The sequence below is a fragment of the Anarhichas minor genome, unplaced genomic scaffold, assembly GCF_050575085.1.
Source record: "Anarhichas minor isolate MPS153535 unplaced genomic scaffold, ASM5057508v1 ptg000004l, whole genome shotgun sequence".
In the NCBI taxonomy this organism is placed as follows: Eukaryota; Metazoa; Chordata; class Actinopteri; order Perciformes; family Anarhichadidae; genus Anarhichas; species Anarhichas minor.
In genome coordinates, this window is record NW_027466450.1 from 15242643 (window position 1) to 15367500 (window position 124858).

At 43.9% G+C, this 124858-nt stretch overlaps 5 protein-coding genes and 1 long non-coding RNA gene across 9 annotated transcripts; 5 read left to right on the forward strand and 1 right to left on the reverse strand.

The window, feature by feature from the left end:
• The first annotated feature begins 5576 nt into the window (after positions 1-5576).
• Positions 5577-13221, forward strand: rbm44 (RNA binding motif protein 44). The gene is given in 19 exon segments (XM_076112269.1): positions 5577-5712; positions 5914-5941; positions 6102-6208; positions 6386-6490; positions 7007-7152; positions 7252-7430; positions 7658-8240; positions 8316-8377; positions 8744-8905; positions 8985-9150; positions 9259-9293; positions 9386-9467; positions 9609-9717; positions 9806-9931; positions 10021-10088; positions 10292-10365; positions 11114-11321; positions 11430-11705; positions 13114-13221. Coding segments are annotated over 19 exon segments (2760 nt in total).
• On the forward strand, positions 13180-51866 carry itgb5 (integrin, beta 5). The gene is made up of 16 exons (XM_076110930.1): positions 13180-13834; positions 14694-14779; positions 15031-15238; positions 15371-15620; positions 16409-16577; positions 18021-18182; positions 19154-19249; positions 19867-19956; positions 22298-22432; positions 28182-28356; positions 29364-29618; positions 45491-45713; positions 47469-47569; positions 49413-49532; positions 50447-50613; positions 50981-51866. Exons 1-16 carry the CDS (start codon positions 13768-13770, stop codon positions 51074-51076), a joined length of 2400 nt encoding a protein of 799 aa, XP_075967045.1. The 5' UTR covers positions 13180-13767; the 3' UTR covers positions 51077-51866.
• Positions 51867-62620: 10754 nt separating this feature from the next.
• Positions 62621-70899, forward strand: tnfaip6 (tumor necrosis factor, alpha-induced protein 6). The gene is made up of 6 exons (XM_076104464.1): positions 62621-62720; positions 64615-64752; positions 65416-65577; positions 69092-69320; positions 70648-70688; positions 70778-70899. The coding sequence occupies exons 1-6, from the start codon at positions 62621-62623 to the stop codon at positions 70897-70899; spliced, it is 792 nt and encodes a 263-aa protein (XP_075960579.1).
• Positions 70900-72244: 1345 nt separating this feature from the next.
• Positions 72245-89408, forward strand: rif1 (replication timing regulatory factor 1). Of its 4 annotated transcripts, none has more exons than XM_076110941.1 (36): positions 72245-72469; positions 72909-72957; positions 73388-73526; positions 73633-73711; positions 73811-73907; positions 74016-74146; positions 74250-74344; positions 74502-74691; positions 74878-74970; positions 75324-75462; positions 75585-75736; positions 76302-76416; positions 76560-76730; positions 76943-77053; positions 77265-77327; positions 77965-78068; positions 78285-78371; positions 78475-78548; positions 79049-79229; positions 79441-79548; positions 79667-79816; positions 79983-80082; positions 80170-80459; positions 80541-80743; positions 81113-81206; positions 81284-81397; positions 81895-82037; positions 82154-82243; positions 82336-82390; positions 83352-86573; positions 86665-86793; positions 86902-86988; positions 87545-87660; positions 87753-87903; positions 88008-88134; positions 88520-89408. In XM_076110941.1, exons 3-36 carry the CDS (start codon positions 73411-73413, stop codon positions 88771-88773), a joined length of 7431 nt encoding a protein of 2476 aa, XP_075967056.1. In that variant the 5' UTR covers positions 72245-72469; positions 72909-72957; positions 73388-73410; the 3' UTR covers positions 88774-89408. The 4 variants fall into 4 exon arrangements, with proteins under 4 accessions (XP_075967056.1, XP_075967063.1, XP_075967072.1 ...); XM_076110948.1 differs by having other exon boundaries at positions 77968-78068; XM_076110957.1 differs by having other exon boundaries at positions 76563-76730.
• A 2931-nt stretch (positions 89409-92339) lies between these two features.
• On the forward strand, positions 92340-93128 carry LOC142971109 (uncharacterized). Its single transcript, XR_012959334.1, has 4 exons — positions 92340-92451; positions 92711-92752; positions 92906-92932; positions 93064-93128. It is a non-coding gene; the product is annotated as an uncharacterized LOC142971109 (long non-coding RNA).
• Positions 93129-99365: 6237 nt separating this feature from the next.
• LOC142970631 (ras-associated and pleckstrin homology domains-containing protein 1-like) lies at positions 99366-121312 on the reverse strand. The gene is made up of 19 exons (XM_076110977.1): positions 121169-121312; positions 120973-121081; positions 120735-120874; positions 120293-120562; positions 119962-120114; positions 119591-119764; positions 116028-116102; positions 109793-109870; positions 108635-108709; positions 107917-108001; positions 106218-106339; positions 106013-106078; positions 104986-105129; positions 104787-104897; positions 104220-104318; positions 103998-104115; positions 103709-103839; positions 100964-102201; positions 99366-100909 (listed from the first exon to the last, which is right to left on the reverse strand). The coding sequence occupies exons 1-19, from the start codon at positions 121310-121312 to the stop codon at positions 99850-99852; spliced, it is 4392 nt and encodes a 1463-aa protein (XP_075967092.1). The 3' UTR covers positions 99366-99849.
• Between the last annotated feature and the right edge of the window lie 3546 nt (positions 121313-124858).

Below are 124858 nucleotides of genomic sequence, written 5' to 3' on the forward strand. Positions count from 1 at the left end.
ATGGTATGGATGGCCTTTGTAGCATTACCATGGTTTTGCACAACCACAACTCTAGATGCCACCAAATCCTACGTACTGTCCCTTTAAGAGGCGCTGGATTATTAATTCTGGATTAACATTATCATATGTGTATTATTAACATAATATCGATGTTGCCTTTTTTATATCACGGTTATCATCAATATGGGTATATTAATCTAATCTTTACATTTGCACTAAACTGAAGCTGATGGGAATGACATAAGTTTGGTCTTCATGGTGGCACTAGATCAACATTCAGGGGGTCACCAAAGTTATAACAAATTCATCCTGTGGGGAACATGAATGTTTATACTAAATATCCTGGCAATCCATCACAATATTTCACTCAAAGCCACACATCATGCTGAAGATGATGAGTCAACAGGCTTCATCCTCTGGGGGTTACACGGAAGTTTGAACACATTTTACCCGGTAATCCATCCAATTGTTTCAGCTGTATTTCTTTTTGGTGAACTGACCGACTGGCCCTCGTTCTTTTATCCACAATCTAGATTAAGCCGTGAGCCGAACATAATGATCCTGATCCATTTAACAGGAGCAAGTGACGCTTTGGAAAGGTCCCATCACCTTGGAGACGCTCCATCACCAATACAGAAGGCCTCCTCCTTGCCACTAATCGACCTGCCAAAGGCCGGCGGTAAGGTACAATATATATGCATGTTGGAGGGATGACCTAAGGCTCCACACATGAAACAAATGAGGCTGCATCATGAACATACTAAATCAATACATACACTATTACAGAGTGCCTGATACATGGCTCTGGGCTTGAGCAGGGAGGAAAGTGGACGTATCAAATGGGTAGTCCTTCAACATACATTATGACCACTAGCTGCTTCCAAGTAAATTATTGATCCTGACACAAGACAACGCAGCTCAAGCATAATGTGGTTTGAGCTTTGAGTCTTCATACCATGGCAGGCACTCAGTGTGTCAATACACACACACACACACACACACACACACACACACACACACACACACACACACACACACACACACACACACACACACACACACACACACACACACACAGAGCCTGCATCTACTGCAGTTTGAGAAAGCGAACCACTCTGTTCTGGCTACGAATACTGAGAAATATGGGTCATGCTGCCGGGAAGGGAACAGCACAAATCTTTCACATTATTTGGCCAACACGCTGTGTTCGCACCATGCTAATTACCATGGTGAGAACCTTCTCCTAAAACTCTGTTACATAACGGATTTCTCACAAACACACACGCACACACACAAACACACACACACACACACCACCCACAAGTCAGTATTTATTCCAGATTTTCATGAGAGCTCATAGTTATTTTTTCATTGACCATGGCTGCCCTCTAGTGGACGGGTACCTGTCCTGTTGGAACATGAGCACTAGAGTCCTGCATGGATTACTGAACAGGCCTAGTGGGCACAGGCCCAGGGGCCCAAAGTGTCTTCACCTACGAAATGTCATTTAAAGAGACACATATCAATCACAAAGAGACTCAAAATGACCACAAATAAACATAAAATGACCACAAAGAAACATAAAATGACTACAAAGAAACATAAAATGACCACAAAGAAACATAAAATGACTACAAAGAGACGCAAAACAACTACAAAGAGACACAAAACAGCTGCAAAGAGATTATAAAGAGACACAAAGCAACTTCAAAGAAACATGTAAATTGATTTACACAGCACAATTGAGCCTACAACATGAGAGAACACATTGACATGAAGGACGTGTTCTGGGTGGTCCAATGAGAAAATCCAGTCCAAAAAGTATTTGTATCCACTAAGACGTGTATTTTAAGAAGCCTGAGACTGTGAGGTGAAGTGTGAAATCTCCTTCTATGGGGCCATGCTTTCCAGAGAGAAGGTGTTACCGTACCAGGTGGTTAACCTTCCCGTCAGGATGTCGTGCGCTGCAGCAGAACACTCTGTGATAATCTGAATATTTTCACCTGTTCTTTGTCGTGCCTTTGTCTTTGCTGTCAGATGGCATGAGAGAAAGTGGGCGAAACTCCAGATTAAGCTTTACTGAAATGAAGACATGACAATTAACTATGGTCTTTGTTCTAATTTAATAACCGCTAATAAATAAAACAATTGGTATAGAGGGGCAAGAAAAAATATACTTGATGATTTCCTGCATTAATCCTACCAGACACCAGAGCTGCATTCACACATTCACATATCAACAGTGAATCCTTTGTAGAAGACTGTACTGTATATCGTGTTCTTGTCAGATGTCAGGAAACAATATCTTAATGAACAATGCAGGTGCAGCATTAGTATTAAGTATACATTAGACTATTGTTTGTATATGTTCAATGGATGGGCCATTCATCTTATTGGCTGTTCAATCCCCGGCTCTTCGTGTCCTCCTGTTGAATTGTCACGAGTAGGATACAAACACTGCATTGTCAGCATAACTATCTTATACTGAGCTCAGCTCTCTTCTTCTCTTTTTTTTTTAGCTCATTTACATCTGAGGGGACAGCACTGCTGAGCGTTACTCATGGAAATAGTTTGTTACTGAGCTGGTCTGCTGTTAAGCATTACGTATCTGCTTTTCAGTGAGCGGTGGTAACAGTGCCAGGGAGGTGTTTGCTGTTTAACATGCTGATGAAGCAGCAGGGCTAGAAGAACAGCTTGTTAAAGGCTGAGATATGGAAGCAAGGGGCATTGTAACAGAGATGCTAATGTTGAGAACTAAAGTTGGAGACAGTAGTTGACGAAACAATCTCACCACAAAGTCCATTTGGTAGAAGTTTTGGAGCTTTCCATCGTCCACAATCCCAGTTTGCCCAGCTATCATGGAATTGTAGAAGTTCAAACATCATTTTTTGAAAAAAGGACAGAGGGCAGGTTCTCTGCAGATACAAACCCCACCACACACTTCTATTGGGACATACTGTATGTGATGATTGAGAGGAATTACTTTTACATGAGTCTATACACTGTTTACTGCATGGTATACCTTTAAGAGGCGACCAGCGTCTGGGATTTTGGGATTGGATGTATATCATGAAATAGATTATTTCCCACGAAATGTCATTTGTGCATGAGTGGACATACTGCACCGGTCTATAAACGCTGAATCATTTCATGAGTGCATCATTGTCAAAGTTCGTTGTCACAACTTAAAATGGACTTAAGAGTTCTGACACTTAATTCAACTTTGCAGCAACGCAGCATGTGTTGTGATGGCTGCTGCATAGAAAACAATACTTTAACTTCTCCGTACTGATGATATTTATGATACACAATCCAGACAAAATATTTGAGGGACATATTTTGGACTTTGTGACAGGATGTTGATGCCCACCAGAAACTAACCATCCGACTATAGCGACACCACTACACCACTACACCACTACATCTACCCTGTAAGACTTTCACAATTTGAAACGACACATCGCAATAGAAGGACAAACGGTTCCGTACTGCAGCCAAACTCTTCACAGGCTGCAGCTTTCTGCCTTTTATTTGTTTTATTCCCTGTAACCCGTGGGTGTAGTGTGGGAGTTGAGATTTGAAGCTTTTGTAATCTGTGTTTTTTTCACTCTCAGCTCCACCATTGACAATAAAGGTGCTGAACCGAAATGTAGCACTTATCAGATTGGGACATGAGTATGTCCTGGAGGCGCAACAACACAGTCGCTACATTTAATCCTCTGGATTTTAAACATGCTGACGCCAAACTTATATAATTGTCTTCCTTGTGGCTGTTTGGAGAGAACCTCAACAGCAGCATGATTGAATGGAGCGCCGGGGTGATGACCACTAACAATCAGCGAATGCAGACTCAAACTGTTCATTCAAAAATCACTTTCTTGACGTTTATTGCCATTGCAGTTCCCTTTATGTTACACAAGAGCAAACAAAAACAGTAGGCCTGTGCGTTCCTGTAAAGAGAGATTAAAATATTGAAAAATTCTATATTTGGTGAATTTCCTCTTCAGTACACGGTTCCTCTCTGTGTGAGCCAGAGTAAACAACAGAAGAGAGGATGAAAACATGCAGCACAAGGAGTTTAAGTCAACCTAGTTATTCTGCTTTTGCTATGTTGTGCATTCTCCACTGAATAGCAACAGGTGTGTTTGTGTGACAACTGCTCTGCAGCACCACGTCTGTTATTAATTCAGCAGGGTGTTTATCAAAGGTAGATATACACCGAATATTATACCATTGGGCTTTTGCTTTTCATGAGCAAAATTCTTAATTCAAAGAGTCAAACAGCTTTACTTCTTTCTTTTAGACATGGCGTGCTTACATTCAGCAAAACCACATGTTCAGTCTCAGAATAAAGCTCATTTTAGAGCATTAAGTTCAAATGCTTGTTATATATAACAGTGGAGGTTACAGTAATATTGTAGCCTACTAAAATAATATAAAATGTGTGTTTATAGTTGCATGGTTTATAGATTCAATACAATACCCGAGTTTCAGTATGATACCAAAACAACTACTACTTTGGTAAATATAAACATGTTTTTCTAAAAGCCCTTTACCAAATATCATGTTAAATGTTATATTTAAATTTGAAGTGTTTTAATCAGTAGCATACTTGACAACATTAGATTTTGATTGCTGTGCCTTCATTTCGGCCAGTAAGCTATCAAAAAAAAAAAAGAGTACTGAGGTGAATTTGTGCATATTTATTTAAGTTTAGCTGATAAGATGTGATGAAGAGATGAAAATGAAAACGAGGGAAGTGATCAGTCGCGTTTCCAACCGCCATTAAAAAGCAGAAGGACAAGAGCTCCACTGCTAACTGCTACTTGTAGCGCCACCGCCTGGCAGGAAACGACGTAGGTTACTATTAAAAGGTATTTCCACCCAAATTACTCTTACTTCTTGTGTATCTAACAGCTAATCATGAAGATAGTTATACATTTCTCTCCTGGAACTGAACAAATATATATTAAAGGGAATACAGAATAATGTTGGAACTAATTTCACTGAAGAAATAGTCCCTATGAACAACAAGCCACTGTTTCTTAAAAGAGTTGGTTTTTCAAATGTCATTTTATATTTTTGTGAGTTAATTCTACATATACTAGTCCTTTGTATAAGGGATCCTTCGTTTAACGTTACCTGTCCACAATCTTGGACTTCATGACTTGACTCATGGGCGGACTGACCCTTTAAACGCCGCATCACACCGCAGTTACCAATTAGCTTAATTGGCTAACCTAGCCTTGCAAACCTGAAGCAATTGCCACCACCTCCAAAACAGGCAACTCCTATTGCAACTGAAACCCGTTCATTGCTTATTATTCATGCTTGCAAAGCCGGTGAAAGTGGCAAGACAGGAAGTAGTTTAACGTTTAAGGTTAAAAGAGTTATTTTCAGCATCATTTTGCGCTTTGATATTTGTGTCAGTTAGTCTTAGCTAGCTAACATTAGCCGTTTTCGTTCATTCCCCCCCCCCCCCCCCACACTCGTGACAGAGTCACACTAACGCTTTGTCGACCCAAACGACCGGTCATTCGACTCGTTTTTTGGACGTTGTGTCGGACACTGAACCCATGGCTGTGTTTCAGTCCGCGTGGCCTGTCTGGCCACCATACAGTTACGTGGCTAGTGAGTATGAGAACGTGGGGGTGCCGTTGCATCACCTGATGCCCTGTTTTTACAATATGGTGGTTGAAAAGCCAGGTCCAAGTAAGTTATACTGTTGTTAAGAAGAAGATGTTGTCTGTGGTAAAGTAAATGCATATTAACTTTAAATGTAAAATACTGTTTCTGTGTGGGCTGTATATTTATATATAAGTTAACGTTACATAACAATCTTAGAAATGCATGTCTCGCTGTCAATGACACGTTTTCAAAGAATTAATCTAAATGTGGTTTCTTCATCAACAGAAGCAATCAGGAGTTTCTTGCTGGAGAGGTATGCAGCTATATCCTGTCTCTCTCTGTCTCTCTCTCTCTCTCTCTGTCTTTCTTTCTTTTATATATGTGTGTGTGTGTGTGTGTGTGTGTGTGTGTGTGTGTGTGTGTGTGTGTGTGTATACACTTATAACCAGGAGCTGTGTTGTTCTTCTGTCCAGGTCTGTATTTGATTTGGTGGATTATCACAAATTCCTCTCCTTGACCGATCCAAAGCTGCTGGGTTGGTACCTCCGTTTGTCTGCAGAGGACAGAACGATCATACAAGGTATGATTATATAACTAAAAAACAAATGTGTTCGGGATCTGGACCGTTTGATCGGACTAAACAAGACCTTTTGAGGAGGTCACTTAATTCGACATGCATGCTAGTAAAAAGTAGGACAAAAGGACATTTTGGGAGATTAATATCGGTCAAAATGTCTCTTGTTTTCTTTTCTCGTAGATGAAGGAGGGTTTCAGCAGTTCCTGCTAAGACATCCCGCCCTAGAGCTGACTCGGCATCATGTTTATGTGAAGTGTAAGTCTGTTAAGATGATGATATTCTCTTGTTATAGCAGCACAGATTAAATTATGACAGTTTCTTATTCATAATGCAGGTCACGTTTCAAGTGTCAGACCCGCCCAGCCAGCCGCGATGTCCAACAGGCCGACGCATGTCTCACAGTAAATTTATAACGCATTACATCAAATGATTCTTTGTCATTTTACAGTGATTTTATTGTTGAAATGTTTTATTCTCAGATCTACATTGTCCGGAGCAACCAAGTGCGGTTCTGGTAATTTGCAAATCTCATACACGGCTAGTGATGAACTTAATTTTTGGGGCTGGAGCCGATCCCAGCTGACATCCCAGCTGACATTGTCCACCCTGGACAGATGGCCACACTATTACAGGGCACAGTCGTACTGTAACATGTTGAACACATTAGAATAATAGCAGTGATTGAGCCTGATATCATGAGATTTACTAGATTTATTACATTGAACAACAAAACTCAACTCTCGTACTAGAAAAAGCTTTAACTTGCATGTCTGTTTGTTTGCTCCTCTGGTCCTCGTCTAGACTTGGAGAGACTTCCCAATACTGTGAGGGAGACTTTAAACCTGCTCGGCTGCAGCAACAGCGGCGATGCATCCCAGAAACATCCGGCAGCCTTCGACAGCTTCCCCACGCTGGAACCACACCAGCAGAATGTCTGCTCAATGGGGGTAGAAACAGTGTTCTGTTATATGAAACGGTTATACCACTGGTGTAGTCTTTAACTGTCTCTAAGTTAAGTTACCTTTTTTGTTGGCTTTTTTCTGAAGGCTTCATCCCATCTGAACGAACAAAGGCCATCGTGGCAGACGTCCAGCAAGGATTCGGCAGGTCTGACGAGCTTCTCTCTGGACGTGGATCTAGAATGGCACCGACGGGGGGGGCAGCCTGAGCTCAGGAGCCAAGGCCAGAGTCCCATCTCCACATACGCTGAAGTCGGTCTATTACAGTGAGTATTGCATCTTATGGCTCACACAGTAGGTAGTTTGCTCGTTTCTCAAACACATCTGGAAGTTAAAGATTGTAATTCATCAGTTTGAGAACTTGTCTAAGATCCCGGTGAAGGTATTGTTTTCTCTGCTCCTTTGGCAATAAAGCAATTACCGATACCGAGTAGAACCGTCAGAGTGCAATATGAATTGTTCTGGATATAAGCCACATTGTTTCATGTTACAGGTCAGAATGGCCAACAATTGAAAAAGGCTTGTCTCCGGAGTACTACAGCTTTGACAGTGTTCAAATGGACGGTACAGAGTACAGCGACAGGAGCGTTCTCCAGCCAGTGGAGCTCGAAGCGACCGGCTCACCTCTGGACCCGGTGGAGGAGAACAGCCCAGAGGAGGGGCTTCAGGATCACATGGCCTGTGGTAACGAGTACACTGAAGGTGAGGATGAAGCGAGCTTGAGCTTTGGAGATCAGAGTGACAACTTCCACAGCATCATGGAGAGCGATAAGAGCATACTGGCCTGCCTGATCAGCGACAATGTGAAAGCACAAAACAGTGGGGTTCACTCAGGTCCGGTCCACACTGATGGTGCAGCCAACAGTGAGACCTCGAAGTCTGATCAGTCTGTCGCCAAGATGAACGCTGCAGAACACTGCTGCTCCCTTATGCCCAGAGTTGCTACCCGTGACATTACGGTTGGCACCGAGCTGCCGCCGTGCACGTCAGCCGTCACCCAAACTGAGCGTCCAGAAACGGCTGACAAGCACGTGATCACTGAAGTCCACATGGTGGATCTAGACTACCTCGCTGAGGTAAGGCTGAATCCAAAGAGCAGTCTTTAGAACGGCTCCCGCGGAACATAACACAATCTCTCTTTAATATTTCAGGAATTTATCAAACTGAAGAAGGTTCGAGAGAAACTACGAGGGCAGAAAGAGGAAATGAAAAGGTAATGTGTATCAGATGCACACAGAAATAGTCAGGAGGATGTTTTTAAACTTTTTATTCATGAAAATAAATCCCAATCTACTAGTTGACCTGTATAGACAGTGAAGGCTTTCTTTGCAGATGTACTACTACAGTACTAAACCACCAGGCGAGCCAAAACACTCATTTTATAAACTTGAATGTTGAGAATATAATCTCAAAATAAAATAGCAGATTTTTCGGTCAAAACTAAAAATGCTTCTTTATTTGGCGACTTAACCGTCTAAGAAAACGTCTGCTTTAATGACAGACTTCTAATCCCACCGTGCTACTTGGCTCCAAAGTTCTCCGACAGTAGGACTAATATATTTATTTATATGTGTTCCAGTTGCGGTGGTAAGTTGAGAAAGGACTGTGACTGTGTCCAGCGTGCTCAGCGAGCAGAGCTGAGCCTCCTGGCCCTGCAGCACAGCATGTGCAGACAGTACTGCTGGAGACTCTACTACACCTCTTCTGAGGGAGTAACGTAAGGACACTTCACCTGTCTACTGTCTGTTAATGGGTGTAAACTCTAGTTTTGTGTTCATCCAGATGGATTTAGGTCAACCAGTATTTGCCTCTCTCTGTAGGCCAAAGAACCCTTCTGCAAACATCGCAAGTGTTCTGCAACAACTGGAATCTGAGTATAATCAGATGAGGGATGAGATCCTGGCAGGAGTTCCTCTGGAGCAGCTTCGGCCTCTGTCTGTTGATTCTGAGACGGTCACCACACGTGCAACGTTCATCCCTGCAAAGGTAAGACTCGGCCTCCTACTCCAATAAGGAAAAACTCTGCATTGTTCTCTTGTATTTCCACCAGAGCTGTAATACCAATGGTCTAATTTCTCCTTGTTCCCTGTTTAGACCATATGTGAGGTGCTGGGAAATGTTCCATCTCGGTATGTTAGCACAGACGTGCAGTGATTCAATTTCACCGGTTTAGCAGCGTAGACTCTCCAGATGCTGTAATGTTGTCTTTTCTGATCCCAAGGAGCTCCCAGGAGCCCCAGAAACATAAAACATCGGGAGAAGAAAATGGATGTCCTGCTGATCAAAGCACAAATGGCTCTCAGGTATGCTTACACACTGAGACGGCAAAGAAAAACCTTTTGAGCAGCTCAGTGTTGCTTTTATTGCCGCTAATTGAACCCAATGTGGCCTTTTGTTCCTCATAAGTTTGAACAGCTTTGGTGTTGGGCTCATTTCTTTCACAGCTCAGCCAGAGAAAGATGGAGAACAGCAAAGCAAGAAGAGCCGTCGCTGTTGTCCCCCAAGATGGAGATGCTACTCATAACGCTCACAAGCCAGAAGAAAAGAAGACGAGTAAGCACAAGCATCACTCTCACATTTTAAACAATTACCAGGGAAGTAGTTGATTAAATCAAAGCTGTGCCATCCTTTGTGTGGACAGCAGAGGAACGCCAAGAGCTCAACACGTGTGAGGCGTGGTACGACGCTGAGGAAAACCTGCAGCATGCAGGACCGGCAGCAGCAGCCAAGACGGGACAGGAGCCCACCGTGAAAGATGAGACTAATGGTCAGTGGTCAGTGAACGAAGCTGCAGCTCTACAGCTCTACATGTAGTACATGTACAATTCCTTCGTGTGTAATTTGTTTTCACCACAGAATCAGCCAGCGAGGAGGTGAAGAGCTCAGTGCTCTGTGTTTCTAATCTGCCCGGTAACGTGACCGAGGTGAGTTTCTGCTGCTCAAACAATACCGTATTAGAGTTGTGCTCATGAGAATGAGCGCTATCCCAGTTATCAAATGTAATACAATATTGCTATATGTTGGACATTTTAATGATTCACATTGTGTAATGTGAGTGCATTGTATGACACCATTATCTCCAGCAGAGGGCGGTGCAGACTTTAGCTCTAACGTTTGTCTTTTCCAGAGTGAAGTGATGCTGTGCTTTGAGAAGTACCACGCCTCTGAAGTCAGCATCTCTGCGTTAAAGAATGATGTGAGGTGAGCTGCTCTGAGAATCACAACACGCATCACTGGTGACAGTCCGAGGGCTGGGCCGCTGTAAACGGAGCCACGCTGGTTTGCTATTAATACAAAAACCGGATCGGACTGGTTTCACCACTCGCTGTTTCACTTGACTGAGCAGCTGATCCGGACAGGAACATAATGAGACTGCTGATGAATTGGAGCTTAGCGATTCCAGTCCACTTGTTGTTAATGTGCTAATTCACCCCTGAGCTTGTTCGCCATTAAACACTAAAGAAGAAGAAGCAGAGAGTGAGTTCTCACTCCTTTCCTATGCTGCCATATTGGTACACTTTTAGTTTTCTGTGAGACTATCTCTGCCATGTCCCATCTCGTCACCCCAAAAACCATTCTAGTAAACAAACATGTGGCATGTGCATCATGCCCCTCCCACCTCGACTCAAAGTAGATTTATTGCCGGCCTCAGTAAGTTTCACACAGCCTGTGGAACAACGTTAATCACGTTGTCATATCTCTTATGACTGATAAGTTGCCTTTAGTGCCGTGACACGGTCGGCACAGGTTTACTTTCTAATTTGACAGAACGCATCATAATGGCAAATGCCGATTTCAGCCGGTTTGCATAACATCAAACTGGTGTACGCTTAAGTCGTTATTCAACATAGTCGAACTCTTCATGCTGCAAGTTGTGATGTCAGAACAGCCATTTGTTCCCCAAATCAACACAGTCAGTGAAACAAACGCCTCTCTTGCTGACTGCCAGAGTTGCCATCGTGATGGTGAGCGGACCCCAATCTGCCGAGGCTGCAGTCAGAGAGCTGCGTGGCTGCTGCATGCAAGGCCACGCTTTACATGTGGAGCACATCAACGGAGCCAGTGGTGGGAGCCAGAGACCGGCCTCAGCCTCCATCAGGGGGCCGGAGTCTTCAGGGGATTCCACCGGACCACAAACCTCCAAGACTGAAAGAAAGGTGAGAATCTGCTATATTAATGCTATCTATATCATCTATATCATATAGAGAACCTAAAAACTACTGTGGGTGTTTTGGGATTGATTCATTGCTCTGTCCTCTGTGTAGCTGATAAGTCAGCCACTGCTCGGCTCCAGCATGAAGAACAGGAAGGTGGTCTGCATCTCCCCCACAGCAAAGGGAACCTGCGTGCCCCAGCACTACGGCACCATGGGCAGCTTCGACACCCTGATGGCCGAGCTGAGCCAGCGCCACCCGGACGTGGGCAGGCAGAGGATCGTGGACGCGCTGATGGAGCTGAAGGTGAAGCACCGGGGCGTCCTCAGCGGGCTGCCGCTCAGGACCATCAGGGAGATGACGTCCGAGCTTCTGACCCGGCCCGCCGCAAGAGACACGATGTTATAAAGGAAGCTTTGTTCAGTGCTGCCAGTCTTTTTGTTGTTACATGTTATTGGTTTGAAGTCACAACTCTGATTTTCCAAAGAAGGGGAAGCAAAATAATCTATAATTAGATTACCTTACACTCTACTGTACTATGTGTTCTTTCCAGCTAGCTTGGATTGTTTTTGATTATTATATTTTGTTTGTATATTATAGTTTGAGTGCCTCCTCTGCCAGTTATTCGGCAGTTTAATTATTTTTCTAAAGAAAATGCTTGATGAAGACTTCTAAATGGTTGCATACAGTTGTATATGCAGCAGCTTTGTTTTATTTGATGTCCTCAGTCAATAAACTGGAGAATCAAAATATTTTCCTCTCCTCAGCTTTGTTGTGCTCGACGTGGTTCGGTGGCTTTGCTTGACACAAATAATTGTTTTTGTGTCTGAAGACGCGGCAGCATTACCTGCTGATGTTTCTGGATATCTTACTGAGAGGACGTGCAGGAGCTGTTGAGTTTTATTAGAGAATGGGACGAGAGATGGAGAATGTATTTATTATGACTTTTATAGAACTATTTTTTTTTTTCTTCTTAATTTTAGTTAGATTGGGAGAATTAGGTTTTATTTCGATGCAGTAGAAGGTGGTAATGCAACTTTTTGGATGCAAACTGCTTTTTAAAACCATCAAAGAAGAAGACAAGCCAGCTTCCAAGAGGGCTCCGGCACAAGAGATGCAAAACGGCTACAAAGAGACTCACGACTACCAACAGACACAAAACAATCACAAAGAGATGCAAAATCACTACAAAAAGGGGTCAAAACTGCCACGGACGAAGAATAACCAGCTTATAAAAAGACAAAATGATAAAAGTCACAAATCATCTACAAAGAGCTTCATATAATCCGATAATGTAGTGCACTCTAATGTGCTTTCACAGACTATGAGGAAAGAAAGCTGGAATCAGATTATTTTGACTTTTTATTTCTTAAACGATTTAAACCGATTAATCTGTTAATCAGAAATTGACAATTCATTGATTAATCGTTGCAGCTCTAATTTCAACCCCTCCTCATATTTCAGTACTGCACGGTGTGTTGCTTTCCCTCCTTCAGGAATTTTGGGAAGGGCTGGACTCTGACGTCACAGTGTGACTTCAGCCAAAACCTACAAAGAGACAAAAGAGCTACAAAGAGACAAAACCAGGAGACACAAAAGAAACCCAAAGAGTGTAAGGTCCTCTAAGGTGGTGGGGCCTTCTGTTCCAGCCCCACATCACCGTTCAGCTCTACTGCTTTGTAACGCCTTTATTGATTTAGATTTATTTATTTCCAGCCAGTTAACCAAAGAGGGAATTAAACTGCTAGTCATGTTGCCGTCGACCCCCAGCAAACAAATCCCTGTCCCCTGCCAGATCCTGGACCAGATCCTGGACCAGCCCCTGGGAGCCACCACTAGGTGTCCGCAGGCCACGCAGCGCTGCACGGGCGTCAAGCGTTCAACCGAGCAGCGAAAGGGTTAAACGTAATCCCTAGTTGGGAATGGGCGGAGATTCCAGCTGGGACGCAAACCGGACAAACCGAAAAGGCAACACTCAAATCTGGAAAAAGAAAATCGCTGCTGAAGTCACTCACTAATCTGTTGTTCTATATATCTGTGTGTGATTCCTCTCCTGCTTTGCCCCGGCATAGATTTGGTTTTGTATGCGCATCGGCACCGAGAGGTGCCATGAAACCGATGGAGAAGTTTTGGAGTTGGTGTCAGCTATGGGTGAAGTAGTCAGGACGTGGAAGTCTGTAGAGGCGTCCGAGCAGAGGAACTCAAGGAGCGGATCCACGGCACCGCGCGCAGCCTTCTGCATACTTTAAAAAACACCAATATGCCTTCACGCGGATCGTAAGCCGACAAGAAGCGCTGTTCCTGTTGGAGCCGAGAGGAGATCCGAGTCAGCGGGACTAAATCCAATGAGAGGTCTGGTCGGCGAAGCAGTAAACCCGGTGTCAGCTGCGATTACAGATACAAATCTGGGATTTCTCAAAGCGTCGGTGAAAACACGCCGAGTGGCACCATGTGGAGCCCCGGGACGCTGATGTGGCGCGCGGCTCTGTGCTGCGTGCTCCTGCACGCTGCGAGAGGTACGAGGAAGCAGGCTTGTGTGATATGCAATGAATTATCTTTATTTTCTGCTATCAGACTGTTTATTATTATTTTTTGCAACAGCAGCATCACACAGCGGCTCAGTGCTTGATGCATAAATACACACACACACACACACACACACACACACACACACACACACACGAGGAGTGTAGAGCTACTGTAAACTGGAGCCACATGGAGGCGAGAGAATCAACATTTGGTTGTTTTGTTTACAGTAGAGAGGTGGCTCTGAGAGGAAAGGATATATTTCAATCATAACACCCTCCTTTAAAACAAATACAATGAGACAGACTTTAAAATATACCACAAACACAGACTTACAGGTCAAGGTACAACTCTTAAAAAAAACAAAAAAAAAAAAAAAACCGCTTTGTCAGCATTGTGTACCACTGACACTGGCTGGCCAGAAAAATAGAAACACCCCTGCAATGTCATGCCAACTTCCTCTGTGAATATTATAATTTAAACTTTCAGTGTGTCAGAGCAGTGTCTCTGGCTGAGGTTGATCTTAGTGATCTGCATGTGTGTTGCGAGGTGTCAGGACATTGTGTCCACTCATTTACAGATGCATAGAAACATCCCATAATGTTGTGCACTCGAATACAACCCAAAATACAGCTTTCATTTCCATTGAGCCGAACAAACACCTCTCAGTCACACCGCCAACAAAAACTACATCAAAACCTTCCACAAAGTCAGTATTAGATGGATAACTTGTTATTGCATTGCTGTTTTTTTCCATATAGAGACACATTAGTGACTGTGTTTCCCCAGTTCAGTCTCAGCACTGGGACCGTCCCACCCTGTCTCTGATCTGCTCCCGTCCCTTCTCAGGTCTTAACATGTGTATGAGTGGCAGCGCTATGTCCTGTGAAGAATGCCTCCTGATTCATCCCAGTTGCGCCTGGTGCGCACAAGAGGTACATCTCACCTGCTGCTGTACTGTCAGGGTTTATACACTGTGCAGGTGCAGAGCACAGTTTACACAGAGGGGACGTAATGTGTCATTATATTTCAACACGGGCTGCAGCCAGAGATTATTTTTAATGTTGATGAATCTGTTGATTGCATGTTAGAACGTGGTGAAGAATGTGTCAATCAGTGTCTCTCAAAGCCCAAGAAGACGTCCTCAAATGTCTGGTTTTGTCCACAACTGAAACTTTTTGAACAGGAGTTTGGGAAGGGGCGGTCTCTGACGTTACGGTGCGACTTCAGACAAAACCTGCAGAGGAGAGGCTGCGACGCGCGGCTCATCGAGTACCCCACCAGCAGCGTCTCGGTCCTGCAGAACATGCCCCTGAGCTCTAAAGGGTCCGGGTCGACCCAGTACGACGTTGTCCAGATCATGCCTCAGAAGATCTCCGTCAGCCTGCGGCCGGGTAAATATACACCGTCAGATAAGCATGCACGTGTATGAGAAAGACAAGTTTTCTGATAAATAATACATTCCTTCCTTCCAAATGTTTTTGTGAGTAAACCAGCTAACGGATTCTTTCCACCCGTCCATCCAGGAGACCAGACGTGGTTTGGGCTGCAGGTGCGGCAGGTGGAGGACTACCCAGTGGATCTCTACTACCTGATGGACCTCTCTCTTTCCATGAAAGACGACCTGGACACCATCCGCAACTTGGGCACCAAGCTGGCCCTGGAGATGGGCAAGCTCACCAGCAACTTCAGGCTGGGCTTCGGCTCCTTTGTGGACAAAAACATGTCCCCCTTCTCCTACACAGCGCCCAAGTACCAGGAGAATCCATGCAATGGGTGGGTGGTGACAGCCGGATCTAAAGCATGGTCAAGTGACACTAGAGTAATGACTATTAAGTTTATAGGAAGTAATACTGAGACCAGTGCAAAATAGAAGAGCAATAAGAGTGAGGTAAATATAATAAATATATAAAAATCAGCTAAAATAGAAAAAGTAAATCACAACAACAGAAGATTAAAGAACAAAAGTACCAATATAACGTGTACAAGAAGTATTGCTAACGCCAGTACCTAACAGAAGAGTAATATCTCCTGCCGGTTGTTGATGAGGGCAAGCTGGTAGAGAGCAGAACAGATAGAGGGTTAGAACGCTGTGGCACACCACGTTTGCCCCGGAGGTGAGACTGCACTGCACTAACTCAGCGCCCACCATCGCGCATCGCTTCACATCTAGGTTATGGCGTTGGTCGGGTGCACGCATGTGTGTGTGTGCGTGTGTGTATTTAAAGGGATAGAAGACAGCTTTTTGACCCCGAAGCTTACGTCTACCATTGCTCATCCTGACAAGAGCACGGCCTACATTTAGATCAACCGGAACAATGTTTGATTTCACATTTGAAGCCATTCATCAAAGCCAAATGAACAGTGTAAAATAATGCTCTAGGGTTGATGCGAATGTTTCATGAATGATGTCATGTTTTTAGAAATAAATGCTATAGATACAGTAAATACAGATGAAACAAACCTTTTTGCTGCTTCGCTTGATATTGTCCTGATGTGACTTTCAGAGTAAATATCTGGATCTCTCCCCCCCCCCCCCCCCCCCCCCCCCTCCCTCTGCACAGATACAAACTGTTCCCCAACTGTGTCCCCACCTTCGGTTTCCGCCACATCCTCTCGCTGACGGACAAAGTGGACCGCTTTAACGAGGAGGTGCAGAAGCAGATGGTGTCTCGCAACCGGGACGCGCCAGAGGGCGGATTCGACGCCATCCTGCAGGCTGCTGTTTGTAAGGTGACCAGCGTCTCCATTCATTTCATCTGTGGACTTGGCTCGTGACATGGCTGCGTTGAGTGACGGTGCACGTTTGGGTCAGATGGAAAGGGGAAACTCCTGAGATGCCCCCCGTGACAAGCGTCTGGCCTATTTGCTTGTTAATTAAAAGCACCAGGGGGGATAGACAGGAAGTGCAGTCTGGTGCAGCTGGTTAAACACGAGGACGAGTCACTCGCAGGCCCGGTCGTATCCCTGCTTTCCCCCTCCCAACTTAATTGTTTTCGACAGGAAGAGAATGACTCCCTCCGAGTAGCTCCTGCCTTGTAATTTACTTGTGCTGCACTGTTTCAAACACTCGCTGGTTAGCGAGGCCGGCCCGGGTCCGTCCGGAGGCCTGATTGATCCGAGTGTTTTCTAAACAGAGGGCAAGTCAGGTCAGCTTTTTAATGGGAAGGTTGTCACATGATATAGATCAATTGAATTACATTGCTGATTAGCTGTCATGTGTGCATATGTGGATCCTATTATGGTAAACTCGATGATGATTTATCCTCCTTTATTATGTTGTGATTGTTTTAAAACTAGTTGTTTGATGCATTCAATCCCAAAGATGAGAAACAAAGTTGTGATTTATTTTTTATTGTCGATATGGCTGGTTTACCGATTCAAGATAATAAAATGTGATGCGGAAAAAGGCAGTAAAAATGATCCGGAACGTTTATTTACACACAAATTCGCTCTTCTCACAACTTATAGATGAGACCAGAAGTAGAAAAGTTTGGGAAACACTTCTTTGATACACATGCTTTGTGCATGAGTTGGACACAGTTTATTTCAACATAAATTGCCTCGCTCAACAACAGGAAATGGTTCTTCGGTTTGTGTGCAAAGCTCATTCTCACACATCATTATTTCCTGCGTAGTTTCTCTTCAGAGAGGGCTCTTGACAGGGGGCACCCACAGCTCTGTTGTGTACTGTACGAGCCGCATAATGAGCAGAAATCCCTCTCTGCAGCTGCTCAAATGTTGTGTTTCTTTTGTGCCACGCATTAGTCAGCAGTCTGTCAAATGCTCACTCTGCCTTTGCCTGTTGTTTCCTATTGATTATAGCCTGCGGCAGAACACTCTGGCTGTTGTAGCTCACTCGCTGTTGTGTGTGTGTGTGTGTGTGTTTGGATCAGCAGCTCTGAACTTTGTGGAAAGTCATAATGAGTTTTTAGTTAAATTACGACGCCCGTAGAACCCAGACTGTAAAGCCATTTACTCGTGTGTTAACGTGTTGTTTTCTGTGAGCTGTAATTGAAATGCCTCCACACACACTGGCTCTAATAACTAACCAAAATCATCCTCTGATGTAATCCTAATTACCAGATCATAGCTACAACATTAGATTGAACCCCCCTCCCCCTGCATAAAACAACAAGGATACAAAAACCATCTTGTGTTGTACCCTGTGAACAGGAGGAGATAGGCTGGAGGAAAGAGGCCTACCACCTGCTGGTGTTCGCCACAGACGATGTGCCTCACCTGGCTCTGGACGGCCGGCTGGGAGGCCTCGTCCAGCCCCACGACGGAGAGTGTCACCTCGATGACAAGCACGAGTACAGCGCTTCCACGAAGATGGTGAGAGGAGCTGCTCTTTCTGTTGTTCGCCTCTCAAACAAAGTATATCAGACTGTCATTTTAACAAAGTAGATCTTATGAAATAAAACATTACAGTAGCCTTTAGAGAATAAAGAGGAGCAGTGTTGTTGATTTGTACTCGCTGCTATTGTTACATTTTGAACGTCAGTAGAATTATTTTATATAGATATCTTACAGCTTCAGCTTGAAATGTCCTTTTACTGTAACACACGTTCCCATTGTTCAATCTCAGGTACTTTTTCCTACAAAATCCAGCTGTGAACGGACATTGCATGCGTCCGTGCGTGTGTGTGTGAGTGAGTGAGTGAGGGTGCACCTCTGTGTCTGTCCACGGCTTATCTTACATTCTGCCGCAGCAAACTGCGAAATATTTTGGGTGCCCAGTCATGGCTGCATGCTCAAGGACCTCTCGTGGTTGTGATGACTCACTCTTTATCAAAACACCGTTTTATGGCCCACACAATGATTTGTTGCAGAGACACCTGGCGGAGATCTGCACACTTCTGATGGCAGCGTTTTAGTTGTTTTTCTGCTTTATTTTCCACTAAAAGCAGAAGTTACCGGATTTAACTTGGCCTTAAATAAGTTGCAATGATTTCTCTTTCACTTCGTGGGACACAGTGTTCCACGTTGTTGTTTTTGGGTAGGAGTGTTGGATCGGTAATTGATACAATTCACTGGGAGTTTTAGTTTTTTTTCCATCCATCTGAAATAAAAATGTCAGTAGGACCTGAATAGCCTCCAATGAAAATAACCACATTTCATAGTTTAATCTGGAATGCTCTCAGACTGAAATATGATACAGATGAGCTCTTGTCCACATCAAGCTTTACTGTGGTGGTAGAGGGCCAGCAGAGCAATGTAAACACAACTCTGGGGGTCAAAGAGCATCGACATCCGTCAGCTTCCTGACCGGGAACTCAACTGTATGTTGTCGTCTCTTTTCACAGGACTATCCCTCTCTGGCTCTTCTGGGCGAGAAACTGGCTGAAAATAACATCTTCCTCATCTTCGCGGTCACAAAACGGCTGTACGTTATTTACAAGGTACTTTGTTTTTACCGTTTTATCGTTAACCCTCTGAACCCCAGGTGGTTTCACGGTGTTGCATTTTACTCACTCGTTTTTCACTGCATTATGTAACAACACCTCTATGGAAACAGCACCATCACGGCTAAAAGTAGAGAAAACTCAAAAATGTATTTTGTTCCGTATGTCATGGAAAAATAAACTCAAGTTGAATTTTGTTGCATAGTAAAAAAACAACCTCTCCTTACTAGCTCTGTTCTCTGCTCTGTGTAAACAGCCTGCAGTTCAGTCCAACTTCTATTGAGCTTTTGTCAATAATGGCTTCTGAGCTGCGCTGAGGATCGCAGAATTTATTCTTTTTTACAGTATCTGGTTAGTGCAACGGGATATTGTTAACGGAATTGTAAATGAGAGAGAAGATGAATGAAATATCACTAGTTTACTCTTTGATTTGGTGACGTTCGTCACACGTGAACCTTTCAAGGACCGTCGAAAATTTCAAAATCCATTAAATATTTGCAATTTTTAAAGAAAACATGCCTTTCAAACCTGCCGGCAGATACACGTATATACTTTTCCTATCAATCATCTAATTAGGTAACTAATGTTGTCTCTTTAATTCTTCCCTAACAAAGAATTTCACAGCACTCATACCGGGAACGACAGTAGAAATCCTGGACCAGGACTCTAAGAATGTAATTCAGCTGATCATCGCAGCTTACAATGTGAGTAAAGAAACGCTGTGAGTGTGTCTGGTTTCCTGTTTGTGTGTGAAGAGAGAGAGAGAGAGAGAGAGAGAGAGTCAAGTAACGACACAGAAGAAAGATAAGAGGAGGGGGAGGAAAAGGGACGGACATTCTTAAAAGTCTTCCCACTACTGTGACATTGTTGGTGGGAACATGGGTGGTTGCACACACGCTGGATTTGTCATTTTTGTGGAGAGGATGCGGTGCTGAAGTGCTTTAACTGTTGACTTTGTAGCAGAGGGATAGACATTATTAGTGGATTACAGAAAAGTAATCGACATGTATTAATCATTAAACAAATATAAATGCCATGCACTATTGTATCAGCCTCTCAAATGCGTTGGACGTTGAACATCTTTGGGTTTTGGGCTGTTGGTCAGACAACACAAAGCTGTTTTTAAGACGTCGGCTCTGAGAAATTGTGATATTTAATCACACTAATATTACTAATATTTAGAATATACCAGTGGTCCTTAATGTAGGGCTCGTGGCCCTGTCGATGGGTCGCAGGATAAATCTGAGGCTGATTAACAGGATAGGAGCCAGAAAAAACATATTTCTGCTTCACAAACTTATGTTTACTTTCTCAGACTTTCCTCAGTTCCATTTTCCTGTGACTCTACCTCCCCATGCGTCCTAAAGATGAAATGAAGAAAAAAGATTAGGGGATGAGAGAAAGTAGATATAGCTTCGCTTTAACAGGTCACATCCCAAACAAAGGTGGTGAAGCACTGGATTAATTGACAAATGAGTAAATAAGGCCAATAACTGCAGCCCCGCTGAGGCAACAATCATATGAGTTGATTTGAATCTTGATGAGAGGAACCAAATAAATACGTTCTTGCAAAGTCTAGTGTAAATAATAATGATGCAGTTTATGATCAGGTGTTGTTTCAGAACAGAAGAAAGATGCAGAGAAAGTAATCTGTTCTGTCATGAACAGAGAAAACTCGTGTCAGCAACAGCTGTTCATATGACTTGTGTTAAGAAATCTACTGCTGCGTTTTAGAATTAGTAACGTGTCATATTATTACTATTATTATTATTTACTACCTCTCTCTGTCTGGCCCCTAAACTGAAGCCTGGTATCCATCTGATTGCCTGTCAGCTGTCCTCCACCAAAGAAATTATTAGTCGACAAACACTCGTACAATTCTGTCGACTAATTAATAAATCGATGGATCTGTAAAACTGAGTTTCTCCACAAATAACACAAAAGCACCGTTTTAAATCTTGTGTTTACCAGAGATATCTGCACAAGTGTCATTCAGCATGAAAAAACATTTTAAAAAGATGATTAATGGACCTAAGAAATCTTAGTCGACTCAGACCAAAACAATTGATTCGTCCACTAATCCACTTAGAGGGGGCAGCCCTGTTGTCCGCCTTATAAACATTTGGTTTTGCATGTTCTTGGAAACTTGAACTGAACTGCATGGAGTCAACCTTTCCCTAAATGCTTTCCTGTGTGGGTGTACAGATTGTTTTCTTGCCTCAGTCAAGAGGAGCTGCGTCTTGTTTTGACCCGCAGCGATGTTATTCTCCGTGACAGAAACTTGTGTAAAGACGCAGACTTGACACTCTCAGCGCGTGGGAGTGAGCTTTGAATCGAGCGCTTTGACTCACGGCCGTATTAACATTCCAGCTGCCACATTATATCCACCACTCTGCGGTTGTTAGCTAGATAGGCTTTGCCAAACACTGCGATGTCAACGTTGTGCAGCCACCTCATTTCTCCTCCAGGTTTTGACTGCGTGGCACAAAGCTGCTCCTGGCTGTGATTGTGTTACGGGTCAGAACAATTGTAATTGTTAAGAGAGCCAATTAGGGCGTGCTTATCCATGTGCACCGAGTACGATCCTGATTTATCCTGGGCACAGTTACGTTGCGCACGAGTGACTCCAGATTGGGTCTGCACATGTTGCGCAGAGCCACATGCAGCTGGCATGGCAAAGATCCGTAGTGTTTCACATCCACACACATACAACCTGCCTCCCTGCACGGCGCTTGTGGTTTTAGTAAGATTAACTCTAAAAATGTGCCTAACCGAGGCAACGCATTCCCCATGGTTCACTCTTCTCCACGCTGTTACGCAACCAGAGTTACAGGCCTGAAAAGATAAACTGAGGTGGTTTTATTATAAATGTCTGCGTGGAAGGCCTCATATTATGGCTCTAGTTGGAAAATGTTAATGTGCGTGATGGCAACTGCTAGAAATCCTGTTTTACCATGCAATAAAAGTAATCTGTTTTTTTTAAAAACCCTGAGTCACAAACTTGTACCAACAATCTCCGTGTGCTCCCGGGTGTGTCCTCCTCAGAACATCCGCTCTAAAGTGGAGCTGTCGGTGTGGGATCACCCAGAGGACATCAGCCTGTCCTTCACCGCCACCTGCCAGGATGGAAACCCGCTGCCGGGCCTCAGGAAGTGCGCCGACTTGAAGATTGGCGACACGGTGAGTCCCTGTCCACGCTCCCCTCTCCAACTCACCTCCACATTATACAAGTGTTATGCATCCTGAAGCCTCGGAAAAAGTGGTGCTGCAGCAAAACGTATTTTAGACACCTATAAAAATCAATATCAGTCTAAGCAGTCTTTTCCAACAGGGAACTGAAGACGTTATCTACACTCTTTTCAAAGCCACGAGACTCCTTTTGAGAAAAACACAAACTTTACCCCGCAGAACACAGGAGTTGCTGGTCTAACGCCGCCTTGATCGGTTAGTTTGTTTGTGTTATTGTGCGACTTTCGAGAGTCAAACTAACTCTTTTAAAACACCAAAGTCACACAATAACACAAACAAACTAATTCATGAAGGCAGTGGTAGACCAGTAACTCCCGTGTTCTGTGAGGTAAAATTGCTGTTTTTGTCAATGGAGTCTGGTGTCTTTGAAGAGAGCATCGATCGATAAAATGGCTTCAGTTCTCAGGTGAAAGGGCTATTTGACGGCACGGTAAAGCTGTGAATATATTCTAAATATAGCGTAAACAAACTGATACAATTGTTTTTAGGTGTCTTAAATATGTTTTGCTGCTGCTACCTCGTACAACCGCACTTCTGAACTATCCCTTTAAGAGGTGGTTAACTGTGTTTGTCATCTTCAGGATAGCTGTTTTTGAATGAACCAGATTTTCCATGACGTCATTTTACTAAATGATCTTCTGAGAGCGGTGGCCTGTCAGACGCACTCCGTTTATAACTTTGACCTGTGGGCTGTTCAGGCCACAGCATAGTCCTGGAAAAGATATACAGTTCTGTTCTTTATTTTAATGGGAATAATGACGCTGCTGTATGTTCATAACTTTGCCTGTAGTATTATCAACACGTACAAATACATTGTGTGTGTGCGTGTGCGTGTGCGTGTGCGTGTGTGTGTGTGTGTGTGTGTGTGTGTGTGATTTCTAGCTTGCAGCATGTTTTATAGGATCTGGGAGGTTGGGTTAATGGGCTCCGGGAAGTGTAACTGTTGAGTTGTAATTGAATGAGAGGAAACAATTTTCTCTGTGACTTTCAATTTTCCGAGTCATGTTAGTGTTTAATATGCATGCTGAGATGTTTCGCTGTAGATACGATCTCCAACGTCTTCATTTGTTTCAGTAGGAGACTTTCATTAATGCGGGTGAAGGCGGTACATATGAGAGGGCAGGGCTCTAAATGATCCAGCTGTTATTGCTGGAGAGGTTGTTACCAGGCTTCACTGGATCCTTCTGCTCGGTGAAGGCTTAAAGGTCTAAAGATGCAGCCAAAGGTCTCTGTGTTTTATTGATAGAGAGGTATATCTCATGTGTGCTTTGGAAAGCTGTCCTTCCTCTTAGGGCTGGACAACACGCAACATTAATCATCAAACCTATCAGACCACATTTAAGAGTTTCATATTTTTACAAAGAATCGACCGTCGGTTCTCCGGGATGTAAACACCGTTGGTTCTGTCAGCACTGCTGCAGTTGTTTGCACTGTTAGCTGCAAGCTGCCGGCTCAGCCGTCTTCCTGTTCAGAGCCTTATGGAGGGAATAATCATGCCCTGAATTACAAATCTAGCTCCTTTTTAAAATTGAGAATAGCTACAACAACTGTTACCGTTTAGTCTGTTGTCCAGTCCAGAATTCAACAACACGCGATTTATTTTTCCACTGATGCATTTAAAAACAATCAATGTTACAAAGTGACATATATATTATACGATGTTGTCCGGCCCTAATCTTTCTGCGCTGCTCAAAGTGCTATTAATAATCTCAGTCTATGACTAAAGAGAGCAGGTTGTGACTTGGCAGTCTTGCGCAAACACTGTGTGACCTTTTGAATCCTCTTAAAGGGGACTTCCTGTCTGACCAAATCAAACTGAGATGGAGATAAAGATGGAGGTGGAGGGGGCTTGTATTCCCCCGTCCTGTAAGTAAATAGACTTTGTTGGCACCAGTGAGGAAAAGTAGCCGCAGTAATGAGTCACGTTGACTGACTGAGTTTCTGAGACACACGTTTTATAACCGTCTGAACCAATGTTCCTGTTTCCCTGTAGGTGTGGCTCTCTACGTCTTAATCATTAACTAATTGTATTTTAACTGCTTGATGAGGCTTATCTACTATATCTAAACAAAGGAAAGACCCTTTTTTCATCACACAGCTCTTTTGGCAGAGACGGTTCATTCCTTAAAGAATATTTGGTCTTTTGCCTTCTCAGCTGGATTCGATCAACAGTGGGAAACGCTTTAGCTCTCAATGTCCTTCGGCTGTGTTCAGACCAACCCTGGCCGACCTTTTGCCTCAAAACCATCAAGACCGTAGATTAAGTCGATTACTCCTGTGATCGTCTCATGTTATGATAAACAGCTGTGCGGTGTTGTGGTGTCTGAAAGACCTTCAAGCTCTCGGATCTTTTACTCAAACTGGACTTTCCGGATCTGCTCGCTGACACCTGTAGCAACTTGCCTGCATTAGCACAGATTCAATCTCTCTTGTGTTGTTGTTGAGATGCTGGCCAATAAGGGAAGCGAGGTCAAAGCCGCAGAGAGCTGGCGAGAATCTAAATTAAAGACCAGAGCTTGTAGCACGCTGACCTATGCTGCACGCCAGCTCAGAGGATTTGACCACAACATGTAAGCAGCCTCTCTACCGACCAATCCATGTCTCAAAATACAATTTCTTTACAGATTATTTTCTCCTAAAGGACTTTAGCACAATCGCAGTTTTGAACAGTTTGCTGCTTGTTTTCCGACTCGAGGAATATTATTTTCTGCCACCACAATAACCTGATATCACAGATATCAACCATTTCCTCGGACCTCACAACAAATACTCCACTCTTGAACCTCTCTATGTTGCATGTAATTGGCTTTTAATTGGCTGGTTTATGTGATTGCGCTCGTAGTTGAAGTTCTTTGTGAAACCAGTTATGCAGCTCTGATGGGTGAGACAGCAGCAGCAGTGAGAGTCTTCTACACGGGAATAATACATTGAATGGTTGAAGACTGCTGTGTTTTCCATGGCTGTGAGCCAGGATGCTTTCTCCGTTGCTGACGCTCTGAACAAAAGCAGAGGTCAGGTGACCCGGGATGATGGTACATCTTAATTGCTTTGCATTTTGCACAGGCCTCTCTCCGGTGGTCACTTTATATTCTACACGGGCCTCAGTTAAGATCTGTATTGAGTCCTGGATCTATTGAAAATGCTAGCGAGGGGCAGCTTCATACATGCTGTCACACAGCGAGCTTCAGTGTGGTGGAAACCCCCCCGTGCTCTTCTCTCCGGCTACTTTATTTCCCTGGGACGGTTTCGTGATGGGAACGGGTGGCGGGGGAGCTGAGGGGGATCGAGGCAGCAGTGAATGGGAGAGAGGGTTGGGTGGGGAGGCTCTCGGGTGATGGGCCTTGCTCATGTCTTTTATCCTCGGCAGTGAAAGGAGGGATGGAGGGTAGCGGCTCAGTGCGCCGGCTGCCAAACTTCCCAGGTGTCAGTCACTGCATGTCTGTGTGAGAGCCTGATGCTGCATCTCAATGGCCTCCAAACAAAACGTGGGCAGGAGGAGGCCTGTGAAACTGCACGCCATGAAAGGAGGGAACTGGCAGGAGGAGAAATGCTAGCTGGAGTGTACGTAGTTAAGCCGGCATCCGCTGCAGGAATGTATGACCACTGAATAGGCCTCATGCATATGAATGAGAGCAAGTCTGCGTTAATGTACCACAGGTCCTTTTTTAGAAAGAAAAAAAAAGTTTTTAGTCCAAATAAAATGTGTTTTGTTTGATCTTCTTTATGGGTTTTCTCCCAGTTAATTTAATTTCAGGCAAAGATTTTTTTTATTTCTTTTTGAGATTAAATGTTTCTCTTGGAGTTAACAACCATGTTTCTGTCCCGTCTACCTCTCGCCGTAGTACAACCTAACACGCGGCCTCTTATCTGTCTCTGATCTGATTCCCTATACATCTCTCCTTTAATTACATTACTCACCCAACTGCGTGTCGAGGCCTTTTCTCAATGAGTTGAGTCTCAATGTATCAACTCCTCACTACTACTACTTCCTCCCAAGTGTTCGCCCCCCCCTGTGCTCCTCCACAGCCTCATACTTGTCCTCACCGGCCACATGATTGGGTGAACTGGGCTCCTCGCGACTCCCATTTACAGTAAATCTAATTGCGTCCTTCGTTAACTCGTTAAGCTTCCCGCCCTGAAGTGGAGGGGGAATCCGGGGAACATGTGACGTAGGCTCTTCCTGTATCCTGAATCGGCTTATGTTGTGTGCTGGACTGGAGTATAAGACAAATGCTGATGCCTGAACTGCTCATTTGTACTGGGGAGCATTCTTGCCTGATAAAATATCCAGTTAACATAATCAGAAATATGTGCCGGTTTTAAGAAGACAATAGTAGCCATTGAGGTTCGAAGTTGGGGATGTCGGTGATGGTTCTTGCGTTGACAAACTATCGGTGCATTCAACGTGTTCAGTCTTAAAATTAAAGATTCATCAAAGTGAGTAAGAGACCAGCGATGAAATCAAACGAGGTTCATGAAACCAGAGTTTACAATATGAGTTGTGTTTAGTCTTTTTAACTTCTGTTTCTCTGTGATAATCTGTGTAAATTGTCCGTTACTGTCACTTTGGATAATGGAGATTATTCCTGGCTTCCATTATTTACACCTTTTGACTTTTCATTGGTCCAGTTCCAGTGATGCATTTCCCGTGTGATATTTCCTGAATCAGTAAGTCGGGGAATAAAAGTCTCCCCCGAAAACTAATCGGCGGAAGCTGTATTTATCCAACACATTCAGAACGGGAGAGGCCTTGCACGGGTTGTGACATATTTGGTCTCATAGTGCCCTTTATTCAGGAGAGCTCCGGCCAAAAACAGCAGGTGCTGCTCGGGTGGAATATTTGCTTTTGGTGCAAGACTTCAATTCATCTTCCGAAGGTCAAGTGCTTCTAGTCGGAGCTTCAAAGCAGAGAGCATCGCTTCCCTTCTGGAGCAGTTTTGAGATGATAATATGCAACCTTACCTCACTCTTTCTGCAAGCTTTGCTGGGTTGAAACGCGGCACATAAACCCCACAATCATTGTTAATTTCGGATCCAGTGAGCCGGAGTAAAGAGTCAAACCAGTAGAACATGTGTGCTTTGCTTTGCAGCACTTTGACATATTTTTATACGTGGTGCTTGGGTGAAAATTTAAATTATTCCAGCAGTCAATTATGCAAATGTGTAGCAGGACTATGTCATCAGTTAAAGTCGAGGCAACATCCAAGAGAAACTCTGAGCTCTCCATGGAGCCGACAGCGTTGCTCTCATTCTGTAAATACGAAGTAAATACCAGACCAACGTGCTCACTTTGGAACAGTAAAAAAAAACCCAGCCGGGGTTGGGTTTCTCTTCTTGTTAAGACTTCCTTCCTCAGAGCAATCAAATGGGTGTAGGTCTTGTGTCATGTCCAACTTCTCTGCACATGTGAAGCCACATCAGCTGCACGCTGTACACTCTCTGGTGTAAACATGACAACACAGGGTCACGTGTAGTTCACGTCCACAGGCTAGCTGGCAGCTGCCAACAAATGTGTATGTTGGCTGTTTGCTCACATGAAAAGACGTTTGAAACTTTTATCCCTCAAATCCTCTGAACTTGACGTGCACCCTCCTCTCATTACACAAACAGGAAGTCTCTATCCTTTCTCCATCAGCGTGTCGGTATTTATTCTATTTTCTAATTGCACCATCTTTTGTAGGTGTCGTTTAACGTGAGCGTGGAGGCGAGGAGCTGCCCTCCCCGCGGCGCCAACCAGAGCTTCACCATCAAGCCGGTGGGGTTCAAAGATCGTCTGGAGGTTTCTGTGGATTATCAGTGTGACTGCGGCTGCAGCCGGACAGCGCAAACCAACAGCAGCATCTGCAGCTCCATAGGTAGTTCATCTACACTACTGGTTTTACTGGGAGATACATAATAAGACAAAAATAAGAATAGCATCTGTCGATTTTGAATATGCGATATCTCGGTCACGCCTTGAAGGAATGTCTTCAAATTTGGCACAAATGTCCACTTGGACTCAAGGATGGACGGAGTAGAATTTGGTGGTGGAAAGTCACAAAACACATTCTTGGCTATGACTGAAGAATTCATATGCTGATTCCAATAAGATAAAATGATGAAGTGGTGACATTTTTTGGCAGTCATGGATATAAACATCAACATGACTGGTTGGCAGAGACATACATCTGGGAGGTGGTCATTTCTTTTTTCTTTTTTTTTTTTTACAAACTTAAACCTCTCTCTCGTGGCCGTTGTAAACTGCAGAGGTCAACGTCTTCTTGCAGCAGGAAACGCAACAATTTTTAAAGCAAGGGGACATAAAGATCCACGTGGAAATATGCTTCTGTTAAAAAAAAATACTCAAACAAGACACATGAGCGTTGTTAATCACACGGGACAGAGAACTGCTGCTGTTCAGCTTCCTGTAGGTTGAACACCTCAATCAGCGATGTCAGACCTGGTATTTTGACTTCAGCAACTGCAGAAAACTCCTACTTTTACCGCATAAATCATCTACTTTCTTTGGCGTGATTATGGAGAGGCTGTCTCCCTCTAACCGTAAACTTGGGCTTTATGTTGAGATATTTGAAACACAGATGGGTATCAGTTATCATCAACACATTCAATTATCTTGTGCACATTTAAGATGTCGTGAGTGGTTTAAATCACTAACTGGGAAAGTCAAAACAACTGTAAATGGTCAAGTTTAAAACACTATAATCCAACTGGACACATCTCAGATTTAGGAACTGCTGCTCTCTCACAACAGCTATAAAGTCACGTAGATTGGTGTAGCTGAATATTCCTGCAGAATAAAGAGGTGAAATGAATGCATCTAAACCCGTAAACAGTAGAATGAAGTAACTCTCGCCCCTTGCAGGTACTTATAACTGTGGGATTTGTCACTGTGAGCCGGGCTACCTGGGGGCCCGCTGTGAGTGCCAGGAGGGCGAGGCCAGCAGCATGTACCTCAGCGCCTGCCGGGAAGCCGAGGGGAAGCAGATCTGCAGCGGGCGAGGAGAGTGCAGCTGCAACCAGTGTCTGTGCTACGAGTCGGAGTTCGGCAAGATTTACGGCAGCTACTGCGAGTGTGACGACTTCTCCTGCGCCCGGCACAAAGGCATCCTCTGCTCAGGTAGGAGTATCACTAGAGCTGCTCTGATACCAGCATCAGACATGTGTGAATTCACAAGTGTGTGAATCTGTAAAGAGAAGAACTGGTATCGGAACGTTTATTGTCTGCATTTCCACTGAAGCCCAGTTGTCCTGAGTTGTGCGTTTGAATCCTGCTGCTGTGCTCGTAGTGAGGTGGTGGTTTGAACTACAGCTGTTGAGGGACCGCACCTCCCTGGGTATTGAACTTAATGAGAATACAAGCTGACATCAAACAACGCTCTGAACTCTTTAGATCCGCAGCTTGTCGTGGGTTATAATTAACAATAATGCCCATTCATGGTGCGGAGTCACCTTCCCATACCTGCTCTGGGTGTGGCCCCGTGGTTTGGCCCGCTCATGACTCCACTGCAACCAAAACTCTGCTTTTATTTTCAGGATGAGCTGAAACGGTCACCTGCAGGGCTGCTGGCTTCGCTCCCGGAAGCTCGGAGGAGCAGCTGCGATAGTAGTTGTTCAGATGTTCAGCTCATTTGTTGTTTGGCGTCTGCCTCAGAGGGTTGTTCTGGTGTGATGCTGGAATGATCGAGGACCTGAGAGAGGTGGAAGTACTTTTAGTTTGCTCTTGTTTGCAGGACTGAAATTTATACGCCTTTAATTATCTCCATCCCTGAGGCGTGAATATACTCTGTTAATCAGCGATTCATGTGCCGATGCCAACTTAAAGTCCTCTTCCTCTCACTGAGCCGTCCCTGCTTCACTCTGATGCCCAAAGAGGCCCCCGGCATGAAAAACCAGGTTTGGCTCAGAGTATCTGCCCAGCTATACCAAACAGGCCGAGGCTGTTGTGTTCCCAGAACATCGGGTCCAAGACTCTGGTGTGAGACCTCCTGAACGCAAGAGGGGAGTGTGTGGGGGGGGGAGGGGCCCACTGGCTCATCCCCAAGCCAACGGCTGTTTCTGTGAAACCACAGAGAGCGCTTTGTGACAGTCGGGGCCGGCTTTGGCGCGATCCCGTAACACAATGCCGGCCTCTATTTGTCTGAACCCAGTAGAAACTCAAGTCTTTTCGTTTCGTCAGCGGCAAGGCCAGACACAGAATGGCTGTTTGTTTGTGCCGATCATCCATAAGCAGTCATTAAATCTTAACAGTCCACTACCTCCTGCCGCTCTCCTCCTCTCTCGGCTTGGTTTTCCCGGCATGGAGTCGTAATGAGTTCCTAATGATACCAAACGGTACGCCTCCTTCACACTTTTCCTCCGAATCTCTCGGTTAATTATCATGTGGTGGCCCCCTCTGTAAGACATGCTCTAAAGAAACTACTCTGTGCCAGCACGTTTCTAAAAAAAACACAGGAAATACTAGTACGGTCTATTTCAAGCAAACGTATCTTGTAAACGGTGTTGTGCTCCACCTGGATCGGTCACACTCGGCTGAGATGTAGTCTTGTGTCTGGAGTGTTCACACTGATGAACTGCCTAAAGGAGCAGCAGGTTTCAATTAAGAGGGAATCAGCTGGCATGGCGTCCTTTTGTCTTCGTCTCCTTGAATGTCTTGAGAGTAGTTTTCCCCGGGAGCTCATCGAGGTGTAGCTATCGGCCTGAGAATCTGAAATGCTCGTTAGAGAGCCGAAGGATCAGGCCTGGTATATTTGTTATAGTGTTCCCTTTTTAACAAGACTGGTCAGGAGAATATTAAACTCTTAACTAAAACAATCAATACATTGTCATAGTTGTGATTCAGTCTTCATGTTTCTCAATACTTCTCTGTTTTCTGGCAATTAAATGTTTTGCCAATATGGGACGAATGAGATTGAAATATTGTGTGTGTGTCTAACATGTTCACCTAAATAATCTTTATCTCTTCATCTTATCTTCTTCCCTTCAGTTCATGTCAACATTGTTTATGTTTTTCAGTGTTCTCTCATGTTGTCATTCTGTCAGCACTTTGAGCTCCTCTGTTATCTCTCAGCCTCCTCCTCCTCCCTCGTCTTCCTCAGCAGTACTGCATTTGGCTTTGCTTCAATTTAAATGTCATCCTTTGTGGAGAGATGAGATGGAAACATGGCCACATGTAATAGGTTGTCTAAATCAAAGAATCTAGTTTGACTAAAGAGAAAATTAAATTTAAAAACCTCATCTGTATCATGTGGTCTTCATCAGTGGATTGACTTTTCTCAGTTCCATCGATCTGTAACTGTTAAGATTCTCGTCCGTGTTGGATGTCGGGATTAACCAAACCAAACTGAAACGCGGAGAAGAAGAAGAAAAGTGTCAATGAACTGACAGTCCAGACTTTTAACCTCAAACAAAAAGCCTTAAACCGATAGCGTGGGAGCATTTTCAATATCTACCAAATGACCAGGGAGTTGTTGTAGAAGCGATGCAATGCGTGCCGTCGAAAGGTGACTGCAAAAAAGGTCAAACATTCTGAATATGTTCCATCATCTTCGAGATAATCACCCAAACCTTTGTGCCCAAGTCAAGGTAAAACTATAGTTGATGATGACAATAAATATTTTAGTTCATTAGCTATATTAGAAATATTTTGATTGATAGTTGTGAAACTGTCACATTTCCTCCGACAATATTCGTAAACCAATGGTGCTTCTGCATTGAATCCTTGTCCACTTCAGATCTGCTGGATGTCCAGTCAGAGTTGAGCCTGAGGACGCCGGCTGCTCTCCACATCCAGCTGTGGCTCACACCTGCCGGGCAGACTGGCTGCTGGGTCGAGCTGTAATACTGTGTGTACTGTACACGCGTTAAATGGTCGTGTGTGCGCTGCGGTGACACGAGGCAGCCGGAACCAGCCAAAACCACCAGAACACTCTGCTCCCCAGTGTGCTTTTATTTAGAGCTTTATTCTGGTGCACTGGGAGCTCTACTGAAAGACTCAGCAAATGCTGGTCGGGTGGAAAAAACAAAACATTTATACATTTTATATTTACTTGTTCTCTTCCCAGTGAATATTAAAAGTTCGCTACAGTATCTGCTTATCATAAGTGACTCCATCGTACTGAAGCTTGTTTTTGTCACTTTTCTGGCTGATTGTCAGATGAGATTCCTGCTGGTTTTCATTTTAACGAAGAAGTCACCGGAGCTGTTTGTGTGTCTGTAGATGAATATGAAGTTCACACTGTATTCGAAATGTTTTTAGTGAAACGGCTTCGTCCATCAAATCAGTGTTGGAAAGACGTGTTGGCGTCCTGAACCACTGAGTCTTGAGAGATTTGTGAATCGAGGAGAATCGGGCTCTTTAATCCTTAATATCACTGTAATAACATGCGTTTACAAAGAGGTAGGTGGATGTAGACGAGGTAGCTGCAGGACGTGCTGTATCTGGGCTCAGATTACCTGTGTTGGACGACTGTCTGTCTCTGAATGTCCCGGTAATCTTATCCTCAGCATCCACACGGCCATCTGTCTTTGTGTTTATGTCCGTTCCTGGCTCTCTGAGGAGTATCTTCAGGGGGAATGACGTGCAGACAGACGGACGTGTGCTGCACGGACTCTGTCAAGGTTTGATTAACGTAGTCGGGAAGGAGCTGGTTCAAACCCCGGTGATGTTGTGAGCGTTGTGTCTGTGGGTCAATGGGCTGATTTGCTCATTGATATTTGTTTGTGTTTATGTTTCTCTTACTCATGGAGGGATGAGTCACTCTGTGTCTTTAGGAGCCTGACTGATACATTTACAGACAGACATCTGCTGTCACTGGCTCTTTACAGACGCATCAGTACCAGTGTATAAGCGCTGCACAACATAACCTTATTGTATATTATCTATTTATAAATAGTTTTATTTTACATTTTTATTGTTTGTTATTATCTATAATGATTTGAAATGTTCAAAATGTACTTTAATATTGTCGCCTATTTGGAAATTGTACAGATAAACAGAATGATTAAATGTTCCTACGGGCTGAGAAACTTTCTAACTCGTTCAGTGTACATATTTATTGTTTATCTGTAGAATAGCTTCCTCATGACATAGGCTTCCTATCCCCACAGGATATCACCACAAATGTAAGCCTATGTTAAGTGTTTGTTAAACAATATCAGCTGATATATCTTCATCAGTTGTCTTTTTACTCTAAATTAACTCTAAAAGTATGGATCTTAAAACCCCCGTGTTGTTTGAGCTCCTGTCTCCTGCTTGTTTGTAACAAGGCTTCAGTAAGTCCTGACTTCCTCGTCCCGCTGCCCCCCTGACCCACATCCCCTCTGCAGACTCTGCAGCTGGTTCTAAATAATGATCTAAGTGCCCTGCAGTCTCCAGTTGCCAGAAATAGAGCAGCTTTATTTCCAGACTTGCGCAAACCCTCTTTTACCCCATAAATATAACTGCTGGTGTCCTGTGTGTGTGTGTGTGTGTGTTCATGCATGTACACCATGTGTACGCGTCAGCGGCTCCTTATAGGGTAAATGGGAACATGTGTGTTTACTCGTGTTCGTACCGAGCGTTCACTGAGGGAAACGGTTCTCTTCAGGACTCGTCGGTTCAAAACAAGAAACAGAATTTTCTTAGCTTCAGATTTCAAACGGTCCCGTCCGACAGGAAGGCACAGTGCAGGTGAAATAAGGTGGCTCAGTGTGTTATCCTAGCGGCAGCAAAGACATGTTGAAACACAGCTAATACACCTGAAAGTCACTTTCGCCATTAAGGAAATATGTGCAGCTTCAGCCCAGAACCGTCATTAAAAGATATTAGATGTTATTTAGAGCAAACTTCCAAACAGCATTCCAGGAAAAACACAAGTTCTTCGTTACAACTAGAAGTTTTGTTGTCCCATAGCCACCGCTGAGCTGCAGAAATGAGCTTTTTAGAGAACTAGTCGTGTCTAAAGCGTGCTTTTGTGAAGCATTACACACTGGACTGTCCCTGGAGAACAAAAGAAGAGAAGATTCTGCACTTCACTTCACCAAAGTGACATTCAACATGTTGCATTATTCCTGTTTGGGAATCTTGTTCCGTCATCATTGTTCAGCTCTCTGAGATCCCATTGTCATCTGTACTTTGCATAAAAGAATCGGGTTTTGTCCTCGAGTGAGATAATGTGTTGGAGTTTTGTTCCTCTGTGGCAGCTCTGCTTTTTTGTAGCTTGTCTGTTTGAAATACGGCATTCGTTTTTCAATCGTGTTTTGGAAACATGATGCGTTGGACATTAAATCATTTACTCGGCTGTACGCGCGCTGCTGTTTCCCAGTAAAGGTGCTCGGGTCTCTCTCCTGCTACATGGAGTCTGTGAAGAGCGTTGGGTTCGATGGCTGCGGTTCACAATTAGTGTTTTACACGTCGTTACTTGAACGCGCAGCAATTAGTGAGTCTGGTCTTCGTTAACGTTTGGCTGGCAGTCAAAAGATCACCGGCAACACCAGACTCATTACTGCAGAGAAATAATACACACTATGAAAAAAAAAATACTGCTTTTACTTTATTGGAGCATTCACTGGCAGAGTTCCTTCATTTCTTTTGTGCCACTCGTTCTACTCATTTAAAGGGCCAGCACAGTGTTTTTAGATTGACCTGAAGTTGAACTGATCCCGCCCTAAAGGTAGCGTGAAACCAACGGGAGACTGAGGTCGACATCAATCAAGCACAGCTTGAGGTCTAATTAGTGAACAAATTGACATCACCTGTGGGGGAGGACCGGGGTCGTTAATTATCAGCTGTAGCTTTTCACTTTCTCTCTCCACATGAGTAGAACTTTACAGTCGATAGTTCTATAGTCTAGTTGTACATCGAATGGTGTTTTTAATGCTTGAGTTGTCATATATATATATAAATCAATCAACACACCTCAAACATCAATACGACTTTGATCATTCCATTTTTCTTTTTATTGTCTCTCTTGCATGACCTATGATTTAGTGCTTTGGTGATTGGATGCACGTGATCTCCAAACGCGAGAACATGTTTCGAGACCGCGCGTCCCAAATTGTTGTGAAGCGGCTCATTTGTGACGGTTTTCCTAAACTATAACTAAGTGGTCTTTGTTGCAATTCGCTCTGCCCAAGTAAGGAGTGTCGTTAATCACAACTATTTTCACCTGTTGCCTTGTGGGCAAGTATTTAATTTACAATGCTGTGCTAATTATAGTTCCAACTTTAACGGGAATCAGCCTTTAGATGTATTTTGTGACTAAACAAAGCTACCTGAGCAGCACCTGCCCCTCAGTCCTCAGACCCCGAGGTAAAACAAACACCGGATGACTCCTCCCTCTCCTCTCTTCTTTGAGACTTGACTGAACTTGAGCGCCGCAGACAAAGACCTCCGGTTTCTCTGGTGAAAACAGTGCAGACACGAGCCCACACCCCGGTCCTATCGCTGCATGTGGACTACTGGAGTTCCTTAGAAACTTACAGGTGTTTTCTTTACACTAATATTCACATGCAGTTCACGTGCACGGCCGTCCCCAGTTTGACACCGGAGGCACAAAAACAACGCATATCAAGTGTAGTGTTGGAAGTTGCTTGGGTTTTAATTTTGTGGGCTGAACAGCTGTTTTCAGGGGCTTATTTTTGAAGTTGTTTGGCCAGCTCAGCTTCTTGGGTGGCTCTGCAGCATTAAGAGCCTCCGAGGTCCCCAGGATTTAGATCCTTAAAGCTCAACAGCTGACCGTGGTTGTTTCACATCACAGCTGCTCGCTCGACGTTAGATGCATGCTGTGCCGTCCACAGTGTGTTGAAGCAAGATGCTGATGAGGAAATAAATAAAGGAGAGCTCCCGAATTCAGCTTTCTTGTAAAGGAGGTTTCCACGTAACCTACATAGTTCCTAGACTGGCATGCTGAGGCCTGGAGGAAGAGCTAGGATGTCCTATATAAGTGAAAGTATTATTACTTTACCTAAAGCTCGTATACGCAATATTCTTATATGCTAACGATGGATCAAATTACTTTGTTTATTACTAAATAACCACCCTTCTGGAACTTTTCGGTGTCTTTTCGGTCATTGTTTTTGTTTCAATCTCAGTTATCATCAGCATTGTTTCCAGCTGCAGCAGGCAGCTGTTTACTGAGACAAAACTCACTGTACACCACCTGTTAAACAGTCTCTAACTGTGTTCATCTGCTGTCTGCTAACTGCTGAACATGTGGAACTTTTAGCAGCTACAGACGGATATGTCCCTCAGGAGTTGGTGCCAACGTGGAGGTCCGTCTCTCGAAGCGCGACACTGCGTTACCAGAATTAACAAACCGCTGGTAAAACTCAGGTCACAGAGTTTGTGTCTCCAAGTCGCCCCTCTGTCATTCTTTTATTTTTTATTTTTTTATAGGCTTTTGTCTCCTGCTTACTGTGAGTAATGTCAGTGGATGCTGAGGCGTCCTATGAAGTAAACACCGTTTTCACGGCCGGTAATGACTGTTGTCCGTCAAGCATGTGATGTTATCCACGTAGAAATCTCAAGTCGGGGCTGCTGACACCTGTAATTGCACCCGATCTGATCCCGCCGCACGGCCTTTTAGTTTTAGTGAGCTCTGCAGGCCACTTATCTTGAAGGTGGCATTATTCTTCTGTTACTGGAAACACAAACAGAAAGCTAAACAAAGAAGAAGTCGTCTCTCTTTGAAGGCTTTCAGCCCGAGCATCTCTCACGGACCAGACATCGTCTCTTTCTTTGTTTCTGATGACGAACAGCTCGGCTCAGCGTGCGAGAGGGAGCGTGTCTTGGCCTGCACGTTTTAATAGGCCACATTTTTTAGCTGTTTTACTCTGACAGAAAGACACACACACACACAGACACAGACAGACAGGGTAGTAATATTGTTTTAACAGCCCTGTTAAAAAGGAACACATCAGCTAAAAATTGGGCAACGTATAGAAAACAGAGTTGAGTTGAAGTGTAGCGCATGGAATTGGTTTCAAAAGATGAATTAAATGTGAGTGGGTGAGAATAATATTCTGTTTCACCACATTCCTCTGCCTCAGACTTTTAAAAGCTCATTTTAATGGTTTAAAGAAATAGTTTGACGTTCAGAGAAATACACTCTTCTTTCTTTCTGAGCGTTGGATGATCCACAACACTCATGTGTATAGAGCTTTAGCCAGGCGGGGCTTAGCTTAGCTTAGCTTAGCATCAAAGCTGGAAACGGGGGCTAAGCTGCAGAGGTGCCCGCCTGCATACTTCTTAACTTTGGAGTCAGCCAGCCTAACTCTTTCCTCCTGCTTCCAGTCTTAATGCTAAGCTAAGCTAATCACACAGTGGCATTAGCTCCATAGCACACAGGCATGAGAACGGTGGCAATCGTTTCATTCAACCCTCAGCGGGAAAAGAAAGCTAATAATTGAGTTTCTATTCCCTTTGTGCTGATAGCAAGGAGCATATTTCTCCATCAACCTTAGATTTGTGCAAATTCAAGAGTCTGCCCGTTCCTCAGATGACATAATAAGGTTCCAGTCCAGTAAATAATACATTTACGAGAGAATTGTCAGTGTTGGTCATGAACTGGATGAGATCCCTGCTCCTATAGCGAATGCTTCACTTCTCTGAGCTCCTGGCTGCTGCTGTTAATACTGGATGAGCAGCATGTTGCTGCTGTTTGCTTCCTCTAAATCAGACAGCACTGTCTGGATTATAAAGATGAATCATGGGCCTCTAATCTCACAACATCTAACTCAAATCCTCATAATCTATTGGCTATATCTCTCTTTGATTTTGATTGGCGTTTGATAATTTCATTTAAAGTTAGCTTATTTTCACCCCCGGGTAGCGAAGCTTCGGGGGCTGTGAGTTTTGGAGAGGCAGACAGAAGAGCCACTGTGTGTTGTGTCTCCCTCTTATCTTGTCAGAGCTCTATGTATCCCAGCCCTGAGGGAGGATGAGTAATCTCTCCTCACGAATGACAGAGAATGTGACCGGCAGTGTTTAAACTTTGACCGTGTCCTCTGCCTCAAGTGCACCTAAAGATCCGTCTCTGTTTGGGGAAATGAGAACCAGGAACTGATTTTTATTTAACCAAATGTCTTCTGTGGAAAAATATGAAACTTGTGCCTCGTCAGCAGTCTGGTTGCTCGCTGACTCCCGTCGTTTACAGAAGCCGCTGTCACTCCGGAGTTTTCGCAGGGCTTACTAAGAGGGTTTCTCTGCTGGTTGTTTTTGTGGTTCTTCTTAGTGTCTCATTGAAGGCATCACTTCTGTTTCCATCTCTTTGCCTGGCAGCGAGAGCGTTGCATGTGCAGTTTGAGAGACTGAAATAATAATAGTTGGCTGCAAATGTGCAGGATTTTCTCCACCAAAGTTACAAAAAAAGAAGTGAACCAGCCCTTCATTTTGGTACAGTGTGACCTTGGACTGAGTTTGAATCAGTCTGTCTGTGTGTGTGTGTGTGTGCGCGCGCACACACACACACACACACAGACAACCCCGTCTGAGCCTGTGACCAAATGGTAATCTTACCCCACAGCCCACTGTGTAATTAGCTGGAGTGGTATTAGGTGATATTGTTCTGCTGTCAGAGCTCCCGTTTAAAGTCGTACAGTCATATTGTGCGTTCCTTCCCAGGGTCAGGGAGGGGCTGCATGCTATGATACATTCGTCCGGCCCAACCTCTCTGAATTTAATGCACAAAGCACTCTGTCATTTGACATATTTGCTTGTTTAAAAAGCCAGACAAAAAGGAGCAGCACCACACACACACACACACACACACACACACACACACACACACACACACACACACACACACACACACACACACACACGGATGTGGTAGTATTAAGTGAAATGCTGGAACGTGGAGGCTGAACCTTCCGTCCGTCACAGAGACCACCACAAAAGAGTTCAACGGTGACATTGTTAGGGCAGACAGAAAGTATGAAAATGTCCATTGTAGAGCTGAATTGAATGTTCAGACGAAGGTGTAAATTGTTATTCACCTGGTTCAAAATGATGTGGAATTGCAGTTTTTCAGTCATAAACCTTTATATTTTCCTCCAAACCCCCCAAATATCTTCTAGTATCTTTTCACAGTCACCCCTTCATTCATATTTTTGTAGCAACATTATTTTAAAGATCATATGCAGGCATGCCAATAATGTGCTGTAGGATTTCCCACAGGTAACTGACAGGTGGGAAATCAAGCCTTTTTGCATTCTTCATCTTCCCTCAGAGACTTTTTCTTTTTTTTTCTTTCTCTAAATCCACAAATTCCAGCGAACCAGGGGTGCGCCACAAGTATTTCATAAATTCAGTGCGGCTTTCCATCAGGCTTCAGCTGAGAGCAGAACACAGGGCCATGCTTCAGACTGCAACCGGAGACGTGAGAGGATAGAGGGCATGTTTTCTTTCCACACACACACACACACACACACACACACACACACACACACACACACACACACACACACACAGGCAGCTCTTTGACCGCCACTGCAGGAAGTGACTGTTTCTCTCTCTTTGCACTAACACTGAGCCCTCCGTTGCGTTGCAGCCCCTCAGCACGCCGCCACATCATATCAGACGCCGCATTCCTAATGAGGGTTACCGAGTTCGGTGTGACGGCCGAAAAACATATCGTACACTTCTCACTCCGTGTCAAATGTGAAAGGAGCTCAATAGACATTTAGAAAATGTGGCTACAAATATCACCAACTCACAAGGGTAGACACGATGCCCAGCTGCTGTAAAACTGCGACCGGGTTTCCAGACATTTGATGGATTACACATCTGTGTCCAGTCCTTCTCACCCCCCCCCCCCCCACAAAACATGCAGCGGATAACGCTTCTCTGTGCACTCCATCGCTGCAGACGGGGGATACTTGAACATGCACAAAGGTCTGTTGCTCCCAGATGTCGGATGCAATTTGCTCTGGGAACATATTGTTTATTTTGAATGTCTTCATGGAAAGGGGCTTCAGCTTCAGTTTTTTAGAGCCTGAGCTCTCGCTGTCTGGTACATTTGCATGATACAACTATGCGTCTCAAAATAACCCAACAGCTCATTTCCTTTTTATATAATCTCCAAATATTTACATAAGCCTGTTAAAATGTGATGTTGAAATCCAGCATGTCTCCAGGCAGAAGATGTGGGAATGCATTCAGATGCAGGCTGTCTCTGTGCTGTAACTGCAGCTGGCTTGGTTTAGTGAAAAATATATTGTTGATCCCATAATTGTGCCTTTTTTAAAGGCAGCCAGTGATTCATCTTCCATTCTATTGTGAGGGGGGGGGGGGGGGGGGGGGCTGATGCTTCACTAGCTGGGGATGTGAAGGAGGAAGAGTAATCTCAGATCTTTGTAGTTAACTTACTCTAAAGCTATTCCCTGCTGCATGTACTGGCATTTAACTGGTGTGAAAATCAATAATCTCGCATGCAGATGTGTAAATCGGATTATGTAGCTTTTATGTGCTTCTAACTCTGACGGAGGGATCTCTCTTCATGATCCAATTGGTAACTCTCGTGCAGCTTTTCATCATATCATATGATCTTCATCAGCAGTTGGAGTTTGACCAGCAGATGATCAAATATTTATCTCATTTGAGCACTTTAAGGACATCGTCATCCACACATTTTTGGGGAATTGTTCTGATACCGGCATCAGAAATGCATCCAATGCCTTTCTGAAATGCTGCAGCAGTTCTGCTTGGCTAACAGAGCTAAGAGCTAAAGTTAACGGAGGTTGCATTGACTTGCATTATGATGCGTTCAAGCTCTATTCAGTAAAAATGAGTATCGGGCGTAGAATTGTGTTTTATGCAATATATATAAATATGAATATATGTAGTTTAGTGGTGTATCGTGAAGAACTGGAAGGCAGGCCGATGAAGGCGCTCGACCGTTCTCTCTATTTCTCATTCTTCTTTTTTTTTTACATCGTGCTCAGCAGTCGTAAGGCTCGATGTGAATGAACTCATTGGTCTGTAATCTGCTCAGCGGAGGAAGTGAGCAGCAGGAGGCCGACCCCGCCGCACCAGGCTGAGTACTTTGACAGCCCGGTTTCCTGCCTGGTGTTGCTCATTCTCTGCTCCACGTGAACCTCTGTGGAAGTTTATCAGTTAATTCTGCTCTCATGAATCCATGCCCGTGCTCTCTCAAAGGTTCACTTGCAGACTGAGTAGCACTCAAATTTGTTGTGTTTTTCCTCAATATACTTCCGTATCACTTGCTTTCGCGGAGCTGATGGCTAATAGAGCTAACGGAATGCTGGAACTGTCAGCTGTGTTGCATCTGAAATACAGGAATGGATGGTTTTGCATTATTCAGGAAAGAGAAAACCTCCTGAGGTGAAAGTCTAAAACGTCTTTAACAGCCTTTTACTTCTGTGTCATTTGACCTCCACGTGGCTGCTGGTCCAGGCTGACTGACTGTCTGCAGAAACGTCATGGAAAAGTTGTGAGTAAAAAGAGGAAGGTCACAGCGCTGAAGTGTCTGAATACATTCCTCCTCCTCCTCCTCTACAGCTGCATTTATCATGAGCAGTGTTTAATCTCACTGTCGAGCAGCGACTCGAAATGGCCCGACGGCACGGGCAAAAGAAATGGAACGACTTAGCAGCTCGGTAACAAAAAAGGAGTGACGGGAGAAAAAGAGCCTGTGCACTTGCTCCAAACATCTGTTTTGCGGCTGTGCCGATGGTTATCGAAGTGAAGTGCTGGTGCTCTCTTCAGACAGCTCATCTGAGGCGTGCTGAGCCAAGAGCTAGTATCTAGACAAAGAGGCAGTACCTGACTATACTCTGTCAAGGTGGAGACAACTTCAACTCATGCAGTGATGAAACCTAAGCTAGCACACTCTACTGCTTCTATGTAGTATAAATATGTCAGGATCTCTTATTTAAGGCATTATTCTGGAAGAGTAAGACAGCGCCTTGCAAATTGTGTCTGTCTGAATCCCCCCAAAATGAACTAGTTGCGTCAGTGGTCCTTTAAGTCCTGTTTCTGATACATAAAATGAACATGATTCTAATATTAACCTGTGTTTATTTAGTGTGCAGCATTTAGGGGAATATATTAGCAGAAATGGAATATAACATTATTATGTATGTTTTCTTTTGTGAATAAGAAAACATACATAATAGAATTATTATTATGAAATTAAAGAATCGTTGTGTTTTCGTTGCCGTAGAGTGCACCATTTATATCTACATATGTAGCGGGTCCTCTTCACAGAGCTGGCCGCCATGTTTCTACAGAAGCCCAGAACGGTCAAAAACCAAACGCTGGCTCTAGACGGGGCCTTTTGTGTTTTTGCGTCGGCCACAGTAGTTCTCCGACACGCTCGGCACAGTTTCAGTTGGTTGCAATCTGCCTCCTCACTGCTCGATGCCGTCAAATCCTAAACACCGGACCTTTAGCATTCTAGCTAACTCGGGCATGTTTATGCCTTGCATTTTGATACTGATGTTCATTAACTTGCTCTGTATCTATGAAATAACCAAAAATTAGATAAAAGTCGTGGGCCGTTGAACCAAAACCCTCTGCAGAGCTTTATTACTGCAGCTTTGAAGTTGCAGAAAACAGCATTGGAGAACAGGCAACCTCTTCCCAAACTAAAGAAGTTAATCTCTCACACGAACATAGAGACTAGAGAGCGTTTGAAGACAACAGACCTGGTAGCAGGTCGTCAGGACTTGTTGAACAATGAGCTGATGTCAAAGCAGCTGCACTTTCACTGCTTTCATCCTCCCAAAACTCTCACCGGAAGAGAATAAAAGACGGCTTCTCGCCCTCCTAATGCTCGAGCGGTGGTGTCATTTAAGGACACATTCCCAGTGTTGGTACGATGACTCTGCCACTCGTCATGCCAGCCTCCACTGACCGAGGTTTGGGAGCGGTGCTCCGGGCTCTGAAAAAAAGAACAACCAAGAAGGGAGAAGCGTTAATACAAAGAATTCACCGCACGTCTGTGGGTCCATGCAGTGTGTTGCACAACCCTGACCACTAGGTTGATGATCAAACTGGGTGTTAGTGTTCGTTTTGGAGAAGTCTCCGTGACCTCTTTGAGGATCTGGGTTTAATCAGCCGTTCTTCTTCCCCGCTGTGTCTGGCGTTGAGTGACGAGCAGATTCTGCATGTTGGACAGAAGAAGGAGCCACACAGTGATCTCACTCCTCCATTAGATCGTAACTCTGTCCTCACTGTGTTTACATTTACAGGGTTTAGAACATTTAATGTGGCAGTTATTGGAAAAGTAACTGTTTTCCTATATTGTTTAAAAAAACACGGGACTTCATGCAGTAAGAGTTTAAGAGAGAGGTTTACTAAGACATACCCAAGTTTTAAATTCAAGCAGTGTAAAAAGAAAACGCATGACTATCATATAATCAAATTTGGATTATTATATGTTTATGAGTATTATATTGATTGGATTAATAAAGAAATACTGGTCCAATTAAGACTATAAAAACCCTTGGATGATGTTGTGTGCGTTCAGCTTCTAAATGGATTACATTCTGCTCTTCGATGCTCTTTTAGTTTTTTCCTGTAACGACGGTTATGACGCTCTGGAAAATCACATGTTTGTGATCACAATTTATGATCAAGTGGGATTCATTATCAAGAACACCTGATTAAGAGCAGATTTGGATGGTGAACAGGTTTGGTGCATCTGGAGTTCACTTATTTTCTCTCTACACGGAAAATTGCGAGAAAATTACGAGAATGTTGCTGCCTGAGGCCCAATGTAAGGGTCCTCTTAAACATACCTTATTAATTCTATAATAATAAGACATTTTATTTGTATAACGCTTTAAAAGGTACTCAAAGGCACTTTACATCGTGAAAACGTAAAAGCAATAACTATTAAAACAAAGCAGATAAATGACATAATAACAGTTCCCACAACACTGATTTTGTAGTTTTCACAATAGTTTCCATGTTGAAGCCACTTGCTACTTTGTTTACCGCTCAGATCCAGTTAGGTGGTTCTGTTCGAACGGTTCTAACCGGCCGTCTCATCAGCAGCTTGTATGTCTGACTCGTCCCAGTACTGATGTGTATTCCTGCTATTGTTCTGCATATTCCACAAACCATGAATTCTTGGCTTTGGCCCGGCTGCACCCCGTGTTGATAAAGAGCGAACATCTCCTTTCTGTCCGTTTCCTTATCATCTGAGACAGCAGCTTGCTGAATGTGGTCTTTGTGGAGGGTCGTGGAACAACTAGTGTGAAATAAGCTTGTCAAGCGACGCGTCCCCGATTACAGCGGCTGTCCTCCCTCCATCAAGGGTTCCTCTCGTCTGTAGAGGCGGAGCGGTCGCATAGATGGCCGAGACAAATCAGAGTTCAAACAAGACCGGGTGGTTCACCGCTTTCTCCAGAAGACTTGCCTCCTGTTGCATTTGTTCCAGTGCAGATAACAAGTTAATGAGTGTGGCACAAAGGGGGGGCAGTTTAGATGTGGAGAAGCTCAGCGCTGTAGAGCTCCAGCTGCTATGAAGGAAGGTCAGACTGTTCTCTCAGGAAGAGGAAACTGAGAGCTAGACTCTCTAGTGTGTGAGTGCATTTTGTCGTACACTATATATGGCCCAGTATATCTGGACAACCTTGTCATTTCGTGTATTTAAGGTCTTTTTTTTCATGTTTGTGTTAAGGTCTTGACTTTGCTTTTAAAAATATAAAGGATGCCTCGCCATGAGTTTGTGTTCTGACTTTAGGAATGATTAAAAGGCCACGACCAGGAGACCTGAGGGTTCACAGGCAGCCAGGCTGCCAAATCTGGTGGAAAACCTTTCCCAGAGCATTTATAACAAAAGAGTTTGTCCAGCATAAGCTAACTCCACACAGCTGCCAACAGCTGGCAGCAGCTCTCTGCTGGCGCTGGATCGGCTACTGTTGATGCGTTTGTAGTTTTCTTTATGGGAAGTCGCACAAAGTATTTACAAGAGTCTCTGGATGGTATCGGATCAGATTATGACCACCGCTGACTTCCTCTCTGTTGCCCTCTTGTCCCAGGTCACGGAGAATGTCACTGCGGGGAGTGTAAATGCCACGCCGGCTACATCGGCGACAACTGCATCTGCTCCACAGAGACGTCGTCCTGCATCGCCGACGACGGGCAGATGTGCAGCGGCCGGGGCAGCTGCGCGTGCGGCCGCTGCCAGTGCACCGAGCCGGGGGCCTTTGGGGACACCTGTGAGAAATGCCCCACCTGCCCCGACGCCTGTGGCACCAAAAGGTAAAGTCACACCACACGGTAATGAGCACAAAAAACGTATTTTTGTGACGCTTACATCATTTGTTGGAGGAAGCGGATGGGTTTATTACATGAGGGGGAAAGAAAGTTTGAAAATTGAAACAAGGTGCCCTCAGCAATCTACAGAGATGAGACGAAAAAAGGTCAAACCATCAAACACAAGAAGACCAGAACTAGAGTCAAACCCCCCCCCCCCCTCACATAACTCACTCACGTCTGGGGCTTATCTAAGCTTTGATGAGCAAGTCATAAGAGAGTCGTCCAGATAACTCTCATGCCATTTGTGACCCTGAGACATGAAGCTGTCGTCAGTCAGTGTGGCTCTTTGAGGTCGGGGGTTAAACGCCTATCAGACGTCTCGTAAAGACAATAGTCAGAGTGACTGCTGTGTTCTCTCAACGGGGCTGCTTACAAACACATGGCTCCAGTTTTCCAAGTCGACGGCAGTCTTTACGGAACAACCTTTCACCTTCGACCCGACTTGATTTTTAGAGAACGGGTCATCAATGTATCAAGTCATCAATGTTACGACCAGTTAGATGGCATTTGAAAGAGGAGCTGAAGCTGTGCAGCAGCCACAAGTCTTGCGGAGGCGTGCACAACTGTAAATGTCTCTAGCTATTAGTGTATTTCTGCTTGATTTATAGTGTGTTACCTCCACTGTGGGGTTTGTGTTTTACTTCAGCATGTTTAGTGAGCAGGGTTTCAAAAAAGACAGATGTATAATGGTCATGAAGGGAGGATTTATTGCATGACATGTTTCAGACTGCAAAGGTTTTAAATAGATTTAATACACTGACAACTCGGGGGAAAATTCGCAAGAGAATTGCGCAACTTTTGCTACTTTTTGCACATATTTAAAGGAGGTAATACGCAGACATTTGGCACAAAATCAACCCCTTTCTATGCAAATGAGCCTCACTGCAAAAACGGTCCAATTCACAACAATTAGCGCAATTATAACGGGTGTCTCCTTTATTTTTGGCCATGAAAAGTATATGAATAAAGCTCCCCTACGTGAGAGAATAAAGAGATTCAGATAATCAATGAAGTAACACTGCTTTGCCTCACACAGCACCTCTTTTGACGGGGAGACGCATTATAGTTTCTGCTGCGGTGGGATTGCCGCAGGTATTTAATAAACTCAACAAAATGTCTCGTCTCAAAAAACTCTCAGAATAAGAGAGTGTAATTGAAATAATAGTCGCAACGATCAGCGCTTATAGACACACCCAGTAAAATGACATGTTGACACAGGTTCAGATGATGCACAATTTATGATGCTATCAACGGCCGCGATCCATCCTTTGTGAGTTCGCCCCCTCAGTGTGTGATATCCAAGGGGAGAGGAGTGTTGGACGTCTCTTTATCTCTAGCATCAACAAAATAATGAGTTTCAAATGTATGTTTTTACAAACTTGATGCTGTAAAATGTCACAGAAACCCAAAAGTGACCGTAGCAGCATCGCTAACGGTCAAATCCCCGGCTGCACTTTATTTGTTTGTTTCTTCACGGTTCGCCTGCTGTTCAGCTGCTGACAGTTTGCTGCAGAGACACTTCCAGTGTTTTAATAATAAGGGAGCGCCGTGGGGTGTTTTTGACAGCTGACGTACCCGGACTAGGCCTGGTGTAGATTCGTGCTCTCAGAGTGCTTTCAAGCTCATGAATAAAGATGAAAGGAGGCATTTGAAAAAGATACTCTGCTTTTCCATTAAACTTGCTCTCCTCCGCTTCAGGGAGTGTATTGAGTGCCGGCTTTTCGACTCAGGACGGCTCGCAGACAACCAGACCTGCCAGCGCCTGTGCAAGGATGAAATCATCACTGTGGAGACCCTCGGTGAGCTCACACACGCACACACACACACACACACACACACACACACTCAGACCAGCTGGTTGGCAGAGACCAGTATACACACCAGTGGCATCTGCGACAGTCTCGCTTTGCACTTCACACACGTCTTCCACTGTCACTATTTACTTGACTTTTAACATACAATAAGCATGTTGTTACGGTGGGTCAGTAGATCAGTTAACACGTCTGATGTGACGCAAACTAACACAACAGCCCAACACCATGCTGCCAGCCCAACAACAGCCATATTTTAATATATATATATTAATAAGAGGGAGTGAAATTAGAAATGGCTAATATGTTTGATTTTAGCAAATATGTTGTGAACTGTAGAAAATGTTGTTAATATATTGAATTAAAATCTGCTGTGTACAGTATAGACAGTGGTGTAAATATGAACAGTATGATGAATCACTTTGGACAAAAGCATCTAGCGAATAGATGTAATATAATGTTTCCCAGGCAGAATCGCACAAAGCAGCAAATCCCACGAGCAAGATGTGAAAGTGCTTAATGAGAAGCCGAGCTTTGTCAAACTGTTGTGAACAGAAACCATGTCCTGTCCATGTCCTCCATACGCAGCTCTCTGTGTGTTGATTGGGGCTTCGCAGCTCCACATCTTTTCTTGTTTAACACCTCGCTCACCTCCCGTGGTTCGATAATGAAAGCACACCCAGGGAGAGCCGGTTGCGTCTTGCGTCCCGATGTTTTTGGTGTTATGCGGCAGGTGTCATTCTGAGCCTCTCGCAGCTCCACAGCCAGCATCGACTCCAGTACAAACCCCCCTCGTGTGGTTTCAAAGAGCTCAAGTACAAAGTCCCTCCATGCTTCTTCTCTATCGGCAGAATCCACCCACTAAACAAACAGGCAGGAAGGTGGAGTTTATAACTCGCTATGACTGCAATGGAGTGCTTCTCTCTGCTTTGTTTTTTTACATCCCTCACAGCCTGGAGGCAAATAGTCCGGAGATGTTAAGGAATGCATTACTAAGCGCACAGTGATTTATGGTCTTTGTGGCACCGTGATGCTGCAGAGCAGAGCGAGGGTTGTGTGTTCAGTTACAGAGATTATTATTAAGACAGATCCATATTGGCCCAGCGTGGCCCTGACCCAGATCCGACAGGGTTTCGCAGCGTTCCCCCCGCTAGCTCAGCCATCTGACTGGCCTTAATGGACTCCACATGTTCATTCCAGATACTTCGTGCATGAAATAGAGGAGGGCGGGGCTGATGGGGAGAGGGTGGACCGGGGCAGCATGACCTCACTCTCTCCCGTGTGAGCTTTTTTGGATGATGAAGATTGACTGGAAAGCGAGGGCACGCACAATATCGTTTATAGCGTCTCACTTGTGATTTCACAGCAGAGAAATTCCGTCTATGTGGTGATTTTTCCCTCAGTGTCAGATTCCTCTTCAGTGTTACCTCACCTTCTCCTCCCTTCGTCTCTCTCTCTTTGGTCCTGAATCTGAAGACAAACCTCGATGGATAACAATGATGTAATACGACAATAATTCCTTCATAACTCCGGTAGACAGTGAGCTCATGCTGAATGAAGAATCAACCGAACTGATCTTTTTTTGATTCGAAGAATATTTTCCCTAAATGAAAGTAAAGAAGCTTAAAGTGGATAAAAAACAAGTCAATAAAAGTTAATTTTAATCAAGTAACTCATTGTTTTGTCCATGTTCTTTTACATCCTTCTGTGATTAATGTATGTAAAACAATTTAAAGACGATCGTAACTGATCCAACGTGAGCTCGATACAAACGTCTCCTCGGCGTTTCTTTCTGTGACTGATTGAAGTGTTTCTCTGCTTTCCCTTCCAGACACGGAGGACCCCGGCGCTGTGCTTTGTCTGTACAAGACAGACAACGATTGTGTCATGAAGTTCACGTATTCTGAGCACGCCAGCGGGCAATCCATCCTCACAGCTCTAAAAGAGCCAGGTCAGTGCCCCACAACAACTAATTACGTATTCTCTCCTGGTGTTAACCTGCTGAGATCTGAGTGCCGTTGGGTTGTATTTATGGTGCAATGAATTACATGAAACGCTGATGCATTTGATGATTAAGTGCAAACTTAAAGGCGCAATGAGTTGCACAAAGAACAATAGATATTAATGCAAGAACCAGTCATACAAACGGTTTCGTTCTTAAGCGGCTTGTACGAGTGATTTAGGAGAACTTGCGACATTCACCAAATTTCTCGTATTTCAAATCTTCTCTTATGGAACGAACAAGTGTGTGGTCCGAACCTGTCGTAGGAGTCATGTGACGTTAGACGTAACACACGGCTGACGTTCATGTTTACTCCGGTCATTTACACAGTTAGCGGAAGTTGTGAGCGTTTGCTGAATCTGACGAGTCCGAGAAAGTTAATATAAAAATATACCAAAATATAAATAATCCCTCTGTCATAATTTAAGACCGTCTAGAAGTGTGAGGTGGTGTCTGTGTCGCCCTCTGCTTGGTTTTACTTACTTTACCGTGTTTGGGCGTCAACCTCTATAAAAACGTAGCAACAAGTGCCATCTTAAGAAAGAGGAAGTTACAAAAATGGTGGACACGGCGTGAAAATAAAAGCAAATATTGCAACAAAGCTGGTTCCAAAACGAGAGCGGTGAGCACCCTAAATCTTAAATACAAACTGCAAACCCTACTCCTTCTACCTTTCATTAACTGTCTTAACTAAGCGAGGGACTTTTAGATTAGCCTCCATTACAGGATTCCACACACAAAACACCATTAAAGGATATTCGTGGCTTGTTTTTGTTGCTTTGACCATCATTCCTTTCGGTGATGCTGACATTGTTCTCACCAGTGATTCGATCTGAATCTAACTTGGTCTCTTCCTGATTCAGAGTGCGGCGGTGGACCGGACGCTCTGATGGTGCTGCTCGCCGTGGTCGGCAGCATCCTGCTGGTGGGAGTGGTGCTGCTCGCCGTCTGGAAGCTGGTGATCACAGTTCATGACCGGAGAGAGTTTGCACACTTCCAGAACGCACGCTCACGAGCCCGATACGAGATGGTAAGCACTTTGCTCAGTAGGCTAATCGCACTTCATTTTCACAGCTGACGGGCAGAACTTGCACTGTACTGTGATCTTCCCCTTCTCTGCTTTACATACAAAAAAAGCGGCAAAATGTCCACCGTTGGACGCCATTGTGTCGTAGAGGGTTGTAATAACAAAAAAGTATTCTGACATTGTAATCCTGCCAATAATCCCCTCTTCATCTGTAATCCGATTACGTCCTTTTTGTAACCAAATACCTTTTTTTGTATCCTAACTGCACAACGCTGTTTCATGTGTTCCCTTACTGATCAGAACTCTTACTTGGAGTTCAAATCTCTCATTTTGTGACTTTCTGTTTTGTTTCTCTCTCACACGCCTCCAGGCCTCCAACCCTCTGTACAAGCAGCCCGTGTCTACACATTTCGTAGAAACAGATTTCAACATGTATGAGAAGTCCTTCAACGGAGGGGTCCACTGATCCCTCAGCACGGGGCGCGGCAGGACCGGTCCGACGAACAGATCCCTGCAGGACGGAGGCGGACTGAACACACTCGATTCACACCTGATAAAAGAAGTGAAATGAACTAGACTGTGTCCGATGAGGGGGGGTGGTCTGTGGCCTTTTTTTTTTTTTTTTATCTTTACGCAGGAGACTCACGCCGACCACAGAGATGATGTGACTTCTTCTTTTCTTCATCTGTGTGTTTTTCACAGTCGGTGGAAGAAGGAAGCGTGAACTCCTCGGTCGTGTTTAGAGAGAGAGAGAGAGAGAGAGAGAGTAGAGTTAGCGGTGAGTTTGTCTGCAGTTACACAAAATAAACAAACTCTCTCCAGCCACATAAAACCACCATTCAATCTTTGCACAGAGCAGGCAGGACATTGGCTTATATTTGTATATTTTCATAAACACTAAAAATGCCTCTTTTTTTTTTGTGTGTGTAAACTTTGCAGCCAATAGGATCATTTCAAATGCACAGGATTATTAAAAAGCACATATTTCTGACGGTGGCTGAGATGACGTTGTGGTACTACTAACATTTACTAAGCAATAGACTTCTTACCCTCATTTTGCACAGAGAATATTAAGAGGCAAGTAAAGAATCACATTTTCGTGTGTGTGTGTGTGTGTGTGTGTGTGTGTGTGTGTGTGTGTGTGTGTGTGTGTGTGTGTGTGTGTGTGTGTGTGTGTGTGTGTGTGTGTGTGTGTGTGTGTGTGTGTGTGTGTGTGTGTGTGTGTGTGTGTGTGTGTGTGTGTGTGTGTGTGTGCTCCAGTTGCACTCCCTTCTGTTAATCTGAATTGTAGGATTTCCAACTCACCTCCCAGCCTTTGAACACTTAAAGTGAGGCTGGTGTTTCTCTATATTTGTCTTTTTTGTTGGCAAATCCAAAGAGCAAAACCAACAACGTGGTAGTCCCTCAGTTCTTTCAGTTGTCTGCGGCGCTCAGACCCAAACTCATTTGTTCCGACTGAAGACGTGAATCTCTAAAAGTTCTCTATATTGAATGCTGCATGGATGTAGGCCAAACATCTGAAGATGTCACCGTGGGCATTAGGAAATAGTGACAGACAATTTTATTTTTGGTACTATTATCAGACATTTTGTTGACCAAACGATTAATGGAGAAAACAATAGGTAGATTAATCTATAAAGAAAATAATAAATACTTGCAGTGCAACAGTGTGGCTCATTGATGCGTCTCTAATGGAGCTACATCAGGCTCTGAATACAAAGACAATTCTTGATAGTTGTTTAGGATCATTGTTGGTTTTGGTCTTTGCGTTGGATTGAAACAAATACACACATATATGAATAAAAAATATCACCAGCCTCTGAACGCTTAACACCTCACAATCTGGACTGCCTTAAAGCGTCCTCGTGTGGTGGTAGATTTGTAGAGTAGATCTCCTCTAACTTGAAATAGAAAAACGTGCAGTACTGTGAGTTGATGTGGATTTGGGCATACAGTACAGTGTAAAGGAGTTTGGGCATAGAGTACAGTGTAAAGGAGTTTGGGCATAGAGTACAGTGTAAAGGAGTTTGGGCATAGAGTACAGTGTAAAGGAGTTTGGGCATACAGTACAGTGTAAAGGAGTTTGGGCATACAGTACAGTGTAAAGGAGTTTGGGCATACAGTACAGTGTAAAGGAGTTTGGGCATACAGTACAGTGTAAAGTCCCTGTGAGGCTGAGTCCACCCTGCCTGCACTGGGAGTGGGTGGAAAACTTTGAGGAAAAACCTCAAAGGAGAGCGTCCAGAGTCATAAATCTACCGTCACTGTTCCCACAGTGAGACATGAGGTCTGAACTGTCGCAGGGAATTCTGGCAGTGAGACATGTTCGAGGGGGTCGGGCGAGAAAGAAGATGCGACGCTCTTACAGTAAAAGTGGCAGGGACTTGGAGTTTGTATGTGTGTGTGTGTGTGTGTGTTTGAGTGCAAAGAGTGTGTGTAAATAATATAACGAGGGTATGTATGTACATATGGTGCCAAATGAAATGAAAATGTTTTGAACCGGCTCAGCTGTGCGTCTCGGCACAGTTTACTAAAACTCACCCACCCACCTTTTTCTGCTCAAAACATAGATCTTTAGGTCTTCTTCCTGTACAGGCGTGAGCGTTTTCACATGGATGAACAGACTCACACCACTACATCTTTATGTAATACTGCACAGAGCGAGAACAATAAATCAGCTTGTGTCAAAAAAGCCGGCGGGTCTGTTGTGTTTGGCTCAGTCGTACGTTACATATCAGAGGCTGCGTTAGGAAGAGCGCCATCAATCTGTGGTCTAATTTTAAACATCGCACATAACTCAGCCTGTGTGTCTGCACCCTTCAAAGTTTCGTGAAACATCTGTTTAGCCCCTCTAGCCGTGCTGGCTAATGTTTGATGTGTGATCACACAGACAGGGAGGCCGGTCTGATGTGTCCTCTGATGCTGTAATTTAAGTTTTTACAGAACAGCCCTTTAATAACGTATTCGGTCGCTTACTTAGAATTATTATCTTCAGGGCTTAACACTAGCTTTTGAAAGTGGCTTCAGCTTTTGGTTGACATTTTTAGTCTCCATCTATTTTGAGTAATGAAGATGCAGTTACACGTCGGCTTAATAATACAAATGTGACGAGAAGTGATTTGTCACAAAGTGATTTGTGACAAGAAAAAAAGCTTTGGTGTGGCACTCGAACGACATCCCTCAAACAACTCAAACAACTTGTTTCACCATTGTCTCCAAATCAGATGCATCTACAGCGACAATATATTCAATATTCAAGTGTCACTAATGTAACAAATATTTAAATGAAAATGTGTACACAAAGGTTTACATGTGTACAGAGAACTGAGTACACATTTAGAGATCCTCGTTCACATTCAGGAATCTGTGCATGCATCTGTATACACAGTATGGATGTGGATTGAGATACAGTTTCACAACTCTACACACACATGTTCATATAATATAACCTGTCTGCATATACCTCCAAATTGCATGTTCTAATGTCGGTTGTTGAGGACATTTCTGGTCGTCTAAAACTCGTTGGAAAACCCAGAAACACAAAAGTTCAAGATGAAAACCAAAGTTGTGAGGCCGTCTCGTGTAAGGCAGGAGGGAACTATAGCTGTGATGTGGAACAAGTCAATGTTTGTTCAGTTATTCCTGCTTGAGGTGAGCTCATAAATCTCTGCTTTCGGGTTGGTTTCCTCCCCCCCCCCCCCCCCCCCCCTTCCTCATGCTGACTGGGTCTTCTGCCAGCACACTCACATGCTTGTAAAGTCCCAGAGCTCAGGTTCTATCTGGCTGTGGGAGGGAGGGAAATAAACAGAATAAACAGAATCAATGTCCTAATTATCTGCTGATGGAAAATTGATTTTTGAGAGCGTAAATGCTTTTCTCTGCTGAGTATACATTTGTTATATTTAAGATAACCGGACTTTTCAATGCGATTAACTGCACACAGCATCAAATATTTACATTTTTTTGTGCAATTACGTCTCTTTTATCTGAGACACTCCCACAAACTTTTCCAGCATTTTCGGGAATTCTCTAAAATCGCCTTTTCTGCCTTTTACAGAGGTTTTCTATATGTTCAGTAAAGTGTTGTTCTGCATCGTTAAACCACAATGGACGGTCACATCTGATCCTTTACATTTGTGACAAATGGATTGGTAATGATTGCAAGACCCAGACTGAAATATCTCAACATCTACGGGATGGATTGCCACCATATTTTGTGCAGACATCCTTGTGCCGAGAGGATGAATCCTACTGACTTTGGTGACCCTCTGACTTTTCATCTTGTGCCGTCATCAGCTCATATTTTACTTACTGGCATTCCCATCAGCTTCAGCCGTACTTTTAAGTTTATTGGTAATCAGGAAATATCAGCACGCTAACATGCTAAATTAAAATGGTTAACAATAGACCTGCTAAACCTCAGCATGTTAACACTCATTGTAACGCTAATGTTATTGTTTATCTCACATCACCTCTGAGCCTAAATACAGGCTCACAGAGCTGCGAGCATGGCTGGAGCCTTGTTACAAGAACATGTGCGTGCGCTTGTTTCTTCCTGTGTATTCTGTATTTAATGTACACATAGATGATGTCACACTTCCTCGGCTCACACTTCACACCCGTCTGAGAAAAGCTTCTCCGCTGTAGAAACTATCTCTGACTTTTGAAAATGAATCTGTTCCTTTTATTTGTCGCCGTTCCTGTTTTAAAAAGCAATTCCCTTCTACCATCCTTCCGCTTTATTTCCTCAACACAGCATCTTTCCATTCTTCTCAGCCTTCTTCTCAGGTTCTTCTCAGCCTGAAAGCTCTGCCACTTAGAGGAATTGAAAATGAAGCTACACCTCGCCACGGATCGGCAACACTGACAGCTTTGTGCTGAGCAGTGGAGAAGGCCTTCAAATATTTACAAATGTGGCTAATATTAGCTTAGCTTCTTAGCTGTAGCAGCAAAACCTCTTGAGTGTGTTGAAGGGAAAAAGGTTTTGTTTTGTTAAGAATTAAAAATTGTATTTCTTTTTCTTTCAAAATGTACGTTGCACATTAAGCAAAAGTTTAAATATTACGGTAAAATGCTCCTTTACAATTTAAAGTCTGTTACATTTTTACTTAAAGTCTGTAGGATTTATAAGCAGAAATGGAATATAATTAAATCAAAATGATGTTTTCATTAGTCTTTATGACCTGAAACTAAGAATTGTGTATACAGGGAGCGGGTCCTCTTCACAGAGTCCGCCATGTTGCACCGCCATGTTTCTACAGTAGCCCAGCAAGGACAAACACTGGCTCTAGAGAGAGCCGTTCATGTTTTTACGTTACATGAAGGCCACCGTAGTTCTCTGACACGCTTGGAAAGGGAGGAGTGAGCGGATGGATGGTCAGTTGGTTGTAATCTGCATTCTCACCACTAGATGCCACTAAATCCTACACACTGTCCCTTTAAGTAGAGTCACTCGAATTAAAAGTGCCCTCTTACGTTTCCTCGTAAACAAACAAAAGTTACGTGCAGAAATGTAAGGTGACAGATATTAGGGGAAAGAAGAAGGATGACAAAGATCTGGGATTATGTGGCAACTTTTTAAAATCAAATTTATCAAACAGTCCTCCTGAATGAAGCGCATTTTACAGCAAGAGCGGGTGTCCGCATCCCTCCACATGGGGAGGAGGAAAAGCAGCATTAACCTCTTTATGATGTAAATGCTTGGTGTAAACTGGGGTTTAGTTCCCAGGTCTGAAAGCCGAGACGATTCGGGGGATTTTCACATGAACCCCAGCGAGTGAGACAAGCGGCCCACCCGTCCTCGAGCTTCCACGAACACAACTCTGATGTGCTCTGACCTCGCAAGCGACACGTTCGGGCTTGACAAAAGCTCTGTGAACCGTGTTGAATAACACTGTCAGAAAGTCACAATGTTTTCACCTCTGACCTCTGGGGGTTCAGCTTTTGAGGCCTTGGGGGGACAATGGGATTGGGCCTGAGACTTGTTGGAACAGGATGTACCCTTTGTTGTCAAATGAACGAGAGCTTCTTTGCCAGAAACGGTATGATGTCTCCCTCTAGAGGCATCAAGAGTGCTTCACATGTCTCATCTGTACTTTGTAAACTATGTTCCAATAACATCGTCTGCGTTACTGACACACACACTGTAATCTAAATCCAGGAATCTCCCTACACATTTCATACAACTTTTTTTTTGTTTGTTATTTGGAAGACGATATGAATGAGCTGCTGCATTCACTTTAATAGTAAAACAAAGTGCGGTTGACTTTGTCCTGTCGGGCCTTTGATACACACGAACACAGCAAAGTGTGGACATGAACGGTGATGTTTTGAGGTGTAAATGTGACGGAGCAACGGATGCTAACGGACAGAAGCAAAACCAGAAAATCACACAATTTTACAAGTCGACATAATGCATTTAAGTGATAATCTCGGGAGCTGAGCTGAAACGAGAAACCATCTCTAAAAATATCAAAAGTATATTTACTCAAATACTGGACTCAAGTACAATTTATGAGATGCTTGTAATGTACTTGTATTTTGTGCTCTTTATACTTCTTTACATTTCTGATGGAAAAATTGTGCTTTTTACTCCACGATGTTTATTTGACAGACGGACTCAACAGATTAAGATTCAAAATTAAGACAAATGATAAGTTTAATAAACTTTTACTTAAAGTTACTGTTTAACTGGTTATGAAACAATCTCTCTGAGACTGAAACCTTTATATGACCTACATGTGTAAACGAGACCATCAGCGTCTAGATTGTCTATTTCTATAGAGTTATCCTTAAAGCTGTAGGTTTGAATGAAGGACTTTTACTTTTTATTGTCTTTATTGTGACATTGTTGTATTCATACTTTTATAAAGGATCTTTGTATTTTATGTTTAATCTGTGAACACCAGGAGGCGCCAGCACTTCATCTCTGGCTGACTGGAGTGATGGTAATAGTGGCAGTAGGTGATCTTGATGGAAGTCCCAGTGAAGCCTTTACTGTAACACTGGATTCTGCATACATGTAGTCATCCACCACTCTCTCTGCTGACTCCTGAGCGCTACGCAACCAAAGCAGAAGGTGTTTCTTTTGTTTTAAGGGCAATTCCTGAGACGGTATGTTGCTTCCTCAAAAGAGAAACCTTCAGAAAGGTTCATTAATTATCTCAATATTGATCAATTATAATCCAAAATGACTTGTTGGTGGAGGAAGATGTGTTCAGATCTTTTACTTGAGTAAAAGGACACGACAGTGTAGAAATACTCTGTTACAAGTACAAGTCATAAAGTATTAGCATTAAAATACACTTCAAATACAAACAGTAAAAGTACTTATGCAGAATGGCCCATTTCACAATCATATGTTATATTACAGGAATATGTTTATTGATGCATTGTGTTCATAACTTTAATGCTGCAGCTGGTAAAGTTTGAGCTCATTTTAATGTATTTACTGCATCTTAATCTGTAACCATGTATTGTAATTATTAGTTGAATATATTTATTAATCTAAATCTGCAAAGTCACTAAATGTATTTGACATCTTAGTTATTAGTTGAGTAAAAAGTACAATCTTTGCCTCAGATGTATTAGAGTAGAAGTATAAAGTACCATAAAACTATATAATAATGATACAAGTACCTCATAATTGTACTTAAGTGCAGTACTTGAGTAAATGTACTTCCACCACTGGTATTCAGTACATTGCACAATACAATCAATGAGTCACTGTTGAACTCATTTGCCTCCAAGTACAGTAAGAGTCAAACATTTACAAACACGACAAACACAGAGAAGAAGAAGAAGTAGTTTTGTGTGCATTGAGACGTCCATTAAAGGGCTCTGATCATTGTCTCAATCAGCTTCAGGAGTGATACATGAACACAGAATAATCTCTAAAAGCAGTCTCTGTCGTCTCATAGTTCACATAGTTCAATCAGAATCTGATTAAACCACATCCACACAGTGCAACGTTTTGAGTATTAAACTCTTAATAAATGTTGCCAAAACACATTTTCTTCCAAACTCAAACTCGCTTTAATATTACAGAGAAAGATTTTTAAAGTTTTCAATGATTTTAATTGGAGCTATGGGCCCTCGCCCAAACCATAAAAAGCTGCCCCGGATGATGACATCATTAGTTCGTTGGAGTTAAAACTATTGGACGGATGGCCGTGACATTTTGAAACAGACGGTCATGATCGTCACAGGATGAACTTGTTGAACTGGTCATGTGACACAAGAAACAGTCAGCAACTGCATATGTCATTACAAATGTATTTATGATTTATGCAAGATGAACGACGTAAACACACACGTTGCGCACAGATGAACAGCAGTATTTACCAGATTTTATTTGGGATATATATATATATATATATATATATATATATATATATATACATATATACATACATTATTGTTATTCTCCAATGATGCAGCTTGTAAAGGCGGAGCTTGTTTTAATAACTCTACATACTGCTGGGTATCCTGTGACTTTCCTGCAGGATCAATAAAGTTCTTTATCCATAATAATACGTCCAAATGTATTTATTGTTAATATTTAGTATTATTAATCTGAATCTGCAGAGTAACAAGTACATAAAGTCGTTAGATAAGTAAAACAAACAAGATGTATTCGTTCATTATAGGGATTCTAATTATCGTTGTTTCATTAAAATGTATAAGGAATGTAATGACTTGTGAAACCTAAGACATGCACACTTTATAAGTGGATGAATGAATGAATGAAGAAGGTTGGGTTTGTGTGTGAGTGTGAGTGTGCACGGATGAGTGCATGTGTGTCATAGACCACCAGCAGCAGCTCCAGTTTGAAACATGCCAGTGCCAAGATGTTAAATCATAGAAGTCAGCGGCCTACAGCCCGAGAGAATGAAAGAAAACAGAAAACAGACCTGGAACAAAGACTCTATTATCCTCCACGTCTCTCTCTCTCTCTCTCCCCCCTCTCTCCATCCATTGTCTCCCAATCTGGGCTCGTTGCATCTGTCCTGCATGTGGAGGTCTTTCTCAGCAACGGTCAGACCGAGAGAGAGAGAGAGAGAGTCTGAACAATACAACAACCTCTGCTCCTAAAACGTGTTTGACATGTGTGCCGAGGATTTCACATCATTTCAGGGCAGTAATTATTGTTTTACCCCCAACGCTCAGGGAAACTCCAGCATTTCGTGGTTCATGCTGATGATTTCCAAATCTGGAACTTTTAACCACAAAACTAAATCATACTAAGTCTTCCTTTAAAGCTCTCTTATATGTTGTATTTTGAGAATTAAGGGAACATCTGCGTGTAGTGAAGAACTTTAAAGGCACAGCATTTCAGGGGATCTATTAGCAGAAATGGAATATAATGTTCATAAATATGTTTTCATTAGCGTTTAATCAACTGAGCCCTTCATATCTTCATAGCGAGCAGGTCGTCTTCAAAGAGTATATATATACTACAGATATTTACCTCAGGAGTTTACCAAAATGAAACAAAAAAGGGGAGAAAATATTGACATGAATTCATCGGGTGGCCAGAAACATGATTCTATGTATTGTGTAATGTAACGCCATGTTTGTTTGATGGGTAAAAAGGCAACAAAACAACTTTATAAAGAGCTAATATCTCAAATGTGTACGTGATGCGTATGTGGAACCTTTGCTATCATAATTAAGCATCAACGTCTCTTGTAGGTCCACTTTATGCCGTCTTTCCTCCAATTTCTGAACACATTTAACATGTTTTTGTTGCATTTATTACTCATGACAGACATGATGTAAAAATAATAAGAGTGCTCTTTAATTGTTGTTTAATCATGATACAGACTACTGAGTAACCGGTTTGTCTTGCTGTAGTTGTCGGACACATGGAAATGGTGATGCGTCTCCTATTAAAATGCAGCTGTAATGTACAGCCTGTCGCAATTACTGCGTCTGAGACGGACGCAGTAATTGCCAGTAATCTGACGGATTTTCCGCAAGTGGGATTGAAAGGGAGAGGCCCGCTGAGAATTAAGACGGTACAGATCATTTCCTCCCAGATCTGGAACCCATCCAGGACAATTTTACCAAGCAGTCATTGTGTGTGTGTGTGTGTGTGTGTGTGTGTGTGTGTGCGTGTGTGTGTGTGTGTGTGTGTGTGCGTGCGTGCCCTCTCACATTAACCTATGATTCTAAGGAAAAGAGATATTATGTTGCACACTGAGGTATTGCATCGTTTACGAAGGCTTTGCTCCAGAAAAAACATATTGTATCAACAAATTCAGAGTCTAAATATTTAAATGTGGTTTTTCGAAGGACTGTATTTAAAAGGCGAATGTATTTCATACATTACCTCATTGTTGGACACCAGATATACGTACTGTATACACTTCTATCAGTAACACCACAGGTCATTAACACCCATGGACACCACCCAAAGAGTTACACCATCCAGACGTTGGATATAACTTAAATACATACGAGTGTAAAACCTCAATGAAGTACACAATCGTCATATTTGGATCCCTGATAGTTGCAGGTTCGTCATTCCACTGATGTTCTTTGGTTTCAATATTTCTTTGACAAACTTTAAACCTACTTTAATTTAATTATTTTTAATTGAACTAACAAGCAGTAAAGACAACACTGTCATAAATTCCTATTTTCACCAAATTCCTTGTATGTGTAACGTACTTGGCAATAAACAGTTTCTGATTCTGACGACGTGAAGCGACATTATTATTCATTTGGAGTCATACTTCTGGCTACCTGGGTAACGTAAGTATATTTACTCTCTTTGAGCTCTGTTTTTGGTCTCCACCAACTCTTGAAAGGAATATTTGTCTCTTTAGTCTCTAAAGGCTCCACTATGCTCACCAGCTAGTCTCTCGCCGTGTCATTCTGCTGTTTGGCGCTGAGCAGGTAATGTACAGTGGCTTTAACAGAGCTGTTTGGGTACAACTACACGTTGTGGGCCATGAAAGTAAAACAAGGAGTTGAAGAATGCTGAGGAGCATTGAGTGATTCTCTGTGGGGTCGTCACCACGAGCGGCTCATTTCACATTATACATTTCATCCACTATTAACATTGATTAGAGCAGCTTATAACTAAGTAACATTATTATTTTTTAAAGTTTTATTTGACCTTCATATGAAAAGAAAAAAACACATACACACGTATTTCACATGTTTATTTGAATTATTGCTCACTAGTTGCTGTGCAACATAGTTTGAAAAGTTCACTGATCTTTTTTTATTTGAATCAACAAATAGTGCTTTGGGCCAGCCCTTGGGTTGCTGTTAAGCAACTTAGAGTATTGGTTTCCAAACTGCTGGGAACACACAGTTCCTTCCTGGCGGTGTATCTAATTATTGAAGCTGTGGGAGACGCTTAACATCTGGAAGAAAAGAAAAAAAGCCCCACATGGTGTCGTGCTCTGCTTAGTTTATTCAGCAATACCAGCCCACCAGTGTCCTGTGCTGCATCATCAATATTACAACAATAAAATCAAATGAAATGACTGCTTCAATCAAGAATCCAAAGACAGTGAACGTGAAGAAATCTGAGATAAAAGCAGCCGTTTGTTGTTCTTAAAGTTGTGTTTGTGATGCGTTACTCTATCTTACTGCGTCTCTCTCACAGCCGATCGACCGGTTCTTCCTGATGTAGTTTAACTCCTGTCTGAACCCCATCATCTGTTCCCTTTTCTACCTCTGGTTTAAAAAAGACAAAACACTATCAAAGTCTTTAAACCACTATTAAGGAAACAGCAGATTGTACGAGCTTGTCATGTCGCAAAAGTATGAAGCTGCAAACCACATGCTGTCAGCTAAATGTGCAATATTGGCAACTTCTCAAAGTACGTTACCTGCAGTACTTGAGTAAAGCAGACCCCCACCTCTGTCGGGGGGGCAGCAGCAGCAGTAGCAGCAGTAGTACGTCCTTTATAAAGCCCGCAGCAGAGGGGCAGAGGAACGAGCTCCTGGGAACATCTGGAGAGAAGAGCAGCTGCGCACTGAGACCTGCAGGATGCGCTTCTTCGCTCTCCTCTGGACACTCGGCTTCCTGCTGAAGGAGGCGCAGGCGTGGGGCTACAGAAACGGAATATTTCACAACTCGATATGGCTGGGTAAATAACCGCTTCTTCTCACGGCCGTAGCTGCTGTAGCTAACAAAAACGGAGCGACCTGTTGGACCACTTTGTTATGAACCGCGTGCCCTTTAACTGTTTCCTCATTGTACTAATTGTGGTCACGTTTAAAACCCAAATGATTACCATCAGTTGTAGTCATAACTCTAGTGGATTACTAGACTATTTACTTCTGCTATTCAGTACAATCTGCAGTTTATTTCAATTATCAGACTTCTGTTTCAACGCTTTTTACCAGTGCTGCTTTGCATTTCATCACGTTCTGAGCACACTTTTGAATGAAATGTATTAGCAAATGATATACGTCATTTCCCCTCAGTCTACTGCTTTTACCTGAGCTTGTTTTCTGTTTGTTTTTCCAAGCGCAGCAACAAATATCCTCACATAAAGGTACACTGTGAGGAGTAACAAGGACTAATGATTAAGGCAGCTCCCCCTTGTGCCAAACTGCATGTTTATGGCCTGGCTGAGTGCTGCAGGAGGCCAGTAAACAAGCAGGAATGACTTCATCTCAGAGCTCTCCAAAATGCGAACAGATCAGAGTTATAACAAAAGATGTACAGATGATTTATAGGCCTTATAGGCTTTATATATCTTTGGGAATAAACTAGGCTAGCTGAAATGATGTTGACACATCACAGTTGAGTCTCTCCTCATGTGTGAAATGTAAATCTTACAAGGTCGCTCCACATGCACCTCTGACTCTCACTCTATGAACCCCATTCTTATTGTGTTCATGAGGTGAAAGGCAGAGTTGCAGAACAGTGTTTCATATTGATAATGGGTTCACCTCACCTGAATCACTTATTCATGCAACTTCTATTTGAAGTTCTCAATCTTCTCTCTCTTCTTTTGAAAACACTTTTGCTGTTACAGAACCTGATTGGGGTGAGAGGGCAGTGGCTTCCTGTAGCAGTGAGCACCAGAGTTTAATTAGAGTAAAAGTCATTCATCAGACAAGTTAAACAGATCCAAATGATTGACTAATTTCTGAGTGTTTTCTGCCCAGTTTTTGCAGTCATGCGTGCGTAAAGCCAAAAACTGGATCAGCAGAGGGCTCCCTGCTGATGAGAGCAGAGAGCAGATTGTTGGCGAACTTCCCAAATGTAGAAAAGAAATGTCACACAGTTATATCCTCTCTCCTTCTTCTTTTATGTTTAACTTGAATTGATATTTAACCCTCTCGCTGAAATTGCTGGGCTATGGGCATGGGCCAGGTGAAAATACTCCTCTCCAAGTAAAAGTCCTGCATCAAATCCTCACTTAAGTATGTAAGCATTATTTGCAAAATGTACCATGGGTATGAAAAGTAAATGTATAGTGCAGTAAAGTGTTCCCTGTCAGTGCTTTACTATCATATCTGATGTTTCTGGGTTAATATTACTGCTGCATTAATGTGTATGTTGCATTTCAACTCCTTTGTATCCTGTTGGGTAGTTTAATCATACATCAAAGCATCATATTCTTTTAGAACATCATGTTTGTAGTGTCTCTGTGTCCTGGGAGAACCTCGTATCTCTACAAAGAACAACCTGTTTTCAGCTCTGTGATGATGCATTTTCCAGCTGATCCAAGAGGCTTTTTAAAGAGTTTATTAACCTGAAGAAGAAGGAGGAGGGTTTTCACAACACTTGAAGGAAACACGTCATCCTTCAGTTCATCACAAACATTCAACATCAACACATCTGGAGATGGACAGGAAGGGGATGAAAAACGAAACTGTAAAGGAACTAAAGCTGTCAGACAAATGTAGTCAAAAGTCAAAAGTATTTACTTTGCGATGTCTCTCTCTCTCTCTCTCTCTCTCTCTCTCTCTCTCTCTCTCTCTCTCTCTCTCTCTCTCTCTCTCTCTCTCTCTCTCTCCATTTGACAGAACAAGCAGCTGGAGTTTACCACCGGGAATCACGCAAAGGGAGATACCAGCTGACGTATAAAGAGGCCAGGGCCGTCTGCAAATACGAGGGAGGGAAGCTGGCCACTTATGACCAACTGGAGGCGGCTCGTCAAATAGGTCCGCGACATGCAGAGCCTCCTGCTGGAGCACATTTACCGTCGGGGCCATGATTCATCACACAGATTCTTTCCTCATTGCAGGGTTGTGTTTACCTTTCGCCCATGAAGCACATTAAACATCACGTCTGATGTGGCGCTGGTGATGTATCTCTTGACCAGCTGGAATGCTTTTTACATGCAGAAATAAAGGAGGTGCACATGTTCACGGGGGTAAAAGGTCGTTGGGAAGCGATATGAGAGTGAAACACTTCTTTCCACGAGTGCTTTGCTGCTTCATGAGTCCGTGCCAAGTTTCACGCGGCCACACTAGTATTGTAGGAGTCTGTTAACACCTTCTTGGATGGGTACAGAGATTGAACGCAGCCACTCGAGCCGCCTCCCTGTAACAGCTGAGGTTCCCCACAGCGGCCCACCTGGGAGGTCCCTCTTTTATCTGGGCTGATCTGGTTTTGGGGTCTGCTGATTGTAACTCTGAGCTAGACTCTAAAAACAACAACTAAATAAACAGCACTGGCCATCAGGGAAGCTCTTATCCAGGTTTGGGCTTTTGAAGGCTGGCAGAGTTGAAAGAACTTTCTGTGGTTGGCCGGCAGAATAAAGTAGTTTATTATCAGTGACTTGAGAGGTGGCATAAAGCCCTTATTTTCCCACTCTTGTTCAGGTTTCCATGTGTGTGCTGCTGGATGGTTCGACAAAGGACGCGTTGGCTACCCCATCGTCAAACCTGGACCCAGCTGTGGCTTTGGGAAGGTTGGCATCGTCGACTACGGACACAGGCGGAACAAAAGCGAGAGATGGGATGTGTACTGCTACAACCCAGACTGTGAGTACTTGTTTTATACAAAGCAGTGAACGCTGGCTTGAGCACATCTACTGAGGTGCTGTACTTAACTCACTTTATATGGATTAATATGGACATAGTGACAAACCCACAGAGAATCATCACCCGACTGTGAAGCTCTACAGAGAGTTCATCTGAATGTTTTGGTCTTCTGAGCCACAAATGTACTGTTTTGGTTCCCTCCCATCAACCAAACAGCAGACAGGCACAGTTAGCGACTAGCTGGTTAAGCTCACGTTCATCATATCGACTTTATAAAGTGAAAATATGTCAATCTTGTCTTGACAGCTGTTTTTTGCTGCCATCAAGTGGCCAAAAAGAAACTTTCTATTATAGATTTTTAGGTACTTTTGTACTTTACCTGCTTTTTACTTCTCCACCACATTCAAAGACTGTGTTGATTGAGATTTTGCATGCTTAAACGTACAGTTCAAGTATGAAGATGTTTTACCTGGGACCACATTTTGTCTACGAGGGGGGACAGAAGAACTAAAAAATAAAAGCTGACAGACACACCGCCCTGATAGCACCTTCTTACAAACTTATTTTGACTATTATGTCACTAAGTTCGTCAAAACCTTTTTGATGGAAAGGGTGTTAATGAGAACAATTAATTTGCAGGCCATAAAACCAAAACAATGAGCTAAAAGAACACAAAATATTCTTTAAGATGTGGAGTTGATCCTCCACCAAGGACATTATCTTTTTGGTTGGGTTTGTTCGTCTGTTTGTCAGCAGAATTACGGAAAAATCTACTGACCCGCTTTTCATGGAACCTGGTGGAAGGGTGTAGCATGGGCCAAGGAATAACTCACAACAGTTTAGAGTGGATATGAATCACGGGGCGGAAACACCTTGCCGGAGGTCTGCGCTCTCTAAGTGCCCTCGTGGTTCTCTTCGGTTTCATGAGCGGCCGCTCACATTAAACTGAGTCATTCAATATAAAAACTACTGATTCATGCAGCATGTTTTATTGCTGATATGTATATGAATGTTTACCAACATGTTAAGCACAATTTCACTGATGCTGGTACTCTTTAAAGTAGAATATCTGGTTTGAAGAGTAAGTGATGACTGCATGGCTGTGGTCCATTCCCAGTGGGGGAGACCTCAGGTTAATAATAGTCATCAAGTCTGAGGCTCCACAGACTCACTCAGGATGTTTCAAGTCAAACGTGAGGGATGATCTGGAGATCTTAACCACAGCAGTGGGACGGAGGTCTTGACTCAAAGCCACAATCTCACACTGTGAGTTATCATGATGGGACCAAGAATAAACCAGGAGGACGTAAAGAACTTCAGTGTTGGAGAAGATGTCAGTGGATGTGATAACTGACACACAGGCTGCACCGTGAGGGAGTGGATTTAAAAACAACCACGGCTCAATGATTCAGTGTTTTTACAATCTGCCTGATTCATTTCTGAGCCAAATCATTTTTTATATGTCTTGTGTCCTGAGTTTATCTGAAAATAATTTAAAATCAATATTTTGGAAATAAACACCCAAGTGAAAAGCAACCAATTGTAAATATAGAACAACTGAATATAGCAGCTTTAAACTTAAAGAGTCAATGTATTGTATGTACTGAGCAGGACAGTTAACGTAAGAAAAATAAACTTGCAGGTGCTCTCTGGTGGACAAACTATGTTATTGCAACACTTATTTCTAATAATTTATGGGTTGACATCAGGTGAAAACATCCTGTTCTGAAAAGTGAAGCCAATGCTGAAGTAGCTTTAACCTGCATTCTTTCTAATGGCCATCAGGGGGCGACTCCTGTGGTTGCAAAAAGAAGTCTGATTGAAATCTATGAGAAAATGACCCTCAGTAAACAATGTAAACATGAGTTTATGGTCTCAATCTCTGGTTTCAAGTCTTCTTCAATACAGCATGATGTTCATTTAGTAAATGATGGTCCATTTAGAGTCAAACAGACCATAAAGCAACATTCACCACATGTTTGCAGTTCATGAAAGTGAATTGTAACATTTTGGTCGCCTAAAAACATCATATTCAGTGTTCTGTTGTTCTCAGCTCCACCCTCTTGTGTCACTTCTGGTTGCAAAAAAAACAAGATGGCGAGAGAAAAATGGCGAACTGGAGGCTTCAAAAGGACCACAAGCCAAAGGGTGACGGATGTACAAGCTTACTTTGTCACAGATGAGAAACAATGTTAAACAACATTTCTTCTCCCTGCTGGACGTCTAGTGGAAAAGAGTTTAATACCATTGTCACCAGTCTCCACATGTGTTTCATTTCCTTCATTCAACAAAAAGCTTTTTTTCTTCCTATTCTGCATTCATTCAGCGCTCACACGCAAGAGACAGACCCCCCCCCCCAAACACAACGCTTCACATGAACAGATGCTCAATCCCACGAGCTGATTGAAGGGGACACACTGGGGAGTTTAAAGTGGTCCTCTAGCTTGAGAACACAGACTCCACATTTATCCACATGTCAGCTGAAGATGGTCCAGAGCTGCCTTTTAGCTCAAATTTAGCAAAATAAAAATACGTCACTGGTTTGCCTCTACTTACCCTTTTTAACATTTCAGATGTAATATCTTCAACACAGCTAGCGAGGGATTACTGGGGACATGTGATACCACTTGACTCGGAATAATTCACACTTCATTGGGAAACATCGCCTTCATACCAAGCATTCAGATGTATTCTATGCTTTGCTCTCTATTATTGCTACAGACATTAATATACCGGTAAAGCTGCTGCATGATAACTCGTGCACCATTATTCAAGTCATCTTCGAATCCAAAAGTTGAATAATTACACACAATTCTCTCTTTAAATTCTCTCTCGCTCATCGGCCTTCTAGCAGTCGGCAGGTGTTTTAGCTGCGATACAGAATTGATGAAGTAGTCATTGGTGTGTGGGGGAGTTGCTTTCTTTATTTGTGGCTCATACAGTACCTTTGTAACATTCCTTTGAGTTTAGGAGTCATCTTTGAAGTGGTGTTGTGGATTACTTGACACACTGATACATAGAAAAAGAAAACTCTGCTTCTTAGCTACAACTTAAAATTCTTATTTGTGTAAGCATGATACAGATGTGAAAATATGAAGGCCATCGATTTCTCTTAAACCTTTCACGCCACGCTCCTGACGGGTCGGGATATTTTCTGATTGGTCAGCGATCAAAACACTCGAGTCAACGAGAAGCTCTCGCCAACCTGCACATCACCTTTGCGAGCCTGTTTTCTAGCACGGTGGTGCCAGGCGCCCCTTTACACGGAGACGCTCTCTGAAGTTCCTTCACTAACGAGCTATACACGGACGCTCTGGTATGCACAGGTCAAGATGATATTCTACATCTCTTCCTATGTTTAGACTCCGATCATCTGTGCTTCATATTGTCTATGACTAAAATAAACACCACAATAATTTCCTTCAACAGAAGAGGCAGTAGCAGCTGCTAGAAGGAGTTCACTTTCTGTTTTTCCACATGCTGATCACTCGTTCATCTCGTCCATGTCTTACAGCCAAAGAGTGTGGTGGGGTGCTGACGGACCAGCAGAGGATCATTCAGTCCGCTGGCTTCCCCGAGGAGTACGAGGATGAACAGATCTGCTACTGGCACATCCGTGTTCGCCTGGGCCAGAGGATCCACCTCCGCTTCCTGGAGTTTGATGTGGAGGAGGACATGGGGTGTCTGTCAGATTACCTGGAGGTGTTCGACAGCTACGACGACGTCTCCGGCTTCGCTGGGAGGTGAGGGGTCTTTGAGGGGGGGGGGGGGGAAAGTAGGAAGTATCTGAACTTATAGCTCCCAAAACTTTAGAAAATTGAAACAGGATCTTCACAGGGCCAATATGAGGAAGGGCGAGGTATACACATGGGTATAACATTGATTTAAGAGGCCGCAAGGCACTGAAGCAAGGCACCTTTTGGGGGAAAAAACCCTGGCATGACCATATTCACAGCGGTTCCCTGACCTCTCACCTCAAGATATGTGAAAAAAAGGGTTTTATGGATACAAGCCTCCCCTTCACACATGCATGCAGTATAATTGTGTTGTTTTTGCCTTTTCTAAAAATGGTCTTTTTGAATATTTCTGCACACTTGGGTCCCTGAACAGTCTCTTGAAAATGCATAGATGAGGTATTACTGGAAAGATGGGACTCTTGTGGATCCATTGAGCCCAGTCATGTTTGATGATGCTAGTCCCCACAGTGGCCATTTTAAACTTGATTTATAAAATCACATGTTGTGACCTCTAGGTTTAATCACAGCCTCATGAAACGTCACAACCACAAACAAGAGGCCGAGGTAATTCAGAGGATGTATGGCTTTCTCAGGTATAGTGACAATAAGGGGCTTTCCAGATCAGAAGTGCTCGCCATCCAATCGGCGAAAAATGTCCAAATGTCAAAAGTTTTTGATACCAAATCACAGCATGGACTTTTTTATGGTGTTCCTCAAGGTCGTGGTGTCTTAATGTGGTATATTAGTGGGATTTATGGGCAAATTTGGTCATGGTTATGGCCACCATATGCTACCACCATAATCTTCTAATTTATGATTTATGACAAGAACAACTTGACACACAATGCTGAGCTGCATCTCAGATTAATCTTCAGTTTCCCAACTTTCAGATGATGTATTCCACTTCAGTGGCCTCTACTGCTGATCTGCTATTTCCCTCTAAAGATCCCCTGTTCCCCCTTAAAAGACTTAAAAAGCATCATAGGTTTACAGCATAATATGCAAACATTGTACACGATTCAACAGACCCATTTAACTAATATTAAATTTAACTAAAAGTCAAAATGTCTGCCGTAAATACATGAATTACAGTAATAACACTCAGTGGAGGTCCAACTCCCATTATTTAAAAAAAAAATGCATTAAAGGAATTATTTTTGTTATTGGAAATATTGTTTTTTTTTCAATTTATGAAGTTATAAAATGTCAGTAAAATGTGAAAATACTCGTTAAATGAGTTATATTAAAACAGAGAAAACCAGCAAATGAAATCACATTTGAGAAGTTTTTGTTCATTTAATCTCTGACACGATGAACTGATTATTGTTCACAGATTCTGCGGCGATTATTTACCTGACGACATCATCAGCACAGGTGACGTGTCCTCCTCTCGTCGTACGCTGCACCGTTGCACCCTGACGGATCTCTTGATCATTTGTCTCCCGTGTTTTCTGTTTTCACAGGAAACGTGATGACGCTGAAGTTCCTCTCTGACGCGTCGGTGACGGCCGGCGGCTTCCAGCTACAGTACATTGCCTTTAATGCGTCTCTGGTTTCACAGAATCACACCCATTACTTCCACTGACCGATGCTTTAACACACTGATGTCATCCTGTGGCTGTACTCGTGATGTCGTTGGTTGCATCGTGTACTGTAATTAATATGTCTTTATAGCTGATTAAAGAAATAATTCTGTCATTGAGTTGTGTTGAAGTTTCTGACCTTACGTTCCAGATTAAACAAACAATCCGAACTTTGTGTTCACCTCATCCTGAGGTTTACTTTGTGGAAAACAAACCTGTTTTCTGGTTATTACAACTATATTTTCATTGACTTTCACACTGCAAAGCGTTTTCACAGCCAACCATTGTTTCTGAATATTTGGGTTAACTATTAATGTTGCTTCTTGGTTTTTATCACCGTCCATGCACATAACTTATTCATAAACACCTACTGGGTTTATAATGTTGTAGAGCTATATACATGCAGTCCATTTACCAACCCTAAAAGTTTGAGTCTCCAAAAGATGAATGATACACATTTAAAAATAAACACAATAACACTCATTCATTGCTATTTAAACACTGCTATGAATAATTACAATGTTAGCTCTCTGGTGATAAATGATAGAGTGTATAAAACATGGACAAAGTCTCCTGAAGGTTTGTAAAGAGTCGTAAAATTTAAATTAAGATGTAATATTATAGATTAAAAAAAAAATGTTTATTGATCCCTGGGGGGAAATTCACAAATACAGCAATAAATAAAGTAATTAAAGCGAGCTCCACCTTTACCAGCTGCAACGTTAAAGCAATGAACACATTAATGCATCAATAATTACAATATATATATATTATTTAAGTATATTTTGAGCTAAAACTTTGTACTTTTCCTTTTGAATGCAGGATCATTGTACCACATATAAGATATTAAAAATATAGCAATATATATCAATGTATATATATATATATATATATATATATGATTGAGTTTGGAAGAAAATATATTTTTTCGTTATTAATCCAGAGTGTAATATTCCAAACTCGGACTGTGTGGATGTGATTTGATTAGATTTAGTGTCATCAGATTATGATTTAAGTATTGTGTGAAGGAGGACACCTCTCATTTTAACCAATAAAAACAAAGAATATTACTTGTAACGGTGTATTTCTACACTATGTACAGGCCATCTTTTACTGAAGTACAAGATGTGAGTACTGTGCTTTCTATCCTTCTATTTTATCTACTCATTTTTCATTCATCTTCTTGTGTTTTTATGTTGTGTTTCATGCCTTCTGTAAAGCACCTTGTTGTTGTTGTTATTATTATTATTGGTATCAATCACAACACTGTCAGCTTGCTCTTCTCCATATTAGGAGTCAAATGGGCGGAACCGGATGTGATGTATGCGGGGTCAAAGGTAACTTTGTACGTCGGCGTGGTGGTTTGGCGCCAGCAAATTTCGCGGGGCAACAAGAGCACAAGAGAAGAAGAAGGAGGCTAAAATATCGAACATAAGAACAAGTGGAGCACGTAGTTACAAACGGCAGACAGTGAACCGGACGGCCGCTGGAGTTACCGGGTGTTCCTCACTGGGTTCGATGGTGTGTCTGTGTCGTTTCTTCTGCTTCTTGCGTGTCGTCCTGAACTCCGAGGTGAGCAGTGTTTGTTGTGTGGAAAGTGTAAATATTTGTCCGTTACCCTTTTCATCTACTCGTCTGTTGGCGAGGCTGACACACACACGGGAGGTGAGGCGGTGTCACCCCGGCGTTGGTCCTCTTGTTTCCCGCATTAAGCTAGCTGCCCACTGCGGAACACGCAGCTAAAGCTAGTGGACGTTAGCAGGCTGCTGGCTAGTGCTGAATCCTGAAGGCTCACGTTAGTCCCTGTGTCCGTTACATCCATGAAATGAAGATGTGGTGTGTATGCATTGACGACTGTGATGATGTTATTTACAGCAGGACACACTTTGTCAGACTTGTTTTGGTTCCTCTGGGTGTCCGAGAGGAAGTCTGGCCTCTGGTAGCATCCTCTAAACACACCTTTGTCCACTCTTAAACCTCCTCTTGTCTTCTTTTGATCTGCTGTTCACAGCTCTGGATACAGTGGAGGGTGATCACAGGTCTACATACATCTCACTGAGGTAAGTTCATGTGTTTCTGCTTATTCACAGCCATGATGTCATCTCTGTGAGGTGGCCATGGTGCACAAAGCTGATGCAAAAAACACTTTTAAAGTCACCAAATACACTTGATTATTTACAAATATATCAGTGTTTTACACCACAGAGCACAGTATTATTTACATAATACCCTTTTGTTTTAACACAGGTTACAAAGTGCTTTACAGTAACTGTAGTAAAGCCTAAATCAAGCACACAGCGCATACAATAATACAAAATGCATACGAATGCACTTAAGATTGAAGGTTGTGCCAAAGTCTGGGTGCTCTGACAGCTTCAGGGTTGTCATATTTCTAAGTTCACCTTTTTAAAGCGACTTGTTACAAGCGCGTCCAGTTATGTCTTTGCCGCCTGCTTTCACTCCGTCCTCTCCGTGCGTCTCTTTCTTTAGAGGCCTTGCGGAGGCGAGTAATAATGATGGCGACGGCGGAGCCTCCGAGCGGCTCCAGCTTCCTTCCTCTGCTGGAGTCTCTGGAGGACGGCGCCGCTGGACAGTCGGAGCAGACGGACGCCTACCTCACCATCGCCAAGTACGTTGCTCGTGCTTCGGCCATCCTCTGGATATGTGAGAGGACGTTTTGTCTCATTCACAACTAGAATATGAGAATGAAAATAATGTGTTTTTTCCCTCTCCAGTCGGCTCAGCGGAGAGGAAGGCCGACAGTTTCTTCCTGCAGTTGAAAAGCACTTTCCTCGTTTGGGTAAAGCCATCTTGGTGAGTCTTTCTGGACATCATTTATTCACATGAAGCTCGAGGAACTTCCTAAGTCTTCCATATTTTATCTATGACGCATAACGCTGCTCTCGTCTCCAGGCTCACATAACCAGTCCGACCGCAGAGCTGAGCCAAGCTGCCCTGCAAGCTTTAGGGTTTTGTTTGTACCATTCTCACATTGTCTCAGGAGTGCCTGGTACATGACTTTACATATTTTAAACATTCATATTTATTCACACGTGACTACGTTCTATGGGGAGTATAATCGCTGCAGAGGGTGATTCTCTTTTATCTTGTTTTGCAGAAACCTTTGCAGCAGAAATACTATCAGCACTTTGCTCCCTGGCAGTGAAGTCGAGCGATAAGAACACGTGCACCAGAGCATTGTGGGTCGTCTCCAAACAGAGCTTTCCTCCAGATGTGGTCGGACAAAAGGTGAACGTCAGCAGAGGCTTAAATCCAGTGAATTAGGACTGAGAACCAGGGAGTGACGGTGCTGCTGTGCTGCTGTACTCATCCATGTTGCTTCACTTATCAGGTGTCGTCTATACTGGGAACACTGGAGAGTGTGTGGAGCAGAGAGGACATCCAGTCCGTGGTGATGGAGCACGAGGCCTTAAACGTTATCATCAGGTAAAGGAACAAGAGATGATGCTTTATAGGATGGAGGTGTTTATATTCGCAATAAGTCAGATTCTCCTTAGATGATGCTTGCACGTCTCCATTGTTATTGGAGGGTGACTAAGCTGATTGTAAGAGTTGGCTCTAACTGTTCCCGGTGTTTTTAAAGGATGCTGGAGCAAGCGCCGGCCCAGATGGGCGACGGAGTGCTGAGGTGGGCGAAGCTCGTCATCCCGCTGGTGGTCCACTCGGCCTCCAAGGTGCGTCTCCGGGCCGCGGCGGCCATGGAGATGGGCATGCCTCTCCTCCTGGAGAGACAGATGGAGGTGGCCGGTATCATCGAGCCAATGATGTCCTCGGTGAGTATCGCTGCTCGTACCGTGTTGGTGGTAACGTACCAAACGTCTGGAGATATTCAGCAGATTGTTGCTATTCATGGGGGAATACAGATTTTCGAGATGAGCATAATTCACTTACTGCCCGACTTCCTTGTGTTGAACATCAAGAGGAAAGGGAATTTAAAAGTAACTTTGATGTCTTTACAGAAACTGATCCCAGAGCTCCAGAAGCTTTTCATCTCCAAGAATGAAGCCAATGTCCTGAAGCTCTGGCCTTTGTTTGTGAAACTGCTCGGGAAGGTAAAGTGTGTGCATGTCTGCATGTTGTGTATTTCTTTCTACAAATCCATAAAGGACTGTGCATTCATAGTGAGGCACATTAGAGGATCAGAACCATTTTTAGCTTTGATTCCTGGTTGACCTGGTAGAGCGGGTAACCGATGTACCACGGTTCAAATCCGACCTGAGGCGCTTCGCTGCACGTCGTCCCTCCTCTCTCCTCTCCCCAGCCTGTATCCTCTGTCTAATAAACGCAAAATGAGATAATCTTTATAAACTAACTGAAAGTTCTGACAGTTCTCGGATGTCTTTCTGCAAAGGATATAGTTATTATCTGGTTACGTCAGACGTATTGAAATGCGTTTCCTACTCAGTTGCTGCACAGAGGAGGTCCCTTCATCAACAGTCTGCTGCATCTGGAGGAACTCGGCTTCCGCAACTCCTCCCCCACCATCAAGAAGATCGCCTTCATTGCCTGGAAGAGCCTCATAGACAACTTCGCCCTCAATCCAGGTGAGCCACACACTCTCTGGTCCCACTTTTTTAATTTTGCTTCAGACTAATCCTGTTCTTTAAGCTCTTAAGTCTCTCCATGGCTGCGTTTTTTTTTTTTTTTACTTTCTTGCATCCTGAAGACATCCTGTGCAGCGCCAAACGTGTGAAGCTCCTGATGCAGCCGCTCGCGTCCATCAATGTCAGGACGGAGGTCCTGCTGCTCACCAAGGTGGAGGTCTGGTGGTACCTGGTGGTCCAGCTCGGGCCCAACCTGTCGCCCAACTTTGATCAGGTTAGACGCCTGTCTGTCTCTCTGTCTGTGTCTGTCTCTCTGTCTGTCTCTCTGTCTGTCTCTGTGTCTGTCTCTGTCTGTCTCTGTCTGTCTCTCTGTCTGTGTCTGTCTCTCTGTCTGTGTCTGTCTCTCTGTCTGTCTGTGTCTGTCTGTGTCTGTCTCTCTCTCTGTCTCTCTGTCTCTCTCTGTCTCTGTCTGTGTCTGTCTCTCTCTCTGTGTGTCTGTCTGTCTGTCTCTGTCTCTGTCAGTCTCTCTCTGTCTCTCTGTCTGTCTCGGAGCATCAAACACTTTATTTCCTGCATCTGCTGAATTTTTATGAACCAAATTATTGTGAGAATGTAATTTATTTATGTAAAGGAAAACAGAGTACTGGTGGTAATTCTATGATAATCCTGATAGTGTGAGGGTCCTGGGACAGGATGTCGTACAGATTGTAAAGCCCTCTGAGGCACATTTGTGACTTGTGATTTTGTGCTATTCAGATAAGCTGTAAGGCTTTCAGGCATTCTGTATCTATTTTTAAGTATCTGTCCTCCTGTTGAACTTGTGATTTGTCGTCCTGCAGGTTTCTGTTCCTCTGCTCCAGTGCGCCATTGGATCCGACTCCTCTTCGGTCCCAGGAACCCCTTCTAGAGCCGTCGGTCAAAACGGCGCCGTCGCGCCGGGCACGCCCAAGTCCGGTACGTTCACACGGGAACCTCAATCCCACACAGTATGTGGTGCTACACTGTCTTACACACACACACTGAAGTTACATCAGAGTGAGCGCGGACATTGACGGAGACTGTTATTTGTGTTTTTTATTTATTCTTTCCTCCTACAGCAGGCTTCAACAGTCCGGCCAATACGTCTCGGATGAGCCTGAACTCCAGCGTGCAGATCCCCACCACCTTCCCCTCCATCCAGCTGCTGGGTCTGGAGATGTTGCTCCACTACTTCTTGGGACCAGATGTTGTCCCCACAGCGGCAAAGACGAAACTCAACCTGAGTCTCGGTGAGAGTCCGACAGCCACGCATTAGCTACTCGTACATGGTGGCGTTTCTTCATCCGTGTTTTTACCAGAAAACTCCCCGGAGCACCTTGTTTTAACGGACTCTCACCGACACACATTGGGCAGAATGCACCGCCCCAAATGTCACAGGCTCGATATATTGAAATATAAAAACCTGCAGTTTAATCGCAACCTGACTCTCTTCTGGTTCCAGAGCCTTTGACCCACCCGCTCCTCTCCGGTGCTTCCTCCTTCACTAAACATGCGGCCGTGCTCACCTCCAACATCAGAGATGGATTCACCAACGTCGGCAAAGACGCTCCAGGTAAACACGGTCCATCGTTTAAACGAGCTCCTGTAGTTTCTCTCCACCTGCTCCTGAGTTGAGTTTGTTGTTGTTTTAAGGTTCTTGTGGGAGAATGAAATGCCAGTTAAATATGTCAGACCTCTTCATATTACTGAAAACATGTGAGAGTTGGTTATAAAATGAGGGCACTGATTGCTGATCATCTGCATGTAAATCTCTTCTCCTTCAGATTCTCTTTTGGCCGTTTTATGGACGAGTCTCGTCCGGTTTGTCAACTTAACGATAGAATCTGGTGAGTTCTTCAACAGTCAAACACTCTGTATTCTTGTCTCCCGTGCAGCTAAACATGTACAATTATATCATGTTACATCTTTAGAAGCAATTAACACATCGTACTGTAATGTTTGACAAGAAGCCTCTGATGCCACACGTACCTTTTTATTTTTTACATTTACGGAGCTTTTATTTGTGTTTCTCGTGGTTTTATTACCACAACATAAGACAAACTTTCATAAATTCCAAATTCCAGCTTTGAAATAAAGGACGTATAGTAAAACTGGACGTCATATGTGACGTTATTGTCTCAATAGAAACCTTTCTTCTGTCATTGTGGCGGCTGCTCAGCAGTGCGGGGATCTTTAAAGTCGTGGTTCCCGCCTCGCAGCTCCACATAGAGCACTCTTGATTGGGTCTGGGCTCCGTCATTAGGGATGAGGAACCGGTGAGTCCTCGTCCTCGTCCCCTGCCCGGCCCACTCCCACTGTCACATCAGTTTAAGTCAGAGCGGTCAGACCCTCGTGGTCTGGACTGCCGTGAAGAGGAAGAAACTACTGAGGGGTTCGTCCCCAATGATGACTTATCCTTTAAAACAAGGAATCATGTTTTAGTCTTTGTGCGTATTGCTGATGGGTCTGTCCTCTGGGTGTCAGCAGGCAGTAAGAAGGATCGTCAGGGAGGTGAAGTGCTGACACTGATGCTTCAGGCTCTGCAGACCATCGTCGCCTCAGAAGCTCTGCCTGCAGACAAAGTTCTGGTAAGACCGAGATCCAAACGCTTCAGGTCTGAACTCTCAGCTTCCGTGTCCCTCTCTCACTGGAGGGCTGTCTAGAGTTACTTTATTGATTTTCTGTTTCAGCGAATCTCAGCTTGCTTGTCCGGCTGCTTTTAACCGACTTTTATTTGAATATCTTTGATTTTGATTTTTCCGACTTGGCTAAAATCCAAACATCTGTTGAATCTTCTCCCTCAGATCCTGTTTGAAGGCACAGTGAAAGGTCTTCCGCAGAGAGTTCTCGGCTCCGCCTCCTATCAAGTGGGCAAGATGGATGTTCTGAATGTGAGTGCTTCTCTCTTCTATGTTGAGCGCGTGTTCATAGTCCGTATTTAAGGAAGAGCTTATGAGAAAGAGGATCGGTTAACATTTTGTGTTTGTTCCTCAGGGAACGCCGGCTCTGTTCCTCATCCTGCTCCTCTACAACAGCAGCTTGCTCTCTGCCTACATCGAGGACGAGAGGTGGGTCTGATGTTCATCCTTCATTCGTTCATTCATGTCTGTTTAATCTGTGCTCACAGCTGCAGTTTGATATATTTAGACAAAAGCAAAAGATCCATGGTTCTAGAAACAACTTGTGTTAAATACAATATAAAATAGGAGTTGATCTAACTTTTGAACGTCTTGCTAATGTTTTATTTACAAATCTTTCACAAGTATTAAATACGTTTTTAAATTTATTTATTTTTTACTAAATGACTAAATTGCAAGAGTGAAACCTGGTTGACGTCATATTTAAGTCTAGTTGTCACAATTATCAAAGCTAAGTGGGCCAGAACTTTGCATTATTGTTTTTAGGAATAAGTAATTGAGTGATCGCTCTATCTCTCGCTCGCTCGCTCTCTCTTAATACACCTTTTTAAGCTCTAATCAAATATTTTATATGTATTTTTGCTTTGGAGTTATGCCTCTTCATGTTCCTCTACATCTCAAAGTGTTGCTCGATGTCTCTCCGTCTGCAGGTTCTTTCAGTGCCTCCAGACGCTGGTGGGCTGCGGTCTGTCGGGCCCCACGTCCCCGCTGGCGTTTGGGGAGGCGGTGCTCGCCGCCATCAGACGCAGCGCCGGGTCCGTGCAGAACAAGGAGCAGCTGTGGAGGATGTGGAGCGTGATGGTCAGCCCGCTCACCGACACCATCACACAGGTGGGAGGAGAAACGGAGGGAACGGGGGATCGATGTTTTAAAACGTATATATTCTTCTGCCTTAATTTAGGTAAATATAAGTACTATTGCAGAGCATTAGGCTGTGAGCGTTGGAGAAGCTGTTTACTGTGATGCGTTTCCTCTGATGGTGTCGTGAGCTTGCCAGCAGAGCACTAAAGGAACATTCTCAATCTTTTCTTTCTTTTTACAGTCGAATGAGGTCAACCAAGGTGACGCTCTGGAGCACAACTTCAGCGCCATGAACTCTGCCTTGCTGTTCCCCATCACACACCTACTACATGGCACGCCGCTGCAGCAGGTCTCTTTACCTACATGACTGTCATACTTCTTAACCACCGTTTGTCCTTTTTAAAAAAAGGCCACGCGGCACCGATCCAGAGATCCTGTTTTCACTTTATTTCGTGTTTTTTGTTCAGGCGGCCCAGAAGCCGATGCTGTCCTCGTGGTCCAAACTGTACAAAGTGTTCGCCCGCTGCTCTGCGCTGGTGGTCACGGCCGAGGAGAACATCTGCTGCGAGGAGCTCTGTGCCAAGATGACGGCTGCGATAGACAGAGATGCTTTAGAGGTGAGTGGAGGAGAGGGGAAAAACTCAAAAAAGACAAAATTAATAACAAAAAAAGCTTTATTCATCAGAACACGATAGTTGCACTTAAAACTGGTGAACTTTAATTCACTTTAATTTGTTTTAAAACCAGCCTGCTTTAATGTGTTGATGCTATCTGATCCTCCAGGTTCCTTCTGCATTAAATGCCGTCGCCAGTCTCCTCCAGGTCATGGTCGAGTGTGTGGACTTCTCGCCGTTCACTCCTCAGTTTCAGCAAAAGCTGAAGTGTAAGAGAACTTAAGCTCACTTTATTTCACTCTTCACACTTGGATTAAATTGAGAATATAATCTTTATTCACCCTTGTTTCTTGCAGCGCCTCACACTCCGGTAAACTGGACGAGAAAGAGGAACAAGGTCCTGGGGAATCTGTCCACCTTCCAGTCCCTGCTGGTACAGTGTCTAGAGGTCTATCTGGAGGGCCCCGGGGCCTCCTCTGAAGCCACAGGACTGGCCCTGGTCTCCATCCTGTCGGCTCTCTTCACCAACCTCGCTCTCGCCAACACGATCAAGGAAGCTCTGACTTCTCTGATTCAACCCGTCACCCTCTTCTACAAACAAGCAGCCAGCGAGCCGCCTAAGTTCTCCTCACAGCTTCTGGGAAAGGTGCGTTCTTTGTCAGACGGCTGCACAAGTCTTTTTACTTTTCTAAGCATTTTTAGTAATAACTATCTGCTTTTCTTTCAGCTGGAGAAGCTTCTCTGCGACGTTCTCGGCTGCCTGCAGACCCGCTCTACCTTAGCGTACGACGATGAGCTCCTGGCTCTGCTCTCTCCTCTGCTTTGCGTGTCGTTTCCTCACAAGAACAAGCAGCTGCGCTCCTCAGTCGTCCAGTTCTGGAACGCCACCTTCGGCAACTCGGTCGGCCTCACGTACCCCGATGAGATCAGGTAAAAAAACGAAAAAACATCCTCGGGTCTCATTTAATGCTGCGTTCACATTTTTGACCCCAGCAAAAGGCCAAATGTACGTTTATTCATGTTGACGGAGACGAGTGCATCACAGTGGTAGAGAGGGATGCGCCCCCAAAACCGGGTTCTAAATATCTGAAAACCCGGAGTATTTGGGTAAAATGAAGAAGTGACTTTTGTTGTCAGATTTTTCTGCATGTGTTTAGGGATTTATGTCTATAAAACCATGATGATGACGTACTGCTACAACAGAAATGTAACAATAGAAAAGTTCTTGTTTCATGACAGGCCAAATGAATTTAGGTGGGCTTAAAGCGAACTTAAATGTTGCCATTTTTCTTTACACAGACCGATATTGAGCCAAGTGAAGCAGAAGACCCCGATCATTCTTCCTGGCTTTGAGGCCGTCTGTGTTCCTGATGAGCTCAGTGGACCTTACTCTGTGAGTTGTGACTTTAGTAATATTCTCTACGTCGTTGTTGTTGTTATTTGTGGCTGAACTCGTTTGTGTCTTTTTAGAGTGAGATCTCCCAGCTGGAAACAAATCTCAGTGGGATGCCGGTTTCATCCGTGCTGAAAAGGTCTGCTGAGCTGAAGGACGGCAGCTCCACCAAGGCCTCCAAGTCAGTTTCTGTAAGTTCAGCCTCGGACCAGACCAGCTTTCACGAGGAACGTCTTGTGTTTCGCAAATCGTTCGGACATAAATTAAGAGGCAAACATATTTTACACACTATAGAGCTTTAGATTCATGGATAGGTCAATGTTTACTACCTGTATCTACAGAGTCGCCTGTTTGTGTTGGCACATTGTGTCATCAAGAAGGGAGACCGTGATTTTCTTTTCCAGCTGTTTTATCACTGGCAACGTGTAGGGCTGCAAAAGATGTTTATTAAGGCCTCAGCACAAACGAGCAGTGAGGACACTGTTGAAATGCAATAAATTATTTATGCAAATTAATCACCCTTCCTCTTTCATTAGTGTGGTGCGAGGGTCCGAGACTTTATGTAATGTTAAAATAAGATGGGAAATCTACCATTTTGCAATAAGAGAAAGCATTTTGTTGCGATGCCACTGTATCATCCATTCAGACATGTTTGGTTTTGAATTGCTCATCGTCCCACCTTCAACAGACAAAGCTGGACTTTGGCTCTCCTAAGCCTCCTCCCAGAGGAGTTTTGGAGGAAGAGGCCTCCATCAACTTTGTCTTCATCCCTCCTGAGACAAAGGAGCGAGTTCTGACGGAGCACCAGAAGGAGGTGAAAAGGACTAAAAGGTCAGATTTGTCCTCTTGTCTGATAGTTCATCAGTGTTGTTTATTAAATATAATATAAATTCAAAGTGTCCATGTTGTCAGTCTGGTGTAGAGCTAATGTTTGCTTTGGCACACAGGGTTGACATCCCTGCCATGTACAACAACCTCGATGCCTCTCTGGATTCATCGGTTTTCACCCAGTACACACAGAGTCAAGACGACTCTTTGTAAGTCCTGAGCGCGTGCTACCAGAATCCAGATCAATTCCTGCGCTCTCGTACCAGCACAGCATTTGTATAATGAAACATTTTTCCAACAGGGACAAACTGGCAACTGAACAAGCTGACAAGGAAACCAAAGAGGCTCCTGGCAAGGTAACGCATTAAACCCATCAAGGTCAAAAAAATAAAAAACACTGCCAGGAAAGACTCTACTGAGGGCTTGTTTTGTCCTGTTCTTCATTCTGCCAAAGCGAGAATGAATAAAACAAAACACTCCTTGTACATTACTTGCAAACACAGCCCAAGTTTATTTTGGTATTAACTGCAACTGCAGTTTTTTAACCTGGAGTTGTTGCGGTCAATTCATGCTCCTAATGATTTCTGTAGTAACCGTGTTAAACTCTGTCAGGATCAGTCTCCACACTCTGAAGGAGTTGGGTGAAGCCTGGCCTTCATTGACTTGGTTAAATTATAAATAAACCTAATTGTAGACTCGCTTTACCCCCATATGAGGCTTATCCAAATGGCAAAATACTTCTTCAAAAAGCAGAAATCAAATGGTGTCAATTTTGTGTCCGGGTTGAAATGGCAGCGAGTAAAGCTGGGCTCGAGCGCTTCCTGGGGGGGGTCTTTTGTTGTCCCAGGCCAGTTGTGTAATCTCTCCAGTATGTTGTGGCTCTGCTCCAGAGTCTCCGCCCCATGAGGCAATCCAGGAGGCAAAGCTCCCAAATGTTCTTACAGCACATGAAATAACAATAAATTATGAACATTATCGTTTGCTTTTTAATTCATTACGCAGTACACAAACATCTTTAAAACCTGTTTCAATGCATTATTTTTATGGTGTGTTCTTTCACACACAGACGCAGATGAGGTTACTCTTATGAGTAGTGAGACCCAGAATATTCTTGTTTTATATAAGTCACATGTTTTTGGAGCACTGTAACATTTACATCACGGTTTGATTGGCATTTAAAACTATTCTTTAGTTAAAAACACACCACTACAAATGAAAATGTCACCCAACTTGCATTGTGTACTTATTCAGTCTTTAAAAGTGTATGTTTTTGTCCTTTGCAGACAGATTCAGTTTTAAGCATTTGGTTTCTTCCAGGTTCCTCAGGAAGATGAAGTAAAAGGGGAAGACTCAGAAGAGACTCAAGATTTTGCCAGTCCAGAAGCAGTAGAGAACATGCCAGAAAACCACCAGCAGGAGGAGATTATCCCTGAGTCAGCAGATGTTTCTATGGAGGATAATACTAAGAGTGATGATAGAGCAGAAGACTTGGACCTGCATTCTACAGAAGGCACAAGTCCTAACATCTCTGCGTCTTCAGATTTGGTCTCGGGGACACCCCAGAAACCCAACAGTCGCCGTCAGTCCTTCATCACCCTGGAGAAGTACGCTGAGGGAAAACCTGCCAGTCCCAGCAGTACGTCCACCTTCACAGGTACCCTCTTAAAGACCTCCAATAGCCAAGAACGCTCTAAAACCAGGAGGAAGTCGTCCTCTCGGGCTTCCCGGACATCCACTGGTCCTAACTCTCAGGATTCCCAGTCTTCCCAGTCAGGAAACATGAACTCACAGTGTCCTGTGAACAATGCCCTTGAGTCCCCTGTAAGGCCAAAAGACTCTGGGAGAAAAAGTGAGCCAGTAAGGCTGACTGAGAGACTACCCAGTGACCCAACAGAGGACGAAGACGTTATCCCGGACACCCAGACTGAAGTGGAGGACAAAGAGGGTACGGAAATGGCTTCCTCATCAGAGGAAATTACACTCTCAAGCCAGGAAGAGGAATCTGACCCAACTCTGGATGATTCTCAATCTTCTCAAGGCGAACCAAGGCGGTCTGGACGCTACAGAGTAAGACCTCAGCTGCCCGGAGAGGACCCTGAGGACCGGGAAGAGAAATACACCCCCCCGAAAAAGAGGCGTTCTGGAGAGGAACCTAAAAGGGATTCTCCAAAGTCAGGTTCGGCGCAAGGCAGACGAAATACGAGAAGTATGCAGGCTGCTGAGAAGGGCAGTGGCAGAAACCGATTACGAACAAGGTCTCAGAGGGGCAAGAGTGAGTCGAGCCAAACCAATTCACAGGGAAAAGCACACAAGAAGATCAAGCTGTACAGTAGTTCAGATGATTTCCTTGATAAACCTGAACCCAAAAGGAGAAGCACCGGTGGGCTTCACTCCAGCCAAACTGACTTGCAATCTGATAACGAAAGCCAGTCACAGGGTAAGGAAAGACGGCGGAGTAAAGCAACATTGGATGGTGAAATGAAGAAAAAGGTTGTGCCTGACAAGGAAGAGTCCAGCCAACCTGCCAAACATGAGCTGGTAGAACAGGCCGAAAAGGATATTAAGCCAAAGAACAATTCTCAAACGATCACTCCTTCCCCTCAAACTGTTGGCAAATCCCAAGAGTTTGAGATTGTAGAACAACTGACTGAAAAAGATAGTGATAAGCAAAAAGATTCTCAAACGATCACTCCTTCCCCTCAAACTGTTGGCAAATCCCAAGAGTTTGAGATTGTAGATCTGGCTGAAAGAGATGGTAATAAGCAAAAAGATTCTCAAACGATCACTCCTTCCTCCCAAACTGGTGGCCAATCCCAAGAGTCTCAGCTTTTAGAAAAGATGACCAAGGATGAGAGAGATTCTCAGATAGTTGTTGCTTCTCCAGCTAATGAAGAGTCCCAAGATGGAACAAACGCAACAAAAAGGTTGGTGAATATATCCGAGGTCAAAGACAAACTGAAAACAAGTGAAAGCACAGATGACAGCCTTAGTCAAGAGGACTCTCAAGTGATCACACCCTCTTCTGATAGCCAGTCTGTGCGTCGATCCAGAAGAAGCAAGGCATCATCTGAGGAAGCGGGTTCTGAAGATAAAAGTGAAAATAAGGATTCATTAGAAGGGCAGAGTAGGTCTAATTCTCAGGCAGCTGTCGGTCAGCCAGAGGCTGGAATTGCAGGTAGGACCAGAAGGAGCAAGGTACAAGACGAGCAGTCAAAATCGAGTCCTACCGCAACCCCAGAGAGTTCTCAATCACTAGGGAGTGCAGGATCAGCAGAATCATCCAAAGGCTGGGGCAAAAGCTCAAGAAGAAGATCTTCTCCAGCGTTGCCTGTAGCCAGTAAAGGATCCTCAGAGTCTGAATCCTCGGAGGTCAAAGAAAATCCCCCTCTGCCCAAAAAGAGAGGAAGGAAACCGCGAGCGTCTCTTCCAAGTCCTCTCACTATTGAATCTAAAGAAGGTAAAATTTGTAAGGGTATGGTAAAGGATGATTCTGATACTTCTCAAAAGGCAGATTCACAAAGCACAGAATCTCAAAATACAACAGATTTAGAGAATTCACAGGCATCCCAAGACAAGGATTCTGAATCGCTCCAGGTTCCATGTAACACTGAGGAGCAAAGTAATGAAGAATCACAGATGGAGGTAGAGGTTGATGCTGTTGTAGAGAAAACTGAGACTGACGACACAAAGAAGAGCGATTCGCTCAGTGTGTCACCTCCCAAAGAGCAACTGCAAAGAGACTCTAACATTGAGAATACCTCGTCACAGGGAGGTGACACTGGAAACTTGCCATCCACTGAGATGCTTGAATCAGTTGGGGTCCGTTCTGAACAGACTCAGGAAGAGTTGCCCTGTGATGCATCTGTGTTATCTGTTGAGGCACTGGCGCCTCCTGATGAGACGACAGAGAAACTGCAGGTCTCGGAGTCTTCAGAGGAGAAAGCTGAAGAAGTGTCCGAGTCTGGGGACAATGTTACAGAAGCACAACAAGATGATTCAGATTCAACCCACCAAGAAGATCCAGTTGTTCCAGTGGAAGACGGAGCTGAAGATGATCCCAATGCGTCCTTTGGGCAAAACCACATTGAGAGTCCAACTTTTTCAAAGGAGGAGGAACAGTCTGCCTCCATCAATGAAGATGAATCTACATCCCAGCACGTTGAGGCCAATGCCAGAGACGACATCACGCCGCTACAGGAGAGCGATAAAGACGACAAAACTCAAATTGTGGAGTGTAACGGCGAAGAGGAAACTCAGACCGCCGATAATGAGAACGACGTAGTAGCAAACTTGGATGCTGCTCTGGCTGACGTTAGCAATGCGTCAGTGTTACCAGAATCGACGACCAACGACACGTGCTCGGATTCTCCGGCGAAGCAGAAGGACCTGGAGGCTTTAATGGCGGTAGATGTTGGCGAAAGCCCCAGCAGTGGCAGTACCAGAGGAACCTGGTCTCCTTCAGCCTCCCCATCGACCAGTATTCTTAAGAAGGGCCTGAAGAGACCGCTAGAGGAGGAGACTACCTCACCTCTTGTCAAAGTAAGTGACAAAGCATTTGTACAATCTGCAAATGCATTTCCAACACATGTGCTCCTCTTTAAAGTCTTTATTTTCTCCTTTACCTTTGCAGTCTAGACGTGTGTCTTTTGCTAATCCAATCCAACATCAGGAACTAGCAGACGACATTGATCGTCGCAGCCCCGCTATCAGAACCAGCTCCCCCAGAAGATCCAAAGGCAGCGCTATCCCACAGCCGAAGGTATGAATGAGGCCAGCATTTTTCCTGATTGCCATATTTCTGATTCAAAACTTTTTCTTAAGCAAATGATCTTCTTGGATCTAACACGACACCCTTCTGCTGTTCTAGTTTGTCACTACACCAACAAAAGGCCTGCTGATCCTGAGTCCCAGAAATCTGCACAGTCCAGGTTACAAGAGCTCCAAGAAATGCCTGGTATGCACTTCACACATTTAAAATCAACATTCGTTATTGTCACCGTTTTCTATGGTGTGTGTGTGTGTGTGTGTGTGTGTGTGTGTATATTAAATATGTAAATAACTGTGAGACACAGCCCTGGTTACCATGTATGCAAAGAAGGTCCTTTTTACAGAGCAACATTAACACCATTTGGAGTCCTGTTTCTGTTTGTCCAATACTTTGGTTTTTGACCAAATACTTGCTAAATGAATGTCTTTCCAACCAGCATCAGCTGTACTTTTTGTTTACTGCTAATTAGCAAATGTTACCATGCTAGCACACATTGTAAACATACTTTATAAACATCCACATGCAATGATTATCATTCTTAGCATAGCATACATGTTACCCACAATGCAACTTGACCAGTGACCCGTCCCCTTTTAAAGTGCTGTGAACTCGGTATGATCAGTGGGTGGCTAAAAAGCTCCATACAGTTCTCTGTTGGTGCATTAATGAAGCACTTCTGCAGTGTTGGTTCTCAGTTGGAGGCTGTTAGTCCTGATGCTAGGCACAACCTTTCTCACCCCAGATTTCCGAAATGAGCCATGAGCCGCGGCCCGTCTCCAGAGACTGCATCTATCCTGCCCTGGTTGGCTGCTCTACGCCTGTAGAAGCTGTGCTGCCTCAGATATCCTCCAACATGTGGTGAGTACTGCACAGGGTTAATAACAGGAAATATTTAATCTAGTGTCTTATCGGGTGCATCTATCTGTTAACGGTGTTGCTCGTCCTCATAGGTCTCGGGGTTTCGGGCAGCTTGTTCGAGCCAGAAACATCAAGACCGTCGGTGACCTCAGTGCTCTTACTCCCAGTGAAATCAAGACTCTTCCAATTCGCTCTCCGAAGATCTCCAATGTCAAAAAGGCACTTAAAAGTTATGAACAACAGGTATGCCAGTGGGTTAGAGGGCCGTGAACAGCATTGAGACCACACAGCACAGACGTATGAAGGTTTGAATTCTTGTATTTAATATCTTAACAATTCTCTTCTAGCGTAAAGGGCGAGGTGGTGATGAGTTGAAGAGTTTTGATGAAACGGAGATGATGACCTCTGAACTAGAGGAGACCAGTGCTCCTCAAAACCAGGATGAGGAGGACAAGACCTCAGGAGAGACACTAGGTGGGTAGAAATCTGTGCCACTGGGATTACATGGTGTGACTCAAATTTTAAAAACAATCCTACGAGCAACCACGAGCGCATTTGGCTGATCATCAGTTAACACGGTCACTCGTTAAAGTGAAACAGCCGTGATTCTGTAGAACCTGAGTCCGCTGTTGGGATATCGATTCTGACAAAAGAACACGCAACATACAGACATTTTGTTTCTGTTAACACATTTAATTCAATTTAATTGTTTACAGCTTCCTAACTCGTCTGGTTGGCTGAGGTGAAACGCCACTTGTGTTGCAAACATGTGCACGTTGGCTGTTAAAGGGTCTTTTGACATACGCGGTGTATTGGTCCTCTTAACCTTTTAAGTTTAACGTCACCTTTCCATTTACAGCAACAGAGCTGGTGGATGAGCCGCTTCCTGCAGATGAGAGGCCCGAGCATGACGTCTCCGGAAATCAGACGCCCGACACGGCGGCCGGAGGACGTGAACCTGAAGGACGGCTGCGGTCAGAGGTGGAGGCGCTGACCGGCAGCATGACGCCGCTAGAACTCAGTTACTGCTCCCCACAGCAGCTCGTTCACATCCACGACCAGCTAGGAGGCATGATGAGGCGCGTGGTCGTCGAGCTGCAGACGCGCCTCTGAAAGACAGACGTCGGACCCTGAACGGACTTCTTCTGCTGGATCAAATGGATACACAAGTGTTAGAAGACCCATAAAAAGACGAGAGGAATCTGACTTTATTTTATCCTACAACAGATTTTTACAAAGGAAGATTTTATGGTTTTAACTCTGAATGCCATGTCCAATTTCTTTTTCTTGAAGTGTTTTTTTAAATGAATTCTAGCAGCACTTTCTCCCGATCTGTAGCTTGAGCTGTTGGATAGTTTGTATGATTTTAAGAAACACTCAAAGGGAAGCACAGTCACACTTTTCCAGCTGTGTCGAAAGAAGAAAGCGATTTTCACGAATGGTGACGTATGATTACAAATATATGTAGAAGAAAAATATTATTTCTCACCAATTCTGTTCCAATTTTGTACATATTCTTTGTCATTTAAGTCCTTCATGTGCCTGTTTTTAGGCTGTTTACAATTTAACTCTTGTATATTTTTTTTTTTTTTTACGATTTCTTAGTTTGTAAACCTTTTTCTGTCATTTCAAATGAATGTCTTCTTGCATTTTTAAAGTCATGACGCATACTGTAGATGGTGGCAGACGGTCTGCACTAACGTTTTTATTTGTTTTAAATGCTTCAATAAAAGACAACTTCGATTTTTCTTGATTTTTCTAAATGCCATAAACTCTTGAGTGTTGTTTTGACTTGCATGCAGGTGCAAAGGTTGCTGCCAGGAGAAAACAATAGATTGGTTTGATATCGGTGCAATGTTAAACCTTTTAATGGATGTCGATATACCAATATATCATTCCTTAAAATGTCTTTTTAAGACAGAAGTTGTTCATCTTGCATTGAAGCTGTAGTGGTTTGATATAGAGTCAGAGGAGCTCAAATATTCAGATAATTATTATTTTAAAACGATGACTTTGCTCAACGATTTGAATCTCTGGGCGTTTCTAATTCAACCTGTATGTTCCCCTGCAGGCTGTTCAGCTCTTATTCGTGCTGCTGCCATTAAAAGATTACACAGAACAAAGTCGTCTTCGTTCTGTGTAAAAATGTTTTCTAAAGTTTCTCTGAAGATGAGGCTTCGACAGTCAAATCAAGTGAGTCTCCCCCAAAGTGTAAAATTCTGTTTTTCTTTGAGCTGCAGTTGAGACATTAAACACTAAACGGTCTCATTTTACAAGATCTCTACTTAATTTAACAGACACAAGAAATCTGCTTTCCATAATTATCTTAGGATATTAGAGAAACTTGATGTTCCTCTTGCTATTTCTCCTGGAGAACCCATTCTGTAACTGGGTTTCTAACTGGCCTTCACAACACTATACCACACATATGCAGTTACAGTATACTGTTGTTTTATGGTTCTGAAATACTCATTTAAAGTTGCTCTACAGGACAGAATCTGTGCAGTCACTCTGTTCAGAACTGAGGAATGTTTTGTATGTACGCCTGCATGTTTAGCACATAATTGCATGTCTATGTGATGTCTTTTCCCCCGGTTGACCTCACTGTGAGGTCTCTGGATCAGAGCATCACTTGGTTTATAGAATTACATTACTGTGAGGAAGTTGGCTAAAAGCCTGGAATGTAAATGGAAAAGCGATCGTAATGATAATATAATAGAATGTGACAGAAGGTGCCGCTGACTCCTCTTCCTCTTCATCCTCCTGATGATGAGCAGGCTTCTCTTTGGCTCGGCGTGTTGGTAATTATCTGATTATTTCTGCAGAGCGCTGCCAGAGGCTGCGTTGCATTTCCACAGTTTATTGAGATAAGTCGGGACTCGGCGTGCAAGCTTAGCAGATTGGGCTGCAGCTCTGCTGGACGATGACCAGGAAGAGAAGCAGCACCAACAGACATCTCCCACTGCAGGACGAGAGCTGCCACACCGGAGGAGACGACACCGAGGTAAGAGCACAACGCATGTGAACACTCGGTCATTTTAAACCTCTGATAGCTCAACTATGAGAAGCATCAGTGTGTGTGTCAGAGTTAGCAATCGTGATAAAATGTCAGGATGAATATCCTGAGGTGCACCGTCTTCTTTTGAGTGGGTCAGCAGTTTTCCAAGTATTGTATCTTTAAGAAGTCTGATCATTTGTATGTTGATGCTGATTTAGAAAATGTCTCAGCGGAAGTTAGTTAATTGTCTTGAGCTATCAACACTTATTGTAAATTGAAAGCGTGTAAATTTGCATCTACCGGTACCTTATAGTAAACAGAGTGATCTGTCTTTTTCTGCCTTATTGCTGTAATAAATAACTTCATGAAGTATGAACTATGTAAACAAGTTAGTGAGATTTTCTCCTCGTCAGCGCAGACCTTTACAGTATTTTACTTGATTGAAGAACAAGAGATTTAAAGCTTGAATATGCGACTTGTAATCTGTGTTTATTGCGAGAGAGCTGACACTGCACTCTGAGAGGAAAGGGTTAAAGATCAAGGGTTTCAGGGGCCTTATTTATCAAAGCAAGGTCTGAATCTGTCTGAGAGAACTCCCCATTACACAGAACAAGTGGTGACTTATCGAGCGTGCATGAATCCACCTGCTCTACATCCACCTGCTTCTCCTCTACCAGTAGGGTTGTTTGTTTGTTTGTATTGTCAGAAGTGGTGATAAATGAATCTATTGAATCTGATTCAACGTGTTGAAGTGATGGTTTATCAACGAGGCCTCAGATCAGATCTTTTGACAAAATATAATATTTGAAAAGAGCAAACCTAAATTAACACATTAAGTTTCCATTTTTTCATCGTTATGTAAAGTTTAGTTTAGATTTTTAACATTCTGTCGTTGCAGGAAGTGAGGAGATGCTGACTCAGCTGGTTTTGGGGTGGACTGCCTTGCTCAGCGGCCTGCAGCCGGCTGTTGCCTTAAGTGAGTACAAACATGAGCCAGAGGCAACTAGACCTTAAGATCAATCCATGGATGGATTACCTGGCACAGGCCCAGGGGCCCAAAGTGTCAGGCCCCCCCCCCCCCCATGCCTTCACCTACTAAATGCCACTCAAAGAGACATGTACCAAACAGGAAGAGACATAAAATGACTACAAAGAGACACAAATGGACTACAAAGAGCTCATAAAAAATACTACAAAAGAGATGCAGAACAGCTGCAAAGAGACTCACGAGGACCATAAAAAGGGTCAAAACAACCACAAACAGACTCAAAGCAGCGACAAAGAGATGCAGAAAGACTAGAAAGAGGCAAAACACCCACAGACAAAACGTTACTACAAAAAGACACAAAATGTCCACAAGAGACACTAAGCAACAAAAAGAAGCTAAACTTCTATAAACTATAAAGTCTGTGTGTTTTGTTCCTATCTAGGAGAGGTGGTGGGGCCTTCTGCATGTCTTGCATGTGTCTTTATCTTCCCATGGATCAAACCAGTTGCCACTTTACAAATTGGAAAATACTCACACGGGACACAAACTGTATGTCGTCATTGTGGAGCAGATTGACAGCAACTAACATGACTTCAGTTAACAGGAACATTGAGTGTTCACTTCAGACGTACAGAACATTACGTCTGTCTGTCTGTCTGTCTGTCTGTCTGTCTGTCTCTCTCTCTGTGCAGGATTTCTGTCGAGCAGAGACAGCAGGTGGTCTGCTCCGAAATGTGAAGTCTTCTTCCCTCCTCCACCTCCGCCGCCTGTGTTTCCTACAGTCAGACGGAAAGCAGAGCTGATGGTGATGACACACACACACACACACACACACACACAGACACACACACACACACACATACATTACTGTATCAAGAGTGCATTCAAGTTGAGCTCAGTTAAAGCCCCTGCATGTAGACTCAATCAGTGTTTTTCTTTATAATAGGAAGGACCAGTGCTGCACTCTTCAGATCCTCCACATGGGGGCTTCAAATGTTAAGTGTATTAACAAACATATTCTGAATGCGACACTAAATCATGCTGATTTGCATTGAACTCCTCAGGTTGACGTGACGGAACACATCACAGGAGCCAAAGGGGAAAAGGTATGTCACACCTCGGTTATGAATTATCCTTCTTTATAAGACCACAAACCAAGAAATGTGTTATTAAATAAACTGTGTGTGATGTAAAGCAGTAGGCTACTCTTTTTATTATTAGCACTATGCAGCCAACATTAATAGTGTTTGTGTTTAAAGGGCTGCAGAGGACCCAGAGGACCCAAGGTACAGTGTAACACACACACACACACACACACACACACACACACACACACACACACACTTAACCCCATCTTTCTGCATGTGTAAGCATTCAGCTCCTCACGCTGTTTCAAACAGCTGTGTGTGTGTTTTAGGGGCCACCTGGTGTGACGGGTCCAGAGGCAGAACCTGGAGCACAAGGACCCATGGGACAGCCTGGTCAAAAGGTCACAGAAAGACTACTCGTGTGTTATCAGAGTATTAGTGTTGAAGGTTCACCAAAGGAGTTGTTGATTGGGTTTTAAAGTGTGTAGCAAAGCAATGTGTAAATACATTAATTGACATAACGGTATGATTGGACCGTGACTCTTTATATGCTGTGTTTTGATGTTTCCACAGGGGGAGAAGGGGGGCCGAGGCTGGAGGGGCCTTTATGGAGACATAGGAACCCCCGGGATGATGAAGGTACATCGTAGCTTCATGCTGCGTTCATTCAGCTCCTGTCGACTCATAGATGATGAGAACAGTCATGTCTCCACATCAAATACTAGCTGGTTTGATGCATATCACATGACCTTATGTAGACTACATGTACATGAAGCCAGGCAGCAACAACCACTGCTACAACAGGCTGCGTGTATCATGCAGCATTCTCCTCCTCTTAAGCTATCTGCGCGATCTCTATTTTGTGATCAAGTGTGTTTTATTCGGATCATGTTGCAGTCTTGTTGTTTAAGTCATTCTATTGTTCATACTGTGGGGGCGATTGTGGCTAAGTGGATAGCAGGGCCGTCTTTCAATCAGCGGGTCGGTGGTTCGAACCCCGGCTCCAGCTCCGCTAGTTGCATGTCGATGTGTCCTTGAGCAAGACACTTAACCCCAAAATTGCTCCCGTAGCTGTGCCTACGGTGTAGAAATGTCATAGACTCTGAATTGTAAGTCGCTTTGGATAAAAGCGTCTGCTAAATGGCTGTAATGTACTGTGGGCTTATTGTTCTCTGATGTCTGGAGCACTGAACACATTTCCCTGTGTGGGATAATAAAGGTGATCTGAATCTGAAGTTAGTGGAAGACGATAGAACTAATAACACTTGTGTGTGTGTTCACAGGGCAGTAAGGGACGTAAGGGATTCAGGGTGAGTCACCGTTACGCTGCTCGTCTTCTCTTTTGGCTTTATACACTTGGAACACCGCTGGCTTTCCTAAAGAGCAACACTCATGTGATCGCCGCTTATTTCCATCCCTCCATCAGGGGGATACAGGTGTGAGAGGAAACAGAGGACCCGGTGGAGAGAAGGTGAGGGGGAAACATGCTGGAAAGGTGACATGATTGATAGGAATGATGGAAACGGTTTGTACCAGTGGGTCCGTGTGTCTCTTCAGGGCGAGCGTGGCGTCGCGGCAGCGCCAGGAGAGAAGGTAGAAGACCGGCTGACATGACTTAAGTGCAAAGAATAAAAGTGAGTCGAGAGTAAAGCTGCGGTGACGTGCTATTCTGTGCTGTGCCGTTCCAGGGCGATCCAGGCCAGTGGGGAGATGCAGGGCAGAGGGGTGAGCAAGGACCCAGAGGAGAGCCTGGAGGCAGAGGAACCCTGGTAGCTATAAAGAGTGGACGCATATACAAATAACTATATATGTATATACAGTACATATATATATATATACATGTACAACTGCCTCTGGCAGGAAACTCACAATCTAATCACATGTATTTCAGTCAGTCAGTCATTCAGTGAATAAGATAAATCACTGTGCACAGGGGTCGAAGGGTTATCGTGGACCTGCAGGAAGGCTGGGTCACCCCGGTCCCGCGGGGCTGTCCGGTCTGACTGGAGAGCCCGGTCTACCTGGACAAGGTGTGTGTGACAGCAGGAAGGTTTATGCAGTAGTGTACGGGAAGTTGACCTTTGCACCCTGATATTGATTACTAATCAGCAGTTCTGGTTTGCTTTTAAAAGAATGAAAAAGATGAAGTTAGAATCAATTAGTGAGCGGGAACATGACTTCTATTAAAAGGAGAAACCCAGAGCAACAGGATGTTGAATGTGGCATGAACATGTTAATGATCACTTGTGTTGTAGTGTACGTCCTACCAGGCCTGCTGGGAGACACAGGAAACAGAGGTCCCTCAGCCAAATGCAACTGTTCACAGGTTCAAACCCCAGAGCGGCTGCGGGACAGAGTCCAGACGGTCAGTGTCTCTCTCACACACGCACACACACACGCACACACACACACACACACACTTTGTATCTTGTGCGAACAAATTAATAAATTATAGCTTTGATATCAATAATTTGTCCTCTTTATGGCCTCTCCCCAGCTCCATAGTTAGTGACTTATTACTCCGTGCTCCACAATACTGACTGGCTCCTTCCGAATGAAATAAATAAATGCTCGTATGTTCCCTGTGTGTAACAGGCTTGTATCTGTCTGTCTCCAGATCTTCATCGCAGACGGAGAGGGACAGATGAGGAGGCTGCGGGGGGACAATGTGATGGTGCTTCGGACCGACAGAAAAGCTCTGTACATCTACTCTGAATCTCAGTGGATCAACGTGTTGGTAACTGCTGCTGGAGACGCATCTAACACACCAGCAACAAGTAGTAATGTTATAGTGGGAACCCCCCCATGAACTGGTTTGAGTAGTTAACCAATCACAGTAATGTACAAGTGAAGGTGTAGTTGTCACAATGACAGATGCAATGACTTCATTCTCTCATTAACTATTCCTCTTTCTGTTTCCATGCTGCTTCCTGTTGGGACCAGGAGGACCCCGGACACTGACCCCACTGCATTCAACACAGGCTGAAGTGCCCTCGAGCAACAACCAGCTCAGGCTGTGGTTGTACTGGGAAGCTTCCAGATGTGGATGTTAGTGAGAGCGATCAGGGTCCTGACAATCCACTCATGTTAAATAAAGGATGTTCTTTCCTCTGTACAGCTCCTCTAAGATGTATTATTATTTATTGCAATTATATATTTCAGTGAGTCTTAACTTCAGCATTTCCTCTCATGAGATTTACACACGCATGTGAATTGTTCCAGCCTGTTACCATTAAACACTCCTGATCCACAGTGTTCCTCTTCGTTTGAACTGTGTTTCATTGTAAAGTTTTCCTCTTCTGAATAGTTTTATTTAATTATTCTAGAATGCATTTTTGATTTAACGTATCTCTCTGTATATGCTGCTGCTGAAGTAATCAAGCTCCTACAGAAAGATGAATACAAATCTGATTACCAGTTACATTGATATCTGAAGCTGTAGGTTTTGGGTTTTCTCTGATTTAGTCTCCATGTTTCATAAAAAAAATCATAGTATAGTATGACATAAAAAGTATTGTATGACATGAGAAAGTCATAAAGATAATCATAGAATATGTCATAAAAGTCATAGTTTAAATAACTTTTTGACATATACCATGACTTTTTAAATATCTCTCTTTGACATAATATACAAGGAGTTTTTTATGACATAGTATACTACGATGTTTTTGATGACATACTATATTATGACATTATTAATTACCCTTTTGTAGCATATTATGTGAAGCCTTGTTTGTAACTACAATTTCCAAAACAAAGACTGTAATGTAATTAAAACAAAATCAAATACAGAATTTAAAAAGGTGCGAGACCCGAGATAGCAGCATTTCTCAACGGTTCTCAACATGGAGACGGCTGAGCCGTTGGTTTATAGCTAACAGCGCTAACAGCGCTAACAGCGCTAACAGCGCTAACAGCGCTACCAGCGCTAACAGCTGAGGGGGAACCGGAGGGTGTCTGCTACGTTACAACACACAGAGGGAGAGCGGCATTACTCCACTATATCTTTATATTGCAAATAGCTGTTTGCTACTATATTAATGTTTCAGAAAGTTAAATGCAGCTCCTTTAAAAAACATCCATCTTTGTTGTTGGCAGTTTTTCAGGCAATAACTGTTTGAAAGCCGAGTATATCACAGACTCAACTTCCCTTGTTGAAAACACGATTTAGCAAATTGAAATGGAAGGCTAATACTTTCATGTTCACCAAGAGGGGAGCATGTTGACTAGTGTGACTGTTTTGGTTTAATATTGTGTAGAGGAGGCTGTCATATCATTAGATATCAAAGTCAGTTTAAAGACCGACTGAAAATCCCATCAATCCCTGGTAACAATCACACGAGACCTGTGGAAGAAAACTCTGTAATCTTGTCTTTGGTTTGACTCATTTCTTCTTTATTTTAAATGCAACAGCAGGTTTGACACCCCAGCAGCCGTGTGCTCTGCCGGGTGTCCTTGAGCAAGATGTTTCACGACATTGATCAGTTTTAAACTGCATGTTGTTCTCGAGTGTCACTGAAATACACCATGATGTAGACTTAGTGATTATTTTCCTGCAGGGCAGTGGGCACAGGAAGTACTTCCCTCGAGTGAATTCCCCCCCCCCCCCCGAACAATATCACAAAACAGATCGGATCATAAAACCAATTGAAACTAATTTTGTAACTATGACAATTGTACATTCAAATTAAAATCAGAGTACTTCAAAAAACAGAAACGATTGCACATTAAAAATCACAGCTGGAGTTGGCGTCTGTGCTGTTGCACCGGTGGACATGCGGATCATTTGAATCTACTGCAACGGAGATAAAATACAGGAAACCAGACCGACGTTCAGCTGCACATCAAAAAACCTATGACCAGTAAATGTATTGTTAAAAAAAGCCTTTATCAGCTGATCTGGACACAGTTTGTTTCATGTTTCTGTAACTGTAAAAGTGTGGAAGGATGCCCGCAGACTAGCTAACTATTGAACCGACTGGGTATCTAATCTGATGTATGGAACATACTATTGGGACTATTCGCTGACTAACAGACATTCAAACATGTTGCTAAAGACAACAATCAGACCTGTCTGACATTACGTACTGACTAACTAGATAACATCCCCAAAGCGACTCAGAGGTGTATCCATTAGGCCTCTTCCTCTAAGTGCCACTGCTGCTGCTTTAGACTGCTTACAACACCTCCTGGTGCGCTCTTCCTTTCTCTTTGTGTGGAAACCCTTTAAGCACTTAAGGTAATGTCAGTAGGGTCAGAGAATAGCTTGTGCCTATATTTAGAATCCTAATTCTGTCCAAACAATAGTCCAAAACCCAACAGATTTCAGGTCACCATTATAAGAAAACAAATAAATATTTGAGATATTGCTTTAAACATAACTTCAATTATTATAAAACTTGTTGCAGATGAATTTCCCGTCTATTGACTTACAGTTAATCAAGTTATGATTTCAAATATCTGGCTGAAATTAGGCAAAATTCAAAGAAGCTGTGTTCGTCCCTCATTAGAATACCTAACGCAGTAGATGAGGCTGCAGTTTAAAGTGACTACAACAAACAATGTTGTCGTTTACAACAGCAGGAACAGAAGCAACACACAGACATGACCCCGACTCAGAAATAAATAATCATATCTGGATATTGGAGCAGTTACAGGATTCTCCTGTCAAATTCTGTTCAGTTGCAACTGAGGCCTCCCGGCATGAGCACGTTGTTTGATGCTACCACTGGGTGGCGCTAGTTTGACTACCACCGGTGTTAGTTGCTGCTCGTTGTCCCACACCAGCTCCTCCAGGGCTTCGTTTAGTTTTTTCAGGCACTTGTTCCCTGGGCTTAAGTAAACACAAATCGTTTAATAACTACGAGCAAAAGTGACCAGTTGTTAAAGATGACAAACATGACTTATTTACCCAGCAAATCCTTGATCTCCTTCTGTCAGACAGTGTTCATTGTAGCCGGGTACCAAAGAATTACCTCACTGCTAAGTTGAATAAACTGAATATAGAGTTTATTCCAAGTCTGCCATCAAAATGTTTCCAAATAGTTTTGATGTCGCTCAGGCTGAGCTCAGATTTAAAGGGCGTCTTTGGGACAGCACTGATACTATTAACAAGTTGAAATCTGGATGATCTGCTATTTGGACAGCTGAGGTCGGGGAGGTCAAGGTAGATCTAAATGTGCACGCTACGTCCCGATTGCCTCCAAGACATCGGACCTTACAGAGAGAAGGGGATGCGTGAGAACAAAAAACGCCTGTAATCTGAGCACAGCCTTACCTGCAGGTTATCTATCTGATTTACAACGTATGTATTCTATCAGTGTGCAGTTATGAATTAAGTCTTATATTCTGTGGGGTCACCAACCAACCAGCCACGATGCTCCAAATACAAAGACATAAAATCAGAGGAAATGATCCAAATATGAACTAGTTCAGTAACTCAGATACAGACCCATGTCCAGTCAAACTCTCTTTTGACACTTCTTAAAAACTTAAAATAATTATAATAATAATAATATCTTTCCAGTATTAAATAATCTTATATAAAAACACACACAAAAAGTTTGAAATAAATGGCAATGCCCCCCCCCCCCCCATTTCACAACATACATTTCTATACACGTCGCCCCACTTCAACACCTCTCCTTCCTTCCGTTGGTCCCTCCTTCCCTTCATCGGTAACGTTACTTCCTCCATGCAGTACCAGTTATTGTGCAGCACATCGTCTCTGTTGTCATTTAAGTCTTGTCTTTTGTATATTTCAATGCAAAGCTGCACAGACATTGTGAAAAAAGCTTGATAGGTGATTTTTCTGGCTTGCTTGTATACAGATATATATATATACACATATATATATATATATAGTTTTTTTTTTTTACTCATGTCATTGGGTTAAACATGTATTGGTAATGATAGTAATAATGAGGATAATAGGAACAATCATAATCTTAGATTAAGAGTAGGAAAGACGGCTTGCTACTTGCTCGGAAACCAAGGGTGGATGGTTTAGGATGAGGAGAGACGGACAAGTCAAGACAGACATTGATTATTTCTTCTCTGCATGAGACCTAAATAGTCAGTTCAGTTCTTTAGGCTCCACCCAGCGTTCTCGCTCCCTACCAGTCACCGGTCAGTTTGGTGCTTTGGTCCCGTTTTGGAGGAGCGGGAGGAGGGCCTCGCCGCAGCGTTGCATAGCCTGAGATGTTGGCATGTTTGGTGGAGTGGGAGTGGGAGTGCGTGTGGTGGCGAGACAAAGTTTGGGAGTGTCCTCGGACGCCCTGCTGCTGCAGGAGCTCGGGGGGAGGAGGCGGTAGCAGCGCCATGTCGTCCATGGTGCCCACAGGCTCCATCTTAGAGGAGGGGATGAGGTGGGAAGACGTGAGCGAGCCATGGCGGGACACCGACTTCCTCTTCAGGGTGCGGTTGAGGTCTTCCAGGAAGTGGGGCTTCAGTGTCAGGGAGCTCGGCCCCGGGGATTTCGGGGAGGTGGGGGGGATGGGAGAGGAGGAGGAGGAATAAGAGGACAGGGAGGGAGGCGGGGTCTGAGACAGAGGAGGCGACGAGAGGGGCATCGACGTCGTGTTGTCATACTGGGTCGTGTTGCTAATCCGCCGGTTCAGTGTCGGAGGAAGGACGGCCCCCTTTTTCAATGAACCTTGTTTCCATGACGACGATGACAAGGAGGAAGGTGCCGACTGTTGAGGCGGATGCATCTGAGGCTGGGGGTTCACCACAGCCACCTTTGGCGGGTGATGGAACTCTGACGGGTGGGGAGGAGGAGGGAAAAGCTCAAAGTCACTGGGGGGAGGCGGGAAGTAGTCAGGGGATGAGTCGAGGTGAGGAGGCTGGGCGGGGGGAGGTGGGGGAGGAGGGGATGGGAACTCAGAGGGCGGATGGTGCTGGCATGTTTGCAGCCCCTGGAGGGCCAACGGCAGGTTCGCCAAGTTCAGCTTCCCCGGCTTCGGAAGCGGAGCAGGAAGTGCAGAGGAATCTTTCGAAGGAGACCCAGTCGCCGACGAGGAGCTGGACGAGGTACCCGTTTGAGGAGTTTGGCCAAATTTGCTGACCAGGCTCTCCACCTTGTTTGGCCTCTCATCCTGGGTCTCGCCCGATGAACTACACCGGATGGAGGAGGCTCTCTGCGGGGCCAGCGGAGGCCCACGCTTGTTGGATCCCGTGGACGAGGTGGAAGGCGACTTTTTTATGGGGGAGCCCGTCTTGGAGGAGGATGAAGACGGGGGTGGAGGGAACTCTCCAGTCGAGCTGTCAGAAGGAGGTGGGGGGAACTCTGGGGACTGCGGAGCCACAACGCCTCCTGGCTGCCACTTTGGTTTGGCCTTGACCGCCGGGGGAGACTGAGGAGCGGTGAACTTCGATCCTTCCATGGAATTGGAGGCGGGCAGAGAGGAAGGGGCAGAGTTTCCTGGGAACTGATTGACAATCTGTTTGACCAAAGAGGAGGTAGCGGCCGCGATGGAGACGGAGGAAAAGGAGGAGGAGGGGGAGATGGTGAGGTTTTTGGAGGAGAGGCTGTGCTGCTTCGGCAGAGTGGGAGGTGGCTGATTTGGGGAATGTCCTGTTGAGAAACTCTGCTGCTTTTTAACTGGCCCATGGCCGCCAAAGGGCTGAGTTGGTGACACAGGTGACAGGGCGATTGGAAGGGAAGAAGGACCCGAGGGTTTGCGGGCGGTTTGAGGAGGAAAACCACCAGTGAAGGTTTTGGGAGGGGCAGGAGGGGGCGCGTTGGGGGACAGAGGCCGGAGAACTTGCAGGGTGGCTGGAGGAGAAAGCTCGGCTGGAGGTGGAAGAGGAGAATTATCCTCAATCATCTCTTGGCTGAAGTCGTACACCATGTGAGGAAACTTCTGTGACAGGAACTCCTGGAGGCCACTGTTGGAGAAGTTATTGCAGAGGTCGGAGATGGGCTCTGGTGGGGGAGGCAGAGGTAACCCGTTGGCCTCCGGGCTCTCCGGTGGAGGAGGCGGGAGGTAGGAGGGCTCCTGCATGTCCTCCTCCGGCGGGGGCGGCGGTGGGAGCGCACAGGGGCTTATTGCACCGAATTTCAGCGCGGCCATGGCGGAGCCAGGAGCCGGCGTCACAGGCGGCGGAGGAGGAGGGGGAGACGGTGGCAGCGGAGGGGAGGTGCTGTAAGGAGCTGGGAGGGTGTTGTAATTGGATTTGGTGTACTGGTTGGGAAGGGCAGGTAGTGGGGCGGCTCCGGCCGGCTGCGTCCAGGACTGGTTCTGGCTCTGCAGGCGAGCCAGCGTGCTGTACTTTATGTATGAGGGGGTCGTTGTAGTCTGATGGGCCACATTCACCATGGGCGGAGGTGGAGAGGGCGGTGACGGGGAGGAATCGTCAGATGGGACGAGGCCGTCGGTGTAGCTGGTCCGGGAGGGCGGGATCAGGAGCTGGGGGGAGAGTATCTGGACAGGGATAGGCCTACTGATAGGGTCGATCCTCATCATCTGCAGAGAGAAATGGAGAGGAGGAGACATAGAGACAGGAGGTGAAGAGACACGAGAGAAGGGGGTGATGAGAGGGAGAAAGAGAAACTAAATTAAATCAGGTTACAACAAAAAAAAACTCTACCATTGTTATGTTGAAACCAAACAATCCCAGACAAGATGCAAGTAATCAAACAACAAATGAGTGCAGTCTGAGAACACACAGCTACTGAAACTCCAAGCACACTGCAGCCCTGAATGAGGTCACAACACCAAACTTAGCTGTCCTACAATAATCACTTTGACGATGGACGTTATATTCATCACAGCTTTGTACATTTTTCCAATCAAGTTGTGCAGAACGTGCCCTATATTGGTCAAGCCCCCAGTGTGTAAAGCCCTTCACTCATAACACCAGGCTGTTCTTCTGTTATTAGCTTAAACTGAGCCTCATGATGTTGCATTCCGCTGAAGCGCATGTTGGGCAGATCTTTACACAGCTTCATTAAACAGAGTTTCACAGATTATCTGGTTCTAAACTGGGTTAAATAGCTGGTAAACTGGATCTAAACTGTTATAAAAGTTCTCTTAATTCTGTTAATCTGGTCACAAATGTGTCAAACACGTTATATGCTGAACAGCGTCATTATGTTCATGTTATTTGTTGGTTAGGAGGACATTCCATCACACCACGAGGTTAGAACAAATCAACAGTTGAGCTGCAGCCATTTGAAAACAGGGATATACAATACAGCAGTCAAGTTCACAACAAACTAGTATTGTTTCTGATTTAATGTACGCCATCAGTACTTGTACATCATAAGTAAAGAGCAACTCCAAAGTGTTTAGCAGCTTGATAACCACTTGTTGGTTTTGGCCTCTTTAGATTGGTACAGTTTAACGCTGGTGAATACGAGTAAACGTAAATATAGTATTTACCACAGAAGGTTGAAAAACAGTTATCTTTTGTCTTATTAACTCTGTGGATTAATATCTTCTGAAAATCTTTTATAGATTTTAAGTTCAGCTCAGATAAATTAAAAAGCGGCTCAACAAAAGAAAAGAAAATCAGAACACTTACAAGATCCAATAAATCAAATATATCCTCAGTAAGACACCTTAAACAAATAAATAATAATAATACATTTAAATGTGTCTGTTATATTCTGCAGAGTGAGACAGATCCCCTCCGTGTAGACTCAGTCAGACACGTCACAGGGACATCGAGTTTCATAGCATTAGCCGCCGCTACATCCACGAGTGCTCATTAAAGTAGTGAGATGCAAACCGCTTCACAAACATCTTCATGTTTCAAAGGCTGCAGCCAAACTGTCAACATGCCTGTTTACATCACTTCCTGTCTAACCTCCACTCCCTCCTCCTCCTCCTGCACAAAGAGGAACTGGCATACGTCCCTTCGCCTTTGACCGCTGGCAGGGAAGCAGAGGGGGCAAACATGGGAAATGTAGTCCGAACGTAAACAGGACAATGACGCTGACAGGAGCGCTGTTTGAGCGTGTGTTCGCACCTCTCCTTGCGTTCCTCTCCTCCAGGCGTCGGAGAAGATGGAGCTGACGGCGCTCTGGGAGCGGGTGTGGCCCGATGACGTCATCTCTGACACGCCGCTGTCCGATTGGCTGGAGTGGTTGGACTGGGACTCTGTGGTGTGGACACGCATGCAGAAGTTAGTTTGGTTTAATTTTGATGCCAATTCTATTTGATATATTTATGGATATTATAAATATTGAAAAAGGACTGTGGTTAATTTTTGCTGCTTTTGTATAACCTGTGGAAAAATCTCTTAAAAATAGACAGACCTGGAAGGCTGGAGCTGGATCCTGACTTGATGGAGGAAGAAGAGAGGGAGGACCAATCATAGGCCGCCTCCGTCCTCCTCATCGCCTCCTGGAAGTTGATGTACAGCTGCTTCCCGTACTGAGAGACAGACAGACGACAGGTGTTTGCAGATATGCAACTACATGAAAATAGATATACGGGCAGCAAAATGTTATGTTTTACAACAGGGAATGCTTTTTTACCTTGGCAATTCGTATACTGTTGATCCACTGTTGGAGGGTTCTGACATCGTCACAGCAGAGGTACTTGATGTACTGAGACTTCTTCTGGATCTGAGGATGCTACACACACACACACACACACTTAAATATAGCGACGGGGGAACTAATGAAACACTTCTCCTAATGCACAGGTTTCATCTTTCACATTGTTTGTGTATTTTTGTGACTTTTGTGTAGCATCTCACATCTACAGGATACTTTGTTATGATACTAGCACTATTAGTTACTGCTACTTTTGAGATTACTACTACTGCTGCTGCTATTACTCAACTCCTGTCACAAATACATAAATGGATGTATCATCTAAAATTACAATCAGACGACTGCAGTATTAATGCAATAAACCTACAAAAAGCACTGTTTTATTAATTATTATAGTCTCTTGTCTTTTCTTTGAAATAGGTGTCATTGCTGTGTTGCACCACTAGGTGGCATCGGGAGACTACGGTGCCACAAACCAGACAGTATAGAGATTTAACCATGAACCCCATCACGCCTGTGTTCATGTGTACTTGTGTGTGACTGTACCTTCAGCACCATGCAGTAGTCAGTAGGAGCCTTGTACTTGCTCTTGTAGTCCTGTCCGTGGTAGACATTAACGTGATCCAGCTGGAGGAAACACACCAGGTCTCTGGATGCCTACACAAACACGTTCAGATTCACGACAACTAAATATCATTGCTGTTTAACAAAAAGAAAACTCTCATCTTCTCGTCACTACACACACCTTGGCCTTTCCCTTGGGGACATAGTAGATGCCAGAAGCCCTCAGCAGAAAGTAGCGTTTCTTCCACGACTTCTTTCCGTCCTCTTTCAGCCACAACACTCCCTCCATCTCGGGGACGGAGACGGAGCTGCCGCCAAAACACTCCTGACACACACACACACACACACACACACACACACACACACACACACACACACACACACACACACACACACACACACACACACACACACACACACACACACACACACACACACACACACACACACACACACACACACACACACACACACACACACACACAGAGAGAGAGAGAAACAGCAGATACTTGTTCAGTGTTTGTTTAGTTTCAGTGTTCACCACATTTTCACCAGTTGCACTGAAGAATGAGTGAGAGCGATTTGTTGTTCACAGTAAACACTTCTTCACTGCTGTGACAGAGGACTGCTCTTCTCACATTCACACCATTATCATCTATTTCTATGTAGATTTCATACAGTTGGGTTGCAGAGCGTCGTGACAGGGGAACACGATAGCGATGGGTAACGCAAGGCCAAGTATTGAATGCGTAAGGACGTTACTTAAAGGAATGCTTCACCCGCAGAATGACCACTTATTTATCAAATACGCACCTTGTGTTACCGTTCAAGAGTATTAAATAGTACGGTTTTATTAAAGAAGAACGACTGGATAAATGAGCCATAGTTTTGATGTTGTTGAACTTCAATTCATCGAGACTTTTCTCTGTTTTTGGACTCTTCGTTCACCGTGGAAGCATGAGAGAAAAAAGGAATTCAAGTAAACACAATTAATATACAAATGGTCATGCTGTGGGTTAAGTATTCCTTTAACAGAATTAAATGGGCATGCCAGTAGCCATATAATCAGTGTGCTAGCTCCATGTGAAAGTGTGCCTCGGAACGCCATTTCTAGAACATCAACGCTGGTAGATCACGACTGAGATGTGAACTTTCTAGAGCATTTCAGGGTGAAGACGCGTTTGAGGAAGAGGAGAAAACAAACCAACCTCTAACAGAGCCTCTTTGTTTCTCTCAGCCATCTCACATGTCTCCTTCCGCCCCAACAAATAGTTCTGCAGCAGATGGGGTTAAGAGAGATAAACAGACCACTGGTTAGTAAGATAAATAAAACAAAAACATCTGTATTATTTAACTAAACAATGAGCTTTAGTTAAGGCCCTCTGTGTGTTTCTATGAGCTCATGGATCTCACCTGGGGGTTTTTGAACAGAGCATACTTCTCGATGCGTTCAGTGAACATCAGGCGGTTCTGGCTGTCTCTGGTCCAGTTCAGCAGGTTCTCCACCAGGTTCTCATGATCCTCGAAGATCCGCTCTGCACAGAGTCAATGAGATGTCTGAGTTTATCTTCCGTTAAGTCGGCTCAAAGCAGGAGAATCAATTTGAATGCAGAAAATACAGCCTGGCATTTTTAAGTTTTGGACACAATGCACTGTTCTCTGGTGAACTGGTGAAATATTAAGATTTCTGCACAAAACACAAACTTGTGTAATCAACATATATAACCTTTTGCACCTTTACTCTAAAGCCTTAGTTAGTTCTTACATTGACTAATGTGTTTTACTAGATTATATACTCGTAATACCATTATTATATAGTAAAGTATATAGTATGTATTACTATTACAACACTAAATACTGCTGCTTCTACCAATACTTTGCCTACAACTAATTATAATAATGTAAATAATTGTTCTCTTCCTTATGATAATAATCATCATTGTGTATTACTCTGTGTTTTCCTGTAGGGAAGCAGCGAGAGGTCAGAGGTTAGGATCTGACAGGAAGTCAGTGTCTTGCCAAAGGGCACCCAGCAGGGAGCTGGTGGTGCTGGTGTGTGTATGGATGTGTGTGTGTGTGTGTGTGTGTGTGTGTGTGTGTGTTTATTTGTGTGCGTATGTGCAGGGGTTTGCTGTCAAAGAGGTATTCCCTTAATGAACACAGGGGCCAATTTAAATCTCCCTAAGGCCAAATTCTGTTTTTTTTTAGAAACCCACGTGGAGCAGATTTGTGTCAAACAAGGTCGACCGAGCTTCACCTCTCTCTCTCTCTCTCTCTCCCTCTCTCTCCCTCTCTCTCCCTCTCTCATAACGTTGCTGACTGGCTGTTCAGCAGAAGCCCTGAAGATGTAGGTTAGATCACACGCATCGCTGCACCGGACCTACATAAAGACGTGTGTGTGTGTGTGTGTGTGTTTGTCAAAGAGTGTTAAGTGGAGTTGAAGCTTGTAGTACTGTGTGTGATCAGATATCCAGCCACAAAGATGTGAAAACACACACACACACACATCTCGCCCCCCCCCCCCCAAGGGAGTGTGTGTGTGTGTGTGTTCACATCTTTGTGGCTGGATATCTGTCTGATAGTTGCTGCTGGGCACAATGTTGCAGACAAATGTGCTCAGTAATAATGTCTCCTCGACACACACGCACCTGGACATCTGTAAAAAGGTTGTGCTAGTAATGAACTTAATCAGGCTAAAAAAGGCTTTACTGTCCGAGCTAGTCAAGCCGTGTGAGATGACTCAATGAATCCTCTTTGGCAACGTCCAAACAGAAAGCAATCACCGCTGCACTTAAAGCTATCATAGTACCCGTACACGCCAATCCTTTCAAAAGCTGGCTAATCCAATGACATCATCTAAGAGACATTCATTATTAATTTAATCAGATGAAATATGCCCTTTATATTACATTAACCTCGACTCACTCACAGGATCTATGCATTAGGGGTGTAAATAGAAAGCGAGGATATTTTGGCCGTTTCTTCCCCTTCAGACTTGGTTTTGAGGTTCATGTTAGAATAAGGTAAAGGTCAGGATGAGGGGCTAGGGAATGCATTGTGTCAAGTACACAAGTACAGGCTTGCGTGTGTGTGTGTGTGTGTGTGTGCTTACCCATCTGCAGCTCGTTGATGGTTTCCACCAGTGACCAGTCTGGACTGTAACCACAGTGAGATTTCTCCAGCAAACTGTCCAAAACCTGCAGAACAGGACACACTGTGAGCATTACACTGAACTGACAGTACTACCACAACTAATGATGCTACCTACTGTGCGCAGGTGTAATACCTACTGTGCGCGGGTGTAATACCTACTGTACACGGGTGTAATACCTACTATATGCAGGTGTAATACCTACTGTACGCGGGTGTAATACCTACTGTGCGCAGGTGTAATACCTACTGTACACGGGTGTAATACCTACTGTATGCGGGTGTAATACCTACTGTACGCGGGTGTAATACCTACTGTATGCAGGAGTAATACCTACTGTACGCAGGTGTAATACCTACTGTACGCAGGTGTAATACCTACTGTATGCAGGAGTAATACCTACTGTACACGGGTGTAATACCTACTGTGCGCAGGTGTAATACCTACTGTACACGGGTGTAATACCTACTGTGCGCAGGTGTAATACCTACTGTACGCAGGTGTAATACCGACTGTACACAGGTGTAATACCGACTGTACACCGATGTAATACCTACTGTACGCAGGTGTAATACCTACTGTGCGCCGTGTAACACCTACTGTACGCAGGTGTAATACCTACTCTACGCAGGTGTAATACCTACTGTACGCAGGTGTAATACCAGTCAAAGAGTCGCACCTGTCTGACTGTCTGTCTCTCGTCCACCATCATGGTCTTTGAGCTCTCATCTGACAAATGGACGCGAATCACCAACTACGAAAAGAGAAAAGAAAGACAGATGATTATTATTTACACATCTTTACTGTCAAGCTATGACCACTCTATGTCCAATTCTGGATTCATTGGTTGCAAAGCATTTGCTTTTTTGTGCATATTCTCTTACAATAATGCATTTCTCATCAAATTAAATAGAGCTACTTTGTATCTAAGAGGCATCACACCTCATTGAGCTCAGAGCATAAAATATATAAACTACATCACTTTGACTGTTTCAGAGAGAAACAAACAGTGCGTCAGCAGCACGTGTGTTGAAGTAGTTTGGCTTGTACAATAAGTGAGTAAGAATACATAATGAGGTGTCCCAGTACAGCAATGTACTTCATAAACACACACACACACACAGTACACATTGTGAAATGTCAAGTCTACATTGGAATCAAACTTTGACTGTGTAATTATTGTTTATTGGCTTATTTGAGCATAAGTATTGTTTACATCTGGTCTTACCAGCCAATGAAATGAAAGTATCTCTCATGCTCATTAGAAATGAGGTTGAAGGAAATTAAAACTCAAAAGGTCTTTTGACTGTTCACTGTCCCTCAAATGAAATGTGTGTGTGTGTGTATGTGTGTGTGTGAGTCAGAACAGTGCAGAAAGATGCACTATCGCTTTTTTGATGCTTTGGATCAACATACAGGCCATTAGAATTAGCAGGTGTTCTGTCTCAGTGTGTAATGAATCCAGGTCGTAATCTCTCTGTGTGTATGCATGTGTGTGTGTGTGTGTGTGGGATTTAACTTGCAATGGTCATTATGCTGAGTGCTGTGTGTTTTGACCCCAGCTGTTATTGACCAGAGCTTTCCATGTGGAGTAACACTGACCTGACCCAGAAAGAGGAGTCCGCTGTACACGTGCCAGACACACAGACACAGACACACACAGACACACACACACACACACACACACACACACACACACACACACACACACACACACACACACACACACACACACACACACACACACACACACACACACACACACACACACACACACACACACACACACACACACACACACACACACACACACACACTTCTGTAGCACCAGAATCACCTTTTTAACCTGGGCCTCCTTGATCTTCTCCAGGGCGACTCGGATATTGTCTGCCTTCAGCTTGGCAGCCTGCTCCTCCTGCACAAACACACACACACACACAAACACACGTTGACGACGGCAGAAAATACACACCGGTCAGTCAATACAAACCAACAGCATCGACATCCACATTCCTGCAACACTTGCAATCCGTATAAAAGACACACACATGCACTGCTCTCACCTGGTTCCTCCAGCAGGAATTCATTTTTTTTACTTTCAAGTACAACCAACGCTTCTGTGTCTGCGTGTAGCCTCAAGAAAAACTAAAATATCTGCTTTTAAAAATAAAAATAAAATAAAATAAAGAGTGCAGAAAATCCCGGCAGAGTTTGCACAAAGTTCACTGTGTATTCCCAGTGTAGTCAGCTGGTTGTGCACATTGCTCCTGTTATCACGCTGAAGATAAGATGTAAAGTATGAAGCCGCTTAGTCCCAACAACACACAGGTGCATTGCCCGAGGAGCACAAACTGAGAGGATTCATCAGACATGTCTGGTTGGCAGCGCAAAACCTGCTTCTCCTCTTTCTCCTCTTCATAATCATCATCATCATCTGTGTATTACTGTGACCGCAGGGGAATGCGACTGGATTATCGCTCTGATGCTACATGTTGGTAGATAGTCATTGTCTCTCCAAAGGATTATCCAAATTCCCCAAACACACACACACACACACACTGAAACTGGAGGCGATGCCGGTGTGTCTCTCTGCAGACGACAAACTAGAGGACGGATGGAGACGTGACAAATTGAAGAAAAAAAGAAAATCCAGTCTGTTTTCCTCCGACAACTCAAGATGCTCCGATCCTGCAATCCCAGCGTCGGTTCGATTCTGCACAAACACCCGACAAGTCAGATTTTCGACAAAGCGGTGGAGTTGAGACCATCAGCTGTGAGGAAAACTTGTTGTGGAAGGAGGCGGTGGAGAAGGATGGAGCAGAGTCAGACCGCCTTAAATCCAAGATCTGGGAGCAAAAATAAGAGTAGGAAAAGAAAGACGAGTAGAAAAAAAACTCGAGAAAGAATGACGGAAGATGAAGTAGAAATACTGACGACTGAATATCTGATGTGTTTACACTCTGACTGAGCTGCAGGTTGACTAATCAAGTTGTCCGCTGACTTACAGACTAATCAAACAGGAAATCTAATCGCCTGGTTGGCGATGCAGTCGGCTGTTCCTTTCACCAACCGACTGACTCAAAGTGAAAGACGCTACCTTGTCCTGTCACATCCTCCCCGGCCGAGGGAGGTAGAGGGAATGAGAGGAAGAGAGAGGGACGTAGAGATGGACGGTGGTGGGGGAGGGGCAATTTGTCTCTTTTTTTTTTTTGCTGTGCCAACATACATGCAGAGGCACTGATCTCTTTATCTCAAGCTCTCATACCCCCCCTCCTCTCAGTCTCTCTAGTCCTCTCTCGCTCCAAAGTCTTTCTTCTCATCTGATTCGGTTTGTCCTCGTCTCACTCTCTAATTCACTCTCTTAGTTTGAAATCAATTTCAGGAAGGATTCCTAGTCTTCTTCACACGAGTGTCTGAACGTCCGTGTATGCCCTCGCCGAGGTGCTCCACTTTAGCCGGTCAGATTACGACACACACACACACACACACACACACACACACACACACACACACACACACACACACACACACACACACACACACACACACACACACACACACACACACACACACACACACACACACACACACACACACACACACACACGGATCCATATTGTGAATGAGCGAAAGGGCAGAATGAAATGAAGATGATGGGGGATGTGGAAGAGGAGATTAACAGCCAATCTCTTTATCGGCACCCCCCCCCCCCCAAAACCCCCTGATGCACACACACACACACACGTCTGGAAGCAGCAGCAGAGAATCCTGCAGCATAAGCTCATAAACAGCTTCATAATGACGAGCCTCTGTTTTGTTGCTTGGGTTTAACGCCCGAGGATTTACATTAAAAGCAGTGAAGTAGCAAACGCGTAAGAATTAAGTGTGAATACAAATCAGTGACGGCGTTTACATTCGTCAGCAGATGATATATGAAAACTGTTTGCATCACTGGACAGACACAAAGTCAGTTAATAAATATGGAAAAATATACAGTTTGTTATTTATCGTGATATAATTCAAATCAATTAAAAAATTTAATTAGATTAAAATACATTAGTGAGATTGTAAGATAATTAATTATTTTGTTCAATTTAATGGGCTTTATCGGTTAAAAAAAATCATTCTATCCCCTCAGAAAACCAATTAAACCCATTTATATATGAAAATCCTTTAATTCATCCATTAATCCCAAATCTGTCTTCACCGGCATTATTTTGGATTTTCATTCGCAAAAAAACACGATTTTTTTCAGCAGTTTGCTTTCCGACAGGGTTTTTCTTTGCCGCCCACCAACTGTCGTCACTATAATTTCCCATCTTGCAGCATAAACGTTTTCTCTCCCATGTCATAGATATTCAGTTGACCTACATTATAGAGCCACTAAATATAGATCCTGCCCAGGAAAGATCCTGCTTGCCTTTGAAGTCACAAGGAGTGTGTCCCTCCTGAGCCGCCGTAGGCTCAAGACGGAGCGGACTGATGCGACTTATCGAGAGGCAGCAGAAGTGGGCCAGCAGTGTGTGTGTGTGTGTGATCGAGAAAATGTGTGGGTGGATTGCACTTATTGTCTGGAAGTCGAGTGCATGATTATTACACCCTTAACCAAATGACTGCTGCAGGAATTAGACTGGGGCCCCGTAATCTGGCTGGAATCTCAGGGGCCCCTCTAATCTGAGAACACAATTTCAAGAAAAAGCAGTTGTTTTTTTCAGAGCATTTTCTACCGAGAATCATTGAAGTCCAAATTACTGCAGGAAGGAAGCTGAAAGACGATAAGATGAGGTCATCTTAGCTCTGCAGCTGTAACAGCTGGATTTGAAGCAAACGGCAGCTGCTCTGAAATAAATGCATCTTAAACATTAAACATTAATCTGACTATATACTTAATTTGGATTTACTGGGCCTAGACTAATGTCTGGAGTCGGAATTGCACCGTTACTAAAAATCAAATGCTGTTCAATCCGGTGGAGCATCTGTGGGGAAAAGTCTGCAGAGAACAACGATCACTACAGGATTATATCAAACTATGAGCTTTAAAAGAGAAGCCTGCCGGCTCTGCTTTTGATCCAAAACTCAATTTTTACCCCCTGAGGTTTGGAAAGATACTTTTTTCTCTCCACAGGTTGATAAAATGAGCAGATTCATATGTATATGGGCTGCCATTACAAAGACAGCAAAAGCCAAGACCTCCAAACGAGACAGCCCATTGCCAGCCAGCCAGATGCTGTGTGTGTGTGTGCTGCACATGAGTGTGTGTCTGTGTGTACTGCACGTGTGTGTGTACATGATTCTACAGGGAATCACCCTCTTTCTGCCCCAAAGAAGATTATCCCTGCAGAACTGGCACATTCCTCTAACATCCAATCAAACTGCCTCATCTTCTTTGTCATCCAATAAAATCATGACATTGGTGATCCAATCAGAATAAAGCCTGCTTACTTACTCTCTATCTAATGCCCCCCCCCCCCCCCCCACACACACACAGATAATCTAACTGTGCCTTTAGCCATAAAGAAGCCTACAGGTTTAGCTTAAGAGCAGCAGAGACTCTAATGAACATGACAGTCACATGTTATCAAGAGCCATCGATGCGAGGACATTGATGTACGTTATGCAGTGCGGCCTCAGAGATGATGAACTGAAATTACAAATTTCGATTAAACCTCCTCAAAATTGCGACATCGAGCAGAGCTGAGGAAGAGCTGATCTCCACCAGCATCCTGATCTGGGTTGAACAACAACACCACCAACAATTACAGCTGTAGCTAGTCCCATTACTCCCATTGATTGGCATCAGCTTATCTACTAGACTCCATTACAGCAGCTGGCTGAGCTCCAAACACTCGTTACCAAACAGAACAAACCATGGCTGCTAAAGAACAACAAACTGCCCACTGCAAATGGCACATTCTAATCTACTCGCTACAAACAAAATTTTTGCGACAAAAACAATTCACTGGTATCCAGCAAACTGTGTCTAACTGTAAAACGTAGTTACACCCCCCCCCCCTTTGGGCCCAAAAATGCAGTTTACAATAAGTGCAAAAAAAAAGAAAAGCCTCATGGAATAGGAGTCTGGGAAGAGACCCCGGGGAAGACCCAGAACACGCTGGAGAGATTACATCTCCCAGCTGGCCTGGGAACGCCTCGGGATCCCCCAGAATGAGCTGGAACATGTTGCCGGTGAGAGGGAGGTCTGGGTCGGCCTGCTTGGCCTGTTGCCACCGCGACCCGACCCCGGATACGCGGAGGAAAATGGATGGATGGATGGATGGAATAGGAGTCAAGGTTTCCCATCACAGAAAGCAGAGTCTGAGAAACAGTGCATAGTTTTTACTACCAAATTAGAAATGATGCGTTTTGATCCTTCTTTTTTCGGATGGTTTCCCAATTCAGCTGATTTCAGAAGATGAACGCAGACACAGAGGCGCTGCCTCTCACACTTACCTGTTACTCACAAAACATCATCTTCCCGAAACACGTCACAACAAGCAGACAGCGTTGTTGAAGCAGCCTTACAGCACGATCACACAAGAGGTTTGTCAGCAGCTTGAAGACATTCAATGTGACCGTTCTACATGTTCCTGACAACAGCTGGAACTGTATCTCTGCATTGTCCAATCAGGTGTTACAAATACATGTTCAACAGACACAACAGATCAGTTTGGCCTTTGTGATTGAGTATCAAACCACACAAATGTTAATCCAGCAGTGCTCTCCAATAAAAACCAAAATTTGGTATATTGTCATGAGGAGAAATACGTGCTGGCAGAACGTTTGCCTCCGCGTTTAGAATGAGTCCTGTGTGATCGCATCCTTGTAAGACTCTTCAGTCCCGCCAGCCACAGTCACATAACACACACAGAGTCATGCCTCTTCTCAGTCTTAAAGCAAACCTTCATGCGTCCAAAAAAAAAAATGGCCTCTGCACTCCGGCTGCAGATTTGACTGAAAGTCTGTCACCACTGAACAAGAACCAACGAGATGCAGAAAGACCAAGAGAGGAATACTTTCTCCCCACAGACGCTGAGGTGAACACAGTAACGGTCAGATAGTCACAGAGCTTTCTTTACAGACTGAAGGCTCAACACAGAGAAGTGATGACTAATGCTTTGTTTCTGTCTGTAATGGTACTAATGATGACCTGCTCCATCACACATATATTTCATTATTACATTTTAAGCTAAATGTTTGTTTAGTAACTCAACACTTAAGCGTGAATCTGTCAAGACTCAAACATAAAAACTGCAGATTTTAGATCTACGTTTGTGCCGCACTATGAATCAAACAAAGTGCAACGCATGTATATTCTGTACGTAAAGCATAATGCAAGAGTCAGCATTAACGTGTTCCTGGGGGCAAGTAAACTCTGTGTTTGGGGAAGTGGAATGTCTTATGCAATAAATGTGATCTTTGTGAGGAGTCCATATTCTAGGATCAGCATTAATGCAGATCCCTGATAATGCCCCCCCCCCCCCCCACAAAAAAGATATTTAACCAAAAATACAATCACTTAAGTCCTTGTCATTTGAATTGTGTGTTTTTATGCAAATAACCACTTTATATGTCAATAACAAAGTACATTTTTGACATTTTTTAATAGGCCTACATTTTCCATTTCGGAGAAGTAAGTTAAGCTATCGGGCTTGAAGCTTAATATCAAGCATTGCATAATGTGATTACTTTGTGCTCCACAAAAGGCCTCTTGGAGTGACAGTTTCTAAATGTTGTTTTTGACTCATTTGAATAATTTTGTTCACACGTGTTGTCATCATTATTGTTATTGATATTGCATGGGGACCCCCACTTTGTATCGCCGCCCTCTGTAAAGCTTTGGGATTACACACCAGCATACTGCAGCCACACATGGCACTGTGCATTTCACCAACACACACACACACACACACACACACACACACACCACTGAGGAGGATATAGCAACAGAGGAAGGTGGAAAGAAGTGCACGTGCATGCCGGGAACAACGCCTGATTCTTGCTTCATGCATGGAGATACAAAGGGGGGGGGGGGGAGGGGGGGGAGAGGCGTGCAGAAGGGAATGGGCCGTCACCTTGGTCAGCAGGTGGGAGGGTTTCCCTGCTATGTTTCTCAGAATCAGAGAGGTTTCCCTGTCCAGATAGGAGTGCTTTAAAGAGAGAGACAGAGAGAGTCCTGGTGAAGTAATCTGGTGCTTGATTGACTGGATGTGGCAGTTTAGCAGAAAGCTGTGTGGTGGAGCAGGTGAAGCAGAAACAGAAACCTGTGAAGGAGAGCGGCACACTGAATCAACACATTACAGTCGTGGAGTAGGAACGCTGGGAAGGAAATGTTAAAACACACGTTAACCAACAGGCATATAGAGTCATTCAGAGCTGGTTTCCTCCCAGACTAAGACCACGAGCGTCCCTGAGGAAACAACCTGAAGAAGAACATTTTGTGATGCAGAGCTTTTATTTAGTTTTTGTGAACACACTTTTCTTTTTTTTCCCCATTTATATTTTTTTAATTGACTGATTTCTATTCGTTATTCATTTGTTACATTATTGACGAGATTAATCATATTTCCTGACAAGGTGAATTCCACAGGCATGAGATAGAACTGTGGCTCGGTGAGCTTTATATAATCCCACATCGGACATGCAGCAGTGCTGTGAGTCACCAGTTCCCCCTGAGCAGGTTCCTACTGGACTCACTGGGATCAGCATCAGAGCCACGGCGAGTTCTTACCGTTTGTACTGGAGTAACGGAGACATGGAGAAATAGGTTTCCTTCAAGACCTTTGTCCAACTCCAGATTGCTTTTCTGATCAGATTTTTATTTATTTATTTCAGACAAATCTTTAATAATCTCGTGAGTGTGTGTGTGTGTGTGTGTGTGTGTGTGTGTGTGTGTGTTTCAATCTCTAGAAACCATTTTATAGAAAGCATTAGTTCTCTCTTGATAACCACAGATTAAAAATAATATTTAGGTCAAACACACGCGCACGATTACAGCCAGCTTTTTCCTTTGGCTAAGATCTGACCAACGTTATCTAAGTGTGTGTGTGTGTGCGTGCATGTGTGTGTGTGTGTGCTGATCCCCTCTAGGACACATTAATAAGAACAGAGAGCTGCTATATTCTATACAGGAAGACTTTGTTGGTGTATGTGTGTATCTTCTTGTGTATTAAACATAGATTTAGTTTGTATTATTTTCGGAGCAGTAAAGAGGCTTTCACACTGCAGCGCCTCGAGCCGTGTCAATAAGAGGAAGTCAGCAGAAGGGAAGCGGTTGCTATCATGGCTTTTGGGGTTTGAAGCGGTTGCAGCCTACGTGAACTTGCACACTTCTGCTCTCACCGTGGTGCTCGCTCGTTCCAACCTCAGCGCCACCCAGTAAGTGACAAAGATGGCGGCCGGCAGTACAACCCTCAGGCCTGTTCCCCAGAACGGTCCAGATGGACGACCAATGGTTTAAATGGGAACTGGACCTTGTGCCCCACCCCTCTTACAGCCCCATCAAAAGCATGTCAGTGACAACCAGTGTGGCCCCAAAAACTATGACCTCCTCCGTCCCATTTCAAGCTGCAGCGCTACTCTGATGTTCAATACTGATTTGTTGTTCCTGCACTTTAAAAGACACAGAGTGAGCGTGTAGAGGAGTAAAAATACTTCAAACCTCAGTAGTCCCAGTTTCTAAATGAGCTGGACTCGTGGGAGCAGCGCTCCGGGCAAAATACACTCTAATCCTTCTCTTGTTGTTTCCTCTCTCTCCTTCTCTTTTTGTTTCCTCTCTCCTTCTCTTTTTGTTTCCTCTCTCTCCTTCTCTTTTTGTTTCTCCTCTCTCCTTCTCTTTTTGTTCCCTCTCTCCTTCTCTTTTTGTTCCCTCTCTCCTTCTCTTTTTGTTCCCTCTCTCCTTCTCTTTTTGTTCCCTCTCTCCTCGTTTTGTTTCCTCTCTCCTTCTCTTTTTGTTCCCTCTCTCCTCGTTTTGTTTCCTCTCTCCTCCCCTTGCCCGTCTCTGTGTCACTCTCTGCTTCACTCCGTTAGTCTCCATCATCGCCTCCCTCTCGCTGCTTTTCATCCTCTCTGGTCATTTGCTGACTCACTCTGGCCTCTCATCTCATCATTCTAATTTGATTCATTCCCGTCTCAGATTTGCGGTAGTGTCCGTGTATGCACTGGACGAATTTGGAGCAGCAACCCAGTTTCCTTCTCACGGAGCAGGGTTTGTGTTTGCAGTGCAGCTCATTTGAGCGTTCTTGTTTGTGTTGAGCAACGAGGCTTTGGATTAAATACCCTCAGCAGCCACCAGGGTCAGAAACAAAAGAGGGATTGAGCTATAATTTATAAATGCTAAAAAATAAACCCTGGGAAAAGAACAGTAAAAATGACTAAAAACTGTTATGAGCTCTTTTTGGGCATTTGTTTCTGCTCACATTTTTTTGCAAGCCAAGAAGCGAAGTGTTCACATCTGACTACTCAGGTACTTCAGGGAAGATTCTGACCAAGCTCTTCTTTTCAGTGTCTTCTGGGACAGAAGAACGGAGCGTTTTCTGATCTTAAAGGAACCGAAGAAACAGCCTGAAGCAGCAGATAGAGCCAGAACAAACCAACACAAACCACTGCAGCAGCAAACACTTACACTACACTACATGAAATAAAATCTCAAGAAAGTGTGGACTGTTGGAGGAGACCTGTCCCTGATCTGCAGCTCATGCAAGTAGCACAGTAACTGGTAAAGTGGGACTTGAAGCCTTAAAGGACATTAGAAATGCAAGTTGTTGCAAAATCATCGGATTAAACAAGTAATATTTTACAATACTATGGTTTTAAATCTTTAAAGTGGCGGTAGACAAGCTTTAACTTATCATTGTGAAGTAAATGTTGATTGCACAATTTAATGGTTATGGAACAATGACACCATCTGCGTTTAGATTGGTTCCCAATAAGCCTTGTTTTCTGGTTTTTGTTGCTTTCTGTATAAATACGAGGTGTAAAGAAGATCATTGTTCAGTGGGATCAAATGATGTCTGTCTGTGAACTGATGAATTCATCAATAATCCATCTCGTTTGTGGTTAATGACCACCTTAGCTAGTGACAAGATGAGCTAATGTGTCTTGTAGGAGCATCATTGAGCAGAACATCACTGTGCTATGTGATGAATCCTGTACGAGAGGGGTTTCTATTATTTTGTCCATCCCATTCATATCAATGAGAGTAGGCCAAATAACTGAAATGTCTCTAAAGTATAACACAATAGTTTATCAGAACCTCAAACTACATCCTCCAATTTGATCATACGGTTGAATCAACACCTTTTTAAGTTACAGCCTTCATATGTTTGACTGCATTAGTTTTAGTCTGCTGTACCTAATAAACTGGCAACTGAGGGAACGTACAAGTCCGGGTACAGACTGATCTCTATTGGGGGTTCATATGTTTTCTCAGAAACGTATAGAAACAGTTTAGTCTGATTGTTACAGAGGTTTCCTTCCAACATGGTGCCGATCGAGCAAATGATTCACTCTTATGGTGCTTCAGTCCGCTGCATTCTAATCCTAAACATATTTAAGATGAAGCATAACGTGTTCATCATAAATGTCTGAAAGAAGCGAGGTGAGGATCAGCCGAACTCATAAAACAGTGGGCATGTACCTCCGTGTGGGGATGACCATGACCGGCAGCTGAGGGCAGCACTGAGGGCTGCTGACCGTCAGGTTCATCGGAGCAAAGGACGCTGTCCAACGAGTCCATGGAGGAGGCGGAGTTAACAGAGACGCCGGACCCCGAGGTGACGGAGGAGCGGGAGGAGTGAACGATTGAACGCGCCTAAAGAGGAGAAAGAACAGTTCAGAAGTCAGGTGCAGACTCCCGAAGGTAGAAAGTCGTATACAACTGATTATAGATAGAGGGTGCAGTTTCTAAGCCCTCTGTGTCACACTTGTGGTTTTGAATCACGTTTAATTTTATTCATAAACTGTGAAAAGGAATCAAAACCACCTAATGACAAAGGCTGCTTAGTCTACCTCGTGTTCGCTGACCGTGCCGACGGATCCCGTGCGTCGGTGCTGGCGCTGAGACGATCCGGGCCGTCGCATCGTGGCCGACGTGTAGGAGGAGGCGGAGCTAAGGGAGTGTGAGGAGGTCTGACGAGCAGCGTCATCCATGCTGAGAGACGCCTGGTGGGGGAGCAGAGGGCGGAGGGTTACGGGTTAAGCACTCGGTCTTATTTTTGTTTCTTAAGTTATAAAACAAGAGTTATTGAGAGATGTGAGTAATGAATGATGGATACAAGGAGAAGGAATGTCCCAAAACCTCATCCACACATGTCGATAACAAAACAAATCCCCCGCACACCTTCTCCAGCTGGGCGGTGATGTCGTCAAGACTGAAGTTGGAAGCCAGTGCCGCTCTCCCAGGATGCCCAGCGGGAGCTCTGACAGTGCCAGCAGGGGACGCTCTAGCACTGCTGCTGCTGCTGCTGCTGCTCGCCCCGCTGCTGCCCCCTCCACCGCTAACACTGTTGCTGACACCGCCACCGCCAACACCACCGCTGCTGCTGCCGCCGCCTCCTGCTGCTGCTGGCTGCTGCCGGCTACTGCGCCCGGCTGGAGGCTTCTGACGGACCTGGAGACGGAGAGAAGGAGTGCGTGTAGACTCAGTGAGAACTAGCTGTTCCACAGGGGGGGTGATCATAGCCAAAAACCTCCAAAACCCAAGCTTAAATTCTTCATATTTGCCTCGTCAGATATGGAATTTTGGGGGTGGTGATTGTGCATAGATATGTGAACGCGTGTACCTTGGTGTCGGTCAACCCCAGGCGAGCCATGCTGCCGATGCTGTTGGGCTTGGCGTTGACGGTGCTGAGCTCCTGTTCGATGGAGCAGAGGTCCGCCATGAGAGCGTCCAGGTCCACGTTCTCGCCCTGATTCAACGCCTCTGCAGACACAAGAGACACCAAACGTGTGAGACGTGGAGAAGAGAGAGAGAGACCGAGACAGAGCAGGAGAGGAAGCGTCAATCAAACAGCGTCTGACCGTTGATGTTGTAGATGGAGAATCTGTAGGAGAAGTTGGCCATGTTGGTCTCTTGTCTGAGGGGAGCTTTCTGCTGCGGGGGTTGCTCCGGGCGGCTGTCATCCAGACTCTGAACAGACACACCATATTATAACTTTTGCAGGGCAACAGGTGAAAGCTCTGTGGTTCATGCAGATCAGCGGTGGACCTCCCTTACTTTGTGTACCTGCGTGAGTTTGTCCAGCTCTCCCAGCCAGGCTCCAAACATCTTATCCAGGTCCTGGTCCTCCTTGTCGCTGTCCTCCTCTTCCTCCTCCCCATCCCCCCTGACCTCCACCTCCTCGTCCGACAGCTGATCCATCTAAAGAGGGGACAGAGGGAAAGAGATACTAGTTAGTTCTTGTGCCGTTTCAGGGCAGAGTGTGATCTCTCAGCTCCACCTAGTGGCCGACAGTGTGCCCTACACCGCAGCCAGTCGTGTTACATTCTAAATTCACATTTTTGAATGACAATATAAGCTTGTTTGCGACCGATCACAGCTGGTGAGAGTCATTGAACTGTAAGAGATGGACAGAAGCAGGAAATGACAGCAGGAATTCAACAGACAAAGTCCATATCACTTACTGTTTAACAACCTGGTCACAGACTAGCACCACTACTCTGAAACCACGACAGTCATTGTATAAACGTACACTCAAAACCCTTGATAAAAAAATCTGTTCGTTCTCATCATTGCCCTATACTAACAAAATGTAACTTGTTTAGTTGGGAGAACATGATTAAATATGTGAATGTCTGTCTCATGTACAAGGTTATACATGGCTTGACCTCTCCTCCGCTTAAACAATTTGTCATCACGAGAACAACTGGTTATCGGCTCACAAGAGGAGCAGCAAGAGGGGATTGCATTATCCCACTCAGGAAAAGTGCTTTCAGTCAGTCTGCATTTTCAGCACAAGCTGCACTACAATGGAACTCCATCCCAGTGACCATTAGAGAACTACAAACATTTAAATCTCACTTACAGAAATGGTTAGCTAGTACCCAGCTCTGTCAGCACTAGACTGTAACTGTTTCTCTGTCTGTGTTGAACTTCCCTCGATCTGTCTGTTGTCACCTTTCTGTCTTTCTTTAAACTGCCGGTCGACCGTCAACTACCTGCATGCATGTCTTTTATTGTTGTTTAGCTGTGCCTGAGTGATTTATGTATTTCACATACTCTGTATGCTTTTATGTTTTGTGCCTCTACAGCATAATACTGTTTTAGTCCATGTTTCTATTTTTACATAGTCCTATATCCTTCTTTTTATTTGCTTTGTGTGTGCTGACTTTGATAGCCTCTGTGTTGCATGTCTTGTCTGTACTTGACAATGTATAACAGTTTTATTCTCATTTTTTTCATTGTTTGTGTACGCATTGTTAAGTGTCAATATTGTATAACCTTTTAACTTTAATGTTACATTGTTTTTAGGTTTATTTTGTAAACATCTACCTTTGGGACTACAGATGAAAAATAGCCTTTTGGTTAACTCTGGCGCATTTGCAGAAATGTTTTAATTAATGTGCACTGTCCCGTTCAAATAAACCAATAAATAAATAAAAATAAGATGTATTCTGTGCATCAGACGAGATGCAGATTGAATTATTGTCCTTTAAAGCGACCCGTTAAGGCTTCGCATGATTTTAAAGCATTTTAAGTACTTTTTTAGAAGCCAGGGACAGAAATAAGAGCCGGGCAGAGACGTCGGTCCACCGTACAAGTTACACTTTGTCCAAGAGTAAAAACAAATAGAGAACTTCTCCCCAGATCAATACATATGATCCCCAGTTGATGGTAGGGCTGCAACTACCTACTAGGAACCTTTTGTCTTCACTGTGCGTCATTCTGCATATTTCAGAAATGTTGCTGCCCAATCGGTTTTATACTGAGCAAAGAATAATATTAACGTTTTTACAACTATAAAACACTTTACTTGATTTTAACAGAGTCAAGGAATCTGAAGACAGTGTGCTGGGTTTCACAATCTAAAAAAATAACAATCACAAACATGATTTATAAGAAAATAATACAAAAAAACATGACAAGGAAGATTCAGGGGAAAGATTAAGAGTGTGTGTGTGTGTGTGTGTGTGTTTAAACTGTTTATGTAACTACACTGAGAACAAGTCAACACACTTTTGAAGTGTTGCTGAGATTTATGACAGCAATAATGATCTCACACACACACACACACACACACACACACACACACACACACACACACACACACACACACACACACACACACACACACACACACACACACACACACACACACACACACACACGCACGCAGCAGTTGAATTCTTCTGTGTTGACAACCAGTAGGAACTGTTTTTCACTGTATCATGATGACGATGATGATGATGATGATGATGAAACACATGATTTATCAAAGTAAAAACGTCTGGAGGTGAATTCTACTGAAAGTGTAGTGCTTAAAAAGCAAACTGTGCTTGTCCTGATTTGACCGTGTGAATACACGTGAAGGTAAAGCCATAATTGAACTTAAATGTAGTGACATTCTGCGTTGCACTTATCCTTTTCTTGCTGAGCATAAAGATTAGACGCAGAAGAAAACTGCTAGCTTAGCTCTCTCCAAAGGTAACAAAAACAAGTGCCTCCCTGCACCGAAAGCGAAGTGAACAAACATCAAATTATGGTTTTAAGTGGGATTATAATGCTGGACTATGTGTGTCATCAGCATGAGGATGTATTCTAACCTTCGGACAGAAACGGGCTTGTTGTTCGACCATGTTTCCGGTCTTTAGTGTATTTCCCAAAATGTCAAACTATTTCTTTAATGTGTCGCTGGATTCATTACTCCATGTATGACAAAAGATACATCAAACTTCCTTTTTTCTCTGCGTATAAATCAACAATAATCTTCATGTTAAGATATAAAAGAGCACAGTTGCTATGATAGCATCAATCATTTAATCAATCTCCTCCCCTCCTTCACTTCTCTCCCATGTCACCTCCCTCCCGTGTGCTCCAGTTCCCTCTACTCTCTCCTCCTCCTCCTTCTCCTCCTCCTCCGTTCTCTACTCCCTTCTCTCCTCACTCCTTTTTCCCTCTAATCCAGGTCCCCACCCAGCCGACCCCAGAGTATTGCCCAGGGCATGGCGTGCTATTCCTGGGTAGCTGTTTTGTCGTCGTCCCCCGTCCCTCTCTGGGGAGAGACTGCTAGCCAACACAAACACAAGATTAGAGAGCAGAATGTCACCCACATACAAACACATTGACAAACACACACACACACACGCTGAGGAGCGGTGCTACAATTAGATCCCTGTGGTTAGCATGGTCTGTCATTTAGACTGGAGGATAGGGTCAGAGTGTGTGTGTGTGTGTGTGTGTGTGTGTGTGTGCGTCTCTCACAGCTGCGCTCTTGTACAACAATCTGCCGTTTTGGTTCGAAGGTTCGATGCCGGCCAACAAACAAACCTTTTTTTCGTCGCAGGCAAAAACCTGACTGAGAAGAAGATTCACTTGACGTGTGAACCTGAACTTCCTCCTCGGATGGAGCTTCATCTCTGCTCTGTGCAAACATACACCGATAGAAAATGTCATGATATTTGATATCGCGCTCCATTTTTCATCTCCACAATGCATTCGGCTGTGTGTGCAACGGGTGATAATTCAATCTCATTATTTATTATCCTTCTACATAATTATGTTGACACACGGTTGTCTTATCAAGCTGCCATGCCTGAATCAATCATTGATTGGTTCAATGTGAGCAAAATCTGAGACGGCGTGAAAGTTAAGAGCTGCACAAATCAATATTTTCATACCGATAACTGATCGAATCGATGAGTGTGATTTGAAAAGGGGCACCGCCTCGACTCACGAGATGCTTCCAAC

Excerpts from the sequence above, each read along its gene's own strand:
- tnfaip6 (XM_076104464.1), top strand. The coding sequence starts at position 62,621 with ATGCGCTTCTTCGCTCTCCTCTGGACACTCGGCTTCCTGCTGAAGGAG. Across the intron at positions 62,721-64,614 it reads TCACAACTCGATATGGCTGG|AACAAGCAGCTGGAGTTTAC; the intron begins GTAAATAACCGC and ends TCCATTTGACAG. Across the intron at positions 64,753-65,415 it reads GGAGGCGGCTCGTCAAATAG|GTTTCCATGTGTGTGCTGCT; the intron begins GTCCGCGACATG and ends ACTCTTGTTCAG.
- itgb5 (XM_076110930.1), top strand. The coding sequence starts at position 13,768 with ATGTGGAGCCCCGGGACGCTGATGTGGCGCGCGGCTCTGTGCTGCGTG. Across the intron at positions 14,780-15,030 it reads GCGCCTGGTGCGCACAAGAG|GAGTTTGGGAAGGGGCGGTC; the intron begins GTACATCTCACC and ends CTTTTTGAACAG. Across the intron at positions 19,957-22,297 it reads TGATCATCGCAGCTTACAAT|AACATCCGCTCTAAAGTGGA; the intron begins GTGAGTAAAGAA and ends TGTCCTCCTCAG.
- rif1 (XM_076110941.1), top strand. The coding sequence starts at position 73,411 with ATGATGGCGACGGCGGAGCCTCCGAGCGGCTCCAGCTTCCTTCCTCTG. Across the intron at positions 75,737-76,301 it reads TGTCGCCCAACTTTGATCAG|GTTTCTGTTCCTCTGCTCCA; the intron begins GTTAGACGCCTG and ends GTCGTCCTGCAG. Across the intron at positions 77,328-77,964 it reads CAACTTAACGATAGAATCTG|CAGGCAGTAAGAAGGATCGT; the intron begins GTGAGTTCTTCA and ends TCTGGGTGTCAG.
- LOC142970631 (XM_076110977.1), bottom strand. The coding sequence starts at position 121,312 with ATGGATCAGCTGTCGGACGAGGAGGTGGAGGTCAGGGGGGATGGGGAG. Across the intron at positions 108,710-109,792 it reads AGGAGGCCCAGGTTAAAAAG|TTGGTGATTCGCGTCCATTT; the intron begins GTGATTCTGGTG and ends CTCTTTTCGTAG. Across the intron at positions 106,079-106,217 it reads CTCTGTTCAAAAACCCCCAG|AACTATTTGTTGGGGCGGAA; the intron begins GTGAGATCCATG and ends CATCTGCTGCAG.